This window comes from Barbatula barbatula (assembly GCF_947034865.1).
Source record: "Barbatula barbatula genome assembly, chromosome: 8".
Lineage (NCBI taxonomy): Eukaryota > Metazoa > Chordata > Actinopteri > Cypriniformes > Nemacheilidae > Barbatula > Barbatula barbatula.
Genome location: NC_136771.1, coordinates 11,332,569 through 11,476,747, shown reverse-complemented (window position 1 = coordinate 11,476,747; position 144,179 = coordinate 11,332,569). Strand labels below are relative to the sequence as shown.

The window sequence follows — 144,179 nt, the reverse complement described above, 5'->3', positions numbered from 1 at the left end:
CCATTGACCCCGGCTGAACCAGGCAGAGCCCGCCAGTGGTGTGCAGACTGTGAGACAAAGTGGGTCAGTGTGAGCGTGATGTAATGTTAAAGCAGAAGAGAGGCAGAGAGGATCGAGCGGATTAAAACTCTCTCTGTCTCAATTTCTGACTGCCTGTGTCTGTCTATAGGGTGGATTTGGGTAAAGTTGGATATTTACTCCATTTTCCTCTCACCCATAATTTACCCTACCCTTTACATATCTGTCTTTCTCTCTCTCTCTCTCTCTCGCTCTCTCGCTCTCATTTTCTCTCTCAGTAATTACCGATAGTCACTCATCTCTGTTTCCTGTGATATTCCATGGGATAAAAGAGCAAAAGAAAACCTTTCTCAGATATAACCCAGGAGTCTCCTCTACTGTTTCAAAGGAATCTCAATATTGTCTGACCTAATCAATCAATCAAATAAATAAGAAAATCTGATCAAACTTGTTCAAGACTGAGCTGTGGAGATGTGGTCTATAGGACCAGAATTTGAGTCTGATTTATGTCCTGATCCCATACCTAACTTTAATCCTGTAGGGATCCTCACCTCCACTCTATTGTCCACTCTTTTCTGTCCTACATGCAATAAAGGCAAAAGCCAAATACTTAAAAAAGCTAGACACATCTGAAAAAAAACAGTTGATATCTAAATTAGATCTGGGTGTGACCTTCATTACGCCCCCAGTGTATAAACAAAGAATCCCCATGCTGTATCATTCTTTTCTTGGTGTCCACCAAATAAAGGTAAGATATCCTTGCTGTCTGCATCACCAAGTCTCACCAATCATCTAAAATAAAACTACAGATGGGAAGTGACACAAAATATCCCTCAACCATTTTTATTTGCTGTTTTGCAGCGATTTCCTGACATGATGTTGTCTGAAGCATTCACAGTGAATCAGACATCAAGCCAAATTTTTTCTGAGAGTGTTTGATTGTCTAACGGGTTTGTCATGTAATAAGACACGGAATCATTTTATTTCCCTTTTCATTGCAAGATTTTGCTAAAGAAGGCACATCCGTGTTTAGCTGGAGAGAAATAAACCTGCAAATTTTCAATAAGTTGTTTGGGTTTTGTGCCAACAGAGACATAATGTTCCTTAGGCACTGATGAGTAGCTTGAATAAATCACAGCTTTATTTGGTTGGCAGCATCGTCTGTTGTCAGTGTCAGAGTTACCTGACTTACGTGTCAACCCTCCAGCACAGACATGGCAAGTGTCTTGTGATATTGATTGTTTGAATTCTGCATTTCTCTGTCTATCAAGTGTAGGTATGAAAAACTGCATCACAATCACAAAAACCTTAAAAGAAGTTGAAAACTTTAATTTGTAATCCACAGTCCATAGCAACAAGCTGTTAAATCCAATTTAAAATAGAAACATCTCAGAGGGAAATTTATTTCATTTAATCTTTATTCTTTAGACTCTTTGATGTATTTCCAGGAGATAAATTGGTTATTTTAGACATTTAAGAAAATATATCACATAAACACGATTAGCCTCTGGATTTCAGTTCTTATTGAACTAAGACTACGTGTCAAACAGCTAGGAATGATATAGTCAAACTGTCAGGGTTTAGACCCTTGTCATCCAGATCTATGGGCGCGAACATAAACTGGTTATGTGGCTTTAAGCATAAATAAATAAAAATAAACCAACCCTTTAACTGAAATTTTCACTGAATTAAATAGATTTTCCCTAAAGCTCTAAATGTATGAACACCATCATACAAACATACAGTGGTTGAAACGTCAAAATTAAATCAATTGTTTCAGGTAAAATCAAACTCAGACTCCAGTAGTGTAGGGAGTTTACAAAGTTCTTTCTCTTTTGTGTTTAATTTATGTATGCCTTTGTCGCAAATGTTACTAAAACATAGACAATACAATACAATGAGTCAAGTCTTCTTGACAAACAATTATAAAAAAATTCTAAAAAACATACAATTGCTCCTATTAAAATAACTTTGATGTCAAACATTATGTTTTCAGAACACTCTAAAGCAAGGATTACCAAACCTTTTAATAGGTTGTGTGAAGTCACATGGTTTTTATGATAGTGAGGCAGCAAGTGATTTTCATCCATAGGAATTCACTATCACAAACTCAAGTACCTATGTTTAACGACCTGAACAACAACCAGGTAAGCCAATATTTCTGTCAAACCTTACTTGTAATGACACTAGCTTCCATTTCATGAGTTCACCTGCGCAGATAACAGTGATGTTGATAGGGATAATAAAGATAGAGCTTGATATGAAGCTTATGCGTGTTTGGCATGCTGTCAGGGAAGCGGGCTCCGAGCTCGCAAGATGTATCCGAACCTGAAACACTCTACATCTTGGAGTACGCCGAGCTCGGAACCGTGTTGAGCCCAGTGCACACTCCCATAAAGTGAGAAGTGGGACAGCCGCCGGAATACGCATACCCCCCAAACGCGATGCTAAACACTGCGGAGGCGTTGGACTGCGTTCGGGTAAAGACAAGAGGATGAGGGCTCCTTAGGAGATCTGGTTTGTGATGAGACAAGAATGTGGTAGGGGTTCCTCCGAGGATGGTTGAGACTGATATGGAGTGAAGGGGCCTGCTGGAGTGTTGAGAAGTAGGAATCCATGAGCGGCTGGGAGTCGTGCACGTAGAGGTTGTAAATATGGGGATTTCAGAAACCATCAAAAATGAACATGTCTTCGTGGGTGTCCCTGGGGTTAAGACTGATACTGGAAGGAGGCAGCCAGCTGTAGTAGAGCGCCTGATGGAGGCTCCTGCTGGGGTGAACGCTGCCGTGGTGCTTGCTTCCGTAGAAGCTAGCTTCTACGCTTCTACGCAAAACACGGGTGAGTTTGTTATAGTGAAGTCAGATGGAGAAAATCACTTCCTGCCCTCCATCGGCACTTCGTGCAGTGCCGTGACTTCACGTGCAAACAACCTATTCCACAAACCAATTAGACAGGTAAAATGTTTCTCAAGATCCATCAAAAAGATGTTGAATACAATACACATTTATTTGTTTATTTAGTTGTTTTTGTTTTCTTGTCATTGTGCGAAAGAAATAAACCGAAATACCACCCCATTGTCATTTTCATCAAGTTTATTTTGCTAGGAACTTTATGAACTGCAGGAAACATACGCATGTTTCCCATTTGCTATCAATTTAATCTTATTTTCATTTTCATTCAGTTCTTACTTTATCCTCATAATACAGATTGCTCTAATAACGGTGCATAGCGGACTTTTAAATTGCATAGTTCAATATGGATTACAAAGACAGCCTGCCAAACATTTAAAGCTGATGAGTGTTGAATCATTTCACGGGAAACTTTTTCCAAAGTGTCACTTGCGATTAGCAGCCAGGGTTGCATAACATGCCATTCAATGTGTCAAATAGGGTGACGCCAGACTCTGAATTGTGTCCATTTTTGATTGGCCCTTTCAAATTTGATAAATATCTTCATGGTTTTTTTTGCATTCATTTAATGATATTGTTGTCACCTCCTAGTGCAGCTTTTCAATTTTAAAAAATGTGGCTTAACTTTGGCCCATACTCTAAAAATGTTGGGTTACTTTGCCCAGAATATGTTTATATTTGACCCAGGGTTAAGGTTTATTCAGATCTCACCCGTTGGGTTTGTCCATTTTTGGCCCAATAGGGGGTTGAAATAACCTAAAGTTAAGCCACATTTTTAACAATTGGTAAGAGAAATTAAACATGGAAATATTTTAAGCAGAGTTAATATGCACTGTGTTCTTTTAATCTATGTACTTAATTTATAACCCTGACATAAGGTTTTATTCTTTTCTCATTTGTTGTGAGTTGTATATGTTTGTACGAATTATGTAAACTTTATATATTATTTAAAAAATTCTATATCTGATCTAGATGAGATGTTGTTGGGCTGAATGTCAGTGTCATTGGTTTATTGTTATTTTCTTAACTTAAATTATAAAACGTCTTTCACCTCAGAAAAAAGGTCACCTGCATCTGAGTCAGGAGGACCTGTTGGAAAGCCCAATTGCAAATCTCATAAATGGTACATATGAGTTTGTTGTGTTTGCCAGTAGATACTATATTGATATAAACATAGAAAAACATATATCCAAAAGTGATGAGTTATAGCCGATCTGACTGGGGATTTATTTATAAATTAGTTTGAAGAAGTGTACATTAAGAAGAAAATAAATTCATTTTCAATCAAACTCTCTGAACATGTCTGTTCACTGGCGACCTGGGCAGCTGAAAATAAATAATGAAATATAATACACTTCAATAAACACAGTTCTACATTTGATCTGCTTGACGGCTTGACACAATCTGCATCAGAAGTGTGCACTGGGGCAGATGAGGACGCCCATTCTAGGTCAGATTTGGTAAATCTAGGACAACCCAAACTCTCCCAGAGTCTCGCCGCTGGTGCTGTTATGTTTTAAACTATTTTCATTTTCAGCAGGAAATGCATGCACTGTTGCACAAAGCTGGGCATAACCTACTGTCTTTGCCTTTCCATTTTTCCATTTGCCTTTCTTTGTGATCTACCTTCATGTAAACTCACACAGGGTTTTACGGTTTCCGTTTAAAGTTTAATTCACTTTTTGTTCAAAATAACACATATCAGGGATTTACTTTTTATTAGTTGCTGGTGTTTAGGGCAGACTATGGCTATTATCACTGTTTTTAGAAAATCTGTTTTTATTTAGGCAAATACCCCTACAAAATAGTTTGTATACAATTATTAATCCTGTATAGTAAATTAAGCACATGACAAACCTTTTGTGGCAACATGTTCCAGTGTCACTAAGTTGACAACTAATAAATGATAATAAGCAGGCCTACAACATATAATAATTGTAAATTACAAAATGATGAATATAAAATTGACAGCATGACCAGTTCAACATAGTATCAACATTTTTGACCCATTCCTAAATGTATTCCCCTGCAGGTTTATGGTGTTATTTCATCTACAGCTATAACAACGATCATGTTGTTTGCAAAATGATACTAATTTTACTAATACACCGGGATTTTGAACTTTGAAAATCCACAACTACTGCTAGAGAGATGTGACAACCTGCTCCAGTTTCCCCTAAAGGTTGCTTTAGCCTGCATCCCCAAATCCCCACAAATCTTGGTATTTCCTTGTATTATAAGAGATGAGCATGTGTTATCAGTGACTTACTTAAAGTTTGAAAGCAGGCATGCGAAGCACAGCTTTCCTTTCCTTGTTGTTCATAATAGTTGTCTCCATCTGGGAAAGTGGCAGTCTTGGCTGGCTTGCGTGTCTGTCTACAGTACGATCTGGGACTGTTTGACTGAAGATATTGTGATATTTGTCCAAGGTGTAAATTTGTCTGGCAACTATGCAAATCTTGTAACATCCCTTTCCAGTTTTGGGACTTTCAGATTTTCCTTTATTTTCTTTCGTATTAATCAACTTTAAATCTGGAACAATGCAGAAAGATTTATGCTCTTGATTCTGAAGGGTTCAAGGCTTAGTTGAATTTCACTTCATTACATTAAATGGTACATCACACGGATAAACATGGAGGTTATGAACAAGAACTGCACAGTACAAAACTTAACTACATCAGTTAATCTTGTGTATATGGTACTAAGAACATAATTATGTTTTTTAAGGTCATTTATTGCTGTGCACTAACAATCTTTTCTTATACGTTCTCCTATTTTTTGAATACGTAGATAAAGTTTATCACCCAGACGCACTATGAACTTTACCTTGTGGCCCGGCGGCTATGTTGGTTTACAGTGGAGGAGAGCTGTTAATATTTCACTCCTCACTGTAGAGAGTTGAGTGTATTTGTGTGTGAGCGTGTGCGTGAATGGCCAGGAGTGAGAGACAGCACCTTCTGTTCAATATGAGGCGTTCACTAAGCAGGCTTCTCTCACCAACAGTTCCCACTCGACTTCACTGCCTCCAAGTTATATAAAGACTGAACCTTTTGAAAAATGACAAAACTTTTTCTGAGTTTTCTATTTCCTTGCTCTTTATCCTATACGTTGGGCTATAAGGTTTGTCTGAAGTTTCTCCTTTGTTATCTCTCAGGACTATTAGCCAACATGGGGAAGCGCTGTACATAACATTGTTTGAAACCATATGAAGATTTAAATCTCTTGGCTGTTTTAAAAATATGTTAAAGGTAGGCTTAAAGGGATAGTTCACTAAAAATGAAAATTCTGTCGTCATTTACTCACCCTTATGTAATTTCATACCTGTATAAATTACTTTGTTCTGATGAACACAGAGAAAGATAGATTTGAGTTTTGTGAAAGAATTTGAGTTCCAGGACTACCATAGGAGGGAACTATGGTGGTGGAATGTTGGTTAAATTCTTCCAAATATGCTTCTCTGTGTTCATCAGAACAAAGACATGAACATAGGTTTAAAAAAACCTGAGGGTGAATAATGATGACTGAATTTTTATTTTTGGGTGAACTATCCCTTTATCAGTAAGCATTATTACATTTCATAGCACAATGAAATTGTTGTTGTTGCAAGTAAAATAAATATTCTTGTTCTCATACAATTCTGGATACATGGACACTGATTGACTGGCACCATTTGGTTCACTGATAAGAACTATGATTTCGCTAGTCTTCATCTGTGCATTCAAACAAGGTTTTGTCTTTTCAACCGGGCATTTTATTCCCTTTGATAACACTGTCTGTCTTTAAAATCCCACAGCACACGATCAGCTTCCAAACACTGTTCTCATTTCCTTTATAAACTTTCCCTTGTAGGACAAGGGGGACCAAAAGCATTGACTGGTGAGCAGAGTCTTGAAAATTAAAAGCATTAAATCACAATTTGATGTCTGTGGTGACACATCCTTATTGGGCCACTGGGTCGCAGTGGCAGCAGCGGTGAGGTCATCCATCGGCTATGAGTGATGTGCTTCATCGAGGTGGTCCGGTACTGGATATTTAGGTTCATGGTTAACCCTTTCCAGATGACATGTTGGATTTGCCTGCACATTTGTTTACCGCTCCATGGCAAATTGAGATTGGCATGCTTGATTAGAAAAGCATATAAGGTAAAGAGAGATGTAAGGTACATCGTCAGGTGCATGGAGAAAAAAACATATGACACATTTTTGATCCCTTTTCAAAAATATTCAACCAATAATGTTCTTTAGTGTTTACTATAGACACATTAGTAAAGGCTGAGTTAAGCTCACATACAAACAATTGCAAATATCATAAAAAAAAATTATTTAAAAAAATATATTGTTTTTTTATTGATCTTAGAGGTCTGGCAATAATTTAGATATTGATAGGAATATTTAGTAAACAATTTAAATAAACGTTTATTTTCTACTTTTTTATTTTCTACTTTTACTTTTAACTAAATGCATATTGACTCATTCAATGAGATGTAATATAAAGGACATTTGCAGATAGCAAAGTTTAGGCAATTGAAAATTTTGTTTTAAAATTTGTTTGTGCTACGCAATCTTAATGCGTAGTTCATCTTGATAAAACAACAGTAATGTTAAAACCACATCACGTCAAGGCCTTAATATATTATGCATGGATATAATAATAATCTTTAATGAAATTCAGTGCATCTTTAAAGACCTTGATCTTCTTTGGTATAAGACTATAGCTTCAGTCAAAAGTCTTCTAAAAGAGAATTCTGTCTAAAGAACCCATGACTTTAAGCATGAGAACAAATCCACTGTTTTACCGTCACCATTATCTCACTCTTCTGAGAGCTCAAATGAGGAATTATATCCCACCAGCACAAACCCCCTTAATTTGAACCTCTTATTAGCTTTAATTCCATTTAAAATGAGCTCACAACCTGACTGAAAAGAAGTCAATTAGCACGTGCTGGCCTGGTGAATGAGAGCAGAATAGGAGATGTGCTGCTTTAGCTGATGTACTCATTCCCTTCCAGCGGTGTAGACTGTTTGTGCCGGCCGCACGTCCCAGGTGGGCACCCGACAGGCATGCTCTTGGCCCGGAGCCAGATCTCCGGTTATCTGTTTAAACAATTAAGCAGCTATTTCAGGAACAAGGAACCACCGTCCGCCCACCAATTGACTCCACACTGGCTCATGGGACACCATGGCAACAGCCCTTTTTAGTGTTAAACGGCAATAATAATGTTTCGGTTGATGTTGCACTGCAACATGTGATTGTTATTCGTTTGTTAAACAACCTTGTTCGCAGTTGTGTGTACCCTCGATTGAAAACGAGACAGCACCGTTCACAGTTGTTTTGTTTTTCATCGATTTCATTCCCATCAGACAGTAAGGGGGGCTAGATCTTACCCTAAAAAGTCTCTTTCCAATAAATCAATCTTAAAATCTTTTATATTACATGTGTCTGATTGAATCAGTGTGGTTCGTGGATGTCCAAATGGAAGGTAAAGAAAAAGCTCATAACCTTATCAAAGGGATCAGTGAGGCAGTGAATGAGATTATAGTTTCATTTCTGTTGCAACCATTATTATGTTTATTTTTATTTTGCTTATTTTTTTATATGGTTAGTCCCTTGAGATCAAAATCTCCTTTTATAAAGGACCACCTGGTCAAAAAACTAGCATAAAGTTTTCCAGAAAACATGACAAACATGAAGCATATGGGGAGACCAGATGTTATACTAACTTAAAGTGATAGTTCACACAAAAATTAAAATTCTGTCATCATTTTTTCACCCTTGTGTCATGTCAAATCAGTTTGACTTTCTTTCTTCCTCAGAGAATGTTGTTTTTTATCCATACAATAGAAGCACATTTTTCAAAATATATTTGTTTGTGTTCTGCGGAAGAAGGGAAGCCATAGAGGTTTAAATGACAAGAGGGTGAGTAAATGATGACACGATTTACATTTTTATGTGAACTATCACTGCAACGCATTAAAGTGCATTAACTATAATTAAATAAAGTGCATTAACTATCAACGATCAGTGCATTAAAGCTTTTAATAACTAAATATCTTGGTTAAAAGCATTTAAGTCCTACAAATAACATGTTATTTCTATGCCGTTATTCATTGTCATGGTCTGTGACTAACTTACATTTTCAATAACATTGTGAATAACGTGTGTTTCATCCAAAGTAATTCGTTAAATGTTGCACAAGCTTATTTCTGAAAGCTCCGAAACCTCAGATGTCCAAATGTTCTGTTTTGCAGGAAATGGAGAAAACACTGTACTTGTTAAGCAAAATAAATATTGTGTTGTGTAAGTCGACAAGTACGTTTTACCACATTTTATTGGTTAGATATTCCAGTGACAGACATAAAGGGTGATTAATAATAAGAAATTATGGCAAAAAATATGAATTTACGAAAAATGGATACATGAGGTTCAGATGAACATTAGCAAAAGTACAAAGCATAAATCCGAATGAAATACATTTCACTTTGACAGCATGTCTGTTGTATGTATCCTGTCTGTTTGGTCTGTAAGCTCCATGTTATATTAAAAATGACTCTTGGTGGATGAGCAATGTATTATGGCTGTTGCAGGCACAGCAACAGATGTAAGAGTAACAAGCAACAGCAAGGTTAATAAGACTGTGAAACTGTATAATAGGCTTAAAGAGGCGTGTGGGAGGGTGTCTTCGTGTTTTTTTACTATTTTTGTAGATGTGTTTTAAAATGACTATAAGGATGAAAGTCTGAGGATTCAACACCTCGCTTACTTTTGTCACTTACCCTTAACCGAAATTTATTTTTAATAGTTTTCATGAAAGGTTGAAGATGTTTATATATTTATTTGATGGTTATGTAATATATTAATGAATATATATTAATATTAAAACACGATTATTTATTATATACGGTCACAGCCTCAAGTAACTCTTATTGTAAGTAAGTGATCATATTTTAGAAAAGTTATTTAAAATGCAATTCCTCCATTCCCTCCCTAAAGGAAAACAATTACTTCTGGCATAGAAAGACAGATCCTTCAACTGAATCTTTTATTCATGGCTCATTGGACCACAGCATCTTTTGGACCGTTTCTGTATGGGACACAAAGCAATCGTCACAGTTAGTTAATGTTGATATGTCAGTGATTGTCTTTGGAATTAGTCACATGATGTATGTATTGTATATCTGTGCAGAACTTTTATCTTTTTTTTCAACCCATTTGACCAAATTTACAGTTGATGTATTCTTTTTAATGTTTTATAGTGTACTGGTAAATGAACTAAATATGAACCAAAGAGTTTAATTCCTCAAATGTATGAAATTAAAGAAATGGTGAGTATTTTAATCAAGCGAAGCAAAATGACAAAATGACTATTTTCAGAGTCATAAATATATTAAATATGAATATACTGTACACTGTATATGTACTAAGTCAACTAGTGATAAATAGGCAGTGTGTTATTTAACAAGATTGAATCAACTTGGCTACATTTAACCTTGAACATTTAACCTCGAATGTTCCGAATGTATTTTAAAAGGTTCTGTTTTAGGCAACACCCCAGATAAGCGTGATGTTTGAAAAACATGTTTTAGGAGCATATGTGCATAATGGGAGAATTTAAATGTATTATTTTATTAATCAAAAATATTAAAGTTAACTAACTAGAGTATACCTTAAATTATTCACAATGAATACAGATGAATATATAGGATGACTATTTATTTATTTATACTATAGTGAATCAGCAGGTTTTAAAACATATTATATTTGACTAAATCAAACATACTCAGTTTACACCAATAGAAATACTGTATGCCTTTCCAGAACTGAACATATCCGTTTGAAAACATGCTTCAATTCTCCCTTAAAATACCAAAAAAGAGTTTAATTGACAAACTGGTAGTGCAGTTGTTACCTTAATCTCTACATTGTGTTTTAAGGCTATTTCACAGACTGCAAAAAATGCAGATGGGTCATCTGTTCTCCTTCTCCAGGTCAGTAAGCGATGCTCCCTATTGTTCCTCTGAAATGTAGGTCAGATGGGTTCGTCTAGTCTAACTCAAGCGGAGGTTACCGACCTTGCTCTGCCCATCACCTGAGATAATTGACAGGATTAGGAGCCTTACAGGAAGAGGGATTAATGACCCTGTTGTTGCTGTGGAAGGATGCATGGACAATGTGTACACACAGTAGTCATGTGACATATGGATGCAGCTTAAAGCTCTCGAGGCTTTACTGAACCCAGCTAAAGGTCGGTCAACAAGAAACGTTCATTATGCCTCAACATCTACAGCAGAGAAAAGCTTTCATCTGCAATAAAAATATTTTTATTTAACAAACTGTTATTGCATCCAATTGATTCTTGTAGGTGATGACGAGTTAGAAGAGTGCATAACTGTGACCCTTGACCTGTGACTTAATGCAACCAGATGCTTTGACCTAAAGCGATGTGTTCAGGCAACACTCCAGATAATTGTGACCTTTGGAAGACATTTTTTCTTAATAGGAATTATTATTTCCTTCCATTGCTTACGGAAAGAGCACAAGCACGAATGGACATTTTTTGTTCAGCTACACAATGACAGCAAAATGGAAACCAGATTGACAAAATACGCTCTTAATATAAAAGTTAAGGTACGTATTAATACGATAGTTTTAATAAAGACTGGGAAAAAAACTAAAAAAGTCTCATTATGACATGACCTTCTGACACACAAAAAAATATGTTTTCAAAAACGTTGGTTACAGAAAACCATTGGTCCCCATTTACGTGCATTGGTTTTGTGTCCATACAATAGAAGTCAATGGGGACCAACGGTTTTTGGTTACCAACATTTATCAAAATTCTTTTGTGTTTTGCAGAAGTGAGAAATTCATATACTGTACGGTAAAATGACAACAGGTTGAGCAAATGATGACAGAATTCTCATTTTGAAGGGTAACTATTCCTTTAATGTTGTAAATCTGCTCGGCAAAAGATAACATGAGAAGGAATTTCATCCATTGAAGCCCAGATATGTCTTACAAAGAGTTATACACCTAATCGGCCGTACTTTTTAATACTTTTCTCGTTTTAATTTTCGTGTAAAGAGGATTTAACTACTGCAGCTTAAATGACTAAATGCAACGGCAGCAAGTGCAATTACAACTCAAAAGAATGTCTTGAGTTTTTCTCTACTTGGTGTTAGGTTAAAGGGGAAAGTCTTGAATACAGATGGCAGAGTAAAATGAATGTAGCTTCCAGATTCCATCTGTGTGGACTGAAGAAAACACTTAGCCCTTGAGGTTGGCTAATATCCAACGCTTGCAAGTTATGGAGTGGATGCTGCTGAGTACCACGCCGTATGTCTGACCTTCCTCTGATTGCACAAACTTTGTTTGACCTATTATGAGCTTTTAATTAGTGGAGATCACGAGGGAATGAGGAGGTCGGACGAGCTGGTTGTCTTTGTTACGGCAGATCGAAACACGGATCTTTTTTAAGTTGCATCTTATCGCAGTTTCTAATTAAAAGTGACATTTTTTCCTTCACTAGTTTCTCAAGTCACAACAGTGTAATGGTTTTTATCTTGTGTGTTATGTTTATTGAATCTTTTTAAACACAGTGTTATTTATGAGAACTATATAAAGTCAAAAGGAATTCCTGTTATTACCTGTACTTTTATACTTTTTAAAAGAACACAAAAGAAGATATTTTAAAGAATGTTGTTAACTGGCCTCCATTCACTTGCATTGGTTTTGTGTCCGTACAATAGTAACTTGCTCTGCGGAAGGAAGAAAGTCATAGAGATTGGAATGAAAAGGGTAAATTATAACAGAATTTCATTTTTGGTTGATTTATCACTTTATATCACTGAATATGAGATTCAATATTTGCTCTTTGCAGACATCGCAAACCGTGAGCTCTTTGGGTCCATCAGTTTATCCACACATCAGTTTAATACCCTCCCTGTACATGAGCAGTTACATATCCTATAAACTCAGGAAATCACACAATAAATTATTGACTTAATCTTCCATCCACTACAGTAACTGACAAGAGATGGAATACATGATCACTCCCATGCGTAGTTGCTCCCGAAATAGGCACATACTTTGCATAGTTGAACATTTGTCAAGTTTGTCGTGTCGCTGAACACTCCCATCTGGTCGCCAGTGGTCACTGTCACACGTATTGCCGGAAGTCACAAAGCTTCCATCAAAATAAAGGATATCATGTCACGTCTGGCAGTGTGAACGCAACTTGAGTCTGTCAATGTTTCACAATCTGCCTAACATCTACAGTTGTGAATTTCACAAAGAATAAACATTGGCAGAATATATATATATATGTTTTGTGTATCTACTCCTTGATTTTTGTTCATAAGAAAAGTGAATAAACAGAAGAAACATACAGGTAGCAACATAATACACGTAGATGAAGCCATCTTGATATAGAGTAGCAGGGATTTAGTACAGCTCTGATATACAGTCAGCGGATCAGATGAATGTAGCTGTTTTTGCCCAGGGCCATATTACAGCTGTAATACACAGTCCAGTCTGTGAAGCTCACACTATGCATCATGCTGCGATCAATTCAATGAGTGTTTACCTGCAGTTTCTGGTGGGACCACTATTATTAGACTCTTTGCTCACGACCCTTCTCCTTACGTCTTTTTTATGGTTGTTTTCCAGTGGTTATATTGGTGTGCAGAAGGAAGCAACAATACTGCTGAATCACCTCTCACCCAGGTCAATATGTCTGGTTTATAACTTTGTAATTGCTGTGAGCTTTGTTTCGAGCCCCAAAACTAATCTCTGGAGTTCAAGTGCTGCTGTTTCATCAATTAAAGATAGTATTATTGAGCCAGAAGTCCATAAGACAAGATTCATGAGAAAACAGACCAATCAAAACTTCATGTCAAATCATCATTTCAGATCACACATCCACCTGTTTTATCTATCGATTTCGGTCTTAATTGAGTTTTAAGTACTGCAATCTTGAAGCTTAATTCAGTTATCATTTTGCTGGTTTAAAAAAAGTGTTATTTAGTAACAAAAACACAATTGTGTAGAAATATGATATTTATAAAAATAATATCAGGCATAGCTGTATTACTGTAACGTTGTGTAATTCACAGAAAGTGTTGATGTACTCGAGACTATACTTGACTGGACCCAAGACCATTTTCTGGTGTCATGTGGGTTTTGTTCTCAGACTAAGGGTATCGTAATTAAAGAAGTTTCAAATATTTTCACTGCCAAACAAGACAAAAATGCTTAGGAAGTATGTCATTTTTTGCAGCGTTGCTGTGTTTATGCGCTCTCTTCTTGCTCATTTTGAATTTTAAAAGATAAAGTGTTTTAATTTTGATTAAAGTAAAGTTGAACTCAAACTGAAAACAGTATTGGCTCCTAGTAGAGAAGTAAATAAATCTACAGTAAGTTACTGGCAAAACTGCTGCAAAACTGCAGCAAAGTTTTAATAGGACTAAGATGACTGGTCAAGACCGCAGAGGAATTAATTGTCAGTGCATTATTTGTTAACATCATTAATGTGATTTGATGTAAAACTTTCTGCACCAAGTACTTATTTGACTTTTATTTTGATGAATCAGATATGGATTGTCAAAATTAGAAAACTCTAAGTGAATGATTAGAAATGATCAAGAATACACAAGAGCAAGAGAGCTGTTTTTCATGAATATGAGCGATTGCAAATGTGATTTTATATGAACATTAACAAGAGATTAGGTGATTTTAGACACATTTTGCTTTATTTTAATTGATCTGCTCAAAGAGAAAACGTGCTTCTGCAATTACAATTTTATTATGACTTTAAATGATTATGTGGATCTTTCTGATGAATTTGAGGAGTGCTCTTCTAGTTGTCTTGACTCGGTCTCACCCAGTCTTGGACACGGTTTAGTTGGTCTTGACTATACCACAACAGCTACCTCCGTTGGAATTCTACAAAGAAGAGGAATATTATTTTTGTAATCTATATCTTCTTACGATTGAATAGGAGAAATGCATTCATTATAGTGCTTAGTGAATCCGCTCCAAACCACTCAAAAATGTTAAAACATTAATGAAGGAGGTTTATACATTGATTTTTTCACAACTTCCATACGTCTTTGCATTCTCGCAGTATTTCTTTGACCAACACTGGACAGAAATTTTCACAATACTTTCAGATTCATGACAAAACTGGAATGATCTCTTATTTTTTCAATGACGAAGAATACATTTGTGCTAGTGGGTGCAAGACAGATACAGAGAGAGTGAGAAGGACACTGCAGTGTTCCTGACACTTTCTCTCTAATTGGAAATTGGTTAGTAAGGAAGATAGGAAGGGAATAAATGTAAAGGAGGACACAAGAGTGTGCCGAAGAGAATATTAAACCAAGCGGCAGAGGAATGCGATAAATACTATGTCTAAGCACAAGTACCTGGCAGCTTTCAGCCGGCTAAGATTGAAGGAGAGGGAGTGAAAGGTAGGTGCAGGATAAAAGACAAAAATTAAAGGTGTAGTGGTGACTCGACAGTGTTTGGAAGGCCTCTCCTCAATTACTCATGACATGGACGACAGATGCCGGCCCGCCTGCCAAAGGCCTCATCACTTCTCGCACCCACCAACAGGCCATCATGTCGGCGGGAAACTCGTAAACATGAATCACCCTGCAGCTGTCACATCTCATCCGCCCCAACCTAATTAAACAATTAGGGCAGTTCAGTGACGATCGCTCAATATGACAGCAAGAGCTTGGGATGCACGGAGGCCACTCACAGGAGCCCAGTTAACAGAGCGGATACCTGAATTTACCCAGTAACCATCAAAGTAGGCTATGTTTACAATGATCAGATCTTTCAGATGATGTCAGGGTTATATGTATATAACACGTATTCAGTTTGGATGGATGTTGTCGGGAGCATGTGTCTAAATTTATTTAAACTTGATACGTTGTTTTTCCGTCTATCAAACTGTATGATAGATGTAATCTTTCCGTCTGTCAATATTTCGACTTTATTTGAAACGCAATGCGGGAAGCACGTGGGGAGCGGGACAGAATTAACATGTTTGCTGCAATTTGTTGATATATTTTTCGCGCAAAACAATGATATAAGTCTCTAATCTTGTGTTTAGCGTTATTTTCATTTACCTAGCTGCTTTGTGTAGGAACAATGTTAGGGCTTGAATGAAAAATACGTTACAAAGAGTGACAATCATGATGTTTTGTAGTAGAAATCGGTATTTACATGTCTAATTTATTACTTGATTTATAGCAAACACTTTTGAACCACTTATAATTTTTTCTCTCCTTAGGACCAAATCGATTCTGTTTAATGGGAAAACTTTTGTAATAACTTACATGGTAAGAAAATTGTTTATAAAAATGTTCTATAATTGTTTGTAGTTAATATGTAACCCTGTGTCTGTGTCAGGCTAAAGTCTCAATCTAATTTTGAGATCAAGAGCATGATCATTTGATTTTAGTTATTAATCAATGGTTCAGATGTTCTTACTCAGTAAATATCAAGGTTATAAAACATTAACTTATCAAAATTGACATTAGCTTGGTTCTCAAAGGCAGGGTCACAAAAATGATTAATGTTGGGACTGAACATGAACATTTACAACATCACATGTAATGCAGAGCCTCGACAAACAGTCGAGCACTACTTTTAGGATAACAAGACAGATGTGAGCAGTGGTGTAAAGTATTGGACTAAATGTCATTAGTTACTGTACTTAAGGAGCTTTTTGGCCACTTTGTAGTTGTAGTGAGTAAAAAGATATTGACAACTTTTACTCTCTTCTCGACCACATTTTTGAAGAAGCTATTTCTCTTTACTCTGTAATGACTAATGCAATTACACATTGCATTTTGCCTGGCACCTATCTTTTTTGCAGCAGTTTTTTTTACATGGCAGTGAAGGTACCTTTTGAATTTTGCTCTTACTTACTCACTAATGTGAGTGCTTCTATATGTGAATGCAAGTGTATTATCAGATATTCGTCAATCGCTGGTGGTTTATATGTGAAACGAGGACATGATTGCAGCCGCTGATGAGGCCAAAGCCAGCAAGTCCAGTGCAAAAAGGTCGACCATGATTCGTTGCCATTTTGAGGTGTTCAGCCTCATTAGTACAGTCTTACTCATTTCATCATCATTATTAATAAATGTTCAGTGTAATCATCTGAAACGATTTTGAACTTCTGATTTTTTTGTTTGTAGGCTGTCAAGATGTAGGTTTGTATGTGTGTTTCTTGGGAAAATACTGACAGTGAATAAATAAATGGAAGAATTAATGTTACTAAATATTTCTAAAGCAATTTAAGTCTTTTGATAACATAACCAACCATTTTTAGAAAAATAATAATTGACAAATAATATAAATGGTACTTTTAAGCAATATTAGTTTTTGAATAATAATGTTTTTACTAATGAATTTAGTAATTAAATACAATGATTTGAGAAAAAGTAATACGTTTAAGTTGAAATGCAGTAAAAAATTGAGTTAGATCAATGTCAGTTATAATGTATGTCATTTAAGTGCAACTGATTCACAGTAATATTAAATTGAAAAAACTTATTTGTTTTAGGTGTTACCAATTGAAGTAATTTTTTCAAATTGAACCAAATGTAAAAATACATATATACAGCTGCAGAAAAAAATAAGAGACCATTTTGAAAATATTTTCAGTTTTTCTGAATGTATGTATGTGTTAAGGTTATTATGATTTTTATTGAATTCCGTGAACTACTAACAATATTTCTACCAAAATTTCAAATGAAAAATATTGTTTATTTGCATTTATTTGCAGAGAATGAAAAATTGGAAAAGAGGACAAAATAACAGAAAATAAGCTCTGTATTATTCAGACCTCAAATACTGCAAAGAAAAGTTTATATTTCCTGTAAAGCAATTTAACAGTAATATACACATAGTTAGGAAAAGTAAAAATCAATAATGTGATAACCTTGATTTTGATCACAGTTTTCATGCCTCTTGTCAAGCTGTCAGACTTTCACATTGCTGTTGGATGACTTTTTGAGGTTTGATTTTGTTGAAATTCAACCAGGCCCGGCTCCATATATTTGATGAAAGGTGAGCCAAGTGATTTTCCAGGGCGGCAGAGGAGGTAACCATATATTTTTTACCCCAAAATATTGACTATAAACAAACTTTTTAGAAAATAACTATTAAGCTTTTTGAATTATTCTTACTTGTATTAATATTGTATAACATTTTTATTTTCTTTATTTTTATGTATATACATTTTTTTTACATTTAAATTTGTTTTACATTTTACAATTTAGTAACTTTAGATTTAATGAGAACATTAAAAGAGCTATTCATATCACTATAATATTCACAGCATTAACTTTCTGCTCCTTTTAGAGAATTCTTTCACAAACTCATCCATGTCCAGATCATGTGTTATTACTTTTTCATGAGCTAAAAGTACATGTTTTTCCTCTCATGAAGCATTGTTCTGCAGAACGGTGTCAAAACCATCAACCTGGGTAAACCGCAAATATTTGATAGAATGTGTAGAATAATTATTAATATGTTATTTGGGGCGCGGGTCAGGAAATACGTGCGGGTGGAATGCGGATCCAGTAGCCAAGACTATTTCGACTCACTCAGCTGATGCCAAGCTGCTTTCACACGGTCCTGTGCTTTTTGTGTTCAGGCTCTGTCTGAAGAGCTAGTTTGTAATTTCAGCGCGCTTTGCGGTGTTGAGCATTTAAGCCAATCGCCTGCAACTGATGGACAGCTGTAGTGAGGACTCCACATTTTAACACAATTTAAATGAACAATTTAGCTCATCATGCTCCTTGTCCCATTTCTGCATTTAGCATTATTTAGCCTTGATGGCAGCTTAGCTTTTTGCGGCTTTGGTATAATTTGAACAATATAGACAATTTCATTTTTTTTCTAAAATCAAAGCACATTTCATATTTTTTTCAATTTTATTTATATAGCACATTTAAAAACAACCATGGTTGACCAAAGTGCTTTTAACAATGTCCAGAAAAATAAACTCTCACACAAACAAGACACATACAGTAAAATCATCACAATGTCTCAGCTCAGCTCGACGTAAAAGCCAAGGAATACAGGTGTATCTTAAGTGTGTCATGGTGTGTCATGTCTTAAGTAATGACTTAAAAATTCCCACTGACTGAGCAGTTCTTATATGTTCAAACGATTCCACAAATTAGGTGCCAATACTGAAAAAGCGTGGTCCCCTGCATTTTGGAATAAATATAAGTGTTAAAGAGATGACTGATCCAAACCAACATATAACGAGTTTCATTAGTCCAGTCTAGATGTTATAAAAGCATGAATTACACGTTCAAACTCCTGACGTGGCAGGAAGGGCTTGACTTTAGCCAACAGTCTCAGTTGAAAGAAACTGTCTTTTTCAAAAGAACTAATCTCTTTTTCAAATTTAAAAGCACTTTCAAAACTGTTCACTAAGAAAAAGCTTTATCATTTGTTTTGACAGCCAAATAGATTTGTGTATCATCCACAAAACAGTGGAAGGAGATGTTGTGCCTTCTACAAATATACCCCAAGGGCAGCATATACAAAGAAAACAACATTGGGCCCAATATTGACCCTTGGGGAACGCCACAAAGTAGAGCGGCAGCAGATGACGAAAATTCACCAAGGTGAACAGAAAAACATCTGTCTGTCAAATATGATTGAAATGATTTAAGGGCTATGCGCGGTTGTTTAATGTGTCATGTCTTTCTTGCTCTTGTGGCAGAGTCATGGCAGGGCCACATGTTTTGTGTTGAGAGAAAAATATTATTGTCGATCAGGACACAATATGCATTCTCTCTGGTCTCGTCTTTGGCCCCGCCCCTCTCACTCCTAGTCTGGCTTTCCATCTGTGTCTCATTAACCACACTTGCCCATTGTTATCTCCTTTGTTAGTCTCCCTATTTAAAGCCCTTGTTTCTGCTTTCCTGTGCTCGTTCGTTTGACTTGTTTTGCCTTGTACTCCATGTAGGACATTTTGTCTCTGTTTGCTCTGAGGATTATCGTGTCTTAGTATATGTGACCCTGGACCACAAAACCAGTCGTAAATCGCACAGGTATATTTCTGGCAAAAGCCGAAAATACATTCAAATGATCAATTTTTATTTTATGCCAAAAATCATTAGTATATTAAGTAAAGATCATGTTCCATGAAGATATTTTGTAAATTTCCTACCGTAAATATATTAAAACATCATTTTTGTGAGTGGATCCCTCAATATCGTGAACAAAAAATGGTCCGAAACATGCGTACAAACTTAACTCGCTGCTGTCCGCTCTATGAGAACTATTCATTCATGTTTGGTATCTTAGCAACGGCCTGCTATAGTGTCTCTAATTGGCTGCCAATTTTGTCACGTGCGCAGCGTACACAATCCATCATGATCGTGGTTCAAAACATGGATTCTGAAATAGCGCGTTTGCTCAATCTAAACGCTAATGACGGCAATAATTTAACGAACCTAGTAAATGATTTTTTTGCAAATAATTCGGAAGATGACACCGAATGTCTAGAGACCGGTTTGACAAAAGAGGATGCCCTGAAAGACGACGAATTCAATCAATGTTTGGATCACTCCGACTCCGTTATGGAAAATGATGCCATGAAGGAATACAAAGTTTTCACTGCATTTTATATGTTCTTGGTAAATTATTTTTATGAAATTTTGTGTGTATAAAGTTTATTTTGTGGTAAATCAATGGTGTAAGTTTCATTTATTTCCCATCATTAGTAATATGCGTTGCTAAGGACTACTTCTGGAAAACTTTAAAGATGATTTTCTCAATATTTAGATTTTTCTCACCCTCAGATTCTAGAATTTTAAATGATTGTATCTCGGCCAAATATTGTCCTATAATAACAAACCATATATCAATAGAAAGCGTATTTAGTCAGCTTTCATGTGGTGTATAAATCTCAATTTTTGTGGTCCAGGGTCACATATGTAAATGTAAATTCTTGTCAAGTGTGTTATAGTTAAGTTGGGTCTGTTCTTGTTAAATCCACTTATTATTATTCCTTGTTCGTGTTGTTAACCCCCCTCGTGGGTTTTTGTGTTTCTGAATTTTATTTTATATAATAAAGTCCTTGTTTCCCTGCTTACCGCTGCCTGCGCTTGGGTTCTTCCAGCATTTCCCTGACAGGTTGACCGTATCAAAGGCCGCAGTCAAATCCAAAAGGACTAAAACAGCAGAGTAACCAGAGTCCACAGTTAAAAATCATTAGAAACTCTTAAAAGAGCAGTTTCTGTACTGTGGCGGGGCTTAAAAGCAGACTGAAATTTTGAATAAATACTAAATTAATCTAGAAAAGATTCAAGTTGATTAAAAACAACTCTCTCCAAGACTTAATAAAAAGGGGAGATTAGACATAGGTACAGTATATGAGACAATAAAGGTTTTTTTTTACATCATGTAGATATAATGCAGGTTCGGGAGTGCGATTTTTGTCAAACGGGTAGGGTATGGAATTAAATTAGTGCTGCTGTCGGATGTTGGGTCGGCTGTTCTTTTGATTACTGCGGGTTTGTAATGGCTTAGGCCACACTCATCTAATAATATGGCTACTCTAGTTCAATTGGTCTAAGTTTTCTCCTTATTTTATTTATTTAGGAGAAATTGATTTCGTTTTATTAATTGGTTTCTGTTTGTTTATACATTTCAATTTATTTATTTTTGTTTCGTTAACAATTTACCCCAAAATATTGTGTTAGAGGGGCATGTTGTCTTCATGCGCGCACTAAAGATCTACTAGCTAGACAACATTGCATTACTAGAGTGCACGCTAGTGTTTGAATAAACCACAACAAGACAAAGATACAGGTTTAACATTCTTTATTGATGTATTCATTGAATTGTTTGAATAATTCTGTATCTTATCTGCAGCATGGAACAAAGGCAATCTATTAAAAGGGCGTGGCATTTCCTGATAACCTTTATATCCTTTGTTAGGAATTATGGGAAATGTAGTTTTAGGTACCTTACGGGTTTGGATTGTTCGTTCATTTAAAGGTCTTGGTAAAGTCAATCGTTTGTTTATCTTTATTATGGCTTTGTTGAATGTAATTTTATGTTTGTGGGGTTTTTATTGTATATGTTATATATTTCTTTTAAGTTTGATTAATTGAATTCAACCCCCTGTAATCATAAAATGGTTTAGTCCATTTAGTTAAAAAGGGTTTGAATGTTTTATAGAGGGGTTAGTTCTGGTGAGGCTCCCTGGAGAAACATCTGAGAACCAGAACTCATTGTGCAGATGGTTCGTTTGTTATAGTTTGTCTTTTCCACTTTTATTTAGTTTTTTCCCCCTGTTTTATTGTGTACCTGTGCGATTAGTGCATCAGTTGGCAGTCAATAAAAGCAAATGTTGATGTTTATATGAATGCCTCCTAAAAATTCTTTGGAAGAACCCTCACAGGGTTTATTAAACAGAACTCTTACGCAGAGTCGCTTATAGAGAGTGACAAGTCTGTTTACTGCAATGGAACAGTTTTTCCACAGCAACGGCAGTTCATGGATCCTATCTCTCAACGGCTCTGGGTGGAGGCAGGGTGGGCAAAGCATCTGATAAGGTGGGAAAAGCCCACCCTGGTCCCCCTGTGGAGCCGGGCCTGAATTCAACAGACACTGGAGTGGAATGGCCACAATACATCTAGAAATGTTTATTTGAAATAAAAATTGGAACGGTCTCCTATTGTTTTCTGCTGCTGTATTTGCTTTTTAGAAAACCTGTTCCAGTGAATTAGAAAAAAAAGATAAAACAAAGTGACATTTTAGAAAGAGTTTCTCGCTATAATGTTTCACAATTGAATTAGTCATTTTCAAGGAACAACAAAATGGAAATATCATTCTTGCTTTATATCTATATTGTATTTCTTACCCCTATATTCACATCACTGTTTCTTTCAGTGTATGTGAACACTGACCGCATCCGTTAATGGAACAAAGAACGATTTTAAACAGAGCATATAGCAATGAAGAATGCTTTGTTTTATCCCAAACTGAACCAGAAGAAATGGAAATGAGCAACAGATGGATGGCAAGAAAGAGAGCACGAGAGGAAATGAGCAAAAGACACAACCGGAGATTTGAGAAGCATTAATTAATACTTTGCCAGAAGCATAATATCAGACACTTTGAAGTGGTTTTGGATATTTCACACTCAATCCACGAAAAGCGAATAACAAGTCGGAAGTGATTAAGTGGTCAAACATATTTCTCTCCACTTCCAAGCCAATTTTCATAAAGTGAGGTGATTGATCATTAGAGGCACCTCGAGAAAGGTTGGAGACCAACTGAGGAGATTGAGGTGCAGGTTTCCTAGCAACCAGAGGAACCATTGTCTTGGTGAGACAGTACATCTGAGTAAAATTCGGTTCATCTCTAGATCGTTTGAAATGCATTTCTCACACCGAATCAGCTGAAAATCTGCTCATGAATATGGGCTTGCTATCCAGTGATATTGGAATTGATTTATCTCAGGTCATCTTATAAAGCAATAATGTACTGTTTTGCTATACAACGTAGTGTTTCATTCATTTTCTAAAAATGATTTTTAAGACATGGGAATGACCAAGAGCACAATTCAACTTTAAATGAATGTTCTAAGGATCCCTAAAAACATCCGGTGCAGTTTTTTGATTTTATCAATGCAATGACAGGCTGTCTATCACACAGAGTTTTGATAAATTGAAAATTCAATGCACAGTTTAAACGACAAAGAGTTTGAAAAATACTCTGAGGATTGAAACCAAAAGACTGAACAACCTAGCCAGTCTCACAGCAAATCGTGGCATATCCCCATTTTTTCATGTCAGTGAGCACAACTTTTTTTTCGTGTCACTCAGCACGACTTTCAATACACAGACATTTGTAGGTAAAACTAAACTTTTACAGTTTCTCTTCAACTTAAATTAAACACTTACGTTTGAATATTATCTTCAGTGTTATAACATTTTAGAGCCCTTAGCTTACAACTCTTTAGTTGATTAGTTATATTTGCTATTTTGCACTGGAACGACACATGACAACATAGATAGATGTCAGACATGACAGATATGTTAATGGCCATTTGTCAGTCATTATGGTCTTCTCACCTCAAAGTGTTGCAACTTGAAACATGTAAACTTTCCTTTTCAGTGTAAAAACATTGTTACAGCACTAACAAAGAATGGATATTTGGTGAAGAATTGCCCAGATAGCGTTATCCCACAAAGAGTACTTGACATTCATCGTGAAATTAGCTGTCAATGAATTTGACTCATTTTGAAGAATGTGGCGAATTCGCGAAAGAGAGGAAATAAGAACTGAACCATGACAAAAAATACAATGTAAAAAAGAAATATGATGTGAAAGGATCCTGGTTCAGAATGTGATGATATAATACATGATTCCCATGAGACTTACACACAATTTACAGTAAGTGGTCAAATACGCAGAACAAATCTCTCAGAACGTTTACATCAAAAGCTCACATAATTCAATATGGAGGACGTTTCATACACAGGTTCACCTTCGTTTCTCATGTTATTAATGCAAGCATGTTCTCATCTGCTTGAAATACTACCATATGTGTCCCAGCCTCATGGCCACAGCAGACACGCTGTTATTTCTCAAGGGAGAGTTTTTAGTGTGAGGTATATAAACAGACGGGCTGCCCATTGAGGCCGTCCTGATGTGTGTAACCTCGGATCACTTTTGGGCCACAGATGAGACAGACACTGCTTAGTAACAAATGGACTGGATGACAGATTGATGACATTTTTAACTTGCAGATATTTTACTCGCCTGGTGCTATATGCTGTCAGCCAAAATGTTCATTTGTAATAAAGGGCACTCTATTGAACGGATGCATCGTTTGTATAGATGCAAGGCAAAAAATAGTCAAATAAAACAGTAATATAAAAGGTGATATTAAAAGATTGTTTTTAACGTACGTGTGTACGTGAGTCTTTGCATGTCCAAGTCATCCTTGTGTTTAGACCATAGAATAATTTGCCACTGACGGACTAGTCAAGAATAATTCTTATCATGATGCATATGTCAGACAAATGTACTGCCATACAGATATGGTTTCTGGCACGTCTGTCAAACAGCCTGTGTCAACTTTTGTATAAGTGCATCTCCATGTGGCAAAAAGCGGATGTGCAGGCCAATGTAGGTTGATTCGGGTAATCTGTGACAATTAATCTGTGTTTATTTCCTGTTCTAACACATTTTAGTCGACACGACTTTTACTGTAATTTTAGCATGGATGTCATGTGATGCGTCTAATGTGATGAGTCTAATGTGTTAGATAGATGTCGAAATAAATTACAGAGGTCAAAAAAGATGTCCCCGATCACCCGAATTCACCCTATATTTCTGTATGTTACAATTATACAATCCAAATGTATTTCAGTTAAGCTTTTCACAATTTTGAACGGTGTTGGGGAAGCTACTCTTGAGTTAGATAAGCTTCAAGCTACTAAAAAAAGTAACTGAACCGTCAAGCTACTGAAAAATGTATTTAAAATCCACACAGATGGCACTAGGGTTGGGGGGGACATGGCCCCCTCATTGACCCGATCCGTCCCTCTCACTGTCCCTATGAAAGGCAACAAACATCGGTAAAACCGAGGATAAATCAGGGTTTCCGCTCTATACATTAACCTAAGCAGTGCTGGACTGGGCTGCCGCTCCTTTATTGTTTTGTTAGGGTGGGCCACCAACGTTTACGTTCTCTGTGCTCTCTGTGTGCTGCTTCTAGCCTGCTGCGACTCCTGACCCAAGTGTCCTATAGCGGTAACCATAGTGATCAAATGCCATGACTGAGCTGGTGATTCTTCTGGACTGAAAAAACGGACTGCATACCTGCCACATTAAAGCAAGGAAGAGACAAAAAACTATCTTTTTTTCAAAAAGTATCCTCTGCCTGTTGACTTTTCCCAGATGTGGCAGATTAGTTTTGTTACATATTTGTATAGCTATAGTCTTTTGCACTTAGCAAACATCACCAACAGCAAAACGTGGAGACAATTTTTTTACAATTAGGTTAGTGGACAGCAAATAGCAAATGAACACAAAATGAATAGTTGGATAAATCAAACAATTTATCATCAGGAAGAAAAGTTTATCTGGACTTGCAAGACTAAATCAGGGTCCTGGCATAACATTATATTCTAACTCAAAGTACTGAGGTCAGTTTAAACAAAAACAAATTTTGCAGAATCCATGAAGTTTTGTTTGCTGATTGGAATGATAGACAAATAACAGTTTGATCATGCATTGCAAGTGTTGATAGCCCTTTGTTCATTGTTGTTTATCCATGATTTCAAATGAGAATCCTCCAATGGCTTTTTAGTGCAAACCATTGGCACTGAATTACCAGTTGAAATCATTTGTTGACAGCTTGGTTCCCCCCAGTCAAAAAATCAGAGTTAATAGCATCACTACTTTTAGTTTAAGTGGAGGTATCATGCTATGTCACTCATTCTGACTTCTTTACAATGTTGAATGTTCGTCCCACTGCCAGCCTCCGGCAGCTCGTGTTTTTCCGGAAATAATCATACAGCTGTATCTCTCTTTAATAAATAGGATCAAACTAAATACTCTTCGAAGATACGACATATGCAATACTACTGTTGTCATGATTCTGCCGCATCATGTCATATTTCTCTTGGTTTAGTGGCAGGATCATGACAGAATCTCATGTTTTGTGTGGAGAGAGACAATTATTGTTCTTATGGCCTTCCATACTCTCTCTCCTGTCTTGTCTTTGTTCCCATCCTCTCGTTACCCTCGTTATTGATTAATCCCCTTCACCTGTTTCCCTCTTGATTTGCTCCATTATTTAATGCCCTTGTGTCTTCTGTCTTGTGCTGGTTCATTGTGGTGTGTCCATGTGTCTAGTTCAGTGTATTTGTAGTTCTTGTTTTGAGTTTATGTTAAGTCTTTGTGTAGTTAGTCTTAGTCATGTTATTGTATCCATTTTTTGTTCTGTTTCCCCTTGTGGGTCTTTGTTTTATTATTTATTAAGTTATTTGTTAACCCCTTACCCGCTGTCTGCACCTGGGTCCTCTCTCCGTGTCTCACCACGAGAATCATGACAACTGTACTCAAGATTAATATAAGATTGGCAGAAACTGCATGTGTTACCTGATCTTTACCTACTCACCAACACAGATTTCTAAATGAAAGCATTTTAAAGAAGCTTTACAAAAAACAAATATTAGCAATAAAAAAGAACAAAAAAGTAATTAAATACAGTACATGTCAACAATGATGCTTTTCCCAGTTCTAAAAGTTACACAATCTGGACTATTTTACACACCAAGCATTTTTCTGTGGCATGATTCAACTTTCAACATTCTCTTTCCGTCTCAATGCTGCCGGCCAACATCCCACTTCTAATGGAATGTGAACTATCTGGGTCATCATGGGAAATGTGTTTCCCACTCGCAGAAACCCGCCCACTTCACTGCACAACCACTGGTGTCGATGCTGGCTGTGCTGGTTAGTGGTCAAAGGTGGTATTTTTATTAAAGAAATTACTACAGGCTTGAAATGAAAAGAGGGCGTGTAAATGATGACAGAATTTTCATTTTGAAGGAGAAATAATTTAAATGGTTACAGGGGAAGTTGGTCTTAAAGATCAAAAATTGCTTCTTTAAATACTATAATATTTTTATATACTCGCAATTGTCCACATGGAAAGACATCGTTTATCTGATTTAAATTATGTTTTTAGATTTCAGGATTTTTCTAAAACTAGATACTTTTTTGAAATAAATGTTTCTAAATAATTCACTGACCCTTCCTTTAACTTATTGGGGCAAAAGTGTTTTCATATTTTTTACAGTTGTCCCTGTCTTCACAAACTTGATAAATAAAACGGTGGGTGCAACTTTTATATAAAAGCATAAATATATACAGATACAACTTTCAAGTTGTTACATTTGCTACCGTTATATTTGCCCTGGTTCCCTCTGATGTACAGCAGTCCGTTCTTTACATGGTGATAGTAATCTCTCTCTCTTTTATTGTCCTTGCCTCCCTGACTATCAGCTTGTGCATTCGCAGTTCATCCACTAGATGGCAAACTCCTGCATTTTTTGGTAAATGGATACCAAATGTAAATTTGCAGTAAGTCTCCTGAGGTTAAACTCAGTCTAATATTTATTTTTAGTGCATCAAATGCAAGCACTCATTCAGACACATTTGGACTTCAGTTATTATCCAGACATTCAGTGGCCTTCCAGTGATCTAAATTCACAGTAGGTACACTTTTTTATTTGAAGACTTAACAATGTTGTAAGTAATCATTTACATAATGCATGCACTGTATTTTCAATTTTACCAAAACATTAAACCTAGAATTAATGACAACCCTGCGATTAAAATGAAAACTGAACAAGTTTGAGTGATTATGTAAACCAGGGCCTTAGTCGGTCTTTCTCTGCAGAGAGAGGAATCGCCTGTGTCCTGTCTCTCTCTCTTTCTTCATTGTGGGAGGGATTCTTCTCTGTAACTGTTATTGTCTTCAGGATTTCCTGTCTCCGGGGCTTTTCTTTCCCGTTAACATCCTCTCGAGAGGACTCAGCTGTTTTAAGTCTTACCTTAATTTATAAAAGAACCACCATGTACGTATTTGTCCTAGCTGAGGAGGGTATACTCACAGCAGAGACATCAGATGCATTGTCTTGTCTGTGTTCATTTTGAGTCAGCTCTTTTACTGTTGTGTTATGTGACTGCAGCCTGTGGCTCAGATGCAATTGTTGCTCTTATAGGTGCTTAATGTTTAAGACAAACCTGTGTGTTTAATTACCTTGAATCTTCAATGTTCAAGTTTACTGAACTATAAATACTGTGCAGAATATTGTAAAAGCCCCCTGAGTAATTGCATATTGATAAATTATGAGGACGCACGTTTCTGCAATTATGATTTGTACATCTACATTCCAGAGTATTTTTTGGGGTGCCCGTGCCTCACATTGAAGCAATTGGGCCAGCCCATAATTTAATATCCAGGAAAGTGTCTCACATTATTGCACTTTGTACATGCTTCACTTAACTTATATCTCATATGATGCTAAAAATAGATCAGTTACGACTATAGGCTATTATTCGAATTTTGTATACATTACAAACGTTTTTATAATGTTAATATAATCTTTGAATAATATGATGGGAAAAACTGAATTTGATGACGGTTTCAAGCCTAAGACTCTAAACTTGTAAATTTGCACTAAAAATACATAAAAGTAGAAATGAGGAGGTTACAGAAGTGAGGTAAGCAGTATGTATGCCTCACTCCTGTATTAGATAAGCAACTTTCCCTTTGGAACATTCTAGAACATTGCTTACAGACTTCATCTCAGGATTTTTTATATTTTGGAAGAACTGTATCAATAAAATATTGTATATAATTGACATTTTTATCAAGTTATTCACATATTCTTATTCTGTGACACACATTTACATTCTGTGACGTTTTTTCTTTGTGTTGTTCATTTTGGGATTTATAGAAAACAGAAAGGTTCTTTCCACAAAATCAACCTCAGAACTGCTCAGAATTCCAAGGTGGCAATATGTATTGTTTGAACTACAACAAAATCCTAGAATGTCATCAATGTTCTGGTACGATGAATCACTGTATTGCTTTGTGTAAAATTTTACTATATGGTTAAATGCTAACATAAACCTTATATCTGATAATATATAGGCCTACAATTCGATTAAAACGTACCCCACAACTAAACAATATGAATAATAATAAAAAAAATATGAATAATACAATTGATCATAACGACAATAACCATAAATAAAAATAATATGAATAAATATCAGTTGTGTTAAAAATGTAACACAAAGAATCACATAGCAAATAACAAAATGACACTTGGCTGAGAATTCTGGGAACGGACAGATTTTGTATGATTATTATTCTATGAAATTATTAATGTTACTATCATTATTGATTTTAGTGCATAAAACCAAATATATCCGATGGTTTTAGGACCGTGAGGAAGAGCAGATCTCGCTCATCCAGTGGCGCTGCTGATGTAGGTGTGTGTTGGCCTGATTGTGTGCCAGTGGAGGGATGAAGAGAGCGTCGTGTGGTCACGCGTGTCCACCAGCACGCTCACATACGACTCTATGCGTTTCTTCGGGATGATCGGGGCTCATCCGAAGGATATTATATGTCCAGAGAGCACACATTTGTCTTAACATCGCTGTTCTTGGACTTGCGGACTGCTGGGCCTCTTACAACCTTATCAATTCTAAATGTAAAGTATATCGAAAGCTGCTTTTGATCCGTCCTTCGACTGTACATTTGTAGCTTACTAAAAGAAAGCGCGTCCAATTGGACGAAAGTCAACCGATAGCCTACACTGTTCAGAAATAACACGTAAAAGTTCTTATATTAAAGAATCAGCGCTTCGGCTTCAGGGGAATAAACATGTCCAGCAGAAGTATCGAGTGGGAGCATTTCGAGGAGCGCGAGAAGAGTCACCGGTCTCCGCGCGGCAGCGCCGGTTCTCACTGCGGCTCGCGGGGTAACGGGATCGTGCCAAGTCCCGCGCACAGCGCGCACTGTAGCTTCTACCGCACGCGCACCCTGCAGTCGCTCACCACCGAGAAGAAAGCGAAGAAAGTTCGCTTTTATCGAAACGGCGACCGGTATTTTAAGGGCTTGGTGTACGCGGTGTCCCATGACAGATTCAGGTCAGTGGATGCGCTGCTGATGGAGCTGACCCGCTCTCTGTCCGACAATGTCAACTTACCGCAGGGAGTCCGGGGCATCTACACTATAGACGGGACGAAGAAGATCACCAGCCTGGATGAGTTAATAGAAGGTGAGTGTAACACTGTAGGCTACACAACAGACCTTATAAATGCTTTTTAGACATCCAGGCGTTAAATCATCTCTGGTGAAATCATAATCACTTGATTTGACAATGCATTTTAATTTTACAACTTAATACAAATGAATAAATGTATAACAAAATATCTGAATTATTTATAATAATGATCTAACACGAATTGTAAGGATTCATTGTCTGCAAAGTGCATTGATGACATGAATCAAAATAAGTTTGAGTCAAACTTTTCCATAGGATTCCATAGGTCCTCTTATTCTTTTGATACTCTTTTCTTGACTGACCTGACGACTAACTGAGGAAACATGTATAGATAAGATTTGGTTGTACGTATATATGGTCACTCAAAGGCTCAAGTCACTTAAGGTCAACGCCTTTATTATCTCAATTTTTGTATCGATTGAACTTGACTGTAGACAGTAAAAGGATCTTAGCTGTCACCATGCTTGAACAAGAATGTTTTATTTTATTATAAAGACTAAATGTGAGCATGTAGCGCCCTTTAAGAAATAGATGGCATGATTAAAATGCATGTTGTTTGAAGATTTTGCAGACAGTCACGCAATCCAAACTACGTTTACTAAATTGGTATGTGGTATCTGATTTTGGCCGAGAATGCGAGTTTGTGACGCAGAATGTGCCTTTGTGTTTGCTCTGTAATGCAATTGTCTGTGAGCTTTGCATCTGAAGTGCTGAGCACAGCATCTCTTTGGACTGACTGAGGGCTGGCTTAGGTCTATTTTGTGTTTCAAAGACTTCACAGCATGACCAAAGCTGCGGATGCTTTTCGTTAAACAACCAGCAACAGGCAGCCGTGTGAGAAAGTGTTTATAGCTGGTGACATGTCTTGACACATTGTGCTGGCCCCACTAAACTTCGTTGAATGATGGGCACATCAGGGTCCCATCTGCACATCTGATTATGAGGGGGTGGTGGAGGGTTCATAACCCATGTGGCTGTTTCACACCTGGGTCCCATGTGAACGGCATCCATTCTATGATACTTTCTTCCCCAGATTTCTTTGTCTCCAAACGTATAAAGTGTCAAATAGCTGTCATTCCATTGGTATTTTGGGACGGTTTATTCATCAGTATTGCTGACCCCATCTGGTGTCGATTAATTAGCCTTTTGTTAATTTCTCAGCTTAATAAAGCCCAGTGCCTTGGGAGTCCCTGCCTCCCTCCCTCCTGTTTCAGAGCAAACTGAGTCAAATTGAGGCAATGAAATGACGTTTATGTTTTGGATGAATGGCTGCGGTTCCAGCTCAGTGGCAAAGTCAAACGTTTGCATTGTCCTTAAAGATTTATTAGTAAGATGTATTAACTTTGTTATTGCCTGTCCGAAAATGCTTTCAAATATTGAATACATTATATTCCTCCCTGCAATATTAATGCAGTATCGCTTGAGTAGGAGTGAAATAGTGCTCTTATATCTGCATGGCTGTGATTAGGCCAGATGCCTCTATATACTTATATCACATCCGCTCATATAAGAGAACTATTACATGACTACGAGAGCAACAGTTCGACGGCACAAGTTTATAGATATATCAGAAACCATGGTGAAACTGGTGGAAATATCATGGCTTTCAGCCAATCAGATTCGAGAACCAGAATGAACTGTTGGATGATTAATTTTATTAAATACAATTTGGCCTTAATTTTGTCTGTTTAGATTTGGACTAAAAAGCATGCAAAATATACTAGACTTTATAGAGTTTTGGGTTTTGCGTATCAGTACTGAGGTCAATCACACCGGCTGTATACTCTCATATGAATGAACAAATGTTAGTTTCACACTACGTGAGTCACCGGTTCTCAGATGCCTGATTCCCTTAGCAACTGAGATCAGAAATACCGCATATATCATATTTTCTTTGTCACATTTTGGGGTTCCTTATTCCTCTGAATGTTTAAAAATATATTATGCTTTTCTGGTGAAATTCAAAACATCTATGAGGTTTCCAGGATCTGTGTTGTGTGCAAGTGGTTAGACATCACCCATTTCACTTTTGCCAAGTTAAATGACATCTACAGCTTCACATCCATTAACTCAGTCTCTAAAACTAAATGTTACACTCACAAAGGCCTTAAATCTTATTTTTATAGTGATAGCGATTTCTCCCTCCCACGATTTAGGAAGCATAATTGTTTCCATATGAATATTTTAAAGGTCCAGTGTGTAGTTTTTGGGATGATGTATTGATAGAAATGCGATATAATATACATAGCTATGTCTTCAGAGGTGCAAAAAGAGCTTACACAATGAAGCGATACGTTTTTATTACCTTAGAATGACCTATTTCTATCTACATACAGCACGGGTCTCCTTGCATGTAATTGGCCATGTCAGCCGTCATAGTGTTTCGAAAGGGAGGGGTGGAGTAAGCGGTTGGTTGCGATTCGCAGCCTTGCCACTAGATATTACTGACTGGACTTTTTTAAGGTGAACTATTTCAATAGTTTCAATTTATATTATTTTGGGGATATTTTCATTGCATCACATTCTGGTTTCCTTTCATGTCATTACCTAATTCAGGTTTTAAATAAAGCAGGTTTTACAGTATCTGCATACTAAGCATTTTTTTCTCAAAACTTTATTTCAGTCAATTTGGCAGCAAAGAGCTTATGTGCTTCCAACAGACCCTTCCTTGACTACACCAAGAATTTTAATATCAATTTGTAAGATGTGTTGCTTTATAACCGTCTGGCTATCCTGTCCCATGACCCCACCAACCTGAAAGCGTCCATGTATCTCATGTTAATCTTGAGTACTTACACAATAGTATTTCTCCCTTCAAAGCTGAACTTCGCGAACATAGTTCTCTGTCTCTCTCTCTATCTCTCTCTCTCCTGTGCACAAGTGAAAGTGACTTCTCCCACTCTTTTCCGGTAGAATTGTCCAATAAGGGATTAAAATGCAACGATTTTTCATGTTAGAAAAAAACTTTCCGAAACCTGTATGACAACAGCATAGAAATACTACGTCATACGTCAAACTTGTTTTTTGACAAGTTGACCATGTCAAGCATGAGAAGACAGCACGCTTAACATAGTAAGTAAGTCAGAATGCATGAAACACCGTTGCAGGGCCACTTTAACATCAAGATAAGTCATGTCATAGTCTGATCATCATGACCATATTCATCATTGTGTATCCTGCTATTTCACTTTTACAAAACATTTCGTTCAGATGTATTTCCTTTGAGGAAGGGTAAGATCGTCAGCGAATGTTTGGAGTCGACGGTGGTTTGTCTTGTCTTGATACACTAGCATGTCTTTTGCAGTGACAGCCCTGCTCTTCTACGATGACAAAGCTCCATTTTCAGACCAGCTGCCTCTGCGATAGTGCCAAGATGTGCCATCTCACAAACACAACAAACATGCCCTTTATGCTGTCATACACAAATTCACAGGCTTTAAAAACCGCTATCAAACAAGCAGGTGCAAAAGTTCCTTCGTGAGTACATTTCATCAGCGTTTGTTAGCCAATCATATGTTTTAAAAAAAAGTATTGTCCATCTTGTGGTTTTTGTTTACTAAGACCTTTGGGGTTAAGGGGTGAGCACAAACTGTCTAACAGTTATGTTAGAATTCCTTTAAAAAAATTGCCTTGGACGTTGTCCAGAACCACAGCTGAAAAGTGCTGAGAGGGAGAGCTCGGGTCGTGAACGGGCTAAGTGCATACTTTCATTCTGCCCAATGCAGTAACCCCTCTGCAATCTTTGGTTATATATAGTTAGTAGATACTGTATATTGGTTGTACTGTAATACACAATAAGGAGCAAGGTTTGTTAACAACTAAACACCACACCCCCTTAATATGTTTTGGGTGTACTATGGTTCATATCTAGACTTCGTGCAGACCAGTCAAGTTCTTCCAGATGATTTTCTTCACTGTTGCAACAGAGTTGGAAGCACACAATTCCCTAGAATGTCATTATAGGCTGCAGCAATACGATTTTCTTCAATGCAACTTTACCCAAAAATGAAAGATTACTCATAATTCACTCATGCTTGTGCCATACTAGTTGGATGTCATACTTTTTCCTCAGCTAAAGACAAACTAAGAATCTTATAACAACATCCTTAATAAAAGTAATCTTGTGAGTTCATGTAAAAATAATTGTGAATGACATTTTATGAAATACTGTAACACACATATTAGCCCTAAAATGAAATATGGCAGAGCATCAATAACCCAAAATCATATTGGAACAAGGGTATCTTGTGAAAACTAGCCATGACACATGAACAAAACAATAAGATTAAATTATGAGAACATTCTTCCTTTAAAGGGCCTTGAAGCCAGATATTAAGAGGGGGCTTCTTGGTACTTTTACAGAAATGTATGCATGATTGTGTGTGTGCTCAGTATTTAAAAAGTAATAAAGCTATTTAGAAATAAATGAATGATTGACATTTTTTAAAACAATCTTTATTTGCATACTAAGAATTTGGCACTAAACATCATTCCATTCCTCTTATTCCTTCCCCTCTGGCAGGAGAGAGCTACGTGTGCGCCTCAAACGAACCCTACCGTAAAGTGGACTACACCAAGAACGTTAACCCAAACTGGTCGGTCAACGTGAAAACGGGCACGTCGCGCTCGCTACCATCACTTACCACCACTAAGAATGAGCAGAGAGAACGTGAGACCAAAGAGTTCATTAAACCCAAGCTGGTGACGGTCATCCGTAGCGGTGTCAAACCGCGCAAGGCCGTCCGGATCCTACTGAACAAAAAAACGGCTCACTCCTTTGAGCAGGTGCTCACAGACATTACCGACGCCATTAAACTGGACTCGGGGGCCGTGAAGAAACTCTATACTCTGGAGGGCAAACAAGTAAGTGATGGATCGAGAAAGCCATTTAATAAAATGATTTAAATAAAGATATGAGCTAAACCCCAATGGGGTTTTGCAATGGTCCCTATATTGCCAAAGGGCATCATTAATCCATGTTTTTCAAGTGAGTGGGTGGTCATGTTATCCTCTCTGTTCATGAGGTACTGTAGGCTGGCATGAATTGGCCATTGTGACACTTATGCAAATTTAACATCTTTTATGTTGTTTCTTGAACTGGATAATAACCTTATTTTCTCCCTGAAGTGCCAGTAGAGCATTGTCTTGTAAAATTGACCACGCTTTTTATCACAAAATAAATGTGAATGCTTGCCTGGCGCTATCGTCAAGGGAACCATAAATAATGATCTAAGCTGTTGTAGAATTTACATATAGAATAGATAGTAAAGAATTATACACCAGGAGCTGGTAATGACCACCTGAACCCTCTTCAATTCTCCATATGCTTGAGCCAGACAGGAAACCCAGATGGGACATGTCTGTGGTCACCTCTGTGGTTATTAGAACGATAAAACAGTCATCCTTGTGTTATTTCCGGGGTTATGACCCAAAAACGAATAGTTAAATTCTTTACCAAGTTTTATAAACAGGCTAGAAAGAACGAAGCTATTACATGCAATGAGAAATGCATTGACACTGAGGGAGAAGTCTTATGGAGTCAGGCAAATTATAACTTTCTGTATCACTTTCTGGCGTCTTGATGATGTCATCAGGGATTTGACTCTGCAGTAGTGTATTGTTGATCTGCCATAATTATGCATAAGTGTCTGCAATAGGCAAATGCAGAATTATTATGGTAATGTCCTTGACTGGTTTTTGAGTAAAAATGCTGGTTGTCTGTAGTCTCTATTCAGACTGTGATTTGGTTGTGTATTATAATAGATGGCAGTAAGAAATATTGTTAGCTGCTATATCAGTGTGTTAATCCATGCTGATATTCTATACAATGGCACTCTTGTGTGATAATGCTTATTTGTGATCTTTTGAGACATTTTGACAATCAATAAAGCCTGCACTATTTATAATGCCCATATAGGTGGTAATGCATGGACAGCTTTTAAATTGTACCATATGTTGGGCAGCTTTAAACATGTAAAAGAAACATTTACCCCAAAGTGCTCTAAAATGTCTCATTATTCATTAACTTTGTGATGCCGATGTTGGTTAGCCTAATATATATGGGCTCAAGAGGTGTCCAAGATTGTGGCGGGCCTGTCATGTCCCCTGCAGCACTGAGGCTCCTGATGTCCGTAAGCGGGACTAAGTGTGTGCAATTCCCGTCCCGTCAGTGATAAGCATTAAAAATGAATGACTGGACAGCACTGCAGGGATACACATGCCTTTAGGTCATATTTGAACATAAAACATCCCTTATTTAACTTAAGAGAAAGTGTATGAAAAGGCAATTCCAGCAGATGGTGCATTGTAGTTTGAGATCGCAAGATTCAATTCATACAGTATAGTGAGAAATATTTGAAAAATAAAGAAAAGGATTATGTATGAAATTTAGCGGCATCTATGTAGATAGAAATAGCTCATTCATCAGTAATAAAAACATAATGTAACGTTGTGTAAGGTCTTTATATATTCTATGGCATTACTGTCAATAAATGCTCAAAAAAATACACACTGGACCTTTAATAAAATGTTTGGTTATCCTTTTTAAATGTAGAGATTTTTCCTTTACTGATTTCTTGTATGTAGTCTGTAGGGAATTCAATTTAATAATATAAAATTTTTCTTTTACACTATTATTGGTTGATTAAAGCTGAATCAAGTTAATTTTTGTTCATATATTAAACCTGAGAAGAGCAAATGTTGTGCATGTTCTCTGTGGGAACATCCTGGTTCACCCAAAAATGAAAATCCTTTGCGTGAAGCGTGGCTCATAAATTTGTGTATGAGCCCATACAGAAGTTAAACACATAGGAATATTTGCATATGATTTGACGGTTTATATTAATACATATCAATAATGGGTGTGCATTATAGCTGACACAAACACTGTACAGTTTGTCTTTTGGCTATAAGTCATTCCCTTGAAATGCTATTGAAGTTGGAAACATGTGTTTTAATGTGTATGTAACTTTAAAGGCGGTCCCTTAAATCACGAATATCAAACGTTTAATGTCAAACCAACTTTATGCCAGTGAAACGCGGCAATGAACGCATGCTTTATAAACGCCACGCACACGTGTGTAAAGTACACACATCAACACAATTTATAATATAATCTAAAATAAAACAGGATTCAATATTAGTTAATCTTCCTGCAGGAGCTTGATCTGTTCTTATGACAGAGGCTTCAATTCTGTTAGAACAGTTTGCAAAACGAATTGCGAAAAGCGTGGGCACAGATTACTTTTTTTTTAAACTGAGGGAACAAATAGCAAAACTGTGGCTACGGGTTTGCGAGCCTTTTTTTGACGGGTGACCAGACGGGCTCCGTAAGTTACATTGCTGGTCGGTCCTAAAATATGTCACACAATCTTATGACAGTGTAAATATTTGGCAAATTCATATGAATCAAATTTTTACGTTTAAGTCTATCTGCTTTCATGCCAGTGATGGTCAGGGTTGGGAGTAAAGCTTCATTCTTGCTTCCTTCAAGAAATCTTACGTTTCTATGTGATTCATCATATGAATTCATATCAAATTGCCACCTCTTAAAATAATTTTGTTTTTCTGTGAGAATAGGTTGTATATGCCCATTAAAGCAACCGTTAGATATCAATTAAAAGTCATTTTGATTATAGTTGGGTGGGGAATGTTTCAAGTAAATTGGTCCGGTCTTGTACTGTTATGCTAGAATGAGCCATTATGGTGTGGGGTTGGACATGCAAAGCTAAGTGGCACTTTACTCTCACTGTTTACTCTGTTCTTAGCCTTCTGAGTAAGATTAAGGTATTTGATTAATCTCTTGATCTTTCAAGGTTTGACCTAAACATATCCTGCTTGTTTTCCACCGAAGTGCTAATGGAACAAGAAAGTAAAACTTTAAAATATTCCGATATTTTCTGGAATCTTCATCAACTAATGCGTCTTTGAAATTAAGAATGCTTTTTCAAATCCATTAAACTGATTAAGGTGTGACCTGTCTTACAGTTAAGCTTATTTTCACACCTTTAATGCACATGTTGTTGCTTTCAGGATGCGTACGTGTGCATGCATGAGTATACTGCGTATGTGAGTAAGCATACACGCACGAGGAGAGAATTTCATTTGGCATTGTGTTGACTTGAGAGTTCTTGAGAGCTGGTTCAGGCAAGGCATTCCTGCCCATGATATGTGATTACAGCTGGCACGCCCGCACCAGGACTGTTAAGAGTTTAGGGTGGAGTGACCACGACAAACAGCTGCAAACACACCCGATTTCATCGCTCATAGATGAAATGCATTACAATGAGCCTTTGTTTGACCATTATTACACCTCTTAGATTCAAATAAGATCGATCAAAAACACTTCACCGCATCATCATCATTCACGCGCCACAATAAAACACTAAATTATGAATATTTAGGGTGGCATTCATGTTAACACCAGAGCCACTGGGTGCCATCTGCTTCTGAGCATTCTGAGCCTAATTCTCGGCAGGTGGGGGTGGGGCGGAGAGGCGTGGACACCCTACTACGACTCCATCCTGCTCTGCTGCAATGGAAGGCTGGGGGATTTAAAGTGCAGCTGGCAGGTGTGGGACGCACGAGAGGGGGCCAACAGTAGGCAACACACGATTCTCAGTCAGACACGCTCCTTAACGCCTAACTCCATGAATGCCAATCGGCGTTTTCCTTTCTTCTTAAAAAGCTTTGCTTGGTTTTACATCTCAGCAGCAGATGGACTGAAAGAAGCCACACACTTTCTTTGGCAGGAGTTCGGATCTGCTGCGCCAAATCAGTCATCGGTAAATAAGACTGACCAGTTTGATGCATTGGAGCTGTTAACGTGGTTATGTCCCCTCCGATCTGTGTGCGATGATGGCATCCAATTACACTGTTATAGACCCTCTATAATTGTTTTTTAAGTCGGCATAAGGACCAGTCTGTTTCTAGGGCAACAGCAAAGGGGAGGTGCATGTGACATCAAGCCAAAAGAGGGGTCATTCACCTAAAGGAATTGTTCACTCTCGACATACATTTTCATGACAATTTACTCACCCCGTTGTCATCCAATATGTTCATATTTTTTTTCTTTAGTCAAAAAACAATGAAGGTTTTTTATGAAGACATTCCAGGATTATCCCTTGAAGATCTTGGATGACAACGGGGTAAATTATCATGAAAATGTATGTCAAAAGTGAACAAAATTTCTTTAAGTTATCATTCGTATCCTATACGTACACTGTTAGACCTTTCAAGGCATTTCTACAGTAAAATACTGGCAACACTGTTGCCAGCTACTTACTGTAATGCAGATTCAACAGTTATTAGCTGGCAACAGTGTTGCCAGTATTTAACAGTAACTGAGACTTTACGGTGACTAACTGGCAACAGTGTTGCCAGTTAGTTACCTTTAAATATACATTACAGTAAGAAGCTGGCAACAGTGTTGCCAGTATTTAACTGTAACTGAGACTTTACGGTGACTAACTGGCAACAATTTTGTCAGTATTTTACTGTAAATCAAGAATAACAGCTAATTACTGGCAGGAGTAGTGGTGATAGTTATTTACTGTAATGCATTACAATCACAGTAGAATACTACATATACATTGTGCTCCATCAAATATGCTGCATTTTATTTGATGGCATTATCTTCTAAAAAGACAAAGAAATTCAAAAGGTTCAAACAAACATAATTTATTACTTTAGCATACAAAACACAAGAAAATCCATAATTACATAAGACAATTGAACAAACCTGAAAGTTATTCTGAAATATAACATCCACTGCTAGTGTATGGCAATGCATAAATCACATTAAAGGAAAATAAAGAAAACAATTACACTATATTGTAGATATGGGATATCTATGGCAAAGATTACTCAAAATGTTAACCAAATACATTCTATTTTCTTTTACAATATAAAAAATATAAATAAACAACAGAAACTGTGTCACTTATCAATTCATTAAACATTTTCAACACAACTTTGCAAATGAATAGTAGACCATAATTAATGTGACTAATAAACTAAAGTATTAACTTACAATATTACACAAACACACAAATACATAAAAAAAGGCTATTCTTCAAATGCATCCTGATACAAGATCATTGATAACGATGATGGATTCTCATGAAAGATGGCATTTTGCATGATGCATGTGCCATCCTTATATCCTCCATTACCTTGTCATCATGATCAAGCATTTTTGACTGGTTGTACTGCTCCCTCACCGATGCTTGCTTAAACAGAGATTTAAGGGTTTCTATAACTGGCACATAATGACAAAAGCGGTCTTTACCAGCTGTGTCACTGTCAAGTTATCAGGGTTGTTTGCCTCAATGTCTGCCCAAACTTGAAAAAGGCTCCAATCAACTTTAAGAGGGTGCATAGAATAACTCAAAGCATAGATTTCTTCATCATCAAATCAATGTATTATATGTTTCAATGAATATCTCAGATGATTAGCTTAATAACCTATACAGAAAACATAAACATATAAGTCACTGCAGACAGTATTCAAAGATATTTTAAGTACAAACAACATTGTTAAAATATTTGCAGTTTATGTAGCAACTTAACAGCAATGTAAAATCAAGAACACTTCATAGCACACGTCCAGTTAGCATGCTAGGTGCTAAAACTACTAGCATAAACTACTCTCAAGCATCCAGTACACAACGAGTATTTGTCCTACCAGTAGCATCTCTAAGTTTATGAACACATTGTGGCTTTTCCCAGCAGTCTTTGGACAAACTCAATTGACCCAATGCTGATTTCCAATCTTGGGTAGGAGAAGCACATTCACTGCTCACAAAGATCTTTCAGCATGCTGGCAATCACACACATCTGGTACTTTGTGCCATGTGCAGTTCCAATGCCCAATCAGCTTCCTTGGTTGTTCCAGGTAGCACTGTGCTCATACCCAATAGGCTTCACTCATTTTTATCTCAAATCTTTTTAATTTAACAATGATGAGTATATATATTTTCCTCTTTTTCTTCCATTTTAACTTTACCTTAACAGTCACTGCCCAGATATATTGGTTTTGGGGGAACAAAGTTGAAGTTCTTTTTGAAGTAGCTTTTACAACCTTCGTTGTACAAAGTTAACAGAATTTGTGCAAGTAATTCATCAATAATTTTGTCAATCTGCATGTGTGACCTTAATGAGGAGAATTTCTTAAAAATACAAGGGCACTGAAACTCAAACTGAAAATTCGCACTGTGTTGGTGTTTTTTTAACATGTGTATAAAAAAGGCCTAGTTGGCGTAAAGGCAATTCTCACAATTCACATCTGTACGTTGTGGGTAATGTGACTACACAATAAAAAATAAACAGGAAAAATAAATAAAGAAGCGGTGGGGTGATAAATTATTTTCAACTCTAAAGGCTACTGAGAGTTGTAAGATGCTAAAAGCTAGCTAACAGGTAGCTTATGGAATCAAAAGATACAGAGCACATAATAAGAAATGATTAACTTATCTACGTTTGCAGTATATTTAACAAAAACCTTCTAAATATTTGAAATGTTTAATCACTCATTGTTGGGGATTTCATTTTAAGTTTCAAACCATGACAATCAAAGGAAAGGAACATAAACTCAATGATCACACACACCTGGCTGCCCTTAAAGTGGCAACACCTTTGCGTAAACAATTAAGCAGTCAGCGCACATATGTGTGTGTATGTGACAGTTTAGTAAAAAAGGCAGTATTTTACAGCTGAATATTACAGCTGTTCTCTGTAATGTGTTAATATAGTTATTAACTGTATTATATTATCTGAGCTACAGAAATGGACCTCATGTTTCAGTTAAATACTGTTTCCCAATGTTACTGCTAAATACTGACTATTTTAAAGTTATTTACCCTGTAATTTACAGCGAGGTTTAACAGTGTAGCACACAAATTACCCAAAAGCTCAAGAGCATTTTTATAATCAATAGTACATTCTTTGAAAACATTGTATATATGCCTTTTTCAAAGATCTCAAAATAAGTTTGGAAAATGAGTCACAAGCATGTTAGGTTCCCAACACAAGTTTTGTACCCTAGCTAGTTATCAGATATTTGTAAACTTCAGCAGAAGCAAAATATTTTTTTAGTAGGTAAGAGTTTAACGATTAATACATAACCCGGGAGCAAAAAGATTGACTTTCTTTAAAGTTTACTTTATCAAAGATTGGTTTATCTTTGTTTTGAGGTCAAGAGTAAATGGAAGTGACCTAGAATGTTACAAAGTAGGACAAATAAAATATCAGCTAAAGATTGTCATGGTCTTCCGTCTTGTAGTTATACCTAATTAACAATAAGCTAAACTATGTTACTTACTCCTCCACCTTACTACAAAATCAATGTTATTGATTTCATTGTAAGTGCATTTTAGCAGATGACAGAGAAACTGAGTGTAGATGAGAGTGTTGTAGTGTTTGAAATGAGTGATAAGGGATGTGATGGTTGTGATGGACAGTGGGGGCTGGTGATTGACATGTAGCCCCTCGAGGGCATAAGCATAATAAAAACCTTTCAGGGTTCTGTGTTTGCATAACGTCAGGATAATGTTCACAGTCAACGGATCTCTGATCCGTCATATGTCCCCTGCCTACAGTCTTGATGGCAAATACAACAGAATCAGATCACATTCTTTGAGGACGTGACTCACATTAGAACATGGCCTCAGCAATAAAGACTATAGGACACTTTGTTTTAAAGCTCCAGTGTTTGAAATTTAGTGGCATCTAGCGGTGAGGTTGTGAACTGCAACCAACGGCTAACTCCACCCCTCCCTTTCAAAGCACTTGGGTGGCTGACACAGGCATGAGATGTAGTCATGTTTTTGCTGAAAGAGATAACGTATTTATAAAACGCGCTCTGTAAATCAGTTTGTCGGTTTAAGGCTACTGTAGAAACAACAACGCGAATTCCATTCAAGGGGACCTGCAGGGAATGTAGATAGATAGAGCTCATTCTAAGGTAATAAAACATTGTTATATAAGGTCTTTATACACATCTGAATTAGTAATTCAGTAGTTATGTAATTTATATTGCTTAATTTGTTTGTCAATAGTACTTACAAAAAATACACACTGGACCTGTAAAACTTTACAAACTATCTGCTGGCGTTTATTTAGACCAACCTGATCTCTGTATTACCTTGCAGTCAGAGGTTTAATAATGATCCAATGAAGTGGGATATGAATTTATCTCTGAATGGATTATATTTCACACTAAAAAAATGTTTTAGTTTACTTGCTTTCATTTCAGGTGGATGACTCTAGGTCTTCCTCCATCCTGAAGGAAACACTTAGACGTACATATTGTGTGCTTCACAGGATTTAAAGGCTCAGGATCAAATCAGGATTTTAATAAATAATTATGGTCAGACCTACAGTATACATTCATTGTTCGCCTTCAAGTTATTATAACACCACCATCTGCAGCCCCATCAACATAACTATTGTGCACAAGTAACAGGAAAAAAACGAAAGTTATACCCACAGCATTTAATGTCCTGTCTATGGCCTGTCTCAGCAGGCATCGCTAGAAGACACAGGGCTGGCACACGAGCAGAAATGTGTCAGTGGAGCCAACCGGGGTCATTGTGTGATCTCAATGCCCTCTCTTGTGTTGGTCTGCCAGTCTGGAGACTTTATCAAGCCTCATTGTTCATCGGCATCACTTTTCCTGTTGACAAAGTCAACTCATTTACATGATTCATTAGATTAACTTTAATCAGATAACTTTTATTGGAACGCTATGAATGTATTTCATGTCTTTAGCAAAGCATCTTATCAGTCAGTCACTAATTGATGTGTCTTGTTTCTCAACACAAGCTGTTATTTATGCTTTTAGTCAAGTTAAAAATATAACACTAATTATATTCTGAAAATATGATAAATATATTTTTATGTAGTGAGCGACAGATAAGTCTACACAAGATTCTCTAACCCACACAGATATGTGGGGGCATGGTGCTGATGTTGCTGTGGTTTGACAGCTCATGTCATCACAGGGAGAAATGAAAGCCGATGTCCTATTCGCTGCCTCATCCTCATCAGTTGAACTGATGATGACCGACGTCTCAAACGGCGCTCATATTATTTTTGAGAGCATTAGTCGCAGTAAGAGTTGCTTTGTGAAAACAAACAACTAATACGTTATGTAATGTGTTTTTTTTTTCTTAGGCCTACTTCATTCTTGATGTTATTTGTGTATTCTCTTTTACTTATTTGGTTCCCATTGAACTCTTTGGAAACAGAAGCACTCCATTAAATGTAACTTTAAACTTATCAGTCTCTTAACGCATAGTCATTACAGGGAAATTGTCTGTGAAAGGCTCATTTATCAACACTGCCTTGATCCTAATGGTCCATTAGCTATTACTGCGGAAAAGAGAGCATTTTTTTCTTCAACTGCCACTCCTTTGCTTTAGTAGCTAATGGTTGATAAACTCATCCAAACCTAGCTGTGATGAAGGTTTCACCCCATTCAAATCCCCTGATCCCATCACTTCAGCTTGAAATAAAGCTAACACAGTACATTAGCACTAATAACACACGGGCTGAGGAAGGTACAGTTAATGCAGAGCTTTATTTGTGTACGGTTTCCTTTTCCCAAACAGTTTTATCCAAAGCAACTTAAAAATTAGAGAGCATTTAATGTTCACGTTTCTTAGTGTGTGTAGAGCATTGCCCAGACTTTGGTCTTAGAAAAATGTAATGAGATCATCTTAGCTTTACTATATGCTGTATATATATAGAACTTTCGGTTGAACTATGATGGCAGTATATGTTAAATTTGGATATATTCAACCCCATGTGACAGTATAGGCTGTTTCTCCCTTTCCTCAAATGAACTATGGGTGTTTACTAAATTTGCTTCTCTGCTGTCTTTTGCTAAATGGTCGAGGGATCTTGAAAACGTGCACACAATGCTTATAAATGAACAGTCAAACACCATTATACGATGCACACTAAACTGCAGCTTTTTTTTTACGTATTCAAAAGGGGTGCCTAACTTTTAAAAGCAACTATATGTCATAATAAGCAGCTTACAAATGATGGGGTCGTTTTAGAGGAGGACAGGCTCCCTTATGTTTGGGGTCTCTAGAGACCCCAGGCAACAAAATGTAATTTTGTAACAAAATAATATTTTTTTCTAAACAAATGTTATTTTACTCTGTTTATTAATGTTTTACAAATTTTAAAATGTATATGAATAAATAAATCTTTTAAAATAGGTTTTTATACAAAAACAGCTTTTTGTGTAAAATTAACTTTATAAAAGACCCACATTTCTAACTTTAGTTCATGGGCATAACATGGATAATTTGTATAAGAGTTTTGCCCATCTTTTGGAAAAAAAATTGTTTTAAGTTTTAAAACTAAAAAAGTATAACTTTTTCCATGTAGATTGCTTCAGAGCTTCACTATTTTATTTGTGCTATAAGACCAACTGAAAAATAAATTTTCACAAGTTGTTCCAGTTGGATTCATGTTATGGATTGGATTCATATTATACATATTATAACAGTAAAAATAGCTTTTTGTCAAAGTTTTGCATTTTTTGAACTGAAAACTAAACAGTTTTTCAATAATGTTACATCATGATTAGAATCAAAGTGTGAACAAGGTGTTACAAATATAAAGTTGAGGTCTTTAGAGTGTACAATTTATTTCAATCATCTGTTCTTCATATAAATCTAAAAATTTAATCTAGTCACTAACTGTAAGAGAACTGTGTGTCTGTGCTAAATGGCTTTGTCTCATCATTTCATCTCTCTGTGTGCGCGCCTGTGTACATGATCATTTTAGATTGTGGAAGTTTTTTGCATTATTTGAAGTGTGCCACTTTATTTCCTTCTATGTTTTTTGTCAAAACATTTTTTATTTGTAGATCTAGAAAGTGTTGACCACTTTACAAAGTATCATGGCATTTGGACAAAGAGACAACATTTCTTTATTTTACCAAGCATACGTCATTTGCCGGTCAAAAAGACCCAGAAGACCGCATAAGGGTTAAACAGTCCTTGAGAAACACCTTTGTTTTGATAAAGAACGTGTCTCTTGATTCCATTTATATGCCTTCTATTTCTCAATCCCTTTTTTTGGTCTTGACACAGTCTAGAAGGGAGCTGCTGGTACACCCTTCATTATTGTCAGTAGAATAAAGCAGGGCTGTTATTACCCTCAGCACGATGTCAGGTTGCTCTGAGTGCAGGCCTGTATTTTGCTGGTCTTCGGGAGGGCAGACAAGATGTCAAGGAGCTTAATAATACAAGTCTTAATGAAAACTTTGAAGATACTTAAAATAAAAAGATAAGTGTCACGAAATGGTTTTGACAGAACCCAGATGCAGGCAGACGAGGGGTTAAATATAAATGTTTAATAAATAAAACACCCGCAATGGGGGAAAAACAAGCACAAAAAACACTAGCAAACAAAAACTAGAAACAAACACCTTCCACGAGGGGGACAAAAACAAAACAAGAATCTTTAGCAAAGATAAATAATAATTCCACAAACTGTAACAGGAACCAGGTAATCCAATAACACGGGGATAATACTGTGCACTCAAGGCATCAGTGTTGGACATAGACAATAGATATAAGACAAAGACAATGCACCAACACTGAACAGAGAGGAACTGAGACCATATAAAGGGAGACACTAACGAGGAGTGATTACATGGGGAGAGTGGTGACAGCTGATGGGAATGAAACCCTAACGAGGTGAATTACAAAACAGACGATGGGAATGAAACCCTAATGAAATTACAGGAGATAGGAGGGTGGGGCTGAGAGACATAACAGGAAGACACGTGGCATTAAGTAACAACATAAAGCCACATGTCTCCACACATAACACAACAGAAACCCGAAAGACGTGGCAATGTCATGACTCTGCCCAGGGAGCTAGAAAGCTCGAGACAGGAAGGACAGAGTCCTAACATTACCCCCGCCCCCAGAAACGCCCCATGGCGTCTCAAGGGAGAAACTTCAGCGGGCCAAAACACCAAAGCACAAAGACAAACACCACAAGCACAACACAGAACAAACTAAGGGGAACATAAGGGAGGCTATGAAGGGGTTCGGGTGGGTCAACAAAAACAACAAACATGGGAGGGGGGGTGGTGGAATGGGAGACCAAACCTTGGGGACACCAGAAAAGGGTGGGACAGGTTGAGGAGACTTGAAACAACCGGACGAGACCGGCGGGGACTTGAAACAACCGGACGAGACCGGCGGGGACTTGAAACAACCGGACGAGACCGGCGGGGACTTGAAACAACCGGACGAGACCGGCGGGGACTTGAAACAACCGGACGAGACCGGCGGGGACTTGAAACAACCGGACGAGACCGGCGGGGACTTGAAACAACCGGACGAGACCGGCGGGGACTTGAAACAACCGGACGAGACCGGCGGGGACTTGAAACAACCGGACGAGACCGGCGGGGACTTGAAACAACCGGACGAGACCGGCGGGGACTTGAAACAACCGGACGAGACCGGCGGGGACTTGAAACAACCGGACGAGACCGGCGGGGACTTGAAACAACCGGACGAGACCGGCGGGGACTTGAAACAACCGGACGAGACCGGCGGGGACTTGAAACAACCGGACGAGCCCGGCGGGGACTTGAAAAGGCTAGGGAGAGGTGTGTGTCCAAGGGGGAAAGTTTGAGGTGATGCCGGCCGGAGAACTGGCTGAGGCACCGGCTGGAAGTCCGCCTGCGGAAGGGCAGGCCTGGACGCCTGCTGATGGGCAGGTCTGGACGCCTGCGGAAGGGCAGGTCCTGACGCCTGCGGAAGGGCAGGTCCTGACGCCTGCGGAAGGGCAGGTCCTGACGCCTGCGGAAGGGCAGGTCCTGACGCCTGCGGAAGGGCAGGTCCTGACGCCTGCGGAAGGGCAGTTCCTGACGCCTGCGGAAGGGCAGGTCCTGACGCCTGCGGAGAGGCAGGTCCTGACGCCTGCGGAGAGGCAGGTCCTGACGCCTGCTGAGAGGCAGGTCCTGACGCCTGCTGAGAGGCAGGTCCTGACGCCTGCTGAGAGGCAGGTCCTGACGCCTGCTGAGAGGCAGGTCCTGACGCCTGCTGAGAGGCAGGTCCTGACGCCTGCTGAGAGGCAGGTCCTGACGCCTGCTGAGAGGCAGGTCCTGACGCCTGCTGAGAGGCAGGTCCTGACGCCTGCTGAGAGGCAGGTCCTGACGCCTGCTGAGAGGCAGGTCCTGACGCCTGCTGAGAGGCAGGTCCTGACGCCTGCTGAGAGGCAGGTCCTGACGCCTGCTGAAGGGCAGGACTGGATGCCTGCTGGATCGCCCACTGGAAGGCCGGCTGTGAAACCCGGTGAAGAACCGGCAGGAGAACCGGCTGGGCTGGTTTACGTGCCCCCCTCCGTTGCCTCTTCCTCTTCTGCCGAGCCAATCTCCTGGTAGTCGGCTGGAGGAATGAGGTGAAGGACGGGGCTGGCTCCGCGTTGGAGGCCTCCGAAGAGGACCCCCAGGACTCTCTCCTTCCACGCTTGCCCTGAAGACTGGTAGGTGGTGAAGAGGTTGCAGGGTCCGAGGCTGATGGTGCGGTGGTGGTCACCACCCCAAGCTCCAGGGTGTGATCCTCGGGGATGGGGCCCAACGGAGAAGACAACCTCGGACAGACGGAGACACTGGGCTCCGGTCGGCTCATGGCGAACTGGAGCACACCCTCGAAGCCAAGCGGTCTCAGCCTCAACATCTCCGCAGGCGATAGGGGGACCCTCAGTCCGCTGTTGAACGCCGCCGTCACCTCTTCCTCCCCGAAGAGCTCCTCCACTGCGGCTTCCAGGAACCTGTCCAGGTACTCGTCCCGGTCCAAGTTCCCCTGGCGAATGCTGGAGAGGGGACCAGGCTGGCGAGGCCTTGCAGGGAAAATCGCCACCTGCTGGGTTCTTATGGGTTGGTGCATTCTGTCACGAAATGGTTTTGACAGAACCCAGATGCAGGCAGACGAGGGGTTAAATATAAATGTTTAATAAATAAAACACCCGCAATGGGGGAAAAACAAGCACAAAAAACACTAGCAAACAAAAACTAGAAACAAACACCTTCCACGAGGGGGACAAAAACAAAACAAGAATCTTTAGCAAAGATAAATAATAATTCCACAAACTGTAACAGGAACCAGGTAATCCAATAACACGGGGATAATACTGTGCACTCAAGGCATCAGTGTTGGACATAGAGACAATGCACCAACACTGAACAGAGAGGAACTGAGACCATATAAAGGGAGACACTAACGAGGAGTGATTACATGGGGAGAGTGGTGACAGCTGATGGGAATGAAACCCTAACGAGGTGAATTACAAAACAGACGATGGGAATGAAACCCTAATGAAATTACAGGAGATAGGAGGGTGGGGCTGAGAGACATAACAGGAAGACACGTGGCATTAAGTAACAACATAAAGCCACATGTCTCCACACATAACACAACAGAAACCCGAAAGACGTGGCAATGTCATGACTCTGCCCAGGGAGCTAGAAAGCTCGAGACAGGAAGGACAGAGTCCTAACAATAAGCCAAAGACGTGGTTCAAACTTTTTGTGTTAAGTATAATGATTGGGTAGCTTTGAGATTATCATTTTCTAATAATTGTAATTGCTCATACTTGGCATATTTTGTCTGCTACATTTAACGTTTAAGTAATGTTTAATGTGCGTGGACACTGGATGTGCAGCGTGTTTACAGCATGGATATGGCATGCATTTATACTCGCTGTATTTTGTCTGTCTATATAAGAGCAAAATAAAACAGTTTTGATGTCAAACTTGTTTTTTTTTGTCAAAACATATTTCCTGTAGTTACAAATTAGTTATTCCATAGTTTTAGTTCTATGTGTATAATTTGTTTAGATGCTTATAAAGAATGTGGCATGCAGTAACTTTACAGAAAGTAATAAAACATATTTCAATCTAACATCTAATTAAAATTGGTGGTTCTTGAGATTAAATCTGACTGAGTGGGTCACAGATTAAAAACGTTTGGGAACTAGGAAAGCAGGCTTTGCTCAAAAAATTATAATTAAGTATAATTTGCTAAGAATTTTTTGCCAAGAATTGCTGTTGCTAGCTGCTGTTGTGTTTGACTCCATATAACTATACGTTTTTGTTCCAGGATGATTTTTCTTAGCACACAAAGAAAAGATCTAGGAATGACAGATACATCACAGAAAAAATGTGGCTCCATTCCAGACTGTATTTAGTTTTACAGATCCAAGATATCAGCTAAACATATCAGGCCTATTTAATAGTCTCCGTGGGTTTAGTCTGCAACTGTACTCAGGCCAGCAACTGTGCCCATATGCTCCTCTGATCTTCTGACTGCTGGGAACACAGTTTAAGATCTGTCCCACAGACCTGTCGTGTGTAGAGTATAGCACTTTGGTAGCAGCTCCGTTTTCAGGAAGACACTTTATGTGGTTACTTAAGAAAAGGTGTTTTCAATAACACTTTGCAATAAGGAGACAATTTAACGGATTGTTATTGTTATTTACTCATCCTCATGGATCAAATCTAATGTGTTATATGGTACACAAAAGGAAAGATCTTTGGAACGCTAGTTAACTTTAATATTGTAAGCTATATAGTAAGCTATATCGCTTTAATAATGCTAAATTTGCTAAATAAGTCGAAGCCTAGGAACTGAATGATACTTCTCATCTTTCTTTCTGTGGGGAAGTGTGTTTATTGTGTTGTTCAAAGAATGCCCATTGAGCCCGTTGAAAGCAGATTCATCATTAACATCATTAACATGTTAACTAAGGACTTGTGAGACTCCAGAGCTTTATCTCCCATCACTTCTCTCTTATCCCTGTTTGTCATCCTCTGTACCTTCTCTTTCACTCATTATTCTGTCGAATGGTGTGTCAAGCTTATAAAGAGGAGGATGGGCCTCTGTACCTCTGCTTTCCATCTGTGACCATTCTCTCAGTTCTGTGTGTGTGTGTGTGTGTGTTTGATGGAGCTCCATATTCGGACCATCTGTTTCTTGCTGCCCACCTTCACAAGAAGAGGAGAGTGCCCACTTGCACCGCGGTTGTGTGTGTGGGGGGGTGTTTGCACGTATTTACAAAATGTTTTTGTAGCCAGTATAGTGTGATTTTTTTCCTGTCAGCCTTATACTCACCTGTCCTAGATTGACAGCCCATGAGCACCACCACATTTACTAATGCAACAGTATGCACCTACATGTAATTATTGTAAGCAAGACTTCAATAGCCAATGACAGCTGGGGGGGACTTGCTGGTTTTGTTAATCACTGGCCAGTTAGGAGCTTCATTTAGCCTTATGGTATATGTATACAAAACCCTATGGCACAGGATTTATCAGCTGGCAATTTTCAATGCACAGTTGTGATCCAGTCTTTGAAAAACAGCTTTAAAGAAATGTATTTGTGATGTACGATTTCTACATAACCCCACCCTGCTAAAAAATAAAAACCATCACAGAGATTCTAGTGGTTTCCATGTAAAAAATGGTTTGGATATTATTATTCACATGCGCAACTTGCACTCAAAAGCGTGACCCAGTCTATTATTGACATTGATAATTAACATTACATTTGTGCAGTTTTATCAAGTTCCAGTTGTTTAGATTGCTGGCAGCGTCTCTATCCTGACTTGTTTTCTGGCCATGAGTTCTCATCTCTCATCAGTAAAACAATTATGAACATTGTAGAATGTACACACACAGTTTTCTCTCCTTTCCGCCCTCATTCATTGATCCACCACACAAACAACAATCAGTGAAGTTAGCTAGTTAGATACAATTTAATATGCCAACAATTCCCTTGTTACGTTAATGATAACAAATAGGCTCATTTTATTAAAGGATACGTAGTGCTTTTAAAAGTAGGGGCGAGTGATCAGCAGAAGAAGAAAAAAGTATACTAAACCTGCGAATAGAGAAACGCGGAACACTATCGTGACAGAGGGGCACCCCGCGTACAGCGGTACATGAGCCTCATCGGGTTCATTTTCTGTAACACCTGCTGCAGTTGCAGCGAAAACACTGAAATAGTGTAGTTTAAATGCTTGCCTTTCATTATCTCATTTTGTTTCATATCTCCCAGTTGCACCAAAGGTCCAAAAGTCAGTGCATCACACTTTTCAGAAAAAAAAGAATCCTCAGGCTTTTTTAAATGGGTTTACAGAAATTCTAGTGGCTATACATGCGTATCACGTAGACTACACCACACAATAGAGGCACTAACTTTTGTTAATGACAAGTATTACTTATGTCAGAGACATATAAAATGTAGATGTTAATATATTTGAACAAATACACAGTTAATTGATGTTATGATTTATTATCACACACAGTAACATAATATGGTAGAAAGATTTTTTTTGGTTTTGGTTACCGAGTTTATGAAAAAGACAAACTTACATTTATTAATGGCTTTAAAACTGTACATTTATTTAATTTAAACACTCTCAACAAACTGTTTTGGGGTATTTCAAGCTTTCTGAATCTTCATTGTGAATGACATGCTTTATCAGTTCATCAGTGTAACAGATATCTGTTTCTGTCACATGATTACTTCCATTTATTTCTCAAACAGTGTTTCCCTCTTTCTCTCTCTCCACCCCTCTCTGTCTAGATTACATGTTTGCCGGATTTTTTCGGGGAGGATGACGTGTTCATTGCATGCGGGCCTGAGAAATTCCGTTATGCACAGGACGATTTTGTGTTGGATCACAGTGGTAAGGCTTCTGCAGCCTTTCTAACCGGTAGGATCAGCTATAGGCACTAACTTACTTTTTACGCAATTTCAAATGCCATACTTTAAAGACCATTTAACTTCTTTTACAGGCAACTTGCATTTAACTCAAAACATGAAAAGGAGGGTTTATAAGAATGTTAAAGCTGCTTTTTGCAATGCATGCTATGCACTCATTTATAACCATTTTAAATGCAGTGAAGAAGAAATCTCTTGCATATTTAGCTGTGCTCCGTGAGAGGATCATCTCATTTATAGCTTTATTTATTGTTGTATTGTTAATACAACTGACTTTAAGGAACAGTTCACCCAAAAATGAAAATTCTGTCAACCCTGAAGTTGTTCCAAATCTCTTACAATTCTTTGTTCTGATTGTTCTATTTGGGAGAGTGCTTTTAAGCAAACAGTTATTGGCCACAACTGACTTCCATAGTGGTAACAATTGCTATATACATTTCTTTGTTCTGTCAAAGAATATATTTTCAAGAATGTAGGAAAGCAAACAGTTCTGGGGAACTTTTGACTACCATTCTTCCAAATAGCTTTCTCAGTGTTCATCAGAACAAAGAAATGTATGCAGATTTTGAACAACTGAAGGGGGAGTAAATGATGAATTTTTAGTGAACTGTCCCTTTAACAGCACACAGTGCTGAAAGTATTCAATAGTATTTGTTTCAAAATGGAGTCATGCATCCAAATGCAAGATTTAAAAAATGAACTCTCTTCAAGAATGCTAAAAAGACATTGGACAAGAGACAAATGATTGCCATTGTCATGAAGTGACCCTGTTATCCGAAGTTCCCCACCATTGTTTCATGTGCACTTTGTCTCCGTGTGAACTCTATAGGTGGGGAAGTGAAGATAGTCTGTGATTTATGGTTAAGTTTGAAATAAAATAAATACAATTCCTGTTTCTCTGAAATCATGCAGTTTTTGTAGCTTTTCCCACACATGAACTGTGATAGCTTGATTCATAGCAGTGTGAATTTAGTTCATCTGGTTGGCATTTTGTCCCAGTTCTTCACCACTGCCCCACTTAGACTAAGTAGGACTTTTCCAAAAATATAAAGAAACAGTAAGTTAGCATCTGGCGGTATTTACTCATTTTCTTCTTATAGCAGGCGAGAATGCCCCAATACGCCAACCCAGCACAAACCCAAAGAGCTCATTACATTTTGTCTCTCAGAAGCTGCTATTAAATTCTTGCATTAATTCCCATGAATGAAATATACTATATTCGCAGAACTGACCGTTTTATATCAGTTCATTTATCATAGCCTGGCGTGAGTAACATTAGCCTTGAAATCAATGAGATGGATCAAGTCCGGTTGCCTAAAAAGTTTTAAAGTTTTGCACCTACTTCTCTCATTTTAGCGATGGGTTGTTCTCATTGGCCTTGGGCAGGCAATTTCTTACCACTCCGCATAGCGCTTCAAAGACTTGGGACGTGCCAAGCTGTAATATTTCTGCTGATGTTTCTTCACAACTCATTTACAGTATTTGGTCAAACATCTATATATCAGCTCTGATTTGAGCGTGACAGTGTAGTGTGTGTTTATTGTGTGTGTGTCAAGAACATTCTGTATCTTCCTTTCAGTGTGTCAATTGTACTGCTTTAAAAGGGTCAGTTATATATTTTTAAATGAGGAAATGAATCACAGACAGATTTATACAGATAGTCAGCCACTTAAAGTTCATCCTGGAATAAAGACAATAAGTGCTCCTAATTCTTGTACCTTTGTGAAATCTCCGAAACCATTGATTCATACCAACCTAACCCAATAACCTCAAACAGCTTTTAATTCTGTGTTATTATGAGACATCAAGTAAGTAATCCTCTCCCAGATAATAGAGTCTTTGTTGTTTCCAGAGTGTCGAGTACTCAAGTCGGCTTACTCTCCTCGATCTCCTGCCCCTGTGAGATACTCTGGAAGTAAAAGTCCAGGGCCGACCCGACGCAGCAAATCCCCTGGATCAGGTGAGGATACACAGAGCTCTGTGCAGGGGGGACAACCAAGACAAGGGGGACACTAAATGCATCTTCACACTAGACGAGTTAGACATTTTTAACTTCTACTTTTAGTTCTCCCTCCCTTTAAAGGAACAGGGCACATACAAAAATCTGTCATCTTTTCCTAGCCCTCGCATTATTCCAGAACTGCATGATTTTCTTTTATTCATATAGCACAAACTATATTAGGATATATGACATGTGTTCTATGCTCTTTATCTTCTACAGTGGTACGATAGCTTTGTGTTTTACCTGAAAACTGACAAACTAACTACATTATACAGTATACGAGATTTGAAGGCTGTAGAAGTGGAAAATGTTTATGAATACATTAAGCTTGACTTGTTTACCAAACAATGGAATATGAGGTTGAGATATAACAAATTATGCGAAAAATAATGAAAAAATCACATCGGCCATGGCAATGTATCAGTAGTATATCAAAATTTCAAATTTGACAACTGCTGTGGTCTTGTAGTTTATTTATATTCAAAAGTTCAACATAAACATTCAAGCAAACTTCTTATTTAGTCCAACATGAGGCTGAGTAAATGTTGACAGAATCTCTTTATCTATATTATTCAGAGCTTGCTTCAGTGCTCACAACAAAAGTTTGGAAAACAATAACAAAAACAGAAACTACATTTCTGTCTTTGATTTATTGTGATTGACATGTCCATGTTTTTCCTGTTCCCACTCCTGTCACAATGTTTTACTCTTTGTCATGTTGTTCCAGTCTTCTACCTTTCTCACTCTCTTCTTTTCCTTTTGCCTTTATAGTGAGAAGAACTGCAGGACATTTCACTAGTCATTCTCCAGTTAAATCACCGAGTACGTTTTGCTGCTAATACTACAACCTTAATATTACGAATGTTTTTATATACGTTTTTATATCTTATAGTAATCCCTGGTAGTACATAATAGTCTATTATGTACATAAATAATAGCTTTCAATGTGGTACAGTATTTTGCGGTAGAGACTGATCATTATTATTTTAGGCATATTTAGCCCACAATTCAATTTAAAAAAAGGAAACAAAATAGAAATTGGGACTTCATGTGTTCTTGGACAGTCACATAAGTGTTTTCATCTGAAAAATTAGCTGACACCCTATGGAGTTCTTGATGATATTGAAAGGAATTTCAAACATGGGGCCTGAAGGACATTCATCTTTGGAATTAGCTGTATGTGACCTCCTGCCCTTCAGTTCAGCATTCAATCATGCTAATAGCTCTGCTTCATGGCCTCCAAATCCATCAAATAGTCTACAGACTCAAACTCCCTCTCTGGCCACAACCCCGCACTTTGACACCCACACACTTAAACCCATGCAGACTATTGGATGTGGATGCTCAAGCATTCTCATATGCCATTTACTTAAAGCAGCTAATGCAGGACACACACCCCTGAATTCCTTTGCCGCTTGACCACAAGCACATGTCTCAGGAGAAATCTGCTCATGCCGCCATCAAAACACTCAGCGGGAAATGCAAGAGCTGCTATTCTTCAAAGCTGTGCCCCCTGCGGAGACTGACGTACTTGCAATGCAGTCCATAATGTGCTGTGCTTTGTGCTGCTAACTTGTCCTGCCACAAAATACGTGGGACATTAGTGAAAGGGCATTGTGTTTAAACTGGGTTGAGTGACATTTTTACACTTATTTTGGCCTTTTGTAGTTTGACTTAACTGTGTATTTTAGCTTAATTAACATGTGCATGCGAATCTTATGTTTGTGTGTTGAGAGGCTTGTCGATAGCCTATTTAATGCACCTCAAACACATTGCAGTAGATGGATGGTGCTGATGTCCTAATCATTATATTAAATAAAGACGTAAAAGTGACAATAAGGACACATGAGGAAGTGAGAATGAAGTAATAATGTCAAAAAGTAATGTCCTAATATCTCCCTCCGTCTTGTCTCTTTTTTCAGTAAATGGAGCACCCAACAGCCAAATCACAACCCCCAAATCCGCCAAATCCTCCAGCTCCTCCCCTACCAGCCCCCACAGCATGCGCAACTTTAAGGTAAACCCGTTGGCATAGCAACAAGGTTTCTCTGTGCTGCTTATCAGTTTACTGGCAAACCATCCCAAGTTTTAGAATAAATTTTTTTTTTGTCAAGTCAGAAATAGGATCAGGCATCTGGATGCTGACTCGTGGATGATAGCATCACATCACTCGTAGACATAATTGTTGTGATTAAGAGACAGTAGAGCTAAGATGCCCAAAAACACACACTGCCAAAAACATGCACAAAACATTCTTTATCGCTTTCCACTAGACCTTCAAGAGGACCAAAAATGCATCTTCTGCCGTACGGTTTATAATGTTTTTCTAATGTAACCCATGTATGAAAAAAATGATCTATATTTTATACAAACAGGGTTTTTCAGGTTCACTTACAATAGACACAAAGTAGCCTGGTATGAAATCCTTTGTCATGTCAATTTTATTTCTGTCCATAGCAATAATCATATTTGTTTTTTACAAATTGTTCGCAAAATAATATATCGTATCGTATTTTATAATAAGCAATATTTTGTAAACTTCTTTTGTAATTTTTTAACAAAACAGGATCCAGACAAACAAAAGAAATGTGTTAAGTTGATATAGTTTCTTGATCTGGACATACAAATCTTCAACAGAAGTTGTATTGGAAAATCCTCTTATCACACCTATTCTTAGAAACATTGCAAGTCGATCCAATGATACTGACATCTTACTGCAGCAAACTGTAGGTAAACCAAAGGTCAAAGTCAAGTACAATCAAAAGCTTGAGAACTAAACTCTGGGGTTAATCTCCTTAACTCACTGCCTGCCAGACAGATACTGTAAGCTTCTTGTTGTGTCAAGGAGGAACTGCTGAAGAAAGACATGCATTCAGGAAAATCAAGTGCTTGATTCTTAGAGAGGATTTTTTAAATAGTCTATTATTCAATGCACCGTCACAGAGAAAATAAGATCTCAATTGTTTTTCCTAGACAGCAAAGGGATTGAATAGAAAGCTGAAGGACGTCTATAGCTTCTCAAGTTTTTCTGTAAAGTAAACCACTTCCTCTCAAAAGTTTAGAAGATATCTCAACACATACCAGACCAGCATAGCAAAGTCTGCTAATAAAAGTCAAAGATTTCAATATAAAAACAACCTAATTGTTAACCATTGAAATACACAATTTTCCTAAGAATGTTGTTTTATGAAACTGGTCTCAATGAATTATTCATAATATTTAACCATCTTTTATTTTCTTACTGAATACGTGGTTTGGCAGAAAACTGCCCTTCAGCAAGCTTCTTTGTACATTGCTCCTGATAATCCAAGGTTATTTTAGACCAAATGCACCAACGTTGAAGTTACATAAATATCTTCCCACTTGCCTTTAGTTTAGTTGCAACAAGCGGATGGGAGTCCCCCTCCGTCTCACTCGACAGGTATTATGAAACTCTATAGCAGCATTTCTGATTGGTTGAAGTTCCCCCTGGGTATTCATATCTTGACTTGGGATCTTGCATCAATGATTTTTAAATCAAGAATGTCATTCAATAGCATATAGTTTGGCATTATTTTGAATTCAGCTGTACATCACGTTACAGTATATGTTTTTGTTGAAAACACCATTTATATCCAGCTGCCTGTGTACCCAGAGGAATCCTTCAGCCTGCATTAAACCAGCATTAACCAAAATGCTTCATTGGCTTACTTAGTCTTTTCTCATGTCAATGTCACATCAGTTTAATTCTTATTTTGCTGCTGATTTAAAGGGGCACTCCGGCCAGAAATTCTTCTGCCATCAATTGCTCACCCTCAAGCATCAGTATGACCTCGATTTTTTCCCAAAACACAAATTAAGGTCGGGTTGGGAAGCTTTCTGACTCCTCAGATTTCAACGCAATCAATCTTCAATGCGCTGAAGTGCGTAAAGACATCGTAAAATTGTTCACGCGACTCTGTATAAACGAATATAATGTGACGAGGATACTGTTTGTGTGCAAACAAACAAAACCAACGACTTTATGGAAAAAACTTCCTGATTTGAGTGTTTCCAGCACGTTCCCGAGAGCCACACTACTCGAGTGCATCCGGTGTCAGCATCGTTCGCCGCATGCGCGTTCTGACCACACAGGCTTTACATCAGATCGCGCATGCGGTGAACGATGCTGACAGCGATTGCACTGTCATGCGGTTCGTGTGTTTGGTTGCAATCTAAGGAGGAGTCAGAAAGCTTCCAAAACTACCTTGATTTGTGTTTTGGGGAAAAGTTAAGGTCATTCAGATGTTAAACTACTTCAGGGTGAGTAGTTAATGGCAGAATTTTCATTTTTGCCCGGAATGGCCCTTTAAGATAACAAGCAAGCTTTTTAACCATGTAGATTGTCACATCACTTTAAATCCTTAAAGACAAGGCTCATTATTTGTTATTTCAGTCATCCAGTCTGTCTTTCAGGCAGTTGCTTATTTAGTTAACCCTTGTTGTTTTTTCATTAGTTATTTACTTTCTTAATGCTTAGTGTAAGATGGCAGTATGTTTCCTTTTTAATCCCCCCAACAGGGAACCAAGGTTACATACGTAACCTAGACTTTATTGTGGATAAAATAGAAAAAAATGCTTTATTATTATTTAGCTTCTACAATCAGGTTACATAGTTTTTTTGGGGGCTGTGCCAATTAATAGACTGATAATGTTGATGATATAGGATGAAAATATGTCAAAATAGACACATGAATGCCTCATTAATGACTCATCTTGCACAGCACAAATTTTGGTCCAATCAGATTCTCTTAAAATGAAAAAAAATATTTTTATTTAAAGCAAATGTTTTATTACATTTTACATACATCTCAAACGGCTAACAAATTGATATGCAGTAAATTTATATCTTTTATATATATTTTTGGTCTGTATCACCCAGCACTAATCTAATGCTCGTAATTATTTTATTATTATTTCTCTCATTTGTAAGGTGATTGAACCGTTGTTTGTCTGTCTGCAGATTCCAGCACATCACTCTTCTATAACCAATGTGAACGGCTCCTCTGAGCAGCCTCAGCAACATAACAACAGTGTTAGCCCTGAAGGTAAATGTCCATCGCCTGTCTCTCTCTCTTTCTCTCTCTCTCTCTCTTTCTTGATCACCCTCATGCACTCGCTCACCTTGCGTCTCACTGTGGCTTTCAGGCCCAGAAGTCCCCAGAGGGCATTTCAGGGGCATGACAGTCTGGAGAGAAAGTGCTGACACACATGCCACTCTTTGCCACATTTGCACCACACACTCTCACACACTGTGGCGACAGTATATTAGGAAACATCCCTGCTCAGCAGCGCATCATTCAGATTGACCTTGAGTTCTTTGTCAGGCAGGCAGACAGACACACACACACACACACACACACACAAAAACAAAGTTGAAGTGTGTGATATTTTGAAGAATTTAGGAAAACAGACAGTTCTGGGGCACTTTTAATTACTGTTATAATTTTCCCTACTGTAGTAGTCAATGGTGGCCAAGAACTGTTTGTTTACAAGCATTCTTCAAAATATCTTTCTCTGTGTGCATCAGACCAAAGAAATGTATACAGATTTGGATCATCTCAAGGGGGAGTAAATGATGACAGAATTTTGGGGGTGAAATGTTACTTAAAGACGTCACAATTTTCTCAAAGTATGTGTAAGATATTGCTTTGTTCTTTTTTAGTTAATGGCAATCGGAACCTTGCTGCCTCCACTATTTTGGACAAGTACAAAATTGGCAAAGTTATAGGTGATGGAAACTTTGCTGTTGTAAAGGAGTGTGTTGAGCGGTAAGAAAACCACCAAGGCTTATTTGAACAAATATGTTATTTCTGTTCTGTCAGAAAAAAACAGGCCTTGTGCAACTGTGCAAACTGTCATTTAGCATGTGATATAATCTGATCTGTTTGTTCAGTCAATGTCATATTCATCATCAATATCCAAGTACAGTATATCTACAATAACACCCATAGTTATGGTGTTGTTTGTTTTTGGATGTTTTTTGCATGTGTTTGGATTTAAGTCAAACATGCCAAAAATATTCTAAATTGTTGCTTCAGGGTCAATACAACTGTAATCCATAGTTCTGTAAGATGTTTCTCCTTCCTTGAAATATACAATAGCATCATCCATCACTTGGATTCCGTTTACAGTAAACTTTTTAGCCTTAAAAATGTACTGCACACCTCTCTACTGAAAGGAAATGAACCTTATAAATTGGTTCTTAAGGGTCACAAGTACTGTAAACCTATTGTTCTGTTTTATCTCTCTCTGCACAGATGCACCGGAAAGGAGTTTGCACTAAAAATCATTGACAAAAACAAATGCCGTGGAAAAGTGAGTTACCTTAAGGGTATTCACGCTGGTTGGGATATTGAGATGTGAATTATTTATGTTCCGCTGTTGATCCTGATGTTGTGGGGCATTGGCTGAATTAGATAATGGTTATTAGAATATGTTTTATTTATTGTCATACATCTATCCTTATGCTTGTATGCAGGTTTTTTTAGACAATGGCCAAATGCTGGCCAACATCTAAGGACAACAAAATGTTTCTGGAAAGTCTCTGGAATCACAAGTTGTTTGGTTTTTAATGTAAAACTGATTCAACCAAGAAGAAACGATAAAATAAATGTAATGGCCTGTTTTAGTAAACAGCGATTATGAGCAAGATGCAAATGTATTTTGATCTAGGGTCAGCCTGTGCTTTAACTGAGGAAGTTAGTTTCCTGTTTGCCTGTTTCCTGCTAAATCAACCTCAGGAGTTCATGTAAATGTATGCCTCAGCAGCTAAAGACAAAAGACTGCTGAGATCCTATAGGGTGCGGTTGGGAACTTTTAGTGACACATGCTTTGAACACGCAGGAGCACCTGATCGAGAATGAGGTGGCAGTGCTGAGGCGTGTGAAGCATCCTAATATAATTATGCTGATTGAGGAGGTGGATACGCCCACAGAGCTCTGTCTTGTCATGGAACTTGTGAAGGTATTGTTCATTTTATCTCTTCTCAACAACAACACACTCATACACAAATTACCAAGGTTGTACAGGCAAGAAAAAATGACTTTTCTTGATTTCCCAGAGGGAAAATCTGATCCATTCAGATTCTTTTAAACCAAATTTTCTGGGGTTTTTTTCAGAAATTCATTACATCAATTATGTTAAAATGAGTTGCAAATTCTGTTTGTTGTTATTAACCTAAGGTACATTTTACTAAATGTACTCTTCAAATATTGATCAAAGCCATACAAATATAGTAAGCCGTTACTCCTGCGTGAAAGTGTTTTTCTTACAAAATACAACTGTATTTTTCTATTTATATTTTAACCTGTGTGTTTGTTTCCAGGGTGGAGATCTATTTGATGCAATCACCTCCTCCACAAAATACACTGAAAGAGATGCCAGTGCGATGGTTTTCAACCTGGCTGCGGCTCTCAAATATCTACACAGAATGAGTATCGTCCATCGAGACATCAAACCCGAAAATCTGCTGGTACGCAAAGTCCCATTAGTCTGATGAAGAGCGCATGTGCTCGAAACGCTACACTTTTTTTGAAAATCGATTCAAACTTTTGATATTGTTGGACCTTTGGTGTCCCGATTTTGTATATATTTATTTTATGCAAATTCCTACAAACACCTTAAAAGGTGTATTAGTGAGGACCTCTCATAGACGCAATGGTAACATGGGCTACTAATATTGTCATATTTACCATAACCAGCCCCTTTCCCTAACTCACGCAAACCTGTTAACTTTACATTTTACATCAATAAATGATCTGGCTGATTTATGAGCCCTTCCGATAGTAAAGCCAACTCAGATGTTCTCAGAGGCTCGTTTTTACCGTTTTCAATCTTTTGTCACAGCTAAACATATTGTATACATCCACACACACACTTCCTCAGACATCAAAACTGTAAAACACAATATTCAGGGTTTGATAAACAGGGTAGTTCCAGTCCTGGATGCTAATTGGTCAACAGCAGTAGTTCATTCATGATAAAGCATTGCTGTGACCTCTACCGAACCACTCGAGGGATTGTTTACTCAAACATAACAGTGTCATCATTTAATTACCCTCATGTCATTTAAAACCTGTATATGACTCTTTTTTCCGCAAAACATAAAAGAAGATATTTTGAGAAATGTCTCAGTGGTTCTGTGTCCATACGACGGAAGTTAATGGGGGCCAGGGCGGTTTGGTTCCCGACATTCTTCAAAATATTTTCTTTTGTGTTCTACAGAAGAAAAACGCCATACAAGTTTAGAATGACATGAGGGTGAATAAATTATTAAATAATATTCATTTTGAGTAAACTATCCCTTTAAGCCTATGACATGTGTTTGTAACGCCTGCTATTAACCCATCTAAAGAGACGTTTTACACTAGTTTAATGATTTAATAACTAAAGATTTTGAAAACAACCAATAAACAAATGTATCTGTAATATTGTAATTAGGGACACAATATGTTTTATTTAAAAATATTTAAGAATAGGGCTCTTGTGGCTAGAATATGTAAATATGGTTGAATATACGCATGGCTGAAGGGTGAAGGGAATCTATTCACAACACAGCGTAGCCTCTCATAGTACAGAGACTACCAATCTGAAGATACTCCAGGTCATAAAGAAACCCACACACCAACAAACAAACCCACACATATACGCACCTAAAGAACCTTTTTTTACATACACCCGTAGAGGCACGAAACATGTGAATCATCGCGTATATACACACCTACACACATCTACTCCAAATCATTTAACCTGTACGCACAAACACACCGTCACTCATCACTTCAAATAGCCAAATATAGAAACAAAACAAAGTTTGTACATAACACTTGACATAAGGTATGTCAAACGGAAAAATGAAAAGTCTGGAGGATTAAACGATAACTGTTTATATTTTCAAGGTGTGTGAGTACCCTGATGGCACCAAGTCTTTAAAGCTGGGTGATTTTGGCTTGGCCACAGTGGTAGAGGGGCCGCTGCACACTGTGTGTGGAACACCCACTTACGTAGCCCCAGAGATCATAGCGGAGTCAGGGTAAGAATCACTGGATATAAATCATTGCATATAAACTATATGTCTATAGCTACAATGTGTGCAAGAATCACATTTGTTTACTGTAAGCCTTTTAAATGCTGCGGTTTGAATGTTTTTGACTGTGTCTTCTGGGCATTGCTGTAGCTACGGGTTAAAGGTGGACATCTGGGCAACTGGTGTGATTACCTACATCCTACTGTGTGGCTTCCCACCATTCCACAGGTACAACAAGATAAAACCTGCTGCTCGGTTCTTAATGTTTGTATCACTGATTCAAATCCTATATTAGTTTTAATGGGATACCTCACCCAAAAATGACAATTTTGTCATCATTTACTCACCTTCGAGTTGTTCCAAATCTGCATACATTTCTTTGTGCTGATGAACACAGAAGAAAGATATTGGGAAGATTGCTTATAACCACACAGATTTTGCCCCCCATTGACTACCATAGTAGGAAAAAATACAATGGTAGTCAGAAGTGCCCCAGAACTGTTTACTGTCCTACAGTCTTCAAAATATCTTCTTTTGTGTTTAACATAACAAAAAAAAGAAAGTGAGTAAATAATGACAGATATTTCATTTTTGGGTGTAGTTTCCCATTAAGTTCATGTCTAGAATTTAGTCTCATGACAGTACAGATGTAACTGAAACGATATTGCACATTTTTTATATTCATTTATTTATATTAATAACTTGTAAGAATAGTCTAAGCTGTTCATGATGCTTATATTTGTCAGTTATTCTTCGTATTGCAAATACTGTACTTTATCATCTATACGTGTTATTGTGTTTGTAGTGAAAACAACCTTCAAGAGGACCTTTTTGATCAGATCCTTGTGGGCCGCTTAGAGTTTCCTTCACCCTTCTGGGACAATATCACAGATTCTGCTAAGGTAAGTGCAGTCAAACACACATCATTACCTACACACTTACACACATGAAGGTCATCCGCCAGCACACAAAAAGACACCCTCTCGCTCGCTCACTCATTTACTCAACCACATTGTTCGTTCCTCATCTTGCTTTCTTTTTATTGACTGCATCCTACACTCTGTCATCCTACTCACTGTATCATCTCATTCACATCCACCCCCTCTCATACTCCACCACATCCAGCTTCAGAACCGTGGGATTTTACTTTAGAAGTTTTGTTTCTCACACCTTTTCAGCACTGCATTGCAGAATTTTTAGGTGTGTTCGCAAACATCAAGATGCAGACCTAATGTATGGATGATTTAACACTTTGAGCCATTTTTGTGTTGTTATGGTTGTTTTTGAAAGCAGGGTGGTACTTAAAGGTATAGTTTACCCAAAAATGAAAATTCTGTCATCATTTACTTCCCCTTCTTGTCATTCCAAACAATATGACTTTCTTTCTTCTTTGTAAAACAAAAGATATTTTGAAAAATGTTGGTAACCGAACAATGGCCGGACCCATTCAGGGTTTATCCTATATTCAATTTTTTTGCCGGTTGCCGTGAAGTGGCCTACTGCGGGAACTGACTGCTTCGTATACAAAACGCTCTCTGGCAAAAGTTTGATATTAAATGCCGATCGGTCTGTGCAGCGTCGAATGAAGTTAAACATGCCCGTCTCTCTCCCTTGCACATTTGAATCAAAAGCAAGTGACACGATGACCAAAGGTCGGAAGACCGAGTCCATGATTCACGTGGCGCATTCGGTGATTCTCCTGTATTATTGCTGGATGAACTGCGCTCAAAAACAGGTTTCCTTTTCTCTGACAAGGGTTCCACTCGTACAACTGACATAAACATATGAAACAAGACAAGTGTTTCGGTGTTAACTTCTATCTTTTGAACTGTCCCGACAGCTGTAATGAAGACTAAGTCATTTTAATGAATGGTTGAAACAACTGATATGTCAAGCACTGAATTGACGAGACTCACTGTCTGAATTCATGTACATCAAATCAGTCACCACAAAACACCTCAGAATGAAGTGTGTTTAGGTCATTTAGTAAGAGTGGTTAGTAAGATTAAGTATACTAGTATACAGTTGATGTATATGTGTAGTAACTTATACAATTATTTAGTTTAGACAGAGAGATGTGAAACCAGAACAAATCACATGTTGTTGTTAGCTAGCTGCTAATAAAATAAAATTTAAGTAAGAAACTTAAGTTTTTATATACGTTTTAATGCCCTAAGAGGGCAATAAGGAGTGAGAGTGACAGGATATATCTGTGACACTTAATGTTACACCCATTATATAACTATCAAATGTTTCTATGGATTTATTTCGGATTATTTGTCAATAATGGACTGGTTCAAGAGTAGGGTACATTTAACAGGTGGATGGACAACTATGTTCAGACCAATTTCGACCCAGGAAAAAACCTGCCATTTACTGCTACTGTATAGACAAGCCAATGCAAATCAATGTGTACCGCCGTTGTTCGGTCACCAGCATTGTCTTTCTCAAGGGCTACTGTGTTTTGTCTGCTTTGAAAATTTGACAATTCACCCATTATATTCCTATTCACTATTCCTACAGGAGCTGATTGGTCATATGCTGCAGGTGAATGTGGAGGCCAGATACACAGCAGAAGATGTTCTCTGTCATCACTGGGTCACGGTTAATGTGGGTGTGAGTATTTGAGTTTGTACTCTACCATGAATTGCCATAAGGACTGTTACTGAATTAATTTAATCACAAAACTGTATTTAAATCTGTGTTTGACTACTTAAACATGTACTACTTTCCCAGGAGGATGCTGCAATGGATAACAATATGAAGATGGAGGTGGCAGGTAAACTCAAAAAGCACTTTAACTCTGTGCAGAAACAGAGCAACACTACTCCTGGAGTCTCTGTGATAATGGTGAGAACACACCATAGTTTGCGCTAAAAAACGCAATCCTCATCCTACCGGGCGAAACCTTCTTTACTCTACCTCATTCTTAAATTATACCTTAAAGATGGGGTTACACACGCTGTTTTTGAACAAGTTGACCATGTTAAGCACGAGAAGCCAACACGCTTAACAGTGTAAAGAAGTCAGAATTCATGAAATAGCATGTTACCCGATCTTTAAGAGTGGTAGCAATATATTCTACGACGTAGTGATACGAAGGTTTTGGGAAAACCAACCCAGGTCTCTACTGATTAGTACTTGGATTACACATAATTCCAACGTTAAGCGTCACTGAAATTCCAGCTGCTGTATAAAATACAAATCAATCAGTTTGTGGCCCCGGCACTCATGACTTACATAACTGACAAATCTCAGTGAGAGCATTAGGGATTATTGTATTGTAAGCAAGCACAGCACAAAATATGCCAGATCTATGAAATTAGAAAAAGTCTTCTGAGAACAGCACACTGGCCCCAGAGTTTTCAAAGTGCTTGACTACGGCAGAATAACTCATCATAATCCTTTTATTATTTGGCAGAATGTGCTCTTTGAGGCACGAGTGAAGCATTTTCAGCCATTTCTAACCTCACATTCAACTGAGCTCTCAATCCAAACACATTGGACAAGGAAGTGATGGTGTTCATACTCATTTGTGCACCTGCTCTGCCTTTTGTCTCAGCTCGTCTCCCTGTTAGTCTGTGTTGTTTTCAATGTTTTTAGTTGTCTGTCATGCAGCTACATTGCTACATATGTTTTTTTCACTGATTCTTAAACTTTGGACTAGGAAAAGATCACAGTCTACATTTGAACAGAAACATCCTTTTTTTAATTATTTTAATAAACATTTACTCTGTAACACTTTACATTTGTTAAAAGGATTGTCCACCTAAAAATGGCCATTTATTTATCTTTTTGGGCTGAGGAACCTGATAGACATCTCCTGGTCGCTGAGGTTACAAAGGTTACAGTCGTAACCGCGATGCTCCCCTTCAGTCGGTCTCTCGCCAATGTGTTGAGAGACAGACTTGGTCCTGCGCTACGGCGCTAAGCCGCATCACAACCTCAAGTGGAGCGACACTTCCCGGACTATACGGTTGGGTCACAGGTTCACCGACAGGGGAACCAAAAGTGAGGGAATCAACATACGTGACGACCCTGAAGGGGAGTGACTACGTATGGGGCAATAGTCCAAGTACATGGGTCCCAATACCTGACTTGGTACGACAGACCGCTCTGCTACCATGATTGCCAAGGCTTGGTGATGAATGGAAGAATGGAATGCATATACTTCGCCTGGTGGGCGAAAGTAGGTAAGCTAAATAGAGCACTGACCTGAAGAGGGGAGAAGGCGCTTTTGCAGGTAGTGTGCAAGACACAGACTGACACTGGTTCCAGGCAGAGATTGGAAAACATTGCGAAGGCAATGGGCGTAGCCCAACCTGCAGTGCAACAGATGTCTGTCAGAGAGCTGCCCTGAGCCAGTGCCCACGAGGAGGCCATACCCCGAGTGAAGTGGGCTCTCACTGCAAGCGGGCACAGTGTATCTTGAGACCGGTATGCGAAAGCAATGGTGTCCACGATCCAGTGCGCTGATCTCTGTTTGGAGACAGCCTCCCATTTTGCTGTCCCCCAAAACAGACAAAGAGCTGACTAGAGCTCTTAAAGCTCTGTGTGCGGTCCAAGTAGAGGCGGAGTGCACATACTGGACACAGCACGTTGAAAGTTGGGTCTTCCTTCCCAGAGGGGAGCTCCGGCAGGTTCACCACCTGGTGCCGAAAGGGAGTGGTGGGAACCTTGGGCATGTAGCATGGCCTAAGATTTGCACAGCCCGAACTCTAGGGAGGAAGACTAGCGCCTCTCAGGGGCTCATAAGGGTTCGGCGAGATAGTTGAGTATCCGGATGCCTTGCTCCCTGAGGGGAGCTAAGTCAGTCTCCGCAAAGGCAGGTCTTTATACTGGTATGCCCGTCACTCGAACGCGAATTGCAGGACAGCCGGTGTCGAGTGAGGATCGAGAGGTGGAAGTACGCGTCCTTCAGGACGATTGCCACGAACCAATCTTGGCAACCAAACAACGTCAAGATGCACTTCTGCGTCAGCTTCCTGAACAGTAGCTTGTGTAGTTCTTGTTCAGGGAGTGCAGATCCAATGAGCCAGGTGAACGTGCTGTAGCATGGGTGGTCTGAGAAGCCAAAGCCCCCCCAAATCAACCCCCCTGCTCACCGAAGCGGTTGACTTCGCCGAAACGGCAGTTAAACTTGCTTGGGAATCAGACTGGGTGGTGGTAGCGCTCAGAAAGAACGTAGCCAGCCGTGATTGCAACACCTTAATCGGCATATTCTCACATACGGAGCATGCAGGATCCATGAGCCCCAAACATGTGATGCAGGTGTCGTGCCCGTCTGACTCAGGGATGAGTCTGTCTCATCCAAAAACACACCTGCGAGACATGCCCGCAACTGTGAGAAATGTGCGCTTTAGCAAATAGTAAACTAAGGTTAAGAAAATGCTGTATTTTAATGAAGGCAGTAATCTAATGTTATGAATAAAACCTTATTACAAAGTGTTACCATTGACTTTATTATTTGGTTTAAATATTAGTTCATCCCATTGAGAGAAATTCCTCTTTTAAGCCCAGCATATATGGTATTTTGGAAGAAATTGTATTATAAACATACACATATATATTTGAATACATTGTAATACATTATATTTAACAAAAAATTATAAGACATTATTATTGCTCATTTTCCCTTGAAAAACAAAAGGAGTGTTCTGGAGCAGTTTTTCAAAAGCAGCAGCGGGGACTCTGCCTGAATGTGTATTGATGTTAATTTCATTTGACAGTTTGAACTGTAAATGGCTGTATCTACACCCCCTTCCTTGCATTCCCGAGACCCGAAGTGATGTCTGCCACTGGAAATTGGGTATTTGACTCCAAATTAAACCTGTTTTTTATACGCTGCAGTTCTTTATGACTCTGTACTAAAACACTCTAGTCTGTCTAAAATCTGAGCTTGACCAATAACTCTGTAGATTTTGACTGAAATTTGTTGATTCTCACAGGACTTTGTTTGGCCTGGTCTTGCTTCTAATTCCAGTCTGTTTTCAATCTTACCATTTTTACATTCCACTCCTTGGCTGTTTTAGATACTTAGTATTAATCTTTGTTTTCGATGCACATTATTGCATTTAGTTTTTTTCTGGGCTCTAGCTGGAAGGTTTGTATTGGTGTGCATGCATTACTCACCGCATTAACACAGCAATGCGATGGCTTCTCTCTCTTTCTGTCAAGTAATCCAGAGACAGTTTACTGGCAGAATTTTCACATCATGCCATTTCCATCTCAATTGGAAAAAAAATGGTTTGAACATGTAAAAACCTGCCACCTTCTGGCCAAGTGCTATAAAATAAAACAAATCTAGATGACAAATTTAGATGACAGAGATGGAGGGATGCCTGTTGGATGAAATATTTACTGAAGGTTTTTGAAAATTTTATTTATTTTATTTATGTATTTACTGAAATGCCATTTTATTTATTTTTGAAGCCGCTATATTTACTGGTTCTAGTCACTTTGCAGGTTTCTTTGCATTACCGCTGTTAGACTTTAGATCATGATATAAAGGGCTAGTTTACCCAGAATGCTGGCATTTGCCAATCGACCTTGTTCCAAACCTGTATGTTGTTAATATTTCCGTGGACCCCAGCACCATTAATCTTTACTGATAATCTTTTGCAGCTCTTACATCAAAAATGCCACTGAATTACAGTTAAATGTACTTCAATTTAATCTGTTTACCACATAAAGCTATTATAAGGCTTCGGAAAAGTTCAAATATAAAGAACAAGTCACTATTTTTATGCCGCTTTATAGATTGTGGAAGAGAGTGTTGAAAAGACCTACAGCACGTGAAGATACTAGAATTAAAATAGAGAACTAAATTAATATGGGTTTGGAATAACATTGCTACTTTAATTTAGTGTCCCAACTGAGGACCGGACACTGGTTTTAACAATGTAATCCTTGTGTTAGAGGTTTATATGTTAGAGCCTTGTGTATGAATTTGTGCTGTATGTGCTCTGTGAGTAAGACTAGTCCTCTGCTTCTGCTCTCCCCTTGGCATTGCTATCGTCTGACTAGCTCCAAGGCAATGGTATGTACTAACACTAACTGCTATGCTCATCCCTCCCCGCCTGTCTCTATACACACATACACTCTTTCACCAGAAGTGGGAGAAAGTGACAACAACATCATTTAAGAAACTAATCTGATCCAAAATGAAAACCAAAGCTGTAGCAACGGAAATTGACTTTCTTTAATCCCTCAGTGGTGTTCGTCACTTTCTGCCTTTTTCTGTGCCAGTCATTTCTATAACAGTCTCTTGCACTGCTGTGGTCTTCTTCTACCTGTGAGGTGATCAATACTATTGACTTCGAAGTTCAATCAGGTCATACGTACTGTCCTGTATCTGACACTACTTAGTATGAACACAATTTTCCGACAGCAAAGGGAAGAACAGTAGGAAACATTTAAGAGCTAAAAAAGAATGGTGCTAAATTGAATCTTTAGGACTAAATGTATCTCTCTTTTGACCTTACTGGTCTTAAAGGGATAGTTCACTCCAAAAGAAAAAACTGTTTTTATTTACTTGTTGTTCTGAAGTCATATTTTTTTCTGTGGAACACAAAAGGTGAAATTTTTAAGCAGTTGCTAGCAGCCGCAAAAAACAACAGGGCAAAGCTTGATGATGCTATGAAGGCATATGCAATGATGGGAGTTGTTGTCTTCAATTCCACTGCTGAGGGAAAATGTAGCATTTTTTCACTGTTTTGCCATGACTGCATGCACTGTGCAGATCGATCGGTATATGTTTTTTGAGAGCCCGGTTGGTCTACTCAGCGTCACATGAATGTCAGACATATCTTTGATTTCAATTGCAGTTAGAGTGGAAACAAAGGAAAAGCGGGCAATGTCTTCATTGACAGGCGACGTGATGATACCTGTGTTAGTGGTTTTAAGATATTTTCAAGCCAAAATATTACATATAGCGCCTTTAATGGAATTGTAAATAAATAGTTGAATGAATGTAAAATATGTGTGCTATAATCCAAGAAAGGCCATAATATTATTTTGAAAATTCACCTTTTTATATTCCACTGAAGGGAAAAATGTAATGCGCATTTGAGGAAATAACGGGATGAGTAAATAAATGATGACCCAATTTTCATTTGTGAGTGAACTGTTTCTTTAATATCATATCAGTCACTTCTCCTAAAAAAACATTTTCACTTTACATTCCATTTTGTGGTTGGGTGCAACTCAGCGGACATGTGAATATTAACACAAGCATTGTCTCCTCTGTAGAACACAGCTCTAGATAAGGAAACCATCCAGCTTTCTCGTCGTCGCCAGGATCGCAGTTCCCCTCTAGGAAAGTGCCCCTCCTCCACCCATCCAGAGAGAAGACGCTCCTACAAGAGAATGTCGTCTGCCCAATCGGAGGACTCGAAGAGTGCTGCTCCTGTTGAGCCTCTAGCCTCCGCAACCCCTAATGCACCATCTGCACAGCCTCTGCCCTCCCCTTCCTCTGCCCCACCTCTACCCCTATCTCCCATTACCTCTCCCTCCTTTCTCCAATGCAGTGAGGCTGAAGCCAGCAAGGGCTTTCCAAAGGAAGAATAATATACTGACCCACCAATAAAACAAGATCAAAACTATAGAAACAAGGCACACTAACCACACATGCACACAAATAATAAATAAATGGCAACCCTGCAGATTTTTCAATCTTCATCCTATTAACACAATATGGTCGTAGCTGTCTGTATAGTGGTCACCTGCTTGTCTCTCCCAGGCTCTGTGCTTATTCTTTATGCTTTCAATTTTCAACACCCATTAATGGCTTTAAAGACTTAATGTGCGATTGACTGTATATATATATAGGTGTATTGATCGACCCCCCAGCTTTGTATTTTTCCATATCTGTGAGTTAATGGTTCAGTAATAAGTCAAATGAATTAGGGTGCTGCCGAGATTAAGGATGCTACTTAAAAAAAACAGCAAGAAACTTGTCCTGCTGAAACTTGAAGTTTGTTATTTTCTCTTTGAGTGTGATTGATGATAGACTGCTTGACTTTTTACTCTACTGCTACACAGAAAGGCAACTCAAATTTGATGCGTGGGGGGCTGAGTGTGTTTTTCTAAGATGGTGTGCCCACACATCTGTGTTGAGTAATTTTGCAATAGTTTATAGTTGCCTTTATAAGAGCCAGCAAAGTAAGAAATATGTAGGAATTGTATTTTATTTTTGGCTAACTTTGTACAGGTTAGAAATAATGTGAAATTGTACTTTTAGAATAGTTTGATTCGTTGAAAGCAGTAAGTGCACAATGTTTTATTTTCTCTGTCCCTATAGAGCCAACAGACGCAATAGTGACTCTGTGTTTGTTTACAGTCTGTTTTGCATTAGTCATCAATTGCTTTATGTAATAGTTCTGTACATCTGCACATCTCTGTACTGTGCCAGTGCTCAGTGGTCCCAGTTTCCCAAAATTTTTAAGGCATACAAAAAAGTCTGCACACAAGGACATTGATAAAGCTGATTGGTGATATTGGTATATGACGGTGCACAGATTTGCAGACTTTTTGACATGTTTCGAAGGTTTTGAGAAATCTGGCACTAGGTACATAGCAATCTGCAGTGTCATTGCCAGCTGGATTTCATATGTCATTTTTATTAGTGTTCTTTATCATCACAATAATCGAAAGGAAATGCAATAAATTTGTCTGGTTTATCCTTGTCTTGTTGTTTGTCACGGTGCTCTTAAGAAAAAATATATACATTTTAAGTAAACAGCATATTCAAAAGCTGCAGTGTAACATCGCCATCTGTTGGCTGAAGAATGACACCAGGAAATATTTTGGAATTCCAAACTGCAGCCTTTACAAAACAAGACACATGTGATGAACAGTTATATAAAAACAATTGTCGCCAGAACTATTAAAGACACCACATTTGTTTTATCTCAAACTTCAAGTGACAGATTAATAGCCATATAACGTGAATACGTGGATGTCTTCTTATAAAACCCCAATCCCCATAAACCCTTGGCGTGCCGTACGCTATTGCGTCATGGCGTAACGCCATTGGCCAAGTCCTGTTGAGTCGGCCATATTGGATTTTCAAGTCTGCTTTACTACGAGCAAATCGGCAGGCTCTTGGAATATATTTAAATTTGAGCTAAATTTCACCTGTAACAGCAGCGCCAGAGCCTGGCATTGCACCCGAGAGCCCGCTGTTTGTGGACGGGACGCTGTCTGTGTATTTCGTGGGGTAAAATGAGTCCCACAGACGCCAAACGCGGAGCAAAGCGCAGGAAGAATAAGCGGGGCGGCGGCGCAGGGAAGGCCGGAGCTCCGCCAACACCCTCTAGCAGCGTAGCTCACGGAGACCCTAGCACTATCCCCAGCATTAATGGAGAGGTGAGTACGGGCTGTGGCGTACGGGGCTGTTGGTGGTGCATCGGAACTCAACTATGGTGCCGTTAAGTCCAGATCTCCAGATGTTTGGGGCCTTATAATGGCTCCTGTAGTTGATCTCACATTTACACGCAGCCTGAACATTGCTGGTGTCAAGCTTGAATTGTAAATAATTCGTCATGTGACCACGGGAAAGGAAGCGTGGACACATGTGTAAAACTCATTAAGAGTGATTTAATCCTTCATAACAGTCTGTAGATTCCAAAGTTTGTGGTTGTGTCACTCGGGGTTATGTCAAGCTAACTTGTCAACTGAAGTCCAGGGCTAGTTGACACAGTTATAGTGTGTGTTATGTTCTCTATAGTTAAACCAATACGTTAATTTCCTACTATATCTAAAGATTTTTATGCTCCACAGTTCACCGTATGTTTCCATGTTGATAGACTGACCGGATGCTAACAGCCCATCTTGTGTTTTGGTATTGACGATTTGTTGCATTGCTAAGTGGCTAAATAAACAATTCGACTTAGAGGAGTATAGCCACTCTTTATGTAAAACCATTTTATTGGGTTATTGATATCACGTGTGTGTAATGGTTGCCCTTGTGCACACTAGCAATATTCATATTTCAAGTACGAACAAACAGGAAGTAGGTGTGAATATCAACAAACCCCTTTAATAGGTCTGTCATTGGTTTAGAAACGGGTCTTTGTGCAACATTTTGGCTCTAGACATAACAAAGGTGATCTGACTTACCATTGCCTAGTTTGTTGTCACTATAAAAACTACCTGCAACCACACAGCGTAAACATTCACAGGAATATACACTTATGCTTTTACACTAAGAAATATGCTTTTAGTTGTTACAGTTATGTTGTTCACTTGATTGTCTGTTAAAGCACTGAAAGTGTCTGGGAATTAATAGGCCACTCAGGGTCCGGTGTGCTCGGCTTTGTCAGACACTTATTCGTTCTGGTAGTAGGCCTCTGTTACCAAGGAGACCACATCTGTAGCTTAACAAGATTATCAGTCCGTGTTGACAGAGACCGCTTCTTGACCGGACTGAATCATGGATTTCATTCAAAGTGAACTGAACAGACCTGGGTTAATGCCGTTTCAGTATCCAGCGGACCCAACATTGTGTGTATACATTGAAGTTGTCTAGTTGAATTCAAAGCTTATTGGAAGAAAAACACGTTTGGAGAAGAGTGTGGCAGCTGTCTGTATAATTATTAGTTTGCCGTGCTTGTGGAGTGCATAAACCGCTTTGGTTGACAAACTGTACAGTAGATTACAGCAGCTTCACCTCAATGATGTAGCCCAAGGTTTCATTCTCCGACAGGTTTATTGTTAAAATAAGCAAGTACACAAGACGTCACATTCCCAATAAAATTGGTTAGATGTTTCATTTTTGTGCCACCAGAAAACGCTTATTTCAAATTGGCTTTCTGAACAGTCCCCCATTTGTCACTGGTCTAGAATGCAGATTGTCCAACCTCACACTCCCCCATTGGTGGTCAGTGGGTTGGCAGGTGTGCTCAAACAAACATTGTTTAGCAATGATAGCACCACATTGGTTACACTATGGAAAATCATTCATCAAATGGCTCTTAGTTTCTCTCCATGCTTCAGCTTTAAAGCATTAAGAGACTTTCAAGAAAAGTCTTTGAATAAAGCTCTGATTTTATTTTTGCGGAAACAGTTTAAACAAGCATAACAAGGTTTATTGAATAACTGATAACCCGTCTGATATTTATGGCTGCCATGTTGAGATGACATGGCCAGTAGGGCTGTTCAATCGCATGCCGAATAAAATGTTTGTGTTTACATGATGTGTCTGTTAACTAAATCATTTTGTATTTATAAACACATACACATGAACAAAGAAAAATGAATAAATATGTATATGAAATGTACATTATATATAAATGCAAATAAATATATACTTGCAAATATCTTTTCCCAAGATATACATGTTTTTTTATTAGGGCTGTAAAACGATTAAATGCATCCAGAATAAAAGTCCGTAATATATGTCTGTGTACTTTGCATATTCATTTTGTATTAATAAACACAAAAACATACACATACATGTGCATATGTTTAGATGTATTTACATATATATATTTACCAAGAATTGAAATAAAAAATAAATGTTTAGGTTTTACTTTCATAATTTTCTTAAATATATGCATGTATGTTGTAGTGTGTATAAATAAAAAAAAGAATATGCAAAGTACACCGACATGTAATCACAAATTTATATTCTGGTTGAGATTAATCGCGATAAATCATTTGACAGCCCTATTGTTAATACAAAATAAATATGCACAGATATACATTTTGTAAACACACATTTTTATTGCGATGGGATTAATCGCGATTAATTGTTGAACAGCCCTAAGGCCGGCCTAACACTACTGACTTAGAATTACTACTATGACTTTAGTATTTCCCTCTTCCTCTCATTAAATAAATTATTGATGGATGATATTGCATGCTGCAATTTTCACTGACCCCGAAAACTATTGCAATTTATGTTTCCCTGCATACATTATCGTGGCTTGATAGTCCTCTCAAAATTCAACAGAAATTTTACTTTGCACCTGGCTGCAAAGCGCATTTACTTGCAATCTGACGGCTATAGTAAATTTAGGTTGTGTTGTTTGAGCTCTGAGCTGGAGAGGTCTACAACATTCTTTCTGCAATTCCCTTGATACAGGGACGAGTTGATTTTATGACATTTTCTCCTTCAGGTTCCATTGAATGGCGCACCACAGTTTTCAGAAGGGCCTGTAAATGCTGATTTCTCAGGAGTCCTTCAGGTAAACAGGCAAATCACCTGAAGTATTGTGACACATTTGCAGTTCCTCTGTATGGCAGCACAGCTGTGATGTTCTGAAAGACTGCTCTGCTGAATGTCGAGTCTGTTTTGAAGCGTTTCACTCGGTGTCATTTAATGTGTTACCTTATTGATCTGTACTAGATGTGTATTAATGTAATCTGAGAATATTTCCACAAGCGTTTCGCCTCACAAGCTCTAAACATTGGCCTGTCCTTTTTCTTACCTGCTTAGACCCCATTCACTTTCGGTGTGAACCAGAGGGCCCCTTACACCACAGGTGACCGTTGTCTGCTATGTCGCAGCGAACGCAAAGACACTCAGGACGTGGGAGGATCACAGAATGGACCAACCCAATCGCCCAAATCTTCCAACGCCCTTCAGCTGCCTCTGTATGTCTGCTCCGACTGCAAGCGAACCGTGGAGAAGGACGACCGCCAGCCACCCCTCGACCAGTCTCTGTTGGTACGTCCCTTTAGCCTCCAACACCGGCATGTCTCTCCTCTGCCTCCAGTTAGTAGAATTAGACAAATTATGATTGTGAATTGGCGTAATAAGTCTGGGTTGTGTTTGTTTTTGGATGAGTCACATGAGTCTCCTTTTTTTAAGTGTGATTGTCATGCGGGTAAAATATGTATGGGTTATGTTTTTCTAACAGTAGAACCAATTTTGTGTTTTCTCTGCACCTGGGATAGACAGCTGTTTAATTTTCACAGCACGTGGATTGCAGATGGAATCAGGCAGATGCATGTCTTTTTTTCTTTGAAAGTTTTTATTTAATTGCAAGTACCATTTGCTGAAGTTTTGGATGTGACTTTGGGACTCATGTATTCCACACAATTCAGGAATTCTGACACCTTGAAAATAACAAATATAACAACTGTTTATTAGGAAGCTGTATGATAATGTCAGAATTTACCCTTTTTTGTTTTTCAGTGACTGTTAAACACAGCTTGTACAATAATTGGCCTAATACAACATTGTATTGTTGAATCATGACACAGGCATATGTGATGGTAATGATGTAAATATAGATATGGGTAGGTTCATCTCAACTTAGCTGTGCTGTGGGATCATTGCTTATGTGTAGAGCACAAAATAAGATATTTTAAAGAATCTTGGTAACAAACAACTGTTGGTCCCCATTGACTTGCATTGTATTTGTTTCGATGCAGTAGAAGTCGATAGAGACCAATGGTTGTTTTATATATATATATATATATATATATATATATATATATATATATGTATGTTACCAATATTCTTAAAAATAATGAAATTTTCTGGAAACAACATCGGGACCTGTCCATCTTTTCTGATTGTCTTTATACTGTAGTACTTTATGACACTGCTTCGAACATTGTACAATACAGTGAAGGAAATCATTATTTGACCTGCTGATTTTGTAAGTTTGTCTGCTTACAAAGAAATGAAGGGTCTATAATTTTTATGGTTTTTAACTTATAGAGACAGAATAAAAAAAATCATGGGGGAAATATAAAGGTTTTAAATCGAGTTGCATTTCCCCAAGCAAAACATAACTTTGTACATGGTTGAGAAACCCTTGTTGGCAATCACAGAGGTCAGACATTTCTGATAGTTGGTCACCATGTTTGAACATGTGTCAGGATGCAAAAACTCCTCTGTAAATCTTTAAGGTTTCTTGGCTGTTGCTCAGCAAATTGGTGTTTTAGCCTACTCCTTCACAGCCACTCTTTGGTTGTCTTTGCAGTATGTTTTGGGTCTTTGTCATGTAAAAGTCACTAGGGCTGCAACAACGAATCGATAAAATCGATAAAAATCGATTATTAAAAATGTTGGCAACGAATTTCATTATCGATTCGTTGTATCGCGCGACTATAACGCGCGCCGCATGTTTGAGTGGCGTGAGCGTGGCGTTTCTGTTGCGTGTCAGCTCTGTGGCGGCTGCGTCGTGTTTTCTGTATCTTTGCACACCAGCACCGTGCCTGACGCGGCGCTGGCGCGCTGCTGCTGCTATAGGTGACATAGATAGAGGGAGGCCGCCGACAGACAAGGGTCTTGTATTCACGACAAGTTTAAACTTTTTTCACATAACCTACACCTTCCAAAATCTGAAAAATGAGTAAGTAGGCTGTCTGTTTATTTAAATAACATTTCCAAATGTTTTGTAGCTTTATTACCTGATGTTGGACCGTCACTCAGATGACACACTAGACTACGTTGTTATTGTAATGTGTCATATTTTTTTCCATTTTTAATCACATTGTTAAGAGCATAAAAAACAAAAATAATTCAGTCACCAATACATTTTGGGGTTTAATACGAACCACAATTCGTATTAAGATGATTCTCAGATATGTTATTAAAGATGTAACGTAATCAATTGATGCACGAGTTTACTTTATGCAATATGTGTTTAAGATGGACATAAATTAATATTCCCATTCAATGCAATGTATCTTTTCATTGGATATAGCCTAAGCATTTTCTTGGAGGAAGATTTTATGGAAAAAAGTAGTTAATTGGAGTATTCATTTGCAACATTTTAGTAATAATATCTCATACTTAATAGGAATATTAATGTATAATTTATTTCAATATTCACTTGTTGTTTCTCCAAAAATGCATTATAAACATGATTTAAGTCCTGATGTTTTCTACAGTGGACATGAAAACCCCGTAACGTGCAGATGTTGGTTTAATGAAATTCAATTTGAAAATACGTTCAAATAAATTATGATTAGCTTTCAAACATCAAAATGGCATTCATTAATATGTATTCGTGTACAAAATTACATATAAACATCTTTTCCTATTCTATTTTGCCTGGAAACGCTTCCAACACGCTTGCGTGTCTCGTGAAAAATAGGCGTCGATTCAATTCCTAGCATGCACGCGTTTTCCGTGCGGCTCGTCTCACGCAGGCAGTGTGCAAGCTCTAACCTGTTAACATGGGAGCCGATTTAAAAACGGTCACGCCAGGCTTCTGAGACGCTCACGCCACGCATCTAGTGTGTCACAGGACTAAAAAAAGTTGATCGCGCCGCGCAGCATAGCGGAGAAAAAATAAATTAAAAAAGCAGAGCGGAGGTAGAGGAAAGACCATCAGAGAGACCCGAAAAAAACAGCAAACCATGAGAGGCTTCTTGATGGGAAATGCATCATGTAAACCACAGCAAGCTGTAATAATAATATAATAAGTAATAATAAAGCTTTTGAAATATGTTTTGCAATGTCAGTTCTATTTTTCAATAAAGGGTTGAAAATGAATGCTTTTAAAAAATTGTATCCGATTCATCGATTAATCGAACAAATAATCGACAGATTAATCGATTATTAAAATAATCGTTAGTTGCAGCTCTAAAAGTCACATCCACGACCCATCTTCATTGATCTAGTTAAGGGGAGGAAGTTCTCGTCCAAGATTTTACGTTACATGGGCTCGTCCCTCAGCCCCACAATGCGGTGAAGTCATTCTGTATCCATAGCAGAGAAAAAGGTCAAAAGCGTAATGTTTCCAACACTGTGCATCTCTGTAGGGATGGTGTCCTTGGGGTCATAGTCAGCATTTCTCTCTGTAACACGGTTTAACAAAAGGAAGGAAGGAGGTGGGAACTGACGAACGTAAAAGACTTTTAATATAAAAGTCTCTCAAGGTCGTCTGCCGGCCATACAAACATACTAAAACACAACATTAATTCCAGGACTGGTCCTCTCTCATCCTTGCCTGTTGTCGCTCCTCTCTTATGTTTAAGGAGCTCCTCCGTGAGAGATGCGAGACCGGTGCAAGCTCAGCTGACGCTCGTTATCACTCACGTCACCGGCCTCGCACCGTTCCCTCACGGCTCTTGTCCCGCCCTGCTCGCCACAATCTCCCTCCAAAAACAGGAGTCAATTTTGGTCTCGCATCACTTTCTCCAAAGCCTTATTTTGATGTTCATTGTCAAACTTCAGACGAGCCAGGCGGGCCTTCCTGGGCAGTAGGACCTTGCGGGTGCTTCAGGACTTCAATCTATTGTGGCATAGCGTTTAACCAATGGTTTGCTTGCTAACTGTGGTCCCAACTGTCGTAGTTCTGGGCTGATCTTTAACCTTTCTCGTGATCATCCTTACCCCATTGGGGAAGTCTTGCAGGGAGCTACTGACCAAGGACAATTTAAAGTTATGTAGTATTTCTTCTATTTCCAAATAATCACACCAACAGTTGCCTCCTTCTCACCAAGCTTCTGTCTGTAGCCTATTCAAGGTTTGTTGAGGTCTACAATCTTGTCCCTGACATCCTTTGAAACCTATTTGGTCTTGACCATGGTGGTGGAGAGTTTGAAATGGAAGATCTTTTATATACATAACAAGCTGAGTACTTTCTTAAAGTGACAGGACTAATCTGTGGTCCATATAGGCACATAACCAATCTGTGGAGCCAGAATTCTTGCTTGTTGGTAGGGGATCAAATATTTATTCACTGACTGTCTCTTATCAGTTAAAATAAACCTACCATAAAAATTCTAGACCCCTCATTTCTTTGTTAGCAGGCAAACTTACAAAATCAGCAGGGGCTCAAATCATTATTTCCCTCACTGTATTTATGTTTAATTAATGCAAAGTATTCTGGCGTTTGTTTTATTAAAGTAAAGGAGTATTGATGTTCAAAGGAAGCCGCAAAAGAAGTCTGTTTTTGAGATACCTTATTATCTTCTTCAGAATCAGGACTTCTTATTGCACATGCCGATGGGTAACGGAGGTTTGTATCAGGAGCCCATGGGGTCCGGCGGGAGACTTGCTGTCGGAGCTCCTACACTACCTGCACCAGATCTCAGTTCTCCCCTCACCACAGACACAGTGTGCAGCTGTGAGGCCTGTTATGAGCGGAGGTGAGTCATCCATCCATCAGCCATCATGTTTTCAGGTCACACAACCATGAAATGTTCTATCCTGATTCAGAGATTTGAGGTCTCATATTTCTTTCTCAAACTGCATTGGTTTCATTTCATTGGTCAGGGAGATCACTGCTGAGTCTGAGCGGGAGTCACAACAGCTGCAGAATCACTGGTCTGAGGTGAGATACCTGGTCAGGTGCATTTACCGTCAAACTGGAACTCCACTGGCTGATGATCAGGATCAGCCTCTGGACCGTGACAAAGATAGCATGAAGGAGCTTGTTGACAGGTAACGTTGAGAAACAGGCAGAGTTCTCCAAATAAACAATGAAACCAGGTGTTGAACTTAAATGAATTTGCTGTTCTTGGGCATTATTCAGGCTTTGCGAGAAGGATCCGTACCAGCTGTACCAGCGTCTGGAGCAGCAGGCAAGAGAGTACGTGTTAGAGATGAAGGTGCGGTTACTGAAGCATCTGTCCGCAGGCTCCAAGGCGACTATGGCCGTGGCTCAGGGTCCTCCACAGGCCTACCAGTTCATCTCGCTGCTGCTCGAGGAATACAATGCTCTCTGCCAGGCTGCCCGCACCATCAGCAGCTTCCTGCTCACCCTGGTATGTCGATGATAATAATAACCATCTTAATGATAAAGACATTTACATTTACACAATTAGCAGACGCTTTTATCCAAAATGACTTACAAATGGGGTAAGCAATTGGAACAACGTAAGGACAAGCTTAAGTGCAGTAATAGCCTGCCACAGAAGACCTTGTCCTTGTAACTGACCTTCGCTGTTTTTCTTACGCAGGAGAACGAGCATCTGCAGAAGTTCCAAGTTACATGGGAGCTCCACAATAAACACCTTTTTGAGAACCTGGTGTTCTCTGAACCCATCCTGCACAACAGTCTACCTGCCTTAGTGGCCCAGCTAAGGTACAATCTTCTTTGATTCACAAAACTCCACTTACAATATCTTAAAGGGGTGCTTCCATTATTGTGTTTTCTTTTTTATTAGGCAGTGCACGACATCCCATGATTCATACAGTGAGGATATGTACCGTATTCTACTGGAGAGATACCACCAGCTGGACCAGGAGATGAGTGCAGTGGCTCTAGAATGGCTGGAGTGTGAAAAGAGGATTGACGACTATGTGGATGAACAGGCATGTTTCTTTTCAGATAGTTTCTGATCGTCTTTGTCAACTTAGATCCATTAAAGGTGCAGTGTGTAATTTTCAGGAGGATCTATTGACAGACATGCAATATAATATACATAACTATGTCTTCAGAGGTGTGTTAAGACCTTACACAATGAAGCGTTATGTTTTTCTTAGAATGAGCTTTTTCTATCTACATACACGGCAGGACCTCTTACATGGAATTCTCCATGTCGTATCTACATTTTGACTTTATCTGACAAACAGCTCTACAGAGCATGGTTCGAAAATACGTTATGTCCTTTGGCGGCCGTAGTGCTTCGAATGTGAGGGGTGGAGTGAGCCGTTGGTTGCTATTCGCAACCTCACCACTAGATGCTGCTAAAATCTCCTCATTGCTCCTTTAATGTTAACCTAGCCTTATTGTATGTCTTCGGAGTCTCTGAAAGCTTGCTTCTAATAGCTATTTGTTTACAGTTGCTTTTCAAGGTCGAAGGTCAGAATCTTACAAATCAAAGGACAGAACCGCACAAGTCTTTAATTAATAGAAATGTAAGTCACATCACAATTCATTTAGTCATATTATTTGTGTTTATCCGTGGGTTGTTCCTTGAGGAGAATTTATGTACTAACTGACTTTCTCCACTTTTCCAGATGTCTTTAAGAACAAAGCAGCGGATGCTCAAAGAAGATGCAGAGATTTTCAAACAGAAAAGATTTTTTGAAGAGCAGGTAATATTTCTTCTGAAAATGTCATCTTAATGCCCGATTCACACATACTCCGTTAGCAGTGCGTATGCGGTACGTAGACCAACACGTATGCAGTATGGATCCATCATGCGCCATTGTGCTTTCACACATACTATGTTTGTAGCAAGCATATTATCTGTAGTTTTGATGTTAGGATGGTACTTTAAAACACTTGTGAAGTTTTATTAGCCTAGCCTATTAAAAGAGTTTCAAAATAACTTCTCATCCATTTCAGTGGCCGATGAAACTGCCTCCCATGCGTTTTCTTTAGCATTCATGTTTTTATTAAAACAGCCCTGGGGGTCATAAGTCACTCCGTATTTCGCCTTCCTCAATATTTAGCCGAGTGTCATCCATCGCGCTGCTGCAGTCTTGCTGTGTGTTCACATAGAGCGCAAATGAGGCGTCAAAAACGCGCTATTCGCGATTAGTAGGACGCTTGAACATTTTGTGTTTACTTGCTTCATTCGCTCTTGAAATTCGCTTCATTCGCGTCATTCGCTTCATTCGCGCGTGAAATTCGTGTCATTTGCGCTATTCGCGTCATTCGCGAGTGAAATTCGCTTCAGGAAAATGTTTTTACAACTTACGGACCTCCTCACTCACTTTCTTCCAAGCAAGACCCTTTTTATTCCTATTTTTATAAAAAATATGAACACGTATCATATAGCTCCGGGTGTCCACACACTGAGATGATTAGCTTGTCCTCCATTTTATATTTCTGCCTCTGCTCTCTACGTCACTACTAGAGCAGGCTCCTGATTGGCTATTCGTGCCATTCGCGGCACCTCATTCGCGCTATTCGCACCGCAAGTGCGTCTATCGCGTCTTTGCATTGACTTAACATGTAAATCACTCGCGCTTGACGCCTCATTCGCGCTCTATGTGAACACACAGTTGTACTTTCACCTGTTTGTCACCTTCCGCATGCAGTATAAACACTGTAGAACATTTTAATCGGATTAATTATTTATGCAACTCCTAGTAAGTGTTTTGCTTTTATTGCTTATTTAAACAAATAACATAAAAAATTGTAGTAAGCTTAATTTATATGCATTTACTGTATTTTTGTGTCAATTAGTGTTCATTTTGAGCATGACACATGTGCTATCGCTTTAAATCAGTCTGTGCTTTACAGCAAAAATAGTCTTGATGCTTAAACGATCACTGCACTGACGCACCTCATCTGCAACAGACGGACCAAACCGCATCATCATGCTGTGTCAATGATCTAATCAATCAACATGGGAAAGTTAAAAAACAATATGCAACGCATACGCGCTGCACATGGAGTATGTGTGAAATAGGCGTAAGCCCTAAATAGAACATGAATGAGGGTTAATGGAATTGCCTACAATAAAAGTTTTTAATAAACTATTAAAAAACAAAATAGTTTAATGTAATATTTAGTGTTTCTGATCAACAAGAATAGTTGCTTGTTCAGGAACCATACCTTTAAAATATATTATTCATAAATATTTACTATTATTAATATGTTTTACTGTTAGCTCATAATTATGATGAATGATGAAGATAATTTTCTCCAATGGGGATGTCACATGGAACTTTCCTCTTTCTCTAGTCTTCTATACCTATTAAAGGAAATTCTTAATGTTCTTTGTAAAACCAGTTTTAAGGTCAGAGCCATTGTCTAATGGTTGGCCACAGCTTTCCTGTAGTGCAATTTGTAGACAAGGTCCCAGTAAGGTCAATGGTTCAGTTTCCAGGGCAAGGACATACACATAAAATGTATAGCGTAAATGCACTGTAAGTCTTTTTGGATGAAGAATCTGGCGAATGTGTTCGTTTAATTTAATGTTAGCTCACATTGAGCTTTAGTGCTCATGCTGTGATTTTGGCTTTGGTATTAGAATACAAATTGCATTCCCCTAAAATGTGCAATCTTGTTTTATGTGTAATTTTACAGTTCTTATCAAATAGTAAGAAGTCTCTGGGTGGCGACAGTAAGTTCACAGACACCGTGAAACAGATGTTGTCCTCCAGGCTGAGCATTCCAGACTGTCCCAACTGCAACTATCGACGGAGGTACATTTACTTTTTTTAAAGGCACCCTAACCCAGCCCTTTTACAAAATTGTCCACAGAATGTGTCTGTGAAGTTTCAGTTAAAAATACACCACAGATCTTTTATTATACTGTGCCCTACATGTCCAATTTTGCCTGTCAGGAAAAACAGGCTGTTTTGCTGTGTGTCTCTTTAAATGCAAATGAGCTGCTGGTCTCCGCCCTCTTTCCAGCAGAAAGCGCAAGGCTGTGTGAGTTGTTGTTTCCAGTAACAATAAAACTGAAGAGAATGGTCATTAAGCGAATGAGAAACAATGTCTCGTATCCGACACATTGCTCTCATAAGTGAAAGTTAACATGATAAACGCACCTGCACAAAATTGTAATATGTTGCAGTAGCTGGGTGATAAAACATCCACCCATATATTTGTGCACAATAAACAACCAGTAACTTATTTTATTATGACTTTTTGGTGTTTTGTGGATCTTTTGAATACATTTTCGGACTGCTGGTCTTGGGCTCAACTCGGTCTCAGCCTGCCTTGGTTGCGGCCCATCACAGTCTTTGTCTCGGCTTTAGTGGTCTCGACTACAACACTACTTCAAAGGCTCAGATGTGGGGAGATAATGAAGACTTATGTTCAGTCTTGCATCCAACAAGAAAACACCTTGTTTGTTTACAAAACATCCTTGTAGCTCACTGTAAGTACTCCAGCGTGAAAACAATGGCGGACATTGTACAACTCAATGAGGGCATAGACGGCAGAGTCCATCAGCAGTCATGGGCAGGGCTTAGCCAATGTGACTTCAGGTTACTGAGAATTGCCAACAGCTCGTTCAATAGTACAGTTGAGGTTTATTGGGCAGAGGTTGGCCTAACTTTTTACGAACAGGCACGTAAAGAATCTTTCATAATCAATTTTTACCCGTTACTATAGTGCAAGGTGATGTTACGTGCTAAAATAATAATTATATACAAATGTTTATAATCCTATGTCAAGTCAGTAACAAAGACAGGTGCTTGTAAACACTGTTTTGTACTCATTCATTCAAGTAACTTTAAGCTGCTGTTTGCTTATGAATGTGCTGCTTCTGCCCCACATTGAATAGAAAAGACGCAGAGAGACATTTTTTCACTTCAGTGTTTCCCCTACCAGCCCCTCCAACGGCATGAAATAAGTATTTGATACAATAGAAAAATAGGACTTAATATTTGGTACAGAATCCTTTGTTTACAATTACAGAGGTCAGTTATTTCCTGTAGTTCTTCTGTAGGTTTGCACACACTGCAGCAGGGATTTTGGCCCACTCTTCCATACAGGTCTTCTCCAGATGTTTCAGGTTTTGGGGCTGTCGCTGGGCAACACAGACTTTCAGCTCCATCCATAGAATATCTATTGGGTTCAGTTCTGGAGACTGGCTAGGCCACTCTAGGACCTTGCTGTCTATTTGGGGTCACCCAGACACGACTGATCTTCAATGCTCTTACTGAGGGAAGGAGGTTGTTGCCCAAAATCTCGCGATACATGGCCCCATCCATCCTCCCCTCAATTCGGTGCAGTTGTCCTTTCCCCTTTGTAAAAAAGCACCCCGAAGCATGATGTTTTACCCCCATCCTTGGGATGGTGTTCTTGGGATCGTACTCATCCTTCTTGTACTCATCCTTCTCCACCAAATGTCCATAGAGAAAATATACAGCTTTCCTCCGGTCACTTACGAACACGTTCTCATGAAAGGAAATGATTGGATGCTTCCAACTTGACATAAAGGGGAATTACAAATTGCCCTCATTGTAATCCATCAAAATGACGGACGGCCTTCAGATTTTTCTGTCACTGGTTAAAAGAATTGTCAGTGACAGCGAATTTACAGTTAACGCGTCCTCTGTAATTGGGATTTAAAAATAAATGAATGGGTGTATTTTAATTATTCTAAGGTGGTTGGTTCTGTACACACACTCCTGACACACAAACTACATTTAAAAGTGCATTTTCTGGATAAGGGTGCCTTTAAGTAATTCTGTGGTAAAAACATACACCCCTGTCATTGCATTCATAATTGTAATAGATTGTATTTATTTCTAGGTGCACCTGTGACGACTGCAGCCTATCTCACATCCTCACCTGTGGCATCATGGATGCTCCAATGGCAGAGGACCTGCATTTAAAGGTGCCTCTACAGGCGGAGCCTCCCTGCGACTACCTGTCAGTTCATCCACACAGCATGTCATCGGGCAGCTCAGGGTCCGGTTCAGCCCCAGGCTCGCCTATTACCATTCAGCAGCATCCACGCCTCATCCTGCCACGGGGTGGCACTACCACATTGTGAGTTACAACAATTTTATGTTTCTCAATGTGACGGTTGGCCGACTATCCTAAAAGTCCTTGTTTCGGGACAGTTTCCATAAATGGGTTTAAAACCGTTGCGTGTCTATTTAATTGTAATGTAGCATTTACATTGTAATGTACTTTTTAAGTTTGAATGTTTTACAATTAGATTTAACCCATTCTTATTTGGCACAATGCAAGTGTTTATTTTGATGCTGTGTAACTTCCTTTTACGAGAAACATTTTATACTCTGTCAAGTGTTTTCAACAAGACAGTTGCAACAAGCTACAAGACATTGTTGCAACAAACAATAAGGACTTTTATTTAATATTAATAAAGTACTTGTGTAACAGTAATACACCGCTTGTGAGCAGTATTGCAAGCAGAAACTGAATATGGGTCAGATTAAGCAAAAAACAGTTATTATTATAGTCATTTCTGTCTTTATGATTTTAATGACTTCATCTTGTACTTCCCTGCTGAGCTCATTCAGTTTCTGTTTTTCAATAACAGTGTCATAAATCTGGAATGGCTGAGTCATTTGATTTCTTTTGTTTACTTGCTTACGCCTTTTCCACCTCTGTGTTAGTGATGATGAAGTTCCTCCGTTGTCTGCCATCTATCCTCTAAGTGGGTATGAGGACCCTGCGGTGATGGCCAGCATTAATGGCATTCACAGCAAACTTGGTGGAGGAGAGGAAAGCATGACTCTCAAAGACAAAGTAAGTGCCAGCATGTACAGAACATTTCAATAAGACTTTAAATATGAAATTTGGAATGTAAGACTCTCTTATTCTCCCAGTCGCCACGAGGTAGCAGCAGCAGTAGCAGTTCCTCTGAAGGTGATGAGGAGGAGGGGGAAAGTGGTGGGGAACCCCTAGGCCAGAAGGGGGCACTTTCTGGTGGAAAGAATGACTGTCCACCACCATCATATCCTCACACACAGGTAAAGGGCCAGTGCTGGACTTTAATTCTGCATTTTAAAGTCAGAAGTGGGAATGTTTTAGAGTCACACAACCCAACACGAAACCTGCATGTCATATGGAATGACATACATAGTCACATTGTCACTTAAACATTTCGTTGATCTACCACCAATTCTTAAAATGTTGGTATATTGTGATAATTTGTATGTATTATATAATAATATGAGTGACAGAATGTTAAACTGATTAATACGTTTCTTTAATTAGATGGAGCAGGTACATCATCCATGCGAGTGTCACATGTGTAATCAGGGCTCTGGAGACTGTAGCCCATCCGGCCTAGGCTCCAACTGTCTACCTACCAGCAGGCTGCATGCGGGGGGTCACCAGTTCTTCTCCGACAAGACGGCAACCCACTCCGCCCTCCACCTGTACCCCCACATCCACGGTCATCTCCCATTACACAACCTCTCCCACCTGCCCAGACCACTGCTGCCTACTCTTTACTCCCCCCCTCCGCTTACACACAGCAAGGTTAGAGAAAAGCACAAAAACACCGAAAATTCCCTCTAGACGGTTTCATCAGATGCACGTGTCTGGCCCAAAGTTAACTTTCACTCTGTGTTTGGTTATTATATATCAAATCAATTTATATTCATATTTATTTATATTCATATTTTAATTAAACCTTCTCAGCAGTTATATATTCTTTGCGGAGGTCTACAGGAATTTCACTTTATTTATGTTCTTGCTGCCGTAACCATCTTGGTGATTATTGTGCCACAAGGTGGCGGTGTGTATTAAAGTCTTAGAAAAGGACACAGGTGCAATCATTTCACTTCCTACTGGGCACGTCCCGCTTCACACCACTCCAGCACCAACTCCACTACACGGATTGATTATCTCAAACTATTATATAATTCCACCACCAGCGTCATCTATTTTTGATTCTGCATTTTTGGGGTGAAACCTTTTAGATTGACTTACCTTGATGTAAGGAAATGATCTTTCGTTTTCTCCATGACTTCTCTAGACGCTCCCTTCCACCCCCACATCCAATCACACAGGCGGAAAGCAGCAAGGGTTCAATCCCACCTTACCCGAGCACATCTACCAGAGCTGCTTCAGCACAACAGGGGACTGGAATGGCTCTTTGCCGTGTCCCTCGCTCAAGCTAGAGAACCTCTGGGACACGCACATGATGAAGAACTGGAACCCATCTGTGCTGTTGCAAGAGCCTTTACCTGGTTGGTTGTAGCGCTCAACTGTAATCTTCCTGTTGTCACTCTCCCACTTTCAGCTAAATCTTATCCGTCAACCAGCTAGATAATGTTAACCTTGTTGACATGTTTACATCAGTAACGTTCTTTTCTGTATAGGTGACATGCTGGGCCCCCCCCTTCCCGACGTTCCCCTTCTCTCCCCTTGTCTAGACCCCACTGTCAACCCTCACCATACCCCAGATGGCAAAGAGAAGAAGAATAGTGCAAAGAAGAAGTGTCTCTTCAACTACCAAGATGCCTTCATGGAGGCCAGTGAAGGAGTGATGGCCACTTCCTCTGCTGTCTCCTCTGTGTCCAGTACCACCACCACTGTCCAGTCAAGTAATGATCACATGAACAACGTTCATATTTAATACGTCGTTTAAGTAGATCATTTTGTCCTTATTTAAGAAATGTAAGGTATATCTTGACAATCTCTTGTATTCATAGCCCTTTTATAATAGTTGTATTGATCTGAATAGCGTTTTATAGTTTTATTTATTTATTTATTTATTACTTATCTGTTTAATTAACTACAAAGCAGCTTTGATGCAGCCTAAAGCAAAAAAGTTCCTGCCCTTGCATAACAATGACATTTTCAGATTTTCTCTCTATATTTCTAATTTTTTGTTCTCTTTGTTTTCTTCAGATGATGTTTTCCATAATTTAGGTAAAGAAGACCATAGACATCCCCCTCCTGTTGCTCCTAGAAATAGCCCTACCAGTCTGGCACCTCTCCCCCCTTTCAGTGGAACCTCGCATCCCTCGTCCCCCTGCACACACCTGCCCAGTATAGGCACCCAATCCTTCCCAAAGACTGTATCTCAGACTCCAGCTTTCATGGATGTCCATCCAGGTCTCTGCCTGTCAGCTAGTGATCAGCCAACTTCTCCGGGGGAGGGTCTAGTCAGTGGTCCAAATAGTGTGTGCAGGTTAGTCAACAATCGTAGTTTTTCTAAATATTTGCATCCACATGTGTAGTTTGAGGTGTAGGTCTGAGGTTGTCCATTTGCAAAGGCCATTTTAGGCCAGCAAGAATTTTGAGTTGTGAATGCCAGTTTATGCTAGTTGGTGCAGGTTTTGTGGTGGTGTCTTTGGTACACCACCCTTACCACCCTTTTTATAGCAAAGCTTAAACTCCCCATGAACCGGAAGTTGCGATGTTTTTACTTCTGTATTTTGTCGCATTTATAAATTAAATGGAATTTTTGAATGATAAAAATAATGGCCGTGGCTGTTGTCTTTCTCTGCGATTTGATTGGGTGTATAAAAACAGCCATTGCATTTTGAAATGGAACTGGCAGAAGACTGACAGTTGAAGGGGAGGAGTTATCGGATGCTCCACCCAAGCCGTCCAACATACGTAATTTAAGATGGATAGTCATTACAGGAAGTTGTAATTTTGTAATTGTAATTTTTTATTTCACAGGGATGTTAAATATCTGTTGTATATTTTACATTTAAATGTCCACCTCTTTGACTTTGTATGGAAAAAGCAGCATAATTATAGCAAGATTTATTTTTAGTGATCCTGATTGTGAGGGTCATCGCTGCGAGGGGAACGGAGGCTACGAGCAGCCATATGAAGGAGAGGATAGTCCAGATGATGACAGCAGCTCAGAACATAGCTCGTCCACCTCAACCTCCACCAATCAGAAAGAGGGAAAGTACTGTGACTGCTGCTACTGTGAATTCTTTGGTCATGGAGGGGTATGAAAACGTTCATGTGTACCCAAAATCTGTTTTCTATTACGACTTGTAAAACAAAACTGCATAAACACTTCCTGTACCCAGTTCTATTTATTTACCTATCACAGGCTTCAGGCAGTATAGTGTGTTGTAATTTGACATATCAGGAGCTTATTATTTCCTGTTTCCAAACCAGTTTTTCATGCACCAGTGCTTATGTAAATCAGCCCTTGAGATATAGCGAAACCAGTGTGCTACCAGTAACTGTTAATGATGTGTAATAACCTAATGATGTTCCCCAAGCTTATCATGCTTTTGTTCTTTGTGATACGAAGCCCCCCGCTGCACCCACCAGTAGGAACTATGCAGAGATGCGGGAAAAGTTGCGACTCCGGCTGACTAAGCGAAAAGAGGAACAGCCCAAGAAAGAAGAACTGCTGCTGGAGCGGGACGGTGTAGAGGACAATCGCAAGGTGGAGGACCTGCTCCAGTTCATCAACAGCGCAGATAACAAACAACCCAGCAGCTCCAAAGCAGCAAAACGTGCCCGCCACAAACAAAAGAAGGTAAACTTGTTTGTCTCATTGTAGGTGTATTCTGTGTAATTGGATACTGACTGACCTGATGGTGTGTTTGAGTGCAGCTGGAGGAGAAAGCTCGTCTAGAGGCCGAAGCTCGGGACTTGGAGGTACAGCATCAGATATTGAAGGAGCAGAGGAGGCGGCAGCAGGAGGAGGAGGAGGCAGCGCTAAAGCATGAGCTCCTCCGTTTACAGGAAATGCAGCAGTTGCGTGCATCCAAGAAAAAGAAAAAAGACAATAAAACCAAGGAGGCACCCAAGCCTGAGAATCCTCCTCTCGTTCCAACAACCAACAACCCTCAACCTCTTCGGCAGACAGCACAGAGCGTTTTGGAAAAGAACATGCGTAACGGCAAAACTCAGCTACTGCACAGTCTCATCCGTCTTAGTCCTCATATAGAACCCCAATCCCCCATCAGTGCTAAGAACGTTCCATCCCAGCATCCAAGCCCAAAGATCTGTAAAGAGAGGCCTTCGGAGTCTCCAATACTCCAGAATGGCACCTCGCCCCACCTAGTGCACAGCCTTATCAAGTCCAAACCCAAACAACAGACAAACAGCCCAAAAGCCAACGGTGAGGCCACCAAGAGGCCAGCAGAGACCTGCAAGACTCCAGAGCCTCCGAAAGCCTGCTCTGACACCAAAGCAAAGCAAAGAGCTTTGGAGGAGTCCGTAACCGAGCTCAAGAGGGAAGAGAGGAGTCATGGGAAAAAGCAGCATAATGGAGGAAAGGATGAGAGGAACTCTCCTGTTATTGAGTCTCTTGCTTTAGAACCTCCACAGCAGAATGGCAAAGTCCAAAACAACGAGTCTCCTCAGCCTAAAGGCAAAGCCAAGAAGAATAAAAAGAAAAAAGCAGACAAGATGAATTACTCGATAGGTGAGTGTTGTGAAATGCAGCTTTATCTGTCTGAATGATGAAAAAACGCATTGAACATGAAGTCAAAAGTTTTGTTTGTGTCCGACAGATGATGTGTTTCTGCCCAAAGACATTGATTTGGACAGCGTGGACATGGACGAGACTGAACGTGAAGTTGAATATTTCAAAAGGTGTGATCTAGTGGTGTTTCCTGTAATGTTTGGTAACGCATAAGAAGTTTTATTGATCTTGTTTTACCTTTCACAGGTTCTGCTTAGACTCTGCACGACAGACGAGACAGAGGTTGTCCATCAACTGGTCCAATTTTAGCTTGAAGAAGGCCACATTTGCTGCCCATTAATGGGTCTTCCTATCAACAGACTATGGTGGGAATCGATATGCGTTCCTCTGGCATCTTTCTTTCACGTTTCTACAGGCTGACCCCAGTGCTGCTACGCTTCAAATGCTCCTCCAGTCTACATTATCCATGCCGCCTTGCCTTTTCCGCATCGTTGTGGGTTTCACAAAGAACCCAAATGGGCTTATTCCTGCAGTACTTCTGGAGACAAAACAAAAGGAGCAAGTCAAAAAACAACCACAAAATGAATCGCTACTCTGAGTTTTCCCTTTGTTTTTCTTTTAAAAGCGTGTGTGCTTTTTGTCAGTGAGTGGGCCGTTTGTTTTAGGTCTGTATCATGTTCTGGGCTTTCTGAGGCCTTCACAGTTGTCAATATGCTGTATGTACATGAGAATGAAAGCGCTGCAGACGACATGCTTAAAGAAAAAAAATCAATGAGTTAAAAAATAGTATTTTTATTCAAATCAACTGTGGCTTTGCTCACCCGGAACTGCACTTCGTCACAGCTTCGTCAAGAGAATTATGACTGGATAGCATTCACTCCCAACATCGGGAGGCTGGCTAATACTTGACAACATTCACATCCGTTTCTCAGTTCAACTGTGTTCTTTTTCCTGTTTTTTTCCAACTTGTACGGAGCTTGTATCAGAATATGTTCAGAACGAAATTGAAAAGAACAATACTCACGCTATCAATCTGTTATAGAGTGTATATTGTATTAACACTGAAGCCAGACTGGCTACTTTTTAACATATTGTTAAGTAATATTAAAATCTTGTCTTTCTTTTTGAAAGATGGAATACAGTAGAGTGGCAGGAAATTTGAGTCTGTTGCATTTCTTTGCTATAAACGGGGGGGATATCTCACGGGGCTGGTCCCCCGGATATTAGGTCAATGCACCTTACCTTAGTCAATTAAGGGAAAGTACAAAATCAATAGCAAATCAATGTAGAAGGAGCTCCCTGACGCCTCTCATTTGCATGACTTGGTGCTTTGACGTGGGACCGTCCCCATCGTTCTGGAAAGACCAGATTCAGGTAAAACACCACATTGCAGTTTATATTCAATATTTATGGTTTTACCATGACCGCTGCTTATTAGTTATGCAGATATTATAGCAATCAATACATTTCAGGTTTACTTGAAATAACCCGTTTGTCTTTGTGACCTTATTGAAGGGTGCAGTAAGTATGAGCCAGATACCAAGTGGTTGCACATCAGGAAGAAGTAGGTGTATTGCTCTGAACAAAGTCCAAATGTGCAAAGTGGTGCAGATAACATCATTCTTATGAGCGTGGATTTTATTAATAACAACAGACCGAAAAGCAGTAAAAGCAACATTGACTCCCACGTAACCATCTTAACCTTCAGAAGCCAGAGTTACATGTGCAGTTTTTTTTCCTTTTCTAATTTTGTTTAATCTATTTGCCTCGTTCTAAAATGCATTGAATCTAAATGAACACCCTAGAAGCGCTACATTGTTTCAAGCAATGGTTCGGTCAAAGATATGGACAAACCCAACCACTAGGTAAAATAAACGTGGAATTTTCGGTGTAAGTTCATCCAACATTTGGGTTTGTCTATTTGATGAAGTAATCAAAAATATAATATAAAGGTTTAAGACAAGTGTTTGCTTACTCCTCCTCTCAACTGATGTCATCAAGTCAATTTATTTTAAGCATCTTCCCCCAAATTTTAACAAATTTGTGACTACCCAATGGTTTAAATGAAGTGTTAGCCATACAACATTTCTATGGATTTAAATATTAAGGATTATCAGTTAACATAAAAATGACCAATTGCACATAATAAAGTTATGTTTACTCAACATGTATCTTTCTTCACTTTTTTGCTTTAAACATGATTTTATATTTGTAACATTTAATATTTTGATTTGAAGTTCGCAATTAAAATATCTTTCTTATTAATCTTCATATATCCTTTGTCAGATATAATGTTAACATACATATGTTTTATATTTACATAGATGAGGTAATCTACATAATAGGCTCACAACAGTAACCACAAAACTGAAAAATATACCAAACTACTCAAAAACTAATTAACATTTCTCTTTACTGAAAAACACAATTAAGAAAGTGACTCTAAATGCAATTTTACGTAAAGCCTGCTGGGAACTGAAAACCCCCAAAAGTATTCATGTAGCTCAACTTGAATGGATTAAGTTAGATAACTGAATATGAAAAATCGTGTAACGTAAATTTGAGAAGTAGTAAAATTCCCTTTTCAATGTTTAAGGTCTTATAGTAATGTTCAACGGAAGAGTGTTTTTACTCTCATGAGAATGACGTATCGTTTTTGCCCCAAATTGTTATATTATGCCCTTAACATGAGCTGTGTCGTGTGAAAACAAATGCTTGGTTTTGAGTTTTAGTTCTTCTTTACTTTGGTATTTTATTAACATGTAATAATATCACCCTTTCAGAAAAGCATCCCTTCAGAGGTTAGTATGATGTGTGAAACAACCCCTGTGACACAGTTTTGAAGTACTGATCATTTTCATTTTGAGGTGGCCTCATTGGACCCCCGCCCCTTTTCCGATTTGAATCCTTGTTTGGCAATTTTGGAACGTTCTGGTAATGAGTAAACGCTCGATTTACTCGAGATTCTAGGAAATGGGTAAGCTTTGCTCAATCCATTCTTAATAATTAAACAAGTAAACTCAAACTTGATATTAAGAATAAAAAAGTAATTTGATGTTTGGTTATATGGAGCAGCTGGAGTTCTTTATGTTGGCGTTTGCTTTTTACAACTAAAAGATGACCTTACTTTGGAATCACATTTTTAAAAGAGATGTAGTTCAAATTTCTAATCTTAGAAACCCCTTGACAGACTATTTCTAAAGACTCCCACAGAAAGGGAACTTTTTTGCTATCCGTCATCATCGAACCTTGTTGGCTTTTTTTCACTTCCTGCCAAAAAAAACGTTTTCGCTGTGGTGGCACGCCTTCCTCCTAACATGTAACAAAGAAACATACAAGAGAACTGTGGCGTGTCGTCTTGTTAGGTCTTGTTTGTGTTTATTAAAAAAATGAAAATGTGTTTGTCTGGGAAATTAGAGAGAGAGCCATTGACGGGAGTTTTGGTGAATCTCCTGGTAATGCTCTTGTGCTTACTAGTCTGCCCATGTTTAGTCACATGTGATGCAATGCTGGAGTTGCCTCATTTATGTAAAATCTTTTTAGTAATACATTTCGGGTTGAGGCCAGGTTCACGTCATACTTCAACATCAAAGTCAAAGTATAGTTCCAAAAATACAAACAACAAAAATGTGATTCCTCACATAATACGGACAACTAAAATCTATATAAAATACACACTTGCTTCTAACAGAGTAGATTTAATCAAAAGTTTAAATTGTAAGTAAAAGTGAAAGTAAATATCAATGTATAATAACAACTGCTTTTTATTATATTCTCATTATGGCATTTCTTTTGTGTGGTGACTAAACGTCTCTCAAATGGGGATTTGCACAATGATGGGTTTAGAAAAAGAAAGAGAGAGCAAGAAAGCTAGGCTTATAAGAGAGGGATAGAAGATTGGAGATGTGATGGTGGAGTTTATAATCACTGGGATCTTTTCATTGAGGACAGCTCAAAGGGGAAAAACCCCCATCATTCCACATACTAATTAACAATAGAGTTCTGTCTGATCCCTGATCTGTCTTATAAAAAAAATAATACAACAGCCCTTGATAACACATTTAGTAAGAAGAACAATCTATGTTAAGTAAGGTGCTTGTCTTTCAAACAAATGATGTACATGCCAATGCTTGGGAATTTCCTGCTTTAAAGATTAAAGGCAGAATGTATTCCTTTTGGCATGGTGTTTTGCAAGGTTTTCCCACTTATAATTTTGGTGTTTTGTGTGGGAAATGGCTAAATATTTTTTTTCTGCTACAAAATTTTACTGTAAACGTCATGTGATTTTGTGACATAATTATTTCCACTTGATAAGGGTGGATTGTGGTGTGTGTGCTTTACAGGTCTGTCAGCCTCGTGTGTGTGTATTTAAGTGGTCTGTAAGTGGAGGTGGGGAATCCCTTCCAGCAACCTTTCACTTCTCCGAGGAAAAAGCACTACACCAGGCCCACACATCCATCACTTGAGCTGTTTTTTAATCTCTAGTAACATTGTTCAGAGATGCAAGATATTTTCGATGACTTCACAGCAAATTGCGCAAGGTAGAAAAATGACACTGTTCTGTGTAAAACCTGACGACTGCTGCGGCCAAGAGCATCTTCAGAATTGCGTGTACTTGGGCGTCACCATCATTTCGAGAATGTGACTTGACCGTAGTAGAGAGCATGAAACTCCTGCTGGAGTTTTCCCTCCTGCCCCCGTGCAGCAGCTACAGAGTCGTGAACATGATGCTCTTTCAAATTTGACAGAAAACCCTACACAATGTGATCATGTGAACACTAGCTGAAAATAGACCAGAACTTATTTAGAAAACAAGGTGCTGATGTTTAAGATATTTAAAGGGATAGCTGAAACTTCTGTCATTTATTTACCCTCATGTCATTTCAAACGTGTATGATTTTCTTTCTTCTACAGACCACAAAAGATGATTTGAACGTCGTTTCTAACCTTAAAACCGAAAGTAAACGTATTTTTCTCGCGAATTGGGTAAATATGAGCTAATAAAATAGTTCAAATTCACACATGGCCAGTCTTTTTCTCATGTGGCAAGTAAGGGATAATCCACAGCTATCCCTGCTTTAAAGGGTTTTAATGCACGATGCAGAGCAGAGGTGGTTGCCACTGATACCATGGTCATTTGACAAGTTAAAGCTTTTATTGATGTTTACATTGTCATTTTTGATCAAACAGGTGAAAATGACAGTTATTGTAGTTTATGAAAAAAGTAAGAACACAGATTTAAAGTTACATCATACGTAACACTGATGTACTACAATCCTGATCACACTTATGTGGGTTTATTTCTGCGATAACAACCGGCTGCCTGTGCATTATCCCTGATTTAAATGTTGTTGTATAGAATACAAAAGCAAAGTTTAACAAGGAATTTATAAGTGTATAATGCATTAACTTAAGTTACAATTATTCATGCATTACATGGCATAATTAATACATTAAAACTACTTTTATAAAGCATTATACACACATTCTTTAAGCTCCACGGTAGTGGTCCAGTATTTGTCTAAATGTCTAAATTTAATTCTACAGACACGTTTTGTTAAGAGGCATGCAGAAACGGCAACACGAGCATCCGCACAGACTAGTTTCAGTTAAACTCACAAACATCAGTCTTGTTTGGTCCCGCAGCCTCCTCCCCTTTAAATAGCCAGTGCTGTTATATCGCTCAATCCTACAGTCGCCTGTTTCTCTCGTGCTATTCACTTGTAGGGCTCAGGACAGCTGAGAATTTGCCGCAGATACAGCCTGTCCATTCAGTACTGCTTGGGAAGGGGCTTTCCAGTCCTTGCTCACATACATACTCTTATAAGTCCCTTGGGACTTGAGTTTTAATGCTATGACACACTATGCCTCATGACCATACCGGCATTATTTCAGTGTCTGGTTTTCTCGTATCAAACATCTGATCACTTCCACGTGTGCATTCATGTAAACACACTCACACACAAACAATCAACAACTACACATTTTTTAAGAAAGAGTTCATTATTCAAATATTATTTTATTAGAAAAATAAATGATTTTATGTCTTCAATTGGCACTTTTTCTGAAATGTCGATATTTTTTATATTTGCCAATTGATTTTTTATACCCATAAGTGTTTAAACTCTTCAGCCATTTTGTGTGACGGCTTCTGAGACTGAGAAGTGCATACCTCAGTTTACCAGGATGTAGGGAACTTCCTCTTTTACTTAAAACTAGAATATTTTCTATTGCATAGGGGGATCAAATGGCAAGTACCTCACACTCGAAAAGTGCTTTGAAGTCTGAGAAAGTAACAATGTTTTATAACAGATCCATACAGAACATTTACATTAGAAAAATAAACATGTAATATATATATATATATAAACTTTATTATTCTTTATAGTGTGTGCCGTCCTGCTCTCTGTTTTCTAGTCAAATTTAAATTATTTAAGTAAAAAAATAGGAATATACCTATATAACAGATGAATTACAATAAACTGTACATTACTAATAGCACCATGACAATAAATGTCCGAATAATATTTTACACTGTTAGTTAAGAAGCTTATGTATCAAATATAAAAGCCATGTGCTTTTATCTTCCGTATTTGGCAATAATTAAAAAAGCAAAAAGTGCAAACCAGTTGATAAAGATAACACATATTGAGGTATATGATACCAAGGATCCATCTGAATTAAACACAGATCTGCATATAGTAATACATTTAAGAAACAAAACCGTACCATGCTTAGACAAACTGCATCGTTCTTGAATGCGCGACAGCAGTAAACCACATGCCATTACAATGTGAATGGTCTGAGGTTGAATGAATTGAGCATTTTTTACTCTTCACACCAATGAAAGCCATATGTGCGTAAGCCCCGAACTGGGAATTCCTAAACCCTAATTCCGAATCGAGTCCACAACCGAAAAAGCAACGAAGCTCTTTCTCCAGCGATTTCCAACATATTTTTTGTCGCACCTCCCATAGTCAGTGAGTTTGTAGTGATTCTGTCCTCAGTGCTTGTTGCGTCCTGTGAAAAGTCAGTGAGGTGAGAGACTCACAGCTTGGCGCACTCGTCCCAGTGATTCAGGTATTCGGCTGTGTGTTCCTCGTCATATGTGGTAAGACATCGAGGGCACTGCAGCTCAGATGCTCCCTGTGGTGCCGTGTTACTTATAGTCCTTTTAGAGGTTGTGTCCGGGGGACTGTTCCTTAGCAACGGTTCGGCGGCTATGGGTCGGTGAGGGGCTTTTTTTAGTGCCGCGTGTGTACGGCGTGACGACGAGGCTTCCTGGGTGCTCTGTGTGACATACAAAACTTAAATTAAGAATAATATATATGTGTAATATATAGTTTACTTTGAAGAACTCTTACTTATTTGTAAGGAAGGAATATGAATACTTGCCTGCGTGCGTATTTTTACTTGAAGTTGCGCAACTTGGTCTTGAAGATCCAGGATTTTCCCTTGAGCCCGCTCTCTGTCTGCTCTCTCCGATTTGAAGTCCTCAATATAGGCCAGTACCTATAAAACAGCAAAGAATTACAGCACTCGCTTTATGGGCAGAAAGCCAAACACTTCTCATCTTTTCTGTAAAAACAGTGGCAATGACTTCCTGTTTAAACGCGAATTGAGAACACTTTAGCAGAACAGCAAGGTTTGATGGTTGGTACATCAAAATCGTACCTGTTGCTGGAGCATCTGAATGCGCTCATGGTCTCTTCTGGTATTGTCATCCTTTTCTCTGGTGAGTCTCTCACACTCCATCATCTTCTCCTCCAGAAGGCCGTTGAGCCGGGCGATCTCCTGCTGGAACAGATTGGTGACCCCCGCTGCTGACGTCTGGGTGAGGTTGAGACCTGAAGACGCCAGGCCGTTTGATTCTTTCAACTTCTGACACAAAGCCCTCACATACTCTTCTCTACTCGAGTCGTATTTCTGCCACTTTGAGTTTAAACTTTCCACCTGAGACGAACGGAACGAAATGTGTGTTTATGAAGTGAAAAGAAAAGACATGATGTTTTCCAAGACTTTGTTACGTTCCGTAAAAGTTATAGACATTTTCCGCTTATGAAAAAGGTCAATCGACTGTCAGTGGGTGATAAACAACAATTCCATCATGTGGTCCTTACATATGCAACTCTTTTTAGAAGTTCGTCGTTCTCCTCTTGTAACTTGCCGATAATGACGTTTAGATGAGAAACCTCTGAGGAAACTGTTGTCTGGTGAAGATGCAAAAAAGCAACGTCAGATATAAGAGGAAACATTTAACACAAAATAAGTCGCAGTGTATCTTTTTACGCTAAATGAGCAGTCTCGGTGTCTGTTCTCTTTTATGTCCCTTACACACCTCATTAACCTGAGCTCTCTGATCCGGCGCTGTGTTATTGCTTTTCTCCTTCTCCAGTCTCCCCAAAAGCTCCTGACACACCTGCACCGTGGCCCCAAGCTGTGCCCTCAACTCCCCGGCTTCTTCAGCGAGAGAATTGCAAAGGACGGCTCTGGTGGCCTGAGCCCGATCCTTGTCTGCCAGAGTGGAGCGAAGTTGCTGGATCTCCCTCTCCTTCTCTTGCTCAGGCCTGTGCCTTATCATCTCCAGTTCTCGATCTTTCTCTTCTATCATTTCTTGCAAGCGCTGGATCTCCTGGAATAATAAACAATCACCATTTGTTTCCAAAATTAGACTCGGCGCATTCAATTCCAGATCGACCTTTTTCAGATTTATTACCATTTGTACAATCATGGTTTAACTATACTAAATGTAGAACGACGACCATTGGTGCGGTTTCACAAGGGAAGGCTTTAAATCGACACTTTTAAAGGGATGGTTCGCCCTAAAAATAAAACAATGTCATCATTTTCCGTCATCATTCAACCTTGTGTCATTCAAAACCTGTTTATGAATCTTTCTTCGGTGGAACCCAAAGGAAGATATTTTTAGAAATGCCTCAGTGGTTTTGTGTCGTACAATGTTAGTCAATGGGGTCCGATGTTATTTGGTTCCCAGCATTCTGATTTCTTCAGAACTTTTTGTGTGTTCTGCAGAGGAAGGAAAGCCATAACATTTGAAATGGCACGAGGGCGTAGATAACCCTCTGTCTTTCTCTCAACAGGTGTTCTAGCTAGTAACTTTGTATTAGCACCTATTGTACTATTGCTCCTGTATGACATACCGCTTATTGCTTCCTGAACTCTCTGTAAGTCGCTTTGGCTAAATGACTAAATGTAAATGATGAACGAATTTTAATTTGGGGTGAACTGTCCCTTTAAGTGTATACACGTATTGTAGAATATGTAGTAAATATTTACAGGTAATTTACAAATAAGGTTGAGGGATCGAATGACGACAGACAGATTACTGGGATAACTTACAGCTTTACTGGTTTCCAGTCTCTGGGCGGCGTCAGTCTCTGCCTCTTTAAGTTTCTGTTTTAATTTGCAGATTTCCTTACACAAACTCTCGATCAGAGACTTCGACGGTCCAACAAAATAGGGCTCCTCTCCTTCCACGACCACAGTTTTCTCATACTTCCCCAGCCTTGCCCTCAAATCGGCGATAATTCCGTTCTTGGACGTTAACAGTTGATTTAAACGATCGATTTCTTCTTGTGTTTCGTGGTAAAACGTGTTGAGCTTCGAGCAGCTGCGCAGCTTCGCCCTGAGCGCCTCGTTCTCCCTCTTCATCTCATCCATACTGCGGTTTAAAAAAGCGCTACACACCCGTCAATCGTAAAAGCTCAGCTGGCGTCTGCTGAACACTAAAGACAGAGAGCTTCAGCCTTTGAGAGCCACGCTCAATTTCGAAATGATATACGGAGAGGGGATTTCCTCGCGCGGACTTCCCCCCGAATCAATTTGGGTGTATTTTTCTCGCACTTCACACAAACGTCGAAAAATAATCGTTTAGCCACTTTTCGCCTTCGCCCATTCCGTTAAGTGTCGAGTCATGTGCGCTTTACATGTCATTTAACAAGTTTGAAGGACCGTTGTTGTCCCTCTCGAGATCACAGCTCAGGTCTGGCGCCACCTTGTGCGTTTGAAGAAGGTTGCGTTGCGCGACCGCTTCCCTTATAATCGTCTTAGACTTTTTTGTCAAAAAGGCCCATTATGTACAGAAATCTAAAGACAAAACCTAAATGTAGCCTATGACTTTATTAACTTATATTGACTATACTATATTGACGTTAATATTCAAATATAGAGTTTGAAAAAACATGAATTTAATAGAAAATATACATTTTGTGTTGTAGGTCTACTGGCTGTTTTTAATGTAGTGTAGTATGTTAAAGCTTAGTTTACTGGAAACTGTAAAAAGTAAAGAAACAGCAAGAAGAGGGATTAAACAAGACTTTTTATTTATTTATTTATTTATTTATTTCAGATACCCTCGGAGTTTCCTGTTTTATCTGAAATAATTGGCGTCTATTAAAAGGTCTAAACCCCATTATTTAACGTTTTCATTACATACCATCTCTCCTTGTTCTGTTTAACGTCTGTTACTTTTACCTTTCATTCTTTCACACCGTTTCCACGATAGCCACATAATTCCTGCTATTATCTTCATACAGCTCATGAAGTGTCAATTGTCTAGACAATGAATGCCAATGGCGCTTACAGTCTGTTATCTGAAGATGGAAGCATAAACCAGCCATTTAAATTATATAGCAATTAACAAACGTACAACATCTAAAACCCCATTCTCAGTGTTAGGATTCTTTATTCCTCTTCCAAAAGCAGCACACATGAAACAGTAAAAAAGTCCCTCTCATCCTGTAATGTTTGGGTTAATTCATATCACGCAGCACAGGGAAACCCCACACTGTTCTCTGAAGTTTGCCACCCCCTTGTGGTATGAGATCAGCAATGGCATGTGTTTTATATGCAAGTTTTATTTAATAGTAAGAGTTTATATATATCAATAAAAAAAGAGTTTAATCGTGAGTTAATAAAAATCTGTGACAATACAAAAACAAGATGTAAGGCTCTTGGAGAGCCGGATGTAAATCATTTATGGATTTTCTCTGCACATTTTGTTTGGACAGGCAAAGTTATTAACTCTTGGAAATTATAGGCAACAAAGTTGGTACTCAGTCCTACGTATGCTAATGATCTGGAAAACATCTGCTTATAAATAATTCTGCTAAACATCTTGGAAAGAGCAGTCTGACATACATTCTAAATCATAAACATCTTACAGAGATCTTCTAGAGGTCTATTTGACATCTGACAGCAGACGTCTCCAAACTAGGCTATTTTTTGCAGATGTAAATGCAGACATCAACAAGACGTCTGCCAGTTCAGGGTAATTCAAGGTAGGTTACTTGCATATTTTAGTACAGTGAAAAAACACTATTATCCAATTGTTTATAATTTTTTATTTAAAAATGGTTAACACCAGCTGTATAAATATATGACTACAAAGCTTATTTAAATTAGAAAAATACTGCATCCTCATGATGCATTTGAAAGTAAAGTAAAGTTGAAAAAATGCTTTTAAATATACAGTATATTTCAAGTGGACCGAGGTAACCTAAAAACATTACCGACACGGTTTTTGACAATGTTTATACTGGAATAACCCAACTATACACACCCTCTTCTTAATATTTCCCTATGTACATTCCTACTCTAATAAATTCCTGGGATTTCTATTTGCAGATATCGCAGCACTTAGTCAAAAACAATTAGAAAAGCTGTTAGGACTCGATGTAATCTGGCATAAGGAAGCCATTGAAGGGGTCGGTTGCACCATCATCGCCAATGTTGTGGGGAAAGTCTTCCTCGCTATCACAGTCTTGGCTGTTGGTTCCAGTGACGCACTCCACTGAGTGACTGCTGTCATTCTGTGCGCTGTTACTGGACTCTGTGCTTTCACTGCTGCTGCTGCTGCTGCTACTGCTACTGTTACTAGTGCTGTACTGCGCCCCCTCAACACCGTATGTGTGTTCGACACTTTCACTTGTGTCAGCACCGTTTTTTTCATCTTGTGTGTCAATGGTGTTCGCACCGACCTCCTCCAGACTCTCGCTTGATTCGCTGCTTTCGCTCGGTTTTGATGTGGCACCTGTCGACTCGTCTGTGATGTCCATAGATTTGACCTCATTTGTGACGTCGTGCTCATCTGGTTCACTGGTCGCTTGCACATCGCTGTAGTTCGCATTGACCCATTTGAGGGTGTAGATCCAGCCCTGTATTGTGATTATCATCATCATAAATGTATTAGTTATTATTCCTGTGAAAACAAACATTTATCTGTATATAAGCAGTTTTATGTTACTTACCCTACGCATGTTTTCTTTAGTGTTTTGAGTGTTATCTGATGTCACTGCAGTGTCACTTTGTCCAGTCTAGTTAAACATAGAGAACATCGTATTGATTGACTGTATGAATAAGAAACCTATAGCCTATTCGGGCAATTCCGTGCAGAGGTAAACCTAGAAAGGTTCACGGAGGGATCTATTGACAGAAATGCAATATAATATACATAACGCTTTATGCACCTCTGAAAACATTGTTATGTTTTTGTTTCCTTAGAATGAGATATTTCTATCTAAAATTTATATCTACAGCGCGGGTCCCCTTACATGGAATTCGCCATGTTGTTTCTACAGTAGCCCTAAACAGACAGTTTCTAAATTATTGTTTTTATTATTTAAAACAAGATTGTGATTCCTCAGAAACGTGTGTCCTTTTGTCCCTTTTTTAAACTCGTGCATAGACTGATATTTTTCTGAGGCTATCAACAGGGGTTTAGAGAAATTCAGATGATTCAATATATTGTAAGGAAATATTCTCTGAGAGTTTGTCACATCCATAATTCTTAATGTCACATCTTGAACGCTCGAATTGCCTATTTTTGAAATTGACAGTATGTGCATTAGAGCATGATTTCTGTATTATATAGGGCAGCAACACTTACCAGACTTTCCACAGAATGACTTTGGCTCTCATCAGAGACCTTAATAAAAGACATACATAGTACAACATTTTCATTTATTTGAACATTAGTGATTTTGTGAAATGATTGGAGTTTAATGCACTGTAAACGGTGAAGTTATACCGGTTCGGCTGAGTCAGATTGGAGTGATTCTGATGTCTGTCAAGGAATTAAAGCAATTATTAAAAGCTATCCTAGATTTCTTTTCATAAAATGTATTTATTGACATTAATGTACTTTAAAAGCACTTACGTTGCTGTCAGAGGTATTATCACTGGACTTCTGTAAAAAAAAATGAAATGTTACCTCAAACTTGCAAGAAAACACACTGCCTAAAAGTTTCTCAAAGCGCACCTCATCTAAAGGCTCAGGGGCATCATTCTGCTGAGAGGATTCAGAAGAGGCAATATTCTGCTGAGAGGATTCAGAAGAGGCATCATTCTGCAGAGAGGATTCAGAAGAGCTCTCTAACTGTAATATATAAGATAATGAAAATATTATTTAAAACAATTTAAACCTAGCAACTCTGGTTTTCAGTAACCTAGGAATACTTACAGAGTTGGATGCAGGTTTAATCATCTCCATAGCCGTTTGATGCAAGAGCTGAAAAAAGAGAAATGTTTGTAATGTCCGTATGCCAATGTTCCGTTATTTGTTTCTTATCATTTCCATGTACTCACTGGATTAGCATAGACTGCTCCCAGCAGGCAAAACATCAATATGACAAACTTCATTCTGAAAAATCTGCAATCAAAAATGAAAAATCAAAATCTGTATAATTTATTATCATGAATTTATATTTCATAAAACAATTCAATTCAAAAGGAAAATAAATAGGGTAGGTTCAATCTTACCTTTCTTACTCTTTTCTTAGTGTTAAGAAGTCCGACAAAGCAGTATGAATTTGCCCGTGTTTAGCTAGAAGTACAGGGTTTAGCTAAAGCTCACGACTGAATTTAATGTGTCTGGAAGTGCAGCTATTTATCAACCTGAGTCTTCATTACTGTAACAGCATCACTTCCTGCTCGCCAACACTCTATTTGCGCTTCCACCCTCAGACGGCTGTGGGGGCAAGTGAACTGAAGCTTGAGCATGCATGAGAAAATGAGAGTGCCACACTAAGAATGTTGACATAACACAATGACACACACTATAGTGTGCACTCAGACTTCCTTTACTGCATGAGTCTATTTTAAGTTGCCAAACTATAGGGTGTGTGGCCTCTAAATACTATGTAAGAGTACTGTCTCGTCCCACACTGGGACAGGAAGTCCATAATCAGAGCATTTTTTTCTCCAGATTTTTACACACATGCAGAATATAAAGTACATTGTTGAAATTGTACAGGTTAATGTTGGAGGAGATAAATTATAAAGAATTATTTTCTTAAATTACATGTATGGATATTCTTAAATTAATTTAACTACACAGGGTTTTCGTTTAAATGAACATGACAACGCATGACTTCCTGTTACTCCATATTTGGAGTGTTCCTGTTTTTTCTGTGGTGTTGGTGGAGAGTGGAATATTACACTTTTTTTCAAACATTCCTCATAATCATCACACAGTGTACCCAAAGAACCCACATTAAGCAGCCCTCCGAGATGTGTACTACTAATGGTGCGAGGAAATATAAAGCAATGCACTGTGAACTGGTATTTACTTGCAATTTGAGTGGAATTATAATTTGATTTGAGAATAGGTGGATGAGGGTAATGTACTGTAGATATGAGAAGGAAATAGAGATTTAAAAATAGAGAGATAAGATTTAAGACAAACAATTTTGAGAAAGAGGCAGATCAAATAACAGTATGTGAGTGAATGGGGGAACTCAGATTGTTGGGGATATTTTATTAGATTGAAAATAGAAATCAAACAAATTAAAAGTACATTTACCCCAAAAAGAAATTAAAAATGTGATTTCCGTGTGGTTAATGTTATGGTTTCGTGGTTTATTATACATGCCAGCCATTTGAGTATAAATGAAAAGATGTCCAGACTCTTATTTTTCAGACTAACGAAAATTTCGAATGACAACCAGTTGACAAAGTTTCTTGAGCACTGAGCAACACCTAGACGTGATTTATATAATCCTCCGCTTTTCCCAAAATTCTTTCAAAAAGCCTTTCAAAATTAAATCTACGAGCTATGGATGTGTGACCTTTTCAGTCAAAACTTGAAAATCCAAATTTTAAGAGACATATTTATTACCAATATATTGGATCATCTGATAATACATTACTCAACCCATTTTTTAAGGAGACAACATTATATGATTTCCGTGAATTAATATGTACAAATCAGAAGCAATTATAGCTAGCAAATGAAAAATGGTTGGCTCTTCATAGACTATAAAATTGTTATTTCATTTTCATTTTCAAAAGACCATTTATGACAGACATGTATTGTTATGGATGTGACAATTCACTTATCTGACCATGGAAAACTATGCTTTAAAAAAAGAAAAACTGCTTTAAAAACGTTAAGAGAGAATGTAGACCACCAAATATTGACATCTGACCTATCATTGTGGTGAAAACCTAAAAACGTTGTTTCATCATAAAGGCGTGTCCACACCGGGACGATAATCACGTGCATTTATCGACAACGTTTAACGCCTCATGACTAAACAAAGGGGGCAAAGCATAATTTTTTTAACCGCCTCAGGCTCATTTCTTTGGTTTGATGCGGCGCATTCAAAACTGGCTGACCAATAATATTGGTGCTTTTGTTCATGTGCCTGGAGTATGCTGAAGTTACAGCAAAACACGACTTGGTTGCGCTCAAGCATACAGGAGTCTTGCCAAGCACACATTGACGAAGAGGAAGCAAGATTAATTATTGTTCTGCGTGGCAAGCGAATATCAGAACCATAAAGTTGCGCAGTGCCACTTTGTGTACTAGGGTATTTCTGTTTTTCATTAAGAGCCATTTATGTCATGGAGGCAATTTGTACGTTCACTCGGTTCGGCGCCAGTGAAAATCTCTTGGGTATGAATGTTAAAAAAGTCTTGAAAAACACTGCCGATAAAAGTGTACGATTATTGGCCTAGTGTGGACAAGCCTTAAGATTATCTATTATAATGGTCATAGACATGGTGGACCTCTTCCTTTTTCCCAAATATTGCCCATATATATTAAATAATAGGAAAAAGTTAAAGTTGTAATGGCTGTGTTGTCATGTTACTTTATTCAGAAAAAGCCCCTCCCCCTTGTATGTCCCTTTGCACATGAAGGGCTTCTGATGTACTTCTTTGTTGAGAGGCATAAGTGAGAGGGGCTTTAACTGACTGCCGGAGTGTTTCGCTGCCATTTAAAGTTTCCTCTTTCCATCATTCCTTAAAAATCAGGTAAGTCTTAGTTGTTTATTTTAGCGAGGTAACTGGATGATAATTTTATGTTGTAACTATCATGCAGTATGCATGATGCAATGTCCTTTATTAGACAAAAAATTTGTCTATTTTATTTTTATTGCTGAAAGGTCTGTTTTGGCAATAATATAATCTATTCATCAATTATATGGTTTATGGTTTTTCATGTTTAATATTCAGTTAGCAAAGTATGCACAGTGCAATAGAAAGAATAAGCAGCTTTTACTGTGCTTCTTTTTTTTAAATGTTCAATAATAGTTCCCAATGTTTGTTCTGTAAACATAGATGTTACAAACAAAATGAAAACAAGTCAAATTCAGTTTAATGATGAAATCTCGCTGTCATTATTTGTCATCTTTTGGTATGTGATATCTTCATGCCATTTTACACATCAACATAGGCGCATTGTCACTGTGCAGGAGGCGAACCGCTTGTGTACTTAGTCAACTCTTTTTCCTGTCTAGTAGCTTCTGATGTTTGCTTTGCCCCTCCAGACTTTGAATGTGACTTTTGAGAGAAGCTCATCTCCCAGGCCCTGTTGCCATGACAACTAAGGCCCCAGATTTATGCTGTAGTGTCATGGCAGCCCTATGTCCAGCATACAGATGGGCAGTGAAGCAGAATTCTCAGAGACAATAATAACAGGGATGGGGATATTGTGTCATTTAAATTGCTACAAGAGGCTGATTTGAGACAAGACGGTGTTGGTCACATCCTGAAAAACACGAAACATTCAAGAATGTCATTGCTAATCTTGTAAGAAATAACTTTGTTTTTTTTCTAGAAATGAAGAAACACCTGTTTTTGTTGTGCCTTTTGGCCTCGGCACTGTCTGCTTACGTAAGTTAAATTCATCAATTCATCATCAGCATTACTTTTATCCAGTGCAGATCCTACACGTCTAGGGGCCCCAAGCAAACCATTGTGGGGGCCCTCTTCAGTTAACAGTTGGTTTTGTAAGTCATTCCCTGTAAATGCTATTGAGCTTTTAATAATGGTATATCTTGTACATGAACCCACAAAGTAGTGAAATACACAGCAATGTTGATATTATTTGACAGTTTATTGTAATAAATATCAACATTGCATTATAGCTGACACCCACATGAACCCTGCACAGCTGGTTTTGTGACTGTAAGTGATACTTTTTAAATGCTATTGAAGTTAGAAACGTTTTTATTAATGTGAAGCCTATGTTACTTTGGAGATGGTCCCTAAATTCAGACTATCGAACTTCCAAAATCAAACCAACTTTTTGCCAGTGGACAAATACTGAATATGTAAATCTGTAGCCTACATCCTACTCTTCTGTAATCTGTTGATCAACATTGTGAAAACATATCATCGAACCAACAACCTTTTTCAGATACAATAAAGTACAATTTTGTAAGCTTTTAGAGAGTTGATGAAATCTTATTAAGTGTTTAGATAAAGTGAAGGAAACAGGTATATTGGTAAGGAAATCTATTACGATATAGCACCAGGGTCAACAGAGAGAGTTTGTTGAGTTCAAACACCATATATTATTATATTGCCTGACACTTTGGAATTGAAAAGGGGTTACTTCTAAATGAAGTTGTGCTGTGCAGCAAATCAATGTCACAGTCTCATATGGCAGATCAGGAGGTAATTGTGTAGCTTTAAAATGGCTAAACACCTCCCTTAAATCAGTGACTGAAGCAACAAGGAGAATGTAGTGTCAATTATGGAGTCTTAACATTAGTTGCTCATCAGGCTACAGAGGTAAGACAATACATCACTTCACTGACGGAAAGGAAATTACAAAATGGCAAGTGGTTAGCCATAGATAACCTCAAACTACTAGGTTGGACCGGCAGTGTAATTGGAATAGAGACCAACCTGCAGTTGACGGAAGATTGAGTAACTCTCTTATAACTCAGATGTTCTGTACGTAGAGAAGTATGCGTTAAGTGTGCATTTGATACTCATACAAACCCTGTGCAACATTTCAGATATAGAGACTCAACAGGGTACTATTTTTTATTTGCAATATAGCTTATTTATGGCTTCACAATTATAGCAAACCAAAACAAAATGTTTTTTAGCCTGTGTTCATCTCCTTTTAAATCTTTTGTTAAGGTACAAAGTAAACCTCATGAAAAAACCCTGCATGTTTCCAAACACAACCAAACTCCAGAGAGACAGGTAATTCTGAAAAAAGCTGCATTTTACACTTTTCTTTATTAGGGCAATTTGTCAATTTTCTAATAGTTGTTTCTCAGCCAAATATTGTCCTATCCTAACAAAAATGACTGTTTTGTTGTCAAGCGTCACATTTGATAAATTGACAGTGTATGAGCTGATGCACCGTCAAACCCATGTACACCCCAGAAAGGACTTTTTGATGGCTGTCCTCTGTAGTGACCTCTAGGCATTAGAGGTTATAAACAAGTTATAAAGTGTATTTGTTTAAGAAAACCGTTAATCTGTTAGAAGTTCAAAGTGGATCTTTTATGATTTTTAGCACAAGCCAGAGTCCGTGAAGACTAATGAGAGTAAAGGCAGCGTGCTTCCCACATTTCTACCTTTCGAGTCCAGCACTCAGGACCCAGAAGATGAAGACATGAGAGAAATAGAACTCAAAGTCTCAGATGGAGGTGAGGAGAACATTCCTTTGCTCCTGAGTGAGGAATCACTGACTGAGCTTCTACAGGACTTAAAGAAATCAGAAGATCTTGTGGAAGATGATGGAGAGGATGACAATCCAAGAGAGAGTGAAGAGGTAAAGGAGACAGAGAATCAGAACAAGGAACATGTGGAGTCTCCAAAAGTAGAATTAGATGAGGCGAAGAAGAATATAGGCGAGAATAAGGAAGATGATGGGACGGACATTGACAGCAGTACCGATTCAGAGATACCAATGGATTTGGATAATGCCTCAGATCGTGATGCCTCACAACCACTGTCCATCAAGCTGAAAGATGCCAGAGCTTTAAAAATTAGCACTTTGGATAAAGAGGAGGAGAAAACGGAAGATGTGATCCCCACAGCCATGGACTACGATTCCCAACAATCGAGCAGCTCTGAGGACTCCAAAGAGGACATTGTAGAGAAACAATCTGAGAAGGACGTGTCCGCAGAAAAACAGCAAACTCCAGACGAGCTGATAGAACCACTTCATGATTCTGAAAATGACAAAAACAATATGGGTGAAAAGAAAACTGAAAATGAGAAGAGGGATCTACAAGGAAAGAAGGACTTTATTCCTACTAGTGGCAAGAAAGCGAAAAGGGAAAATAAGCAGAAGAATGAGAATGGTAATGGAAAGGGCAAAGGCAAGAAACAGCAAAGGAAGCAGCATGTGGAGGACATGCAGAATGATCAATCCAGTACATTTGAAGCAGAACATACTCAGAGAGAAGATCAAGAGAAACAGGTGGATCCCACTGAAAACACAGTGCCAAAGCCTAGAAAGAAGAATGGGAAATGGGTATGAATTTGCATAACTTAACCAGTGCATTTAGTTTTTGCCTGAACATTCCATTATGAATTCCCCTTTTAATTGGAACAGACTGTTATGCAATTAATATAAACAATACCCTACAAATCTTTAAGCAATAACTGATTGGTTTGTGCTCTGTACAGTCACGTTTAGTAGGGATAAATCCAGTCCAGATTAAAGCCACTATGGAGCTATATCCTGACATTAGACCCACCCATCGACCCAGCGGACAGGAGGTGCCACCTGGTAAGTGTTATTTCAGCAATGTGTTTCCACAGCCCTGAATTTTTATTGGGAATCTGCTGAGCAGAGTTTTTCAAACTGTCGATGCAGTCTGGCTTAAGAAGTCAATGGGACTCTTAGCCCCTGCATTACACTATGCAAACCAACAGAACCAAAGGAATGCAGGCACTCTTTTTTACGGTTACATGTCAACACAATCTCACAGCAAAAAGGTAACTATTTTACAATGTGGCTAATTAATTGGTATGAATTCGTACAATCTCACTCATACATCTGTGAACAATTTGCTTCCGCACAGGTGACGTTAGGGGTGTGGCTTCGGTAGGCCCATTGCTTTATTTTCACATCATACAAATTTATACGAATAAACTGCCTTGTAAAATAGTTACGAATTCCTGTGATATCTGGTTGTAGATGCAGGGGTGAGATTGGAATTTGTTTTGTGGGGCGTCTTCATGGTGTCCGGCTTTTAAGGGGTGCTCATGAGTTTGCAAAGCCTGCAAATCATTTTAACAAGTGAAGAAATGCCTCTATTGTTTTCTACACGTTATTAAATTAAACCATTTACACAAAAAAAAAGCAACTGTATTAGACTAAATAATGTTTGAGATTGTTTTAAATATTTTTGGAATACACAAATAAGAAATGACGGGGAATTTTTTTTTTAATCTAAATTAAAGCTCCAATATATGTGACGTTTATTCAAATGATTCGATCAAACCTCACCAGGGTATTGCAAGTAAAACAGTGACAAATGTGCTTGCATTTTAAGGTTCTGCAATTGAAAATGTTTGTACAATTAAGCTGTGAATATGTCATCAAAAATTCAATAATCAAAATTCCCCTTTTAAATTACATAAAATATATGTCAAATATTAATTGTCTAATTAATGACATATACTGTAAAAGAGGACATGTCAACATCCAAATCCTCTACGAGCGACAAGCAAAAGTGCATACGTCTGCTCATTCAGCAATGATTCAACTGGTTTCTGTGAGATGTGCTGTGTCTTTCTTTGTTCAATTTTTGGAGCAAAACTTATTTCAAAGTAATCTGTAATTAAAATGTAAGTGATTTTCACAGAAATGTCAGTTTATTTGGGTTTCCAAACAAACAAAGTATGTAAAGTAAAGATAAGTACATATGTAAATTAGCAATTTTGTTTTGCAAAGATTATAACATTTTAACACAGTCATAGAGGTTTGAATTAAATCTTAAAGTTATTTATTACCTGAGCTAATAATTTGTCCCACTAAACACATTCTGTCCTTGTTTAATGCAGACCCTTGTGATCATTTTCCTTGTAAGCGAGGAAAGACATGCAAAATGAACAATGACAACAAGCCCGCCTGTGTGTGTCAGGAGCCTTCAGCATGCCCTCCCAGTCTCAGTGAGTTTGACCATGTAAGTGTAGTTTGCAATTGACTGATTGATATTTCAGTCGCAAAAAGCATCAATATGATGATATATACCAAATATACAGCATGTGTAGACATATGCAAACAGGGAAGACTGTTTTTACAATCATGAATCCATGCTTGATTCTCAATGAATCTAATAACTAATAATATGCTGCTTATATTGGGATTTTTTGTTGTAGGTGTGTGGAAATGACAATAAGACATATGTTACATCCTGTCAGCTCTTTGCCACAAAGTGTAGCCTTGAGGGGACCAAAAAGGGTCACAGACTTCATCTGGACTACACAGGATCCTGCAAATGTAGGAAACACCTTTGATTCGACTGCTAGACGATGCTAAATTTGATGTCAATGATGCCAGTATGACTCATACACTTAGCAAACCAGTAAGAATAGATTGTAAGATCCTTAAAATCCACAATAACAACTTCCTGCTTAAATCCAGGATTTACAATGTATTCCCATATAGACTTAATCATAATTGTTGCGCTAACATTCAGAATGAAAGTGACGTACAGAAGACCAAAAACTCAAAAATGATAGATCCTCCAGACGTAACCACGCTCATCAAATTTAGATCTCATATGCTGTCATGTTGTGCTATTTATTTCAAATGTTTATTTTGTTTGTCTGGCAGTTATTGCTCCATGTTTAGAGGCAGAGCTTGTTCAGTTTCCTTTGCGTATGCGAGACTGGCTGAAGAATGTACTTCTGCAGTTATATGAGCACGACTCCATGTCTCCTGGCTTTCTCACAGCTAAACAAAGAATCAGGGTATGTCTCTCAAAAATATACAGGTAGTGTCATTTCATCACATTGCTATCCAATAAAGACAATTCATGTGTCCATGAAATAAAGTGGAGACACATTCAATCTTCCAACTCTTAAAAGAAAAAAAGCAATTGACGCTATTGAGTCTAAACCATTCGTTGTTCATAAATCAATCTGAAATTGTTCGACAGGTTAAGAAGATCTATGAAAGTGAGCGGCGCATTCATGCAGGTGATCATCCCATAGAGCTTCTACTGCAGGACTTTGAGAAGAACTACAATATGTACATTTATCCAGTCCACTGGCAGTTTGCACAGATGGACCAACATCCTTCAGACAGGTGGGATCCATTGCAGTATTCTTTTGTTTATTCTTGAGTTGTTCCTAAGTCTAAACTTTTGATTAAGTCATGTCTACTTTGCAGCAAATTCAAGTCAAGAAGAGATAACTTGGCTGAAAAGACTTACAGGGGTATTTTGAAAAGACTTACATTTAACGCAAGCGACCACAATTTACTTTTACAAGATCTTCAGGGGTGGATAAATTATAGACATAGCCCACTGCAGTTTTGCTGGTGGATGTTTTTCAAACATTTGTACCAGATCCAGTCACTGGTTCTTCCTAGAAAACGTGTCTGTTGAGTGCTGAGTGTTTGAGACAGAGAGTGAACAGTCTATGGGTTTGTGGGCAAACCGTCTGAGGCTAAAGCCTCATTGAGGAGTTTCAGTGATATTTTTAGATGATGTAAGGATGTGGTTGAGGGACGTTTAAAGTAAAAGACGGACTCAGTGCCAATATCCCTCCTATAGGCAACATTTGAGGTTTATATAGATTTGAAAACAAAATTCCAAAAAGGCGTCCACATCCACACATCGTGCCTTACGAAGTCGGGAAGACGATTTCAGTGTGTGGACATTTTGTTTTTTCCGGCTTTCAATTATTTTGTACGGATTCCCATGAAAAACTGAGGTCACTTGACTGAGATGTTTTCATGATTTAATAAAATATTTTGACCAGAAGCATGTATGTCTGAATGTTTGAAATGATTTATGTGGAGCTTTCCTGTGGCTCAGTGGTTAGAGCATGCACTGGCTCATGGGTTCAATCCCAGGGCATTGCACATAGTCAGAAACAAATGTATAGTACAATGCAATGAATTTCATTTGTGTTATTTTGTAGGTTTTATAAGTTTTTTTACTATTATTACTCGTGAAGAAAGTGAGTATAGGTGACCCTAAACGTTTGAACGTAGAGTACACTCTTAAAACTAAAGGTGCTTAAAAGGATCTTCACAGCGAAGCCATAGAAGAACCATTCAGTCAAAGGTTCTTTAAAGAACCATCTCTTGTTTAATTTTTATAATCGGATGAAAATGCTTTCACAACAAAGAACCTTTTGTGAAGTAGAAAGGTTCTTCAGATGTTAAAGGTTCTTCTAGGATATCGAAGAACCTTTCGAGGCAGTAGTTTGAGGTTTGTCCATTAGTTGAAATTCACTACTGTATATCGTTGCAGGTCGCTCTCTCACTCTGAGTTGGCTCCTTTGCGTGTTCCCCTGGTACCCATGGAGCATTGCACCTCTGTCTTCTTCCAGAAGTGTGATGATGACAAGGACAAGCTTGTCTCCTTCAGGGAGTGGTGCAGCTGCTTTGGCATTAAGGAAGGTAAGAATCTTGCTCGAAGTTGCCAGCAAAGTTTTATTCAGTAACACTTTAAATATCTCAACAACTTCAGAAACAACCATGGGTTTTCAACTTTATCGTTTCATTTCAACAGAGGATATGGATGCCAATCTGCTTTTCTGAACCTTCCCTGACGGCCTAAGTAAACATAGCTGAATGACCCTGAGAAACTGTAAGAAAACAAATAAGGCTGTGTTTCTTCAAAGGCGATATAGCAGAGAGGTTTATTATTAAGTAAAAATGGTTCTGCTTTCTTAAAAGATAATGATAAAGATGAAGGATAGTCATAGCATGTCTCTTGGTTTGTTTGATTTATTAAAAAAACGTACGTAATTTTAGTTAGCAATTCATGAACTACTGAATATTTGTTTTAGTTTGAGTATTTTTTTATATGTTCCGGTGGGATAAAAGTTTACATAGAAAAATACATACAGGTTGGAAAATGATTCCATATTATGAAGAAATGGCACTCATACAGTATGTGCTTGATGCAGAATGATTGACATAAATATTTATTATAAATTTATCATATCAAGGAATAATTCAGGAAGCAAAATGACAAAACATTTTTAAATTTTCAAGTGTGATAAATATTTTAAACGTGATTTTTGTCGCTGAAAAACTGTATTAACTGTATTAAAGTTCAATTTAGATCTCCATCATAAGTTTAATCTCCTAATGTTTAATGTCGTATTTTTATAACCCATTTGAATGTCCTAGAAGAAATGGTCAACTTTAGTCAAAATAACAGTTTCCCAATTCCAGTAAATAAACGAAAGAAAACTTTTATAGGTAGACAAAAAAAATTCTGGGGTTTTGAGAAAGACCCACATAAATATCCACGTGGGTCTTGTTTTTCTTGGAAATGTGCAAACTTCTATAAATAGTAAATAAATTATAAAATAGTAAATAAAGATGTTTATTATTTTGTTCTGATGTGTGGGTTATGGCACTGTAATTAAAATTAAAATGGTCTCCGTACAAAACAATTTTGCGTGACTCATAGTTCAATGACCATGTTACTGACGGTAGCAGTTAAGGGTTAATTCTCTATGATGAATACTGGCATCTTATTTGTTCAGGCTGTCTCAAAATACATAGAAATGAGATGATCTCAAATAAGTTTGAAGTTTTACAACAAAAGTTCTAGTAGTTCGAGCACCAAAATATGACAGCACGACGATATGGTGGAAATATGAGTCTCAGCGAGACTGTATTTCACCATTGCCCTGCAGTAATTACTACCCACAAGAATGAGATTATATATAGCAAGCAGAAGAAAGAGCTGTCGTAATATTTCTCTTTTAGTCTGTCTGCTAGGATTACATCAGTTGCACTGAGACCTATCAAAATAAATAAATACAAATAGGTAAACAAAATATGAAAAAAGATTGTGTGTTCATGACTTATGAATAATACATAGAGCGTTTCAAGAGTATGATTTATGGAAATGTGTCATTTTAGCGGGATACTATAACAATATGGGCATTATTTAATTATTTATAAATACGCTAGCTTTAAATATCACGAGTCTAGCATTTAGTTATTTTCTCAATTATATAAATACCAGTTTTCCAGTGTGTTTTGATATACACATAGCATCAACATAAAGTCATCATTTTAATTTTAATTATAAAAACTTTATAATTTTAATTATAAAGTAAGAAAGTTGCCGACTCTCTGGCTGTCATCCATTTCAGTTAACTAGTTTAAATTGATTCAATTAAAATCTATTGAGCTTTGCTTATTTCCATTAAACAATTTGCTAAAAATGTGGTTACAACTTTCTGGAAATCTGGAAGAAAATTTCAAAATAACATAACGGTTTAATTATACATTCAGTGGTTTTATGGTAATGTTTGCAGTCAGTGCGAATGTGTTTCTATTCTGCAGAGAAATGTATTCTCTGGCTTTTCTTGCTGTATGTAAAGTTGCCGTTTTGATTCAGAGAGTAATTTATTTATAATTAGAAGACTAATGTGGTGGAAGGAGAACTGCATCTGTGAAGAGACTACACACAAGCCTAAAGCACTCTTCACTCATTTCTGCCAGAATTTATGTATTTTGATTAGTGGTTTCATCAAGCAGCATTATACTGTGTGAATATGCAATCTGCATTTTGTAAGTCTGTTTTGGGACTGACTTCTGAAAAGCAATGATAGCTGTTGCATAAATATTTGGCCTGAATAAGCATGAATAATTGAAACAGCCAAGTGACAGTAAAACAGATCTCAGAGAAACAACAATTGAAAAAATACAAAGAGTATAACATTGAAATGTTAACAGTAAAAATGTAAAAACAACTATAAATAAAATAAAATTCACAAATGATTTTAATATAGAAGGGCCTGAAATATATAAAACCATAATGCAAAACCACTGCTAGAGACCATTACCCAAGCTAGAATTAACCCCCCCACTGCTCATATAATGTATTTCAAGCCTTTGCTGTAGAGGGCAGTATTACTTCAGCACAATATCTTTCAAACTGCGTGTGAAAATGATTTTAACTTCGAGAGTCCATGTCACAGCCATACAAGATTTTAGCCTTTACTAAACACAGGACTCACGTTTTTTTTAACTCTAACAGAAATTCTTCTTTCTGCAGTGTGTTTTGACTTTTTTCCTAAAATTCTAAGTCGGTTTCTGGTCTCTTTTTGCTATTCAGTCATTGAAAGCGTAAGGCATGTGAATACAAAATCGCCTCCCTGAGGACAGGATGTTCAAACAGGTTCTCTTGCTGACTTCTGAAACGCAATGTTAGCTCTGGCATAAATATTTGGCCGTGGCCTCTGAGCATTGTATGAATTAGATGAAGCAGCTAATGGTGTGCAGGTGACACTTCAAGGGCTCTCTGACACTTTAATGGAGTATGAAGAGGGTGTATGCGAGGTGCTGTCAGAGAACGTGCTGAAGTGTGTGTGCTTGTGGCTGCGGTAGCGTCTGACTTTAACGTCCCCCTTTGATCCCCATTCAGCTCTTTGTGAAAGTTACCTGGTAGCATCCTGTCCATTTACCGTCCGCTGCTGTAAATTACGGCGGCAAGAGGTCATGGGAAAGCATATCATGCATTTGGAAAATTGCGTGTCATTATTGCACATCATCATGGTTATTTTGTGCATCATCGTAAAGGTGTGTGACAAGCATTACTTTGAAGTTATTTGGTCTGTATTGATCTGATTTATACATTTTTGGTTATTTATTTTGCTTTGACAGAATAATTGCAGTACATATCTTATCTGAGAGTGTTTTGTAAAAGTAAAGATCGGATAAATCCAGTCTTGTGAGGTCACACGGAATTGTTTGGCAGAGATTGTCACTATTGATTGCATGTTCAACAAACAACCTTCCTGCCCTTCCTGGCTCTGAATATTAAAATGAATTTTACCAGTGAAAAAAGGCTTCATAATAAAATGTTTCATGTAGATCAACGCAATTAAAGGGTGCATTTATCCATTCACTAAAATAAGCTACGATTCCAGTAAAATATTTCAGCTTACTTTTGAAACGGAAGGAAGAAAGAATATAATTAACGTTCTTTTACATCCAGGCTGCGGTTTTCTGCTGTAGTTGTTATAACTGGCTTTCATATTGCTTGTAAAAGGTTTTTTTGAGGTTCAAGGTAGGGTTGAAATGTCTTTTTAATTCAATTAACTTTCAATTCAATCAAATGCAGTTGTACTAAAAGCGGTTCATCCAATTTAACCTCACCTCTTTTGCTCTTTTCTCGGACACCTTTTCTTTTCAAAGAACGCAATATAATGTTGTTGTATATTTTACGCAAGAAGCAGTAAACTCAACAGAATTTATGGGTTGCACAGTTATTCAAATATGTTATCTACAAGATATCTACAAGCTGTGGTAAATATGCAAATGGTCAATTCTAGTGTTATGGATGTGAACTTTTCAGTAAAATCTTGAAATACGTTTTCAGAGAATGTATTTACTACCAATATGTTGAATCTGTTTATATTTAACGAAACCCCACGATGACATCAGATAATCTACACCAGTTTTCTGGTTTCCAGTTTTCTAAACGCAGTTTTCTATTTCCAAAGTGAGAAAAAATCTTTATTTTGTGTCAATAAAATGAACACAAACTTTAAAAAAATGAACGAAATATACAATGAGATGGAAGAAAAAACACTTTAATAATGGAAACAATAAACTCAATTGCGAAAATGTGCCATAATTCTCAAATAAACTGCATTTTTTCTTAAAGAGCATGTTACCAGGATGTCGTCTCGGTTATGACTGTAACCTCTGTTTCCTGATGGAGTGAACGAGATGTTGTGTGGGGGGACTGACGTGGGTTTGATCTTGAGAACGTATCATCAACGATAGGAATTCAAAACGCCAATGGGCTTAGTGAATGGCACACGCACGCACGCCAGTCTCCGCCCCGTACATACGTGTATAAAAGGAAAATGGCAGAGGTCATTCATTAACCCTTTGGGCTGAGGAACCTAAGAGGTATCTCCTGGTCGCTGCAGCGGTTCGGCGAAGCAGGGATGCTCTTTCACAGCATGACATGAATAAAGCGGAAGTAGGGTAAACGCTTCTCCGGTCAATGCTCTAGCTCCGTTCACTACACAGAACAGTTGTGGAGACTAGATGAAGTTAGGCATGTGGTGCTCCCTTTATGCTGATCTGTCTAACATTAATCAGACCTTGAAAATAAATAAATCGCTCAAAATACAATGTTTTTGTAATGTTTGTTTTCCCTTATTTTACATATCCTTGTAAACCATGAACAAAGTGGACAACATATGCTACTTTGCTTTTGGTAAATAAAATGAATGCCTGTGAGAAAACAAGCTGAATGAATGAATGGCTATGGCAGCAAAGAAAGTTTTACCCTACTTCTGGTCGCCACCGCCATATTGTGAAAGAGGCCAATTGTATTCTGCACTGTCTGGAGCACGCTCCCAAGCTTTTCACTCCCCACGGCACAAGTTCTGTTGATAATGTGACAATAAAAGTGATTTGATATTCATAACAGCTCCCTGACCAGTTGATACTGAAGACAGTACAACGGATTAGAGAGCAATGTGCATGCGGTTTCCTGTATTGTATTGTTTTAGTGTTTGTACTTAAATTGCTATCTTATTTTTTTTGTATATTGACATGGTTGCCAACTGTCAAGCACTTGGAGTGGAAAACACGCTTCCAGGCTCTATCACCCTGTGACAACAAGCCAACGTAGTGTAAATACAGGATAGATACAGCCATATTCACATAGAACTTTAAGTGGGCCGTCAAGACAGCAGTCTATAAATTATAAAGAACAAAAGATGTCTAGTTAGATTTAAGAAGACACAATAAAGTGCAGTTATGTTTTCAGTTCATATTTATTATTCATAGTTAATAATCGTGGTGGCATTTTATGTATTGTTTCTATCTTTAAATGTTTGTTTATATTTTAAGAAGTCTCTCTTCTGCTTTTCTTTTACCTGTTTTATGTATGTGTATATAGGCCTACACATAATGAAAGAGTTGTTTGCAAAAGGCAAGGCAGACTAAATTAATAAAACATTCTGAGACCTCCAATTGTGTCACCTTATTATTTTGTTTTGTTGTAGCGTTAACAAAACATACATGTCATTTGAATGTATTGATGCTATTTTATGAAGTGTCCTTTCTGTGAATGTAAAGAAAGGGGTATAATACTGTACATTCACAGTACTGGACTTATATGGGCACTTAATTCTTTAAAAGGAGACTGTATGCAAGACAGCCCTCCTCCTCAGCTGGACATGAAAGTCACCCTCAGGTATGTTAATGTGACCGAGATAAGAAAATCGTGAAAAGTTTTAATCTATGCAGCAATGTTTTCATTTAGCCCGTTCATTTCTCACTACCCAATAATCTGTAACTTCTTGTTGAATGTTAACTTCTTATTGAACACAGTGTTGCAGTGATTATTACAAATGATTCACTTCTAATCTTTAATCAAAAACATTAAGCTCCTCTCCCCCTCTCAACAACAATGCCACATGACATCAGCCACATAAAAGAGGTAGGACTATACTACAGGTCCTGTGCAAGGTCAGGGAAGAGGGGCATCAAGTACTGTTAGTTGCGCCTTACTGGCCCAACCAGACTTAGCTCTCAGACCTGGTGGATCTGACGACAGCTCCCCCCTGGCCAATTCCTCTGATGAAGGAACTTCTGTCACAGGGGAAGGGCACGGTTTGGCACCCCAATCCGGGCCTCTGGAATCTCCATGCCTGGCCCCTGGACAGGATGAGGAGACCATGAGTGGCTTGCCGTCGGCTGTCAGGGAGACCGTCTTGCAGGCTAGAGCCCCCGCTTCTAGGCGTTTGTATGTTTATAAGTGGTGCCTCTTCTCGTCCTTGTGTTCTCCCCGTGGGGAGAACCCACAGAGTTGCTCGATCGGGTCAGTGTTGACCTTCTTACAGCAGAGACTAGAGAGTAATCTATCCCCATCCACGTTGAGAGTGTATGTTGCCTCTATTGCCGGTCAGCACGACCCGATCACCAGGTTCCTCAGGAGCGCGAGAAGGGTGAATCCACCTAGACCGTGCTCTGTACCCTCTTGGGACCTTAATGTGATTCTCAAGTTGTCCTGAGACCCTGGCCTGGTTTTGTGCCCAAGGTTCCTACCACTCCCTTCCGGGACCAGGTGGTGAACCTGCAGGCGGTCCCCTCTGGGGAGGAAGCCCCAACCTCCAATGTGTTGTGTCCAGTATGCGTACTGCCCCTCCATCTGGACCACAAGCAGAGCCTATGAAGCTCTGAGCAGCTCTTCGTTTGTTATGAGGGACTGCACCCGGGGAGGGCTGTCTCCAAATACAGGTTGGCGCACTGGATTGTGAGACCATGTTAGTGTCTCCAGATGTTACCTCCCCTTGTGGTAGTATGTGGTCTCTGTAACACACTCTTCAACGAGGAGAACAGTGTTTCCCCAGTATTCGGCGCTCCGGACAGTGCCTCGCTACTAGAGGCGAACGCCACTGTCCGTGATGACTGTCAGTACAGGCTTTTCAGTATGACCACAACTAATTCCACTGGAAGATTATGTCTCGCAGTAGCACTGATTTGTGACTCGCTAGTCTAGTTTCTTCAGCCTAAAGGGTTAATGAATGACCGCCGCCATCTTACTTTTATACCCGGGCAGAGACTAGCGTGTGTGTGCCATTTGCCAAGCCCATTGGCGTTTTGAAATCCTCTCGGAGATGATAGGTTCTCAAGATCAAACCCCAGTCAGTCTCCATCAGGGAACTGAGATTACAGTTGTAACCGAGACGATTTTCACTAATGATTTGTTTATTCTGCACATGCCAATAAACAGTTTTAATTATTTGGGTGTTGTTATGTAATGACCTTCAAACTAAACTGAAAAAGGCAGTTGGTGCTCATTTGTTATTTAACAGGACAAGAAACCTGCAAAAATCATTAAAACATGCAGCAAAAAATTATTGACAAAATACAAAAATACAACAGCTTAATTACACTTACTGTACCACGCACTTGCACACACACACTAATGGTGACAAGAACTTTGTTTCATATTTGATGCAGGGCTGTTTAGATCTATCAGCATACACAACATAAAATAAAATGAATAGTTATTAGATGAGGAGTCTGGAATCAAAGCTATCAAGCTATTGTTTAAAGCAGGACCCTTAATGTACTGTTCGATTTTGAGATGTTGGTCTATTTTGCTCTAATGGAAGGGACATTTCCAAAATACACATTAAGGTGTTTGTTTTAAGACTTCTATACCCTTTTCTGTTAGCTTCTGTAGATTTCTTCTAAATGAACCCAAACAAGCTGTATATATCTGCAAATTTAAACATAACATTTCAAGGGAAAAGACTCTTGATGTAAGTCATATTAACTAATCAATGGTGATATGCTTTAAATATTTTGTTTATCCTATTCATCTGCATTGCCTGACAAATTAAACAAGTTAGCACATTTTAATACCTTATGCCTGGTTTACATACTGTATCAATGAGGCGATTCTGATGATGTTATTAATTTGATTCAGCCTTCGTTTCTCCATTATGTTAGCTTTTTTGCCAATGATAGCCTATACTGCCTTAGCGAAACTTTAGTTTATTCGTGAACTCATAAGTAATGGATGTTAGCAAAATAATGTTTGCAGTGTTTCTTTTAGATAATTAGCTGTGAATTCAAAGGCACATGTAGCTAGTCTGTTTATCACCACTCACCTCCACACCAAAACAAACGCTACTATATAGGAGGGAGGGCTTCGTCTGCGCGCCTACTCTCAACATTTCCTGACCTGAAATATTCTATCTGTTTGACAGGAAAAGCTGTATGCAAATAGAAACACAAACGCGCACTCACATATACTCATTTATTTAAAAAAATCCCAGAAAAAAGTGCTCTTTCTGAGGTTTCTATACTCTGATGTAATACACGGCAATAATGGCTGCTGTTATTGATGTATTGATGGATGATATATATTTTGATATATCTTATTCACTGTAAAGAAAAACGGTACAGTTTTAATAAAAATGCACAAGGAAATGACTATTAATGAATGAGGTACACCCCTTGTGCTTTAAAAAGGGGGAGGAGATGGAAAGAAACTATGGGTTTACCCACAAGAAAACCTGCCCCGACCAGGTTAGGTTCACAAATAAGTGGTTACTGACTCTGAGTATAAGTTACCTCTCTTTTAAAAACGGGCTTGAGTTACCCTGCTTTCTTGGGTCACATTCTGAAACAGAAATCCCAGAGTTTCCCTCATTTCAGGGTAAATATAATAGAGTTTTCACTAAACCTCCTTTCTGAAATGGGCCCCAGATTAAGAAAACAGAGAAATGAACTGTAACATTTGCATGGAATTGTCAAAAATGCACAATTGTGCACTTAAATTTTGAGCATCAAAAACCTAGGCTACTTAAGCAATTGCATTTACTGCAGCAGGTTCCCTCTACGTCTCAAGACTTTTACCTACTGGGTGAAAAGCAGAGAAGATTTTCTTGCCTGTTATCAGGGGCCCGCCAAGATTCAGGATAGTAAAAGATTATATCTCTCTAATCTGCCCAACAATTTCCTCCTTTTCCCTGGAGATGTCGAATAAACAATGATAAGAAAATCGTCTGGTAACACACTGGAAAACGTATTTTCTAACGAGTGCCTACAGACATTCGGCTTTGTTTACAAGTGTCCCTAAAGAAACAAGACCAACTTTGATATTGTTGTTTATACCACGGGATTGTGGAATGCTTCATTCTGACTGGCTGATGAACGTTCTACGTTCATACGAAAAGCATAGTATATCAAATCACTACAAACCACATGACATACACAATCAGCGGGTTAAAGATAAACACTAAGAACCATGAAAATAATAAAGAACAACAGCTTTATTTGTTTAATGATTGGCTTAAAGTAAAAAATACGTCTGTGGAAGAGGTAAACAGCCTTAAAATACACAGCAGCAAGCTTTATATTGCACTGTGAGAACCGCAGCTGGCACAGAAAGTGTGACTTTTTTCTTCTCCAAATGCTTTCTGATATGACCAGGCTGTTGAATACTACGAAAACAAATATCGATACTCTGCTTTTCTGTCTAAATTAAGCAAATGCACGTGCATATGTGCTTCCTCTCGCTCACTTACTCTCTGATAAATATATAACTGAATCTACTTTACTATGTAAGCAGTTGATCGTCGCCAGGGGCAATTCTAGGATTTTTTCAGCAGGGGGGCACAAGAGGGGCCACAATTAAAACAGAGGGGCCAATCTTGTGTTGTCTGAACTGTATATCAAAATCATTTTAACAGTTCAGGATCCTTTAAATTCAGTAATAAACAGTGATACCCTATTATATTTTAATAGCAGTTATTCACTGCTCTAAATCAAAACAAAACAATTTGTATTAACTTTTCACATTATACAAAAGTGAAAGAAAAAATGTAATAAATATACTTCTGTGAAAACACAGTACACACAAAATTTGAGACTAATTTTATTTACTTTGACACAAAATTCAAGAAAACTACAATATATTGTATAGCAAGATGGCAAGAAAAGTAAACATCAACTTATAGAAATTAGATACAATTAATTTCACCCAAACAACTGTTAATACTTACCAAACAAATAAACAACAACTTAGTTCATTTTCTAAGTAAAATGTGGCTTATAATAGGTTTATGTATCTGGTTAATTTAAAAAAAGTACAATTCTGCAATTTTTATGGTTAATGCTAAAAAATATATATATTTACTTTGATAGAAATTACATACAATTCATTTTAGCCAAAGAACTGTTAATTCTGACCAAAAACAACAACAGCAAAACCCCTGTCCTGCAGACTAAATTCAGTGGATGTAGTTCATTTTCTAAGTAAAATGTGGCTTATAGGTTTATGTATCTGGTTTATTTCAAAAAAGTTCAACTTGCGATTTTTATGGTTAATGCTAAAACGTTTTTAAAAACTCATCCATATTTAATGATTTTGCTCGTCTTGATTCAATGCTCAAAACTCCTAGATTGCTCAGTCTCTCATCCCCCATTGTTGTTCTGAGATGGTTTTTGATCAACTTAAGTGCTGAAAAGCTACGTTCAAATGCAGCACTACTTACGGGTGTTACAATGGCTATCTTACACAGCCTGAAAAGCTCATGAAAGACATCCTTAAATGGTTCAAGAAATACCACAAATTCAACGAGAGAAGTCATTTGTTTTTTGTCTTTCCGTTCCAAAACCCGTTTGGTTTGATATAGCTCATGTTTCAAATCTTCAATATTTGACTAAAAAATTTCAGCAAACGAAAAAAGTGGTTCCTCATGTAAGAAAGTGCTGCTTTTAGGGTGGAGTGCTTGGATTCCGTGCATTATTTGACAATTTATCTTAGAGAATCTTCTTTGCAGCTCAAGAATGAATGAATCAATTACTGGATATAGTCTATGGCATTTAAAAGTTTCTTTGTTACCCAAGTTCTCTCTACGCGCACCAGTTGGGGAAGTGACTACAGATCCACACCTGCTGCTCAGGATCTGTTGTCTCTTTTCTTGTTTTTCTAAACTGACTTGGCACTTCATAGCCATTTCCTCCACCTCTTTCCACATGTCCTCAAAAAGGTTCTCATCCCCGTACTGCTGCAGTGTGTCAAGCAATGCCTCAACAAGATTAACAGCTGTTGCCAGGTCCAGTGAAGGTGACTGGAGCATATCGGACAAAAATTTTGACTGGCCAAGTATTGTGTTAAAGGTTGCCAGAAGCCCAATAAATGTTAGATCAAGTTGTGCTAGTAAGCCTCGTGCTTCCACTGAGCGATCCCCACCATTGTCAGAAACAATCTCCTGAAGAAGACGAAATACTGCAGGGAGCCTATCTTTCAAATTGCGACAGGCTGAATACCTACACGCCCACCTTGTGTCGCTCAGTTTTTGAAGTTCGCGAGGTTGGCCACTGTACAAGTCCTGCTGAATTTCCAGCCACCTTTTATGTACATATGAGACAGATGTGAAAGTGTAAAGCCTCTGAAGAACTGCAAAGAATGTATCTGCTTCAGGTACAGACTTAACACTGTCTACAAGTACTAGATTTAAACAGTGGGCAGTACAGTGTACATAAAAGGCATATTTTGCCACATCTTGGATCCTTTTGGAAACACCTGAGTGTCTCCCACTCATAACAGCAGCACCATCATAACCCTGCCCTGGTTGGTTCCATTGACTTGAATAGGTTGCTCCGATATTCAAGGCCATACTTTTCAAGGCACTTGATTATCATGCTGCTTAACCCTGCTGCATCTAGGCTTTCAGCCTGCTGAAAGTTTAAAAAACTTTCATGTACAGTGCCATTGTAATAATATCTTACAACCAGAGACACTTGCTCCTTTTTCCCTAGATCTTTTTGTTTCATCAGCGATGATGCTGAACACTTCACTGTCTTTAACTTCTTTGATGATTTCAGTCTGTACCATCTCTGCCAAGCATTCTAATATTTCATTTTGAATTCCACTGCTAGTATTTAGAGTTCCCATAAGCACTCATTCACTTCTTTATGAGAGGATCATGTTTGGCTATCTCTTCCAAAATGGCAATGAAGTTCCCTTTGTTGTTTGAATTCTATGACTCTCTGTGGCCTCTCTGAGAAATATTCCGTGTGGCTGTCAGTAGAAGAACATTAGCAATTGTTTTGATATACAACTGATTTTCTTTGATTTTCTTTTCTCTCTCTTTGTTGATGGAATCTAACATGCTGGTGCTGCTTCCATGCATACATTGCATTTTGATGGTGGTCTGATATAGAGTGAGCTTTAAAGCCCCTCTCTTTACACAAGGCTTTTTTCCATTTGGAAAAGCCAGTTGTGGATGTGAAAACAGATGATGGTGCATTTGGAAGAGAGAAATGTCTGCAAGCATAACAAAAAGCAGAGTCTTTGCTTAATGAGTACTCCAGCCATATATTGTCCTTGTACCAGGAATCTTTAAAAGCTCTCTTCCGTGTTTTGGGGAAAGACCTGATATGAGGCTGCATAGGTCCCTCAGATCTGGATTGAGAAATGTCTGGAAAGAAGCATATGAAAATCGGAATCAGTTCTCAGAGGCATTTTCTGTTTCAAAGACATACAATTAGCAACAGTTCCTTAATGCAATTAAAGGGATACTCCACTTTTTTTGAAAATAGACTCATTTTACAACTCCCCCAGAGTTAAACAGTCGAGTTTTAACGTTTTTGAATCCATTCAGCCGATCTCCGGGTCTTGTCAGTAAGCAGACGGTTTTTTGTTCCATTGACTTCCATGGTAGGAAAAAATATATGCTATGGAAGTCAAAGGGACCAAAAACTGTCTGGTTACTGACATTTTCCTAAAGACCCGGAGATCGACTGAATGGATTTGAAAACTGTAAAACTCCACTGTTTAACTCTGGGGGAGAAGTAAAATGAGCCTATTTCCAAAAAAAGTGGAGTATCCCTTTAAGTATTGGCTATTTTACATGTAAAATAAAAAAGACATACCATCAGGTCCAGTAGGAGCAGTATCAGAAGTGAGTGGAAGCTTAGATTCAGCTTCTGAAGGTGGGGAAGTAACCAGCTTTTCCACATCACTTTCACTCTCATCTGTTTCATCCCTAGAGACAGCTATAACACAAAGGCATATTAGTAAAATACAAGGATTTTAACCACATAACTTTATGCATTAATAGAATAACACTCAGGAGTGCACTTTTTATGTATGATACTGAAATGACCAATATACTAAAGTACCAATATATAAATATAGGGACTTATGTGATTTTAACAAATGTGCAGCCCTGATTATACCATACCAAAGTTATGTCACTGTCCACTTTCTAGCTTGTCTACTAACCTGGTCGAGGGTGTGCAGGGCTGTTCTGACCTATGCTTGTATCTTCCTGAACCAAGAGGTCTTCTGTTGAGCAGCCTGGCTCTGAACTCACTGTGTGTAAACCATCAGACTGACTCTCCCTCACTGGCTGGCATGGCTTTTTCTTTGCAAAGGAGGAAGATAACTATTTGTTTAAATGCTATTGTTTTATTGGCGGATGACTAAAAGTTTTGAAAAAAATTTACACGAAAACTTTCTACACTTTTTATAAATCTGGTCGGTTTCTAAGTGTTTATCCAAACAAACAATATTCGTAGATTCTCCTGTAACGTTGTTCCGCGCCATCATGACTCATGCAGCCGCATACACGAAGGCTCTGATCAGACGCAACAGCGCTGCTGGTTTCTTGGCTTGCAGTTTGTATATTAGTTAATGGCAGTAGTTAAAAAAAAGTATAATTACAATTCTAATAAAGTCATTATAGAATCATGCAGTTAAAGAGTATTTATTCTCAAGTCAAATTCAAGTAATTTTCTTCATTTATTAGAGTGCAGTCACGTAACTCAAGACCTCCAACTCTGATAGTTAACGTAACGGTTCACATAGCTGCTACATAGGCTAAGATGTTTGTACTAGAGAATGACAAAAACTCATTTTGAGAAAACTGCATTTAAAGATTTGTAATGTTAAAACGAATAATTTTTTAGTGGAAATAAAAATTTTTACAGACACAATATCTTGTCAAATCCTTAGCTATTAACAATACAAACCAACTAAAAACACTCGGCATAACTCGGCATTTATGGCCTTAAACTGAACAGAAAAACTGTCAAAAACACTGTGGAAATGTCAGAGACGCATCACGTTGTCGGAAATTGGCATCAGCTGTGAGATTCGCTTTTAGAGTTAAATGCCCCATTTCACTTTCACGATTGGTTACTGATAAAAAGGAAATTACCATATTTGGATCCATCAACATCGAGAGAGAGAGAGAGAGAGATTTCCAACGGTTTATGATGACGAAATGACAGGGTGCAGAAAGCGATCGCTCAGCACCATGGTGGTGATTTAGTACGCCAACTTTTGTTGAATCTACAGACGCAAATAGACTAAAGGTGTAGCAAAATAAAGACGTGTGTATTATGGACTTTTCAGTGTGTAGCGTTAGATAAACATCATAGATCATACGATTTGTTTCGTCACCTCGCTTGCAACATCACTTGCGTTGTTGCGGCCCAAAAATAAGTAAATACCATGTTACATTCAGCATCAGGTCAGGTGCATAGTAAATATAATGATTAGCATTATCTTAGTCTGCTCTAGGAAATAACATCGTCTTCGAACCTGGTCTGTCCTAACACCGAAAGACGGTAGCTGCTAACGTTAGTAGTACCAAACCCTTCTTGCACTGCAACAACTCGCTAATTGAAAAAACATAAGCAATATAAAATAGATCAACTTACCGTGTCTTTTTTTTTGTTGTTGTTGGAAAACAGCAGCTTCCTATTCTTGGTCCTCGTTGAGAAGCATCGCGACGCAATCATGAATTACTTCAAACTGAACGATTATAATTAGAATTTGTGAGTGACAGACAAGTAGAAGGGTGGGGGCACAATGGGGGGCCAATCAGTTTTCAAGAGGGGCCAGTGCCCCCATGGCCCCTCCCCTGGCTACGCCACTGATCGTCGCATGTGTGCCATATAGTCTGCAATAACTTTTTTAACAGTTTTCATTCTTAAATTGTGTAATGCCCTTTTACCTTAATTTCCTTTTTGTTTTGTTTTGTTTACTTTTTAGTTACCGTTCCTTTCTGTTCTGAATGATGGTGTTTGTTAAGCTATTGTTGTCCTTTCTATTGCTGTTAATTTGAATAATTATCGTACTGATCTTAATAGTTACTGAATCAAATCCTAATTTTTGAAAGTTCTAACAAAGCATCACCAAATCATTTGCAAATAGTAAAAAAAAGCAAATTAAATTTTCTTATCAGGCTTAGGTTTCACAACTGTGAACAGTTTGTTTATACCATGCGTTTTAATGCAAACTATATATTTAAAAGAAACATTTGTATGGTACCTATAATTGCATTTATGTGTACCTCAAAGCTAGCGCAACTTATCTGTTTTTGCTGATATTACGGTAAATATAGTGATAAATGCGCATTCTCTTTTATTGACCAATGTAACAGTTATGACAGGAAAAAGAGCACACATGAACTGCATCTAGAAAACAACAACCTCAGGATTAAAACTTTAGAAGCATTACATCTTCTGCTAGATCTGTTAACCTTCAGACCATGCTATACGACAGCCGTCTTTAATCATAGTCCAAGATATATATAATCCATACTCCTGGTTATATATTGATTATATTCAAACTTAAAACCTTCTAAGGGGACAACAGAAGTACAGCTAATATTGTCAATAGTAATAATTTCCAGGCGCTTATCCACGCATACGTCAATCAGGTGGAAAGTACATACAGGTGCTGGTCATATAATTAGAATATCATCAAAAAGTAGATTTATTTCCCTAATTCCATTCAAAAAGTGAAACTTGTATATTATATTCCTTCATTACACACAGACTGAAATATTTCGAATGTTTATCTTCAAGAATCACTACGCACAGACGTATGCAAGACGTGGGTTTCAGCTGTCACATTCCCTGTGTCAAGCCACTCTTGAACAACAAACAGCGTCAGAAGCGTCTCGCCAGGGCTGAAGACAAAAAGGACTGGACTGCTGTTCTCTGATGAAAGTAAATTTAGCATTTCCTTTGGAATCAGGGTCCCAAAGTCTGGAGGAAGAGAGGAGAGGCTCACAATTCACGTTCCTTTAGGTCCAGTGTAAAGTTTCCACAGTCAGTGATGGTTTGGGGTGCCATGTCATCTGCTGGTGTTGGTCCACTGTGTTTTCTGTGGTCCTATGTCAACGCAGCCATATACCAGGAAGTTTAAGAGCGCTTCATGCTTTCTGCTGCTGACCAACTTTATGGAGATGCAGATTTCATTTTCCAACAGGATTTGGCATCTCCACACAGTGCCAAAGCAACCAGTACCTGGTTTAAGGACAATCGTATCCCTGTTCTTAATTGGCCAGCAAACTCGCCTGACCTTTAGCCCATAGAAAATCTATTTCTATTTATTTTAACTATTTTATAGTTATTGTGAAGAGGAAGATGCGATATGCCAGACCCAACAATGCAGAAGAGCTGAAGGCACTATCAGAGCAACCTGGGCTCTCATAACAACTGAGCAGTACCACAGACTTATCGACTCATACTTTTCAGTCGGCCAAGATTTCTAAAAATCCTTTCTTTGTATTGGTCTTAAGTAATATTAAAATTTTCTGAGAGACTGAATTTGGGATTTTCCTTAGTTGTCAGTTACAATCATCAAAATGTAAAATATTTAAAATTTGAAATATATCAGATTCTGGGTAATGAATGAATATAATATACAAGTTTCAATTTTTGTATGGAATTAATGAAATCAACTTTTTGATGATATTCTACTTATATGACCAGCACCTGTAATATGCATTTCTCAGTTTCGGCCGCCTCCATGCCACCGCCTATATTAAGCTCAGCTTCGACATGTTAACATCTAAAATTATAAGTCTGACGTTTTTATAGTATAGAATTTTGGCCAGACAGCTGGCGAGCATAAACACGTCAGTTCTCCTCTCAGTTAGCTAAGTTAGCTGTCACCAAAAAGTTCAGTTATCACACCCAATAGATAATGGTATGCATGCTCAAGCAACGGCTTGAGATGAGACGTGTAAGAAATTAGTCCTATTAAATTAGCGTCCTATTAGAAATAAGCGCATTCCAGGACAAATGCCTTACAAATGTCTTGACAGCAAACATCAGAACAACATGGCAACCATGGTATTAGTGGAATAATTTACTCCTCTCCATTGAATTCTTAGGAGCGAATGCACACTCCAAGGTGGTGATGCGGCCACGACGCGCAGCGTCCTCATATATTCTTTTTCACAGTTTTGCAAAAAGACTATCTCAAAATATTTGATTTTAGAGTTTTAAGTTGCTGTTGAAAGAGGTTCATCTGAGCAACATCGTATGACAGTAATGGAGTTATCTGTATTGTTTGTCAGGATACTCACACAATGCACTCTGCGTCCCTGCTGCATACATTGCAATTAGAGCTAATTGTGTGTCACAGTCATTGCAGTTAAATGTATGGCTGTTGATTTAGCCTGATAAACAGATGATAATTGGATTTCATTTAGCAAGAGGATAACTTATACCCTGTTCACAGGCCTAAATGATTTTTGATGATCGTGGGACGCTTGCTCATAATTCTAATGAGGCAATTTATAAAAATTAAATTACTCGTAAATTACGTTGCAAGTAAACCACACTGTTAAGGGGCCTTCACATTATAATGATAACGTTGCCGTGATAACGTTGACGGGAACGAGACGTTGTGACGAGATTGACAGAATGGGGGTCTGACTTGAAGACCTATCATCTCCGATTATACTTTGAAAAGGCCAATGAACTTGGTTAATGGGACAGCATGCCAGACTCTGCCCTGTACATATAATTGACCTTTCATTCACCTTTTTGGGCTGAGGAACTTGAGAGGCACCCTTGTTCGCTGCAGTGGGCCGGCGCAGAGCTCTTGGCATGATGGACACAACGTCTCGTTCCCTCCCTCATGGTTACATGCGTAACCGAGACGTTCCCTTTCTGTCGGTATCTCTACGTTGTGTCGAGACTGACATAATGGGATCCCTGTTGAAAATGCCATTGTGCTGCGGCATGTCAGGATTTCCAGCGGAACGACACTGACTGGCCTAGGCGAGTCACGAATGAGCGTCCTCGCGAATCGTAACCATTGAGTGGTGTAACTCAAGACCTGGCCCGACACAGGCTCGACGCCCGTGTGAAAAAAGGCTGGACGCAGCCCAACCCGCAGTTCTGCAGATGTCTACCAGAGAGGCGCTCTGGCTGCACCCCGGTGGAGTGAGCGTCACTACATTGGGCAATGGCCTGAGATTGGCAAGCCAAGGGATGGCGTCCACGATCTCTGTTTGGAGACAATCTCCCTGCTGTCCCCTGACACAGACAAAGAGCTGCTCGGAGTGAGAGCTCTGTGTTCAATCCGAGTAGAGGCGCAGGGCGCAAACTGGACACGACATGGAAAAGGTTTGGACTTCATTCCAGGGGGACCGCCTGCAGGTTCCCCACCACCTAGTCCACGGCGGGAATGCTGCAATGGACTTACGCCCACGCTAGGCTTTTTAGCTGCTGTCGGGCAGGAAGCAAACGGTGTCGTGGACGTGTCCAAATGAACACGCCCAGCCGTGACCACAATAATGCTACCATGAACACTACTTCAGCATGCCGGAGTCCCATGCATGTGACTTAGGTATCATGCCTGTCTGGCTCGAGGATGGAGTGGTCGCACCCAAGACTTCAGCAGCAAGACATGCCTGGCGACATGTACACGCTGCAGGACAATTTGCTCTTTTAGAAATATGCTCTTTGAAGACACCTCTGACCAGCTGCTGAAACGCCAAGGACGAGATCCAGTAGGAAGTAAATAAATAAATAACAAACAAACAAATATTAATATTAAAATTAAAAAGAAAAGAAAATACTTTTTTATATAAAATATTTTTTACTTTAAAACAAGTTTTAATAATTAATTTAATAAATAAGAAATAATTGTAATTTATGCCTATTTGGTTTTCATGTCTTTTGTTCTCTCTTCCCTGGATTCTTGTTAAGCTATTTACGAGGCTACAAAACCGTGTTCACCACACCGCTATTTACGGTACGGTGGCTCCTCGATGTGAGACAACGAGGCAGAGGCCACCAATACCTGGTAGACTGGGAAGGCTAAGGTCCGGAGGAGAGATGCTGGGTCCCCGCTCGGGACATACTCGACAGCTCCCTCATTGATCAATTCATTCGGTCACGCCATGATGCATCCTAGGGGTGGGGTTCTGTCATGCTTGTTGTTTTGGTTTGTTTTGTTATATTCCGTTTTTATTTGCATGTTTTTTGCTCTCTTTCCCCTGGATTCCTGTTGGGCTGTTGGGGATTAATCATGAGTGCCGGCTTGGATTTTTCGCTCGCTCTGCCATTTTTTCTCTACGCCCATTGCCTTTTCGCGGACTAAGGATTTACCACATGGATTATTTTTTGCCACTTTTGAGTTTGCCACATCTGAGTCCTATTGATTCTCTGACAAAATGAAACTATTTGTAGAGGTGGGTAGAGTAGCCAAAAGCCAAAAAGAGGAAAATTTACTTATATTTACTATCTCATTGTACGTTTTAACTCTCATGGTTATAGACATTTCACAGTAATCCTTCCACATGTGAAGTAGATAAATTAGACAAGGCTTTAATTGGTAGCGCTGTTCCAGAAAATCCAATGCAAATCCACTAGGGTGTGATTGGAAACCACAAGCTTGCTATAATTTCTCACTAGAGACGCACATCAGATCCGAGTCTCTATTAACACAGACCACTCTCCATCTCTCTTGCCAGGTTTGCGAGATCAATGAACGAGCCATGTCACAGTGTCAAAATCAATACTAAATGCATAGACATGACTTTGGAAGCACAGCATCTTATTAAGGCTCAGTCTGGGCACGGATAACCTGTTTCCCCTCAGGGAGTGTTTTTGGGTTTACTTTATTTAATGCGTGGTTAACAGTGCTCCAACTATGTTTTACTCCGACAGGTTATTTCTACCTGACATTGTCACACTGCTATAATGAGATTTGTCGGCAGTGATGGCCCTTTGAATAATGAGGAGACTGTGAAAAACAAGTTGTCCTTTGATGAGTTGCTGGGGTGGATCATCTCTCTGCTGTCAGATCTTTTGTTTTGATTGGTATTGAAGGCAGACTCTATGTGCTAAAAAGATCTCATTGACATGTGGGATGTTTCAGCTTTTGTCATGAGGGCCTGTTGGTTTCATCTTTGTAAAGATTTGCTTGGCTTCTGTCTGTAGGAGATAACTGTGATTCTGCTTGATTGATTCCACACATAGAAATAAATCTCTTCCCTGGGAATATACTGTAAATTTATTAACAGGATAGGTGATCATGTGCTGTCATGGTGAAGAATAAATATTGGCCATGAGATTTAATGAAAAGGCTTCACAGGCATTATATGACATTATGCTAGTCCTTAGATATTTATGATAGACGTTGCTATAATACACAAGTGTAAAACATATTACACAATCTTAATCTATCACAGCTGTATACCGTACAATATTTCCTCTCAATATTCAAGCAAACACTAAGACAGACCCAGTGCTGGAACTATCTCCGGATGAGCAGCAATCCCTCCACACAGCATCACATTCCACTATATGGCTCATCTGTGACAGTTTCATGGGACCGTGCCTGTTCTCCGTTCCACCCGGCTGTCCCTTGCATTGAGAATGAATTGTGCCCTAGCAGGTATTTTATTCCGAAGAGAAACCCTCTCTCACTTCTGCTGCTATCTGTCTGCCCGTGGAATAGGTATCTTCACCTACAAGACGCCATGTAATTGCTATTCAGTTCACGTAAAGTTAATTAAATCTAAGGAAAGGATGTGCACTCGCTCCTAATATGCAATGGCAATCTGTCACAGGAGGCAAGAAAGACTAAGTCATTTTAGAAGTATGTAATATCTTTCATATAACAAACAAAAAATCTGATAAAAAGACTACATTACAGTATATACATATATCTATAATGCAAAAAAGTTTGTGAACCACTGCTTTAATTCGTGATCCAGAGATTTGCGAATAGTCTTGACCTTTAACAGTTAATGTGCGTAATTCCAATCCTGTTCATCAGAGATGACGTATTTTTCTAGGCTAATCCGGAAGTAAACTCCGCCCTTGTTCCCTCGACCGAAAGCCTATGCATTTTTCCCATTAACTCTTGGATGATCTCAAAAAATAAGTTTGGTGCTTAACAAAGGTTAAAATGAGTATGAGTAATGAATAGAATGTCTGGAACCTCAGTATGCATAAAAACAGTAGGTGAGAAATACCCAGATGGTCTACTTCTTCCACCGAGATTCGTGAGTGTGGATCGGATGGACACTTCTCTACAGGACTATCACTGGATCTGCACCGGCATACTTTCACACCCTACTACACTCCTAGGTCCCGTCAACTCCTAGGTCCCTAGGTCCCGTACACTCCTAGGAACCCTTCGTTCAGCGAACCAGCTGTGTCTTGTATTGCCCACTTCAAAAGGGCATTAAATCGCTTTCCTGCAAATTCTCCTTCACAACCCCATCCTGGTGGAACATTCATCCTAACTCAGTCCAGTCAACCACATCTGCATCTGCTAAATGACTAAATGTAAATATAAAAGACCTAAAACGGGATGTACTAAGACCTGTTTTTCAGTTTCTGCATGTGATGTTTGGCATAAAGCCTATTGCACAAGATGAATGTTTTACAAAGCCTTTGGTACTGTCCCATAATGTATAACTATAACTGTGGCCTCGTTTAAAAGTATGATGGTGTGGGTGTTATATAAGCAATGCAAGCTCCGCCCCTCTGTTCTACTACACTTGTAGGCAGCAATAAATTTGCCACCTCTTATTTTTGTTATGAATATTACCATTGTGATGTCATGGAATGTATTATATTGTTTTATAAAATGGTCAGTTCTGGTTCTTGATTCTGATTGGCTGAGCCGAGTTCAAAGCCGTTATAAAATACCCCGTTTTATAACGACTGACCGCATTACATAGCCTAAATATAATTTGATTTACTTTATTTTATGAAACCTTGCTACGCATATGGAATAACCATTTTATTAAAGTAATAAGCCCCATATAAAAAAAGCGGTGCATTTTATAACAGTCAAGGGCATAGTGGCACGACGCAAAGTGTCCTGGTGCTTATTGCATTAATAAGCACTGAATGTTTGACCTATTTTGAAACAACAACAAAAAAATAAATATATTTGCCACCTCCTGCATATCCAATCATATTTAGGCTCTCAAGCCAATTCACTTTCAGTATCATTTGATTGCGCCATCAGCCACTCGAACACAAAAGTCAAGACTTTTCAACTCAAACGCTGAGATCAATCTTATATATTGTTCGGCAATAATTCAAAGAAGAATACATACATTTGTCATAACGGAGCTGTGAGGGGTAAAGTTTATATATAGGTAAGTAACTTGCTCTCATTTTATACGTGTTTTTTTTTGTCAAAGTCTGTAGCTGATTGCGTGGAAAGTTGCTTTTGTTTACTTTTAGTGTTGGGTTGGTGATTTGAACAATTATGTCTTATTTTAATTTGTTAATTTAGAGGAAGTTTCCATAAACACCAAGCCTCAACTCACTTTTTCAAAATCCAATTTGTGTCACAACCATCTCTGCTGAGAACAAACGTAACTCAAGTGGATTTAATAGTTATTATAGTATTTGTGTTGGTTTAAATGGATGGCAATGTCAGTGGTAATGCACAAGTTCTTGGTGTTATCTGTAAGATGGAAACCGATATACCACCATCAAATCCTACTGGAATAAGACCTAAAACACACATAATGGAATTTTGTGGTGGTTTTAAATGGCCAACAACTTGTCCGTAATTGCTGTTTGTATTGGAAACCAAAATATTTTTCTTAGCCATTTACTTAGCAATTTAAATTCCAAATCTTCTAGAGATATTTCCGTGTTCTGCTTTTCCATGTTTACATGAATGCATTCACATAATGAACAAATGCAGTAATGGGTTCTTATGTGAGTTTCCATAACCGCAGTGCTGTATTAGACTAAACTAGTCTAGATTCTATAGCATTTCACAAGATTCAACTTGTTAACTTTCACCCTTATCAGAACTGCTTGTCCTCAGCCAGGCCTCACTGGGTCAGTTGGATAAATCAATAACCTATTCCCCGAGCTAAATCCTATTTCTTACCCCCGAAACGCCCCCAGCAGAAAACCAGCGTCTTTCTCCAGCCTTTATTAAAAGGAGACTGTGGTGCATGTAGGCATGGAAACAAATAGCCGCAATTTAGCAATGGTGCTCGGATGAGACGGAGAGAAATCTGTCTGACATGCAGAATCTAATTGAGTCTCAAGAGTATGATGTTCTATGAGTCTTTCTCTAGCCCTATGATGTCACAGACTCTAGCTGCAAATAATTTACTGATAACATCGCACAACATGAAGCAGGACCATGGATGAATCCGAAAGAGAGGCGTTTTTCATTCGTAAGCAATTTGTTTCAGTCAACCTTGTATGATGTAAATTTTCCCTTGGATTCCTATGCTTTCCATAACTAATAATGTCTGGAAATGTAGAAGTTGTGACCTAATTATGACTTGAGGACGTGTTGAAGCCGTTCAGCATTTTAGTAATATCTCTGTCTAGCTGGCTGATGTGTTCTGTTGTGTCGTTTGAAAAGTGTTGCATATGCAGATGATATCTTCTGGAATAATTGTGGTTCCATTTACACTCAGAATAGAAGTGCATGCTTGCTTGTTTTTTGAGTCTCTGTAGATGGAGCTATTGGCCTCAACACTGCAGCTGGAAACGCGTCCTCAGGAATCCAAAAGCCCACAGGGCCTGATTAATTTAAAATAGGAAGTGTAACAAAACAGACTTTTAATCACTTCACGACTGATATGGTGAACGGGGGAAGGAGTAAGACATATCCAAGGAACCCTTATAAAATGATAGTTATCAGGGAAAGGAATAATAGTTTAATATTCTGCCAGCTGGAGAAGACTTATGGATGTCAGATTTTTCATTCTGTCATTGTTGTTATTGAGTGTCACTTCTTTAGGATTGTAAAGACGTTGAGGAAATTTAATCTGGTTGTGTTATTGTGCTGTTTATGCTTTTGTTATGATATAACTGACTTTAGAGACATAACAATGGTATAATTTATTCCCGGCAAGGGACTGGCATCCATTACTGTGCGTTCAAGAGCAAACATCTTTTAGAATTCTCCATATTTTGAGCCAAAGGAAAGTGAACGTATTAAAGTATGATGTAAAAAAATCTGCCAGTTAGTGAGAATACCTCAACTTTTGAAATTTTCTTAAACATACTGTCCTGTTTTGCATTGTTAGTAAAGCAAAAGTTCAGTTTTGACAAAACAGTATGCATGGTCCACGAAATATTGACTTAATGATTTATTTAGAAGCTATTATTGTGCTGAACTTTTAAGTTGGTTTGTTTTACCTTTTCAGTTTTTGTAGTTTATTGCGAGAATATCCTTTAACGCTGTGGGTTGTTGAATTGTTTCCTGCACTCTGAGAATGTTGTCATCACCTCCAAGAAGGTCTATAACACCTGGGGTTCATCTTCTTCATACTGTAATTGAGGCTTCTTCATTTCCTCGCTCCTTTGCCCTCCAGCTCATGACCTGGAAATGTTTAATTGCACTTGGAGGACGGAGGATAAAGGGAGCATTCGGAGAAGACATTGAGTGCATGATCGTCTTTTCATTGACACATGCATAAATTCCCCCCTTCACATTTTCCACTTTTGAGAGAGTTTTTACTTTGCTGTTTAATTAAACTATAAATTTCACATGTCTCGCTATAATAAGATGTTTTAAAATGTTTGATGATCGCATCGAGGTGTTTCAGCTTAGCAAAGACGCAGCTTTGAAGTCGTGCCTCCTCTTTGCAAATGAAAGCATATTAGCATTCAGTTTCATCTAAACGAATCGTTGCTTGCACATACCATCCTTCTCTCAGAATTGGGTATATTTAGTGATAGGCCTGTTGGGCATTAAGAGAAGTGCTTCCAGTACACCAATACTAATAATTTGTGCAAAGGATTTTGTGTATTTTGTATATTACTCTTCAAAAGCAGGTTTGTAATTGTATTGAAAATATTGTAGTCATACAGGTCGGTTAAAGGAATAGTTCACCCAAAAGATTCTGTCATCATTTACTCTTGTCATTTCCAACCTGTATGACTTTCTTGCTTCCGCAGAACACAAAAGAAGATATTTTGAAGAATGTTGGTAACCAGACAATGCCAGTACCCATTCATTTCTATTTTATGGACACAAAACCAATGTATGTCAATGGCTACCACAGTTGTTCGGTTACCAAAATTTATCTTCAGCACTCTAATTTATATGGACTCTTTTTTTTTACTCTGTACAGTAGCTAAAATCACACATTCTTTAAAAAAAGTTGCTTCAAAAGGTTCTTTTTGTGGCGAAAAATGGTTCCTCACAATGCTGGAGTCAACATGACTTTGCAGAGAGACAGAATTGAGCCTGCATGTCATTCTCAATTAGAATAATCACAAAACGTTAATTATATAAAAAGTCTTATTCACAGCGGCCCTCAATAGGACTTTTTTGAAAATGAGTAGAGCAGAATTTAATCTACAAGATTAGCTAGAAGTCAATGCTACATAACATCACACAAATCCCAGACCTTGTGCGATGATGTTTTATGACAATGAGATTTCATACTTGCAAATTAAAAATCATCTCTGTGGTAAACAAGCAAATACACCACAAGAAGATTGTTTTTTTGGGGGGGGGGCAAGAGAAATAAATGATTCTGAACACAATATGGTCAATATTGCGAATTTTTCAATGGATTTAGTGCTCTAATGGAGACAAACTGCTGCAGGTTTTAGCATAATGATGTGTTGGCAGTCATCGCCCGTGGTTAATTCAGATGACCTTTTCGCATGTTTTCTGTCATGTAGAGCAGGTGTAGAACTATAAACACTCA

At 38.5% G+C, this 144,179-nt stretch overlaps 5 protein-coding genes across 17 annotated transcripts; 3 read left to right on the top strand and 2 right to left on the bottom strand.

The window, feature by feature from the left end:
• The first annotated feature begins 30,006 nt into the window (after positions 1 to 30,006).
• On the top strand, positions 30,007 to 74,299 carry dclk2a (doublecortin-like kinase 2a). 13 transcript variants are annotated; one of them, XR_013787028.1, is made up of 18 exons: positions 30,007 to 30,793; positions 35,322 to 35,662; positions 53,428 to 53,557; positions 55,418 to 55,525; positions 56,339 to 56,389; positions 57,490 to 57,584; positions 60,549 to 60,633; positions 61,251 to 61,356; positions 61,846 to 61,903; positions 62,432 to 62,551; positions 62,913 to 63,059; positions 64,486 to 64,619; positions 64,764 to 64,841; positions 65,419 to 65,515; positions 67,137 to 67,229; positions 67,350 to 67,463; positions 70,343 to 70,422; positions 72,864 to 74,298. XR_013787028.1 is itself a non-coding variant. In XM_079462546.1 (18 exons), exons 1-18 carry the CDS (start codon positions 30,397 to 30,399, stop codon positions 72,878 to 72,880), a joined length of 2,235 nt encoding a protein of 744 aa, XP_079318672.1. In that variant the 5' UTR covers positions 30,025 to 30,396; the 3' UTR covers positions 72,881 to 74,299. The 13 variants fall into 13 exon arrangements, 11 of the variants coding, with proteins under 11 accessions (XP_079318672.1, XP_079318665.1, XP_079318662.1 ...); XM_079462546.1 differs by lacking the exon at positions 70,343 to 70,422 and adding an exon at positions 58,941 to 58,988 and having other exon boundaries at positions 30,025 to 30,793; positions 67,350 to 67,479; positions 72,864 to 74,299; XM_079462539.1 differs by lacking the exon at positions 70,343 to 70,422 and adding an exon at positions 58,941 to 58,988 and having other exon boundaries at positions 30,025 to 30,793; positions 53,428 to 53,530; positions 72,864 to 74,292.
• Positions 74,300 to 74,608: 309 nt separating this feature from the next.
• On the top strand, positions 74,609 to 95,415 carry fam193a (family with sequence similarity 193 member A). The gene is made up of 23 exons (XM_079462427.1): positions 74,609 to 74,981; positions 77,735 to 77,803; positions 78,055 to 78,285; positions 82,504 to 82,673; positions 82,801 to 82,968; positions 83,060 to 83,291; positions 83,487 to 83,611; positions 83,694 to 83,841; positions 84,313 to 84,387; positions 84,490 to 84,567; positions 86,513 to 86,631; positions 88,694 to 88,933; positions 89,527 to 89,659; positions 89,740 to 89,883; positions 90,131 to 90,397; positions 90,897 to 91,110; positions 91,243 to 91,467; positions 91,775 to 92,057; positions 92,652 to 92,835; positions 93,150 to 93,380; positions 93,458 to 94,274; positions 94,363 to 94,444; positions 94,521 to 95,415. The coding sequence occupies exons 1-23, from the start codon at positions 74,838 to 74,840 to the stop codon at positions 94,612 to 94,614; spliced, it is 4,473 nt and encodes a 1,490-aa protein (XP_079318553.1). The 5' UTR covers positions 74,609 to 74,837; the 3' UTR covers positions 94,615 to 95,415.
• A 5,226-nt stretch (positions 95,416 to 100,641) lies between these two features.
• tnip2 (TNFAIP3 interacting protein 2) lies at positions 100,642 to 104,306 on the bottom strand. The gene is made up of 6 exons (XM_079461910.1): positions 103,635 to 104,306; positions 102,613 to 102,906; positions 102,395 to 102,484; positions 101,949 to 102,227; positions 101,670 to 101,786; positions 100,642 to 101,564 (listed from the first exon to the last, which is right to left on the bottom strand). Exons 1-6 carry the CDS (start codon positions 103,953 to 103,955, stop codon positions 101,322 to 101,324), a joined length of 1,344 nt encoding a protein of 447 aa, XP_079318036.1. The 5' UTR covers positions 103,956 to 104,306; the 3' UTR covers positions 100,642 to 101,321.
• Positions 104,307 to 105,618: 1,312 nt separating this feature from the next.
• scpp1 (secretory calcium-binding phosphoprotein 1) lies at positions 105,619 to 108,380 on the bottom strand. The gene is made up of 9 exons (XM_079463160.1): positions 108,054 to 108,380; positions 107,880 to 107,943; positions 107,755 to 107,802; positions 107,554 to 107,670; positions 107,452 to 107,481; positions 107,323 to 107,358; positions 107,182 to 107,220; positions 106,544 to 106,609; positions 105,619 to 106,450 (listed from the first exon to the last, which is right to left on the bottom strand). Exons 2-9 carry the CDS (start codon positions 107,931 to 107,933, stop codon positions 105,959 to 105,961), a joined length of 882 nt encoding a protein of 293 aa, XP_079319286.1. The 5' UTR covers positions 107,934 to 107,943; positions 108,054 to 108,380; the 3' UTR covers positions 105,619 to 105,958.
• A 2,045-nt stretch (positions 108,381 to 110,425) lies between these two features.
• Positions 110,426 to 119,131, top strand: sparcl1 (SPARC-like 1). Its single transcript, XM_079463329.1, has 11 exons — positions 110,426 to 110,549; positions 111,355 to 111,410; positions 112,671 to 112,736; positions 113,056 to 114,021; positions 114,177 to 114,279; positions 115,560 to 115,681; positions 115,878 to 115,998; positions 116,335 to 116,471; positions 116,660 to 116,808; positions 117,983 to 118,131; positions 118,244 to 119,131. The coding sequence occupies exons 2-11, from the start codon at positions 111,357 to 111,359 to the stop codon at positions 118,270 to 118,272; spliced, it is 1,896 nt and encodes a 631-aa protein (XP_079319455.1). The 5' UTR covers positions 110,426 to 110,549; positions 111,355 to 111,356; the 3' UTR covers positions 118,273 to 119,131.
• The last annotated feature ends 25,048 nt before the right edge of the window (positions 119,132 to 144,179 follow it).

Excerpts from the sequence above, each read along its gene's own strand:
- scpp1 (XM_079463160.1), bottom strand. The coding sequence starts at position 107,933 with ATGAAGTTTGTCATATTGATGTTTTGCCTGCTGGGAGCAGTCTATGCT. Across the intron at positions 107,482-107,553 it reads CCCCTGAGCCTTTAGATGAG|AAGTCCAGTGATAATACCTC; the intron begins GTGCGCTTTGAG and ends TTTTTTTTACAG. Across the intron at positions 107,221-107,322 it reads AATCTGACTCAGCCGAACCG|GTCTCTGATGAGAGCCAAAG; the intron begins GTATAACTTCAC and ends TCTTTTATTAAG.
- dclk2a (XM_079462536.1), top strand. The coding sequence starts at position 30,397 with ATGTCCAGCAGAAGTATCGAGTGGGAGCATTTCGAGGAGCGCGAGAAG. Across the intron at positions 57,585-58,940 it reads ACAGCATGCGCAACTTTAAG|TTTAGTTGCAACAAGCGGAT; the intron begins GTAAACCCGTTG and ends ACTTGCCTTTAG. Across the intron at positions 62,552-62,912 it reads TTGTCATGGAACTTGTGAAG|GGTGGAGATCTATTTGATGC; the intron begins GTATTGTTCATT and ends GTTTGTTTCCAG.
- fam193a (XM_079462427.1), top strand. The coding sequence starts at position 74,838 with ATGAGTCCCACAGACGCCAAACGCGGAGCAAAGCGCAGGAAGAATAAG. Across the intron at positions 83,842-84,312 it reads ACGACTATGTGGATGAACAG|TTGCTTTTCAAGGTCGAAGG; the intron begins GCATGTTTCTTT and ends ATTTGTTTACAG. Across the intron at positions 89,884-90,130 it reads CATCATATCCTCACACACAG|ATGGAGCAGGTACATCATCC; the intron begins GTAAAGGGCCAG and ends TTCTTTAATTAG.
- tnip2 (XM_079461910.1), bottom strand. The coding sequence starts at position 103,955 with ATGGATGAGATGAAGAGGGAGAACGAGGCGCTCAGGGCGAAGCTGCGC. Across the intron at positions 102,228-102,394 it reads TTCTAAAAAGAGTTGCATAT|GTGGAAAGTTTAAACTCAAA; the intron begins GTAAGGACCACA and ends CGTTCGTCTCAG. Across the intron at positions 101,787-101,948 it reads TTCAGATGCTCCAGCAACAG|GTACTGGCCTATATTGAGGA; the intron begins GTACGATTTTGA and ends GCTGTTTTATAG.
- sparcl1 (XM_079463329.1), top strand. The coding sequence starts at position 111,357 with ATGAAGAAACACCTGTTTTTGTTGTGCCTTTTGGCCTCGGCACTGTCT. Across the intron at positions 111,411-112,670 it reads CCTCGGCACTGTCTGCTTAC|GTACAAAGTAAACCTCATGA; the intron begins GTAAGTTAAATT and ends TCTTTTGTTAAG. Across the intron at positions 115,682-115,877 it reads GTCTCAGTGAGTTTGACCAT|GTGTGTGGAAATGACAATAA; the intron begins GTAAGTGTAGTT and ends TTTTTGTTGTAG.